Source organism: Schistocerca nitens, chromosome 3 (genome assembly GCF_023898315.1).
Source record: "Schistocerca nitens isolate TAMUIC-IGC-003100 chromosome 3, iqSchNite1.1, whole genome shotgun sequence".
In the NCBI taxonomy this organism is placed as follows: domain Eukaryota; kingdom Metazoa; phylum Arthropoda; class Insecta; order Orthoptera; family Acrididae; genus Schistocerca; species Schistocerca nitens.
The window spans coordinates 331987444-332131622 of NC_064616.1; the positions used below are offsets into that span (position 1 = coordinate 331987444).

At 44.8% G+C, this 144179-nt stretch overlaps 1 protein-coding gene and 1 pseudogene across 1 annotated transcript; both read left to right on the forward strand.

The window, feature by feature from the left end:
• The first annotated feature begins 7679 nt into the window (after positions 1-7679).
• On the forward strand, positions 7680-50801 carry LOC126249215 (uncharacterized). Its single transcript, XM_049950870.1, has 3 exons — positions 7680-8268; positions 8357-8568; positions 50223-50801. The coding sequence occupies exons 1-3, from the start codon at positions 7680-7682 to the stop codon at positions 50799-50801; spliced, it is 1380 nt and encodes a 459-aa protein (XP_049806827.1).
• Positions 50802-75768: 24967 nt separating this feature from the next.
• LOC126250183 (5S ribosomal RNA) lies at positions 75769-75886 on the forward strand (annotated as a pseudogene).
• The last annotated feature ends 68293 nt before the right edge of the window (positions 75887-144179 follow it).

Sequence of the window (144179 nt, forward strand, 5' to 3'; positions counted from 1 at the left end):
CCACACTCAGTTTTCTCTTCTCTGACTTGTAAAAACGTGAGAAAAAACGGACAGAGAAGGGACACTCTACCGAACTTGATAAAATCGCAGAATTATAAAACCACAAAATTATATGAAAGATGAATTGACTACCACATTTCAAGGACAACAAGATCAGAGCGTTATATGGAAATGTGCAGACACGCTATGAAATATAGCATCAAAAAGCAAATGAACATATGACACGAAATATAAAAAAACAAGCGTAAGCTATTTTTTCAAAAAAAAAAAATTGTAAAATTGAAATTGCGTAAAATAGGGGTGAGGGAACGTAATGATGAACTTCTTATTGGAATATATTGTAAGGACGTTACTTAAAATTACAGTGGAATGTTGGACAAGGGTATTGTCGTAATCTCGCGGCCGTTGTGTTTGCTTGGGGTGATGACACTGGGGTCGCCGCCAAATAAGCGACGGCTTCTGGGCAATGTGCACTAGCATCGATTGTAATACTAAAGTCATCACTGTGTTACATCATCCATATATTAGGCTAATTTAGCATTTACATATCAGTTTAAAAAATTTGCTTTTTTTATATTTGGTAATCATATTACGTTAAAAGGCTTCCACCGTCGCATTAGTCCAAAGTACATTTTATTACGCTTACAGAGGTTAATTATTTTGTACCAAATGACTACCAATAATACAAACACTTTTACGTGCTAGATTCGATAGCGTTTCTGCACTAACGCAATCCGATGATCATGGCTTGTTGTACTTAAGGCATCCTATGTTGCTAAACAGTAGTACTGGTTCTTGATAATATTGTACAATGGAATTTTTTAACGAGACACCGTGCTATATCTCGCTTTTACATATACGTAGGGGCTTCAACAGGTAAGTTATACATCTGGTCCCACGATAAGACTACTCTGCAACAATCGTTGCGCATTGTCAGAAGAGAGTACAAGATCCGGGATTTCTGCAGGCATAGTTCTGCTGCGGTAAGGACAGGTGCATCGCAGTGTGTGACTGCAACGAAGCGATAAACGAAAACGTACTCCAAATTTGAAATACGCGGACAGGACAATTCTTGTGAGGACAACGTCTAGATTGCACACAGATTCACCGTGAAATCCTGCCGATACGTGAACCAAAGGCAGTGAGCGTCTAGCTGTAGTGAAATGACGCCAGCAAATTGACCGAGGCGGCACAGACGTGGCCTATGATGGTTGGGATGGAAGGCCATCGACATCGTAACAAACGACAATGTTCAGGCAATCGAGGAACTGAATCGCAGCAATCGCAGAGTGACTATCAGTAGATACGAATCTCAACAGGAAGGGCGCATTCATTGGTTCGAGATCTTCCGCATTATCGGAAATTGTGCTCACGATGAGTTCCGCTAACACTTCCACGCAAACGCAAAGGCGCAAGGTCTGTGGCCATAAAGAACAAGAAGTGTGAAAAATTAAAGGTATTGTCCAGTTCAGTTCTCACAGTGCGTTGGCATATAGGACTAGCAACAAATTTCATTATTTATATAGTTTCCTGTCCCTGTTGCATACTTATTTCTTAGTGGTGACTAGTTTCGAACGATTTCTTTCAATTTCGAACCACTGCCTAAATTTTTACAATCACAAGATAAAGATGCAAGCTATGGTTCTAAGATGAACGGACTCGTTCGAAACTAGTCGCCATGCAACTCTGACAGAAACCTAAATAAATAAAGACATCGTGCACTGTTCTCCTGTACGACAATGCTACACCCAACACGGCGCTCACAACACGAGCTTTGCTTCAACGTTTTCGGCGGAAGGTTTGGAAGCATTCGCCAGACAGTACAGATTATGCCTCATACGATTTCTGTCTATTCGACAAACCGAAACAGCTTCTCGGGGGGAAAGATATTTTCCAACGACGAGGACGTTCCCACAGCGGTTCTCTTACGTCTCCGTAACCAAGGAGCGAATTTCTATCGCCGACAAATTAAACGATAGGCAGAACATTCCGGCTGTTATTTACAGAGACTTGGTGACTATGTTGAAAAATAGTGTCATGTACTTGTGTCACTTTGATGTGTAGTCCCAGTATCCAATAAAAGTTGCTCGGCCAGCCAGAACAACGTAGAACTTACTTTTTGAAGTCCATTCGAATGTATGTAACATGTTGTGCTTTGTGAGATAACCACTACTCACTGCTGTCTTTTTATATGACAGAGTCTGAAGATGGTTTCGAGCTGAAACGCGTCAAATTGTAAAGTTTATACAATAAAAACGATCAATACGAGGTATTACCTGATTTAGTGCAATTATTATCGTATCTACTTCTACATCATATTCCGTTAGCCACCTAATAGTGTGTGGCGGAGAGAACTTCTGGTACCACTAACTGATACACGCGCGGATGGCGGTAAGCCTCTGTATTAGCTCCAATTTCTAGAATTTTCTTGTCGTTGTCATTTCACGAGGTGTGTGTGGGAGGAAATAATATGTTGTCCGACTCTTCCTTGATAGTGCTCTCTCGTTATCTCAATAGTAAATCTTTCCGTGGTGCATTACGCCTCTGTTGTAGCGTCTGCCTCTGGAATTTGTTGAGGGTCTCTGTAACGCTCCTGCGCCGACTAAACGATCCCGTGACGAAACGTGCTTCTCTTCGTCGGATCTTCTCTATTTCTTCTATCAGTCCTAAATGGTAAGCATCCCATATTGATGAACAACACTCAAGAGTAGACCGAACAAACGGCTTGTCAGCTACTTACTTCGTGGATGAGTTACATTTCCTTAACATCCTTATTATGAATCTCAGTCTGATTTTCCTACTATTTGTTTTATGTGGTCATTCCACTTAAGGTATTTTACGGTTTTACAGTAGGTACTGTTTCCAGCAGTTTATCATCAACAATGTAGTTGTACAGTAGCTGATTTCTTTTCTTGTGTTTGGGCAATATATTACATTTATTTATGTTCAAAGTCAACCGCCAGTACTTGCGCCACTATCCAATCCTCTGCAGGTCATTCTGGAAATCGAGACTGTATTCTGGCGCTGCTACTTTCTTATAGACAGCCGCAGCATCTGCGCACAGTCTTGAAGGGCTTCGACGCTTTCTGCTATATCATATACACTGTGAACAGTAACGGTCCTATCACATTTCCTTGGGGTACTCCGGAAATTATCTTTACGTCTGTCGAATTTGTTCCATTAAGAATGACGTGTTGAGTTCTGTCTGCAAGGAAGTCCTGAAACAGTCGCAAATCTGGTCCTATACTTGATAAGCTCGTATTTCTTTTTACTAACCGGCAGAGCGGAACGGTGCCAAATGCCTTCCTGAAGTCAAGGACGACGGCATCAACCTGAGCGATGATGTCTACAGCTTTATGGACCTCATGGAGGAACGGAGCTAGCTGAGTTTCACAAGATCTCTGTCTGCGAAATCCATACCGATTGTTGTAGAGATTTTCGTTCTCCAAAAACATCATAACTCTTGACCATAAAACATGTTCCATAACTGTACAACAGACAGACGTCAATTATATAGGCCTATAATAATGTCCATGTGTCCTACGGCCCTTCTTTGCTCCAGCGATCTACGATAAACTGTTGTCAGAAGGGGTGCAAGTTCTTTCACATAATCTTTGTAGAAACTTACAGATATCTCATCTGGTCCTCATGCGTTTCCACGACTAAGCGATTGTAGCTGCTTTCCTGTTCTCCCACCAGTTATCAGTATCTGTTCGTAGGGTGATTGTAAGGAGATACATTGCTACGATCTTCCTCGATGCAGTCAATTCGGAAGACCGAATTCACTATCCTAAGGGCTGGGTCGGAGATTTTCTCCGCTCAGGGACTGGGTGTTGTGTTGTCCTAATCATCATCATTTCATCCCCATCGACGCGCAAGTCGCCGAAGTGGCGTCAAATCGAAAGATTTGCACCCGGTGAACGGTCTACCCGACGGGAGGCCCTACTCACACGACATTTTTTACATTTCGGTCCCAATGTGATCACTGAGTTAATGACTAGAGGATTTCGAACCGCTTACTCATTTTACGCAAGATCAAAACCTCTTAGGTTTTTTACTTACATCAGATGACAAAATTTTACTTTCGAAGTCATTGAACGCTTATCCCATTTATCACATTAAGCTCATTTACGCTTCTTTCAAGCTTTTGTTTGTCAGCTAGGTTTTGGTTTCTCTTGAATCTGTGATGAAGCTCTCTTTGTTTACGTAGCAGTTTTCCAACACGGCTATTAAACCACGGTAGATCTTTCCCATCCCTTAGAACCTTGCTCGGAATATGATTGTGTAAGTCATTTTTCAATTTGTCCTCCGCATCTTCATTCTCAAAATTGAATATTTGATGCTGACTACTCAGATACTCTGGAGTTTGCATCCTGTGTGTTGTTAAGCAAAAAAATCTTTCTTAACTATCCTTATAAAACCCGCAGTCATACTATCACAGCTTTATGATTACTGATACCTTCCTCTACTTTAAGTGATTCGGTAAGTTCAGATCTGTTCGTTGCTACGAGGTCTAAGACGTTACCTTCACGAGTTGATTCTTTAACTATCTGCAAGACATAATTTTCGGACAAGATATTCAGAATAATGTCACACAAAGCCCTGTTTACAACAGCTTGAGCAGGAAAATTATTAACGATATTTTGCAACTTCTCTCTGAACCAGGCCCTCTATAAGATCATCAGATTATCATTTATGACCGACCTTTGACTCTTAAATTTCCCCGAATAACTCACACTCCGAAACCGCGTAACGTCGGTAGATATACACTCCTGGAAATGGAAAAAAGAACACATTGACACCGGTGTGTCAGACCCACCATACTTGCTCCGGACACTGCGAGAGGGCTGTACAAGCAATGATCACACGCACGGCACAGCGGACACACCAGGAACCGCGGTGTTGGCCGTCGAATGGCGCTAGCTGCGCAGCATTTGTGCACCGCCGCCGTCAGTGTCAGCCAGTTTGCCGTGGCATACGGAGCTCCATCGCAGTCTTTAACACTGGTAGCATGCCGCGACAGCGTGGACGTGAACCGTATGTGCAGTTGACGGACTTTGAGCGAGGGCGTATAGTGGGCATGCGGGAGGCCGGGTGGACGTACCGCCGAATTGCTCAACACGTGGGGCGTGAGGTCTCCACAGTACATCGATGTTGTCGCCAGTGGTCGGCGGAAGGTGCACGTGCCCGTCGACCTGGGACCGGACCGCAGCGACGCACGGATGCACGCCAAGACCGTAGGATCCTACGCAGTGCCGTAGGGGACCGCACCGCCACTTCCCAGCAAATTAGGGACACTGTTGCTCCTGGGGTATCGGCGAGGACCATTCGCAACCGTCTCCATGAAGCTGGGCTACGGTCCCGCACACCGTTAGGCCGTCTTCCGCTCACGCCCCAACATCGTGCAGCCCGCCTCCAGTGGTGTCGCGACAGGCGTGAATGGAGGGACGAATGGAGACGTGTCGTCTTCAGCGATGAGAGTCGCTTCTGCCTTGGTGCCAATGATGGTCGTATGCGTGTTTGGCGCCGTGCAGGTGAGCGCCACAATCAGGACTGCATACGACCGAGGCACACAGGGCCAACACCCGGCATCATGGTGTGGGGAGCGATCTCCTACACTGGCCGTACACCACTGGTGATCGTCGAGGGGACACTGAATAGTGCACGGTACATCCAAACCGTCATCGAACCCATCGTTCTACCATTCCTAGACCGGCAAGGGAACTTGCTGTTCCAACAGGACAATGCACGTCCGCATGTATCCCGTGCCACCCAACGTGCTCTAGAAGGTGTAAGTCAACTACCCTGGCCAGCAAGATCTCCGGATCTGTCCCCCATTGAGCATGTTTGGGACTGGATGAAGCGTCGTCTCACGCGGTCTGCACGTCCAGCACGAACGCTGGTCCAACTGAGGCGCCAGGTGGAAATGGCATGGCAAGCCGTTCCACAGGACTACATCCAGCATCTCTACGATCGTCACCATGGGAGAATAGCAGCCTGCATTGCTGCGAAAGGTGGATATACACTGTACTAGTGCCGACATTGTGCTTGCTCTGTTGCCTGTGTCTATGTGCCTGTGGTTCTGTCAGTGTGATCATGTGATGTATCTGACCCCAGGGATGTGTCAATAAAGTTTCCCCTTCCTGGGACAATGAATTCACGGTGTTCTTATTTCAATTTCCAGGAGTGTATTTTGAGTTCTTTACTGCGGTAAATACGCCACCACCATTGGCGACTAACCTATCCTTACGATAAATACTCCAGCCTGGACTTAGGATATGTTTGATCTTCACTTGTGGATCAATCAAATTTCTGTTCCTAACATTATCTGGTCATTATAACGTACAATAAGCGATACTAAGCCTAGGAGGATTCCTCCGATGCTACTGTAGTTTACTAATACCCTATTAACCTTTTTTATGTCCGATCTGCGAGGACGAGTGTTCTCTGAGAACATCGTGACCGTTGTTGTAACTTCGAATTCGACAGGCAGTTCGTCTCCGATCCCAAGGGGGTTACTGTCACCTAAAAACCGTCATGTACACACCACACGTAGTCCACTATCTGGTAGCCACTTCCTGTGTGTAGAGCACGCCTGACCTCACCTGACCTGACCAATTTGTGGTAAGGTCTTACCGGACCAAACTGCTAAGGTCATCGGTTCCTAAGCGTACACACTACTTAATCTAACTTAAACTAGGACGACACACACATCCATACCCGAGAGAGGACTCGAACCTCCGACGGGGGTATCTTCGCGGACCGTGACAAGACGCCTGAGACCGTGCGGCTACCCCGCGCGGTGGACCTGACCAATTCCGCACCTGATAACATAGGTCGAGAAATTCTCATCAGATACCGTCGGGAGTCGTCTGAGCCTCTGGTGCTCACCCTTCCTTTCTGCACCACCAAGAGGACCGCGATCGACCTTGCGTAAGATGCTAGAAATAGTTTATCGTACACCCCGCATGCGATGGTAGTTGCCTTCTTCAGATCAGCCATCCGCCGAAAATAGCCAAGGATGGCCTCAGAACCCAAGCATCAGGCGTCATTCTTGCCGACATGTGCCACTATTTGCACAGCCGGTTGCACCCAATGCACTGGATAGCCACCGTACGAGAGCGCCCGGCAAAGATATCAAGTGCACACCGGCATTCTTTCCCGCCCAGCATGCTACTTCCGTCAGGGGCTCCGATACTCGCCTAACGTTGGAGCTCAAGATGACTAGCATACCCGCCCTCTGCACTTGTCCGGACTGGGCAGGAAAATCGGCCGGTAGTCCAACACGAGAGGCATCCCATGGTAGCTCAGAAGTATTATCAACACTTTTAATCAATTATTTTATTTCGTTCATGATTTATGGTAACATTAACTTCAATCAGTTTTATACAGTTATTAGCGCACTGCAATCAAATTGTCCACATTGTCTCTGTTCTTGAAAATAGGGGGGGGGGGGGGCACTCAGAAACACATGATCAGCAGAATCTCTTTTTGAGCATTCACGAATCTCTGTAATCCTACACCCAACTTGAACGAGAAGTTTTTGGTGTAACCTACAACATGTCAATATGTGCAAATATTTGTTTTCTTACTTTTAGGTTATGAATCTCTTGACTGGGCTGATGCGGTCCACCAGGAGTTCCTCTCCTATGTCCAACTCCACCAGAAGGTCCTCTCCTATGTCCAACTCCTCCTGGAGTTCCTCTCCTATATCCAACTCCACCAGGAGTTCCTCTCCTATGTCCAACTCCTCCAGGAGTTCCTCTCCTATGTCCAACACCTCCAGGAGTTCCTCTCCTATGTCCAACTCCTCCAGGAGTTCCTCTCCTATATCCAACTCCACCAGGAGTTCCTCTCCTATGCCCAACTCCACCAGCAGTTCCTCTCCTATATCCAACTCCACCAGGAGTTCCTCTCCTATATCCAACTCCACCAGGAGTTCCTCTCCTATCTCCAACTCCAACAGGAGTTCCTCTCCTATATCCAACTCCTCCAGGAGTTCCTCTCCTATATCCAACTCCACCAGGAGTTCCTCTCCTACATCCAACTCCACCAGGAGTTCCTCTCCTACGTCCAACTCCTTCAGTAGTTCCTCTACTATATCCAACTCCACCAGGAGTTCCTCTCCTATATCCAACTCCACCAGGAGTTCCTCTCCTATATCCAACTCCACCAGGAAATCCTCTCCTATATCCAAGTCCACCAGGAGTTCCTCTCCTATATCCAACTCCACCAGGAGTTCCTCTCCTATGTCCATCTCCAACAGGAGTTCCTCTCCTATATCCAACTCCTCCAGGAGTTCCTCTCCCATATCCAACTCCACCAGGAGTTCCTCTCCTATATCCAACTCTACCAGGAGTTTCTCTCCTACGTCCAACTCCTCCTGGAGTTCCTCTCCTATGTCCAACTCCTCCTGGAGTTCCTCTCCCATATCCAACTCCACCAGGAGTTCCTCTCCTATATCCAATTCCACCAGGAGTTCCTCTCCTATATCCAACTCCACCAGGAGTTCCTCTCCTACATCCAAATCCACCAGGAGTTCCTGTCCTGTTTCCATCTCCACCAGGAGTTTTTCTCCTATGTCCAACTCTTCTTCTCGGAGCAGCGCTTGCACTCATCGTTCTCAGTCAATCCAATCGCAGCCTTTCCCTACAGTTTTTACACTCTACTGATCCATCAAGAGCCATGGAAATTATTTCTTGACGCCTCAACACTTGTGCTATCATTCTGTCCCTTCTTCTTGCAAAGCTTCCCTCACGTTCCTCTCATTGCCGATTCTCTGGAGAACCTCCTCATTTCTGATTTTAACAGTTCACCCAATTTATAAAATCATTCTGTAGCATCACATCTCAAACGCTTAGATTCTCTCCTCATAGGGTTTTCCCGCAATCCATGATTCACCTCCATACAATGCTGTGGTCCAAATGTATCGTCTCAGAAATTTATTCCTCAAATTAAGGCCGATGTTTGTTACTAGAAGACATCTTTCGGTCAAGAATGCCCTATTTGCCTATCCTAGTCTTCTTTTTATGTCCTCCTTGTTCCGTCCGTCACGTGTTATTTTGTTTCCAAGGTAGCAGAATTTCTTCACTTCTTGGTCCCCAGTTTTGCTATTAACTTTATCACTGATTTCATTGCTGGCATTCTTCATTACATTCGTCTTTCTTCAGTTTTTCTCTCAGTCCATGATGTGTGCTAATTAGACTGTTCATTCCATTCCATAGTTCTTCAAATTCTTCCTCAGTTTCACTGAGGATAGAAATGTCATCCTCGATGTTTGTCTTTTATGTACTTATACTTTCATCTTCAATTTTAATTCTATTCTCAAGCCTTCCTTTCATCTTTGTCATCGTTTCTTCGATGAGCAACGTGTGAGAAAAGCAATGAGACTCATCCTTTATCTAACAAAGTTTTAATTTTTTTTCAGCAGCACTATTGTCTTTTGAAAACTAGTTCCCTTCGGCAGCTATACACCAGCGGTGTCGCTGGGATAGTCTTGGTAGCAGCGCTGAAAGACTTCAACTGGTAGGGTCTTTAAGATGTGGGTCACATTCATTTGAATGTTCTCCAGAGCCCAAAAATGACGTCCTTTTAAAACATTTTTGAATTTCGGGAAAAGAAAAAAGTCACGATCCAGCATCCACTGTCGACAATGTCCGGACTCACTCGATTTACCCAATTCCTGAGCCTTGCAAGGACATATTTGTGAAAGGCTATGTTGACAATTTGTCCTGGAGGGCACAAGAGAAAGCACACATTCGATGTTTTCGTCAGTTTTTGAAGTTGAAAGTCTCCCTGAGAAAGGCTCATCTTCAACGTATTCTCTCGGCCTTCCAAAATTGATTTGTGCCAGCGAAAAACTTGTTCTCTTTAGAAGGAATGTTCCCCATAGGTCTGATTAGCTTTTCAAAGGTCACTCGCGGTCTCCTCAAGTTTAACGTAAATCTTGATGGCCCAATGTTGCTCTAAATTTCGCTGTTACATTTTCGTAACACACAATAAAAACCCAACTTCTCTGACGTCGTTCTCAAAAATCATGTGAAGGCTGTACAGAGTAGAAACTCAGACATCCGCAGCTCGTGGTCGTGCGGTAGCGCTCTCGCTTCCCGCGCCCGGGTTCCCGGGTTCGATTCCCGGCGGGGTCAGGGATTTTCTCTGCCTCGTGATGAGTGGGTGTTGTGTGCTGTCCTTAGGTTAGTTAGGTTTAAGTAGTTCTAAGTTCTAGGGGACTGATGACCATAGATATTAAGTCCCATAGTGCTCAGAGCCATTTGAACAATTTTTTTCTTTAACTCAGACTGAGTATCTGGAGGGAATGTATATACCGGTCTACACAAGGAGCCCAACACAGGGTAACCAGATTGTCGCAGGGTCGTCAGTCTCATTACTTTCCTCAGACACCTTTTATACTGTGTGGTGAGAAACAGTCTGAAAAGCTTATAAGAATGTTGCTGTCTCTGATGAGAAATAAACGTTGAGAAAAAATTCGATTCGTTGCGCCGTTTCCGAGTTAATTAGCATTGAAGTTAGCCAATCAGGCCTTTGCGCGCGTGATTTCCCTAAATCGCTCCAGGCAAATGCCGGGATGGTTCCTTTGAAAGGGCACGGCCGATTTCCTTCCCTGATCCGATGAGACCGATGACCTCGCTGTTTGGTCTCCTCCCCTAAACAACCAACCCTTTGCGCGCGGAAATTCAAGCAGCCCGCCAGATACTATTAGTGACTGTTATTCTCACAGCGTAGATGACAGCGCACGAGGCTGCTCATCCTTTGGCTCAAATACAGAACGAGGTGGCGCAGTGGTTAGACACTGGACTCGCATTCGGGAGGACGACGGTTCAATCCCGCGTCCGGCCATCCTGATTTAGGTTTTCCGTGATTTCCCTAAATCACTCCAGGCAAATGCCGGGATGGTTCCTCTGAAAGGGCACGGCCGACTTCCTTCCCCATCCTTCCCTAATCCGATGAGACCGATGACCACGCTGTCTGGTCTCCTTCTCCTAACAACTAACCAACCTTTGGCTCAGATTCGATCGTTATTATCATCCCACGTCAAATTTTTGATCGCTCTCTCGTTTCGTTTTAAGAAACCAAAGGAAACACGTGTGGCAACACCATCTCTGGCGAGACACTTGAATTAGCGCGCGCAACGTCCTGATTAGCTAAATTCAATGCTAAGTAAGTCGGAAACGGCGCATATCGAATTTTTTTCTTAACAAATTTCTCAGCACAGCCTGCACTGGAACATCCTTACAAGCTTGTTAGGTTGTTCCTGACCATTCTGTATAATGAAGAGTATGGGCGAAAGACTGCATCCCAGTCCTACACCTTTTCTAGTCGGAGCACTTCGTTCTCGGTTTTTAGTTCGTATTTACCTAGAGTAAGACAGCAATGACAGGCACAAGTGCTCTTCGCAGTCGCGCAAACGATACAGTTTCACAGGAATCGCGTCATTCAGAAGACGGACACGTGAGCTGTTGAAGAGGCGTCAAGCAGAAAGGCTGTGATTAGGCTGCGAGCGCCTCGACACGTAATGCAATAACCGCTGCGAAAGTGTGCCGCCGTGGGCAGTAGGCGTGACTGTGAAGCCGATTTACGAGCGGGGGAAGCGGCGAGTGAAGCGTGCGAAAGCGCCAGTCACGCCGGACTGCGCTCCGGGCCGCTACTGCGCGTAATTGCAGCCAAGGCCGCGCTCTGCACGCCACTATCGCTCCATCTCCATCGCACTGCCGCGCCAACCGACAACCACCACCCAACAAAACTGCTAAATAACATAATACGTTGTCTGCCTGATTTTATAGAAGCCCGCACAAATCCTCGCCTGCTTCTTCTTCTGACTTCACTGCAACAGCCCGTAGCGATTTCATCATCTCTTATAGCTGCTTCGTACAACAGAGTTTGGCCTACAACGAGCCGTCGCCACTATCATACCCAGGGTCGGATAAAGCGTGTAAGCAGTTACTGTTTACAGGGTACCACAGTGATGTAGGGAAAGTCGAGACGAACAGCTTGAGATAGGTTTCTTGTTGTCCATGAAGCCGGGAAACAGCCTTAAATTGGCCTACAGAAGACACATTAGACACAGCCCATCCGTCCCGCGTGAGTTGTTCAATATCCTCTCGCCCTTTTATACCACCGGCTTTCGTTAAGAATCAGTAAGTTAGCCTTACCTATGAGGGCAATGAAAGGAAAAAAAAAACACTTTTGAAGATTTTACGCAAAAATCAGTTACCTTTCCAAATCCGTTAAAACTAAGAAGGTCTGAAAAACAAAACGATTTAATTGTTAATTTTACGCTGTTAAATTCACAAATATACAGTAAAATTGACACAAACGTCAATTTTACAATTTAAGAGAGCACGGGTACGCTGGTGGCGTAAGTGGGGGAGAAGATGCACCAAAATCTCGATCGACGCGCATGCGCTGTAGCTTAGATGGATGTCGCAGGCCAATATTAGATTGTTTCCCGGCTTGATAGACTGCAAATGTGCTATATCAAATTGTTCACATCCTGAATTCTCCCAGGCAATACAAGGTGCTTGCCAATTCCTATTGCAGGCTTTTGGGGGCTGTGGAGGGGATATGGTACATAAAGTTTTGCAACAAACATTGCAATAAATAGCAAATCGAGTGAAGTCTTAGAAAGGTCAGCTAATACAATATTTGTGGACATTAATCACTAGTTCCTAGCCAATTCTTCGTCACTAAACTTTGAAAAAACACACTGCACTCAGTTCAGAACTTGTAAGGGGTGTCCCACGAGTATATGCCTAACATACGATGTCAAGCAGATAGAAGAAGTGGACAGTGTTAAATTCTTGGGATTACAGCTTGATAATAAATTCAACTGGGAGGAGCACACCACAGAACTGCTGAAGTGTCTTAACAAATCTCTATTTGCAATGCGAATTGTGTCAGATATGGGGGATATAAAAATGAAAAAGCTGGCATACTATGTTTACTTTCATTCCATAATGTCATATGGGATTATTTTTTGGGGTAATTCATCATGCCAAGCTAAAGTTTTCCGGGCACAAAACCGTGCAGTAAGAGTTATATGTGGTGTGAACTCAAGAACATCCTGCAGAAGCCTGTTTAGGGAACTAGGGATACTAACTACTGCTTCCCAATATATTTATTCCTTAATGAAATTTGTCAATAAAATATATCACTTTTTCAAACCAACAGCCCAACTCATGGAATCAATACTAGAAATAAGAACAATCTTCACAAGGATTTAAAGTCACTTAGTCTTGTACAAAAAGGTGTGCATTATTCAGGAACACACATTTTCAATAACTTGCCAGCAGCCATAAAAAGCTTAACAACAAATGAAATTCAGTTTAAGAGAAGGCTAAAGGATTTATTGGTGGCCAACTCCTTCTACTCCATTGATGAATTTCTCAGTAGAACCAACTCATTTCTATACATATACAGGGTGAGTCACCTAACATTGCCGCTGGATATATTTCGTAAACCACATCAAACACTGACGAACCGATTCCACAGACCGAACGTGAGGAGAGGGGCTAGTGTAATTGTTTAATACAAACCATACAAAAATGCACGGAAGTATGTTTTTTAACACAAACCTAGGTTTTTTTAAATGGAACCCCGTTAGTTTTGTTAGCACATCTGAACATATAAACAAATACGTAATCAGTGCCGTTTGTTGCATTGTAAAATGTTAATTACATCCGGAGATATTGTAACCTAAAGTTGACGCTTGAGTACCACTCCTCCGCTGTTAGATCGTGTGTATGTATTTTACAGAATTACTCGAATTCCATACCATAGTTCTCAACATTACGTCAACATTGCATCGCGTTACGTTGCGTAACGATTTCACATTGCATCGATGTCATGACGCTCTCAGACAATCACACCGCAGCAAGTTCCTAAATTATTTATCATTGCTAAGCCATTAATAGTGTGTGTTAGTTCAAATGGCTCTGAGCATTATGGGACTTAACATCTGAGGTCATCAGCCCCCTAGAGCTTAGAACTACTTAAACCTAACTAACCTAAGGACACCACACACATCCACGCCCGAGGCAGGATTCGAACCTGCGACCGTAGCAGTCACGTGGTTTCGGACTGCAGCGCCTAGAACCGCCCGGCCACCGCGGCCGGCTGTGTGTTAGAAACGAAGACGTTGATAGAAATAGTGACGTCAAAGCGAATTCTCTGAGCACTGCAGTTTTACTGATTTTTAACCAAAGATAGAGTATATATAGGAAATAGTACAAGGTAATAGATAAAACCCAGATAAGTCAGCATTACATTACTAGATTTTGTGACACTGTACAAGAATTCTGATCCTTCGAAGCGAAAATAGTGCGTGTATAGGAATTAGCACAGCACTACAAAATAGGCATCTAGAGAGCATGACGTTGTTTCTAAATTTGATTCTTGGGAGTTATTAGAGGTTTTGCAAATCTTAATCAGTCCAAGCATGTAGGCGACCTGTGTGGGTCCATCACCTAGGTAAGGTTAGCCTGGTGGGATCGTTATCATATTGGTGGTAATAATGACATATTTCCGACCGAAGATACTGTGTGTATAAGATACAGACAGCGATACAAAATATATCCACCTAGATGGGAGAGCAGTATCTCAAATGACCCCACATCCACCAAATAGCCTGCGGGGTAGACCACCCTTCAGACACCGACGTGTGGAGTACAGTTGCAAACAATGCTCCAACGCAATAATGACGAAGAAAGTTGCATAATTACTGGTGTAATCATCTCCGGCTTCGTGGAAATCTGTGGTAAATTCCTATGGGATCAAATTGCTGAGGTCATCCGTCCCTAGGTTTACACACTGCTTACTCTGACTTAAACTAACTTACGCCAAGGACAACGCACACACCCATGCCCGAGGGAGGACTTGAACCTCCCACGGGGGGAATCGTGCGAACCGTGGCAAGGCGCCCAGACCACGCAGCCGGGATCATGGCTTGCAGAAGAGGCACTGCTATGAGATCAGTGTACATCCCAGGGGACTGTACATACCGCCACAGGAAACAAGCCCTAACTCGGAGACACCTGTGGACGACTTTGTAGAAAAATGCTGCTAACAGTTTAAGCTCCAAACAGTCACCGGCCCTCCGCCTTTCTCTCTGGACCACCATAACCCTGTTTTGCAAACTAGTTCTTATGCATGGGCGACTCCCTTGTCCACCAGACAGCACTACCAGGTCGAATAAAGACACTTAATTATAATTAAGAGCCGGCCGGGGTGGCCGTGCGGTTCTAGGCGCTACAGCCTGGAACCGCGCGACCGCTACGGTCGCAGATTCGAATCCTGCCTCGGGCACGGATATGTGTGATGTCCTTAGGTTAGTTAGGTTTAAGTAGTTCTAAGTTCTAGGGGACTGATGACCTCAGTGCTCAGAGCCATTTGAACCATATAATTACGATTTCAAACCACAATAAACCCTTCAATATTATTAGTATATGCGACGTTACTATAAGTTTTGTACATTAACTTCAGGAAAATCTGAATATAGACATACCTATTAACGTAATTTCGACTGATCCATATAATTCTAGACACACACTGGATTCAACTTGAGTAGTCACGATTTCTTCTTCTTTCTTCGTTCTCTCCAAATTCTCTTCATACGTTCACAGTGTTCTCTCTTGCGTTCTTCCTGTTCTGTTCTCCCTGTGTTCTTGTTTAAATGTATGTTTCTTTATGATGTTTCTAAAACGTTCTCTATTGTTTATGTTGTCTTGTGTGATCCCCAGTTCTTTAATGTCTTATTCTGTTTCAGTGATCCACTTTGTCTTGATTAGATTAGATTAGATTAGATTAATACTAGTTCCATGGATCATGAATACGATATTTCGTAATGATGTGGAACGAGTCGAATTTTCCAATACATGACATAATTAGGTTAATTTAACAACATACTTAAGTTAATATAACAACTTTATTTTTTTGTGTTTTTGTTTTTCTTTATTTTTTATTTTTATTTTTTTAATATTTTTTTTCTTTTTTTTCTTAATTTATATCTAAAAATTCCTCTATGGAGTAGAAGGAGTTGTCATTCAGAAATTCTTTTAATTTCTTCTTAAATACTTGTTGGTTATCTGTCAGACTTTTGATACTATTTGGTAAGTGACCAAAGACTTTAGTGCCAGTATAATTCACCCCTTTCTGTGCCAAAGTTAGATTTAATCTTGAATAGTGAAGATCATCCTTTCTCCTAGTATTGTAGTTATGCACACTGCTATTACTTTTGAATTGGGTTTGGTTGTTAATAACAAATTTCATAAGAGAGTATATATACTGAGAAGCTACTGTGAATATCCCTAGATCCTTAAATAAATGTCTGCAGGATGATCTTGGGTGGACTCCAGCTATTATTCTGATTACACGCTTTTGTGCAATAAATACTTTATTCCTCAGTGATGAATTACCCCAAAATATGATGCCATATGAAAGCAATGAGTGAAAATAGGCGTAGTAAGCTAATTTACTAAGATGTTTATCACCAAAATTTGCAATGACCCTTATTGCATAAGTAGCTGAACTCAAACGTTTCAGCAGATCATCAATGTGTTTCTTCCAATTTAATCTCTCATCAATGGACACACCTAAAAATTTGGAATATTCTACCTTAGCTATATGCTTCTGATTAAGGTCTATATTTATTAATGGCGTCATACCATTCACTGTACGGAACTGTATGTACTGTGTCTTATCAAAATTCAATGAGAGTCCGTTTACAAGGAACCACTTAGTAATTTTCTGAAAGACAGTATTGACAATTTCATCAGTTAATTCTTGTTTGTCAGGTGTGATTACTATACTTGTATCATCAGCAAAGAGAACTAACTTTGCCTCTTCATGAATATAGAATGGCAAGTCATTAATATATAATAAGAACAACAAAGGACCCAAGACTGACCCTTGTGGAACCCCATTCTTGATAGTTCCCCAGTTTGAGGAATGTGCTGATCTTTGCATGTTACGAGAACTACTTATTTCAACTTTCTGCACTCTTCCAGTTAGGTACGAATTAAACCATTTGTGCACTGTCCCACTCATGCCACAATACTTGAGCTTGTCTAGCAGAATTTTAGCTCTTGTTTACTATCTCAGAGATTTGCCTTGTGAGCCTGCTTTTATTCTTCCTGCTGATATGTCCATAAAATGTCGTCATTCTCTTTCTAATGGTGTCTGTTATTATTTCTATGTCTTTGTAAATCTCTCTAGTTGGCCTCTTCATCCAAATTCCTTCCCGAAACACTGGTCCATAGATAGATATTGCTACAAAAAACTATCTGTGCATTAATAATGAGTGACATCACATACGAGTACATTTGTCTTGTACTACTGGGTTTGTGAGTTACACATATATTAGCACCATGACAATATCACGATTACTAAATAAAATAATTTTTTCTCTTCATGCCAACTAATTCAGGATGTGAAAGTAAAGTGTCATTGCATTTTTATAACATATTCGGCCGATAAATGTAACTTCCGGTAACTTCCCTCAGATACCTAACCACACGATGAATTTCCAGAAATGGTACGTAATAGCTGTAAAACAACTACAATTTTACTGATACAGTGACAGCACGTCGATTTAAAGATGTAACTTTAAGAGAGAGAGAGAGAGAATTGGTGCAGGTTTTTAAAAACTTTTAGACATGAAATGTATTTTATATTGCTGTCCTACACTGCGCGGTGGCTTGTTAATTGTTAATTTTTGTCAACCTTCACTTGAAGCGAAATTGAACAGTAATGTTTTTCGGCAAATATCGACTACGTAGCTTTCTTCTAAAGGCAGTTCTATTATATGTGTTGTAGGATGTATTCTGTTAACACTCCATTTACTATTTTATATCATCGTTACTTAGAAAAGTGTTTTTTTTTTTAATTGGTTGGTTGGTTGGTTTTGGGGAAGGAGACCAGACAGCGTGGTCATCGGTCTCATCGGATTAGGGAAGGACGGGGAAGGAAGTCGGCCGTGCCCTTTCAGAGGAACTATCCCGGCATTTGCCTGGAGTGATTTAGGGAAATCACGGAAAACCTAAATCAGGATGGCCGGACGCGGGATTGAACCGTCGTCCTCCCGAATGCGAGTTTAATTAATTAATTATTCCTATGTTGAGGGCCGCCATCTATGACACTTCACAGTGCTCTGTCTCTCTTTAGGTATGCCGTGCGTGGTAGCCGCACGGTCTAGGTTATAGATTTAAAAACAGTTCCTTAACTTTTGTTATGAAATGGAAAGGTACTTACAGGTAACTTCTAATTCATTGCATCTAAGCAAACTGCTTTTTACGTCTGTCAACCAGGTGGACATCTTATAGTTCACTTTCAGTTCACTGTTTACGTTACACATCACTGTAATACAGTTTCATTTGTTTTTCTAAGTGTTACCAACATTCTCAGTTTTCTGCATTCAACTGTTTTGTGAATGTGTGTGTGTGTGTGTGAGTGTGTGTGTGTGTGTGTGTGTGTGTGTGTGTGTGTGCGTGCGTGCGTGCGTGCGTGCGTGCGTGTGTGTGTGTGTGTGTGTGTGTATTAGAGAGGATTTTTTTGATAAAATTATTTATTTTTATTACAACTTTTTATTCATTTATTTATTCTTAATGATGATAATAATAATTATTATTATTGTATTTTCCTTTTTTTGGGATTTCTGTCTATTATATGATCAATCAGTGTAAACAGTGAGTTGTTAGTCATATTTAGTTGTTCATTTAGTTGTTGTTTCCTTCCAGCCTTTGTTTTGTATATATGATAATTTTCCTGTAATGTTAGGCGATGTCTTTCATTATTTATTCTAATTATTTTCATATCATTTCCTCTTGTAGTAGGTTTGTGGTTATTTTCTCTCAAAGTTGAGTGGCTCATTCCATATTTCCATGCTCTGATATGTTTTTTGTACCGGGTGTCAGATGTTCTGCTGGTTTGTCCTATATACCTTCCATCGCATTGTAGTTGGTATATTCCTGCTTTTTAGTAGATATCTGTGTTTTTTGTTATTTTTTGAATGTGCCTTTGGATTTAATTATCTGTTTTGAATGCTATGTTTATTGCTTGTCTTTTAAAAATGTTTGTTATTTTATGTGTGAGTTTGTGCTTGTATGTCATTGTGTACCATCTTCAGTCTTCTTTCTTGTTTTCCTGTATTCTTTATGTCGTTATTGTTCTGTCACTGTTTATGCCTGTTTGTGTAGCGTTTTGTTGTACTGTTGTTTGTGGGTGTTTATGTATTGTGTTCACTGACTGTATTTGTTTTTTAATTTTTTTTTTTAATTTGGTGACTAGATCCCTATTGTACCCATTCTTTGTTGCTATTTGTGTGATGATGTCTAGTTCTTTCTAGTAATTTTCTGTGCTGAGGGGAACTGCTTTGAGTCTACGAATCATGTATCTGAGTGCTGATTATTTCTGTGAGTGTGGGTGATTAGAAGTCTGATGTAGGATTGTGTTAGTTGTTGTAGGTTTACGGTAGATTTCAAATTTATGCCAATTATTTTCTTTTTTAATGGTTATATCTAAAAAGTTTATTTGGATGTTCTGTTCTTTTTCCATTGAGAATCTTATCTTTCTATGTATTGTGTATATATCTGTATGCAACTGGTCAATTTTTGCCCGAGGTTCACTTGTTAAACAAGGGATGTCATCCATGTATCTGACCCAATAAAGTATGCTGTAATTCTTTTTTACAAAATTTTTGAAAATTAAGTTTTCTACATGGTTTATGAAAATGTTTGCTAGGGCACCTGATTCTGGGGATCCCACTGATAACCCATCTTCTTGTAAATAGTATTAATTATTAAAATGAAAGTAGTTCTGTTCAGTTATTAGTTCCAGCAACTTGTGTATTTCTTTGATGTGTTCATTTGGTATCTGGCTGTTGTCCTTCAGGTTTTGTTCTATGGTATTTGTTGTTTCTGCTATTGGAATGTCTGGGATTTTTATATCTTTTATAAGTTGTATTAACTGTGAGGTGTTCTTTATAGTTCTGTCATCTTCTATTTTATAAGTTTCTGTTAGTAATTTCATCATGTGTCCTGCAAGTTTGTAAGTGGGAGCTTTTTTGAAGTTTACAATGGATCTTACTGGGATATTTGGTGTATGGATTTTTGGCTGGCATCGGAGGGTGGATGCTGTAGGATTGTTCTGTATTAATTTACCCTTTTCTCTGTCATCCAGTGTGTAGTCTATATTTTTTAACATATTCTTTACCGTGGCCTGCAATTTGTTTGTTGGGTCTGATTTCAATTTTTTAATATGATTTTGTGAAATGAACTCTTGTGTTTTCTCAATGTATTGCTGTTTGGGCATGAGAACTACTGTATTTTCTTTGTCTGCTTCAGTAATAATGATGTTTTCATTTTGGAGTTTCCTTCTGAGTTTTCTGAGTGTTTCGGATTCTGTGTTTTTACTGTGTTTGTCAGTCTGTTTTTTTGTATCTCTAATAATTTCATGTCATTCTTTTTTTATCAATTTCCTTGTTAGCCCAGTGTTTACATTGCTGTTTTCACTTTTGTCCTCTCGCTTTAGAATGGCTTCTGATTGTATTATGAGGTGTTCTATGTATTCTTCATCTACTTTTGTATTCACGTTACATTTCAGTCCTTTTTCTAAGAGCTCTTTTTCTTCGTTGTGTAATTGTGTGTCTGTGAGATTCATGAAAGGTGGATAAAATTGGTGTGTGTGTTTTGGTTGTTTATTGTTTATGTTTCTTTGTTGTGTTTGTTGTCTCATGAGCTGTGTTTTCTTTTTCTTATGTTTTTCTTCCGTTTCTTTCAAGACAGTGTCTGTGTAACTTTCAACTAGTTTTTGAGATAAAGTTTGTTTTTTCGAGTGTAGAGCTTTGGTTTCGTATTTTAGCCAAACATCCTGAGCTGTTTCTTTCGCTTCTATAGCACTAGACGAACTGTTTATAATCTTTACATTGATGTAGTTAGGTACAAGATTATTGGATTGACAAGTACTGTTGTTCCATGGTTTTATGGGCACCCACTGAAAAAGCCTTGTAAAATAGGCGAAACGCGTCTGGGTGCATAAATAAAAATAAAAATTTCGATGTACAACATGCAAAAAAGGCATTTTCTTTGAAACAACTGCTATTTATATACAGCTGCCGCGAAAACAGCCACTACAAGAAACGTGTTATATAAGCCCTGTCAGGCATTTCCAGTTGGCCTATACCACAGATTCAGAAGACTACATCTCAACATCCATTCTGCAAGTTGCGTTACAGAAACGCGTCTCTTCTTCTTCCTGTGGTGAATTTAAACACCCGCTCTTCCTCGCTGTACTATGTCCGCCTCCGTTCCGGTTCGGTGGACAGCCCTCATCTCTCCATATGCTACTTTAAACAGTTCGCGATAGAAGTGTCAAGTATCTAACACTTTCGCAAAATCATTGTTATAATGCTTGTATGTGACTTGCGTATGAATAAAGCTCACGTCAGCGTACATGTTGATTGTATCCAGGATGCGTTGTAGCTCTCCAAATGTTTCCTCAGAGGTGTTAGCCTCTTAGACCGTTGCTTCCACCAAGGCCTCTTCTTTCGTCATCTCGTAAAGTGACGTACCAGGCACTCACACTCAGTGTCCCTTACTCTCACGCCTGACGGCTCTCCTCAGTTCTGTCGTCGATCTGGCCGCTATGATGCTGCATCTTGCCTGCTAACTTCATATCTAATACAATGCTTCTTTCCGACTACATTTTCTTACTTTCTTTACATCCGCACCTGTTCCCTTTTCCCTCTGATATCAGTATTTATTATATCATAACCCTTACTCCCTTAACTTAAGTTACAAACTTTACGAACATTAAATTTTTTTTATAACTTTACAGAAATTATCATTAATTCTACCCAAAAATTGTTTTTCTTATCACTATTTTTACTTATTTATCCTTTTTTTCTCCCAATTTTGTTTAATTCTTCCTTAAGATAAAGGTCATGGTTTCCTCATCTTCATCACGATGGATAGTGAGAGTGAAGTTGATGGTGATGACGGTCAGTGAGTTAGTGAATTTTTCCCGTTACCGCTTATTATTTTTATAACTACAAGTATATTACGTTATTTTGAAAACTTCGTTCCTTGGCTCCGACTCCAGCGTCTTTTTCTCAGCAATCTCTTCTTTTTGGCGTTAGCTGTAACAGAACTACAAAAACACAGTTTATCTTCTGTCTCTATTCTTTCCCCTTTCAAAAGTTTTTTCTATTGTTCTATGGCGTTTTTTTAAAGTTAAAAAATTTCTCTTCTCAGTTGTACTTATCCCTTTCTCCTTTTTCATGATAGTAAACTTTTATATTCCTCTCTTCCCTCATCATACTCTTCCTTATTGAAATCTTTTCTGGGTTAATCTTACTTCCTACTGTTTACCTCCTATCTTGCTTAGCTTAATACTTCAATTCTCTTTCCTAATTATTACATCCTAACAACTTCTAATATTTATTTCCCTCATATTTTTATTTCAATATCAGTTTGTGGTACCGTCCACACATCATCTATGCTTCACATATTCCCCCAAAATATCTTCTCAATTATTTGTTCACCGTCCTTGACGGAACAAATCAGAAATGTCTATCTCCTTACCTAATTGTCTATTCCCTTCCTAATTCTTCACTTCCTTTCGTCTACAAAAATCAGCTTCCTCCTCCTTCACACTACGTCGTTAAGAGAGAATCTACTACTATTTCGGCAAACTATCCACATGCTGATCTCTGTTTTTCTCCTTGTTTTCTACTCTTTCAAAAAAATGGTTCAAATGGTTCTGAGCACTATGCGACTTAACTTCTGAGGTCATCGGTCGCCTAGAACTTAGAACTAATTATACCTAACTAACCTAAGGACATCACACACATCCTTGCCCGAGGCAGGATTGGAACCTGCGACCGTAGCGGTCGCTCGGCTCCAGACTGTAGCGCCGAGAACCGCACGGCCAGTGAGGCCGGCTCTACTCTTTCCCCAGAACATATTTCGTTTGCAGAAGATTTAATTTAGTTGTTACTTTCCTGTCTTATCTTCATCATTCTCCTTTTACCTTCCTACCAAATTAATTTTTATTTAATTAACTGAGATAAGTACAAGTCAAAACTTTTATCTGTGTGCATTTTGTTATCTTTCTTTAATTTCTGGTCATATAATACAACTAAATTCTCGTTGGAGTTACCCTTTTTTTCTGTCTACCCGTTATATAATTTTAAATTACTCACATGGTGCAAACCTATGGTGCCTTATCCTCTTGGCATACTATTTCGCCCGCATCTCGTGGTCGTGCGGTAGCGTTCTCGCTTCCCACGCACGGGTTCCCGGGTTCGATTCCCGGCGGGGTCAGGGATTTTCTCTGCCTCGTGATGGCTGGGTGTTGTGTGATGTCCTTAGGTTAGTTAGGTTTAAGTAGTTCTAAGTTCTAGGGGACTGATGACCATAGCTGTTAAGTCCCATAGTGCTCAGAGCCATTTGAACCATACTATTTCTCTCTCCGTTTCTCGGAACTGAGCTACATCTTTTACAATTTGGTCCTCATCAGTTTTTGTGCTAGTGTCCATATAGACCGTTAATAACTCCTGTTCCTCATCATCGGTCGATTCCCAGTCAATTGAATCCCAGTATGTTGGTGTTTGTATCTGATCTCCCCCTAAACCTGCTGATTAAAACTACGCCTAGTTACATGTTTGATTATATAATTAATTTCATTATTCGATTGAATCACTTGTGACTGGTCTTCGTACGATTCATCTCGTCAATTCTGTCTTTTACCTGGGTTTGGTGGCCTCAACTCGATTTCCTGTACCGGTTCATTTCGCGTGTTTTGTCCTGCTGAATCTTGACTTTCCCAACCTCTCTGCGTCCTGGCCATTCCATTTCCACCTGAATAACTTGTATTTTGTTGTTGAAAACCTCTAAACCTTCCGGCTTCGTTTGCACGGGGATTATATCTCGGATCATAATTACTACCGTAGTTTCTAGGACCAAATCCACTATTATAGTTCCGCGGCCCACCAAAACCATAATTATTATCAGACCTCTGTGAGTTTCAAAACCATAGTTGTTACTGTTATCCCATGGGTGATTGCCACTCCTCCCAAAACGATTACCTTTTCCTACGTTATCGTTGCCATTGTAATTATTATTATTAAAGCCTGATCGGTTGCTGTTATTCCCCCTACCATTGTTTTCTCTGACTACACATTGTTTCTTCGCGTCATCTTCCCTGAAAATGAATTCAAGTTCTCTTAACATCCCTTTAAATGCTTGAATATTATCTCCTGCTCTACCAACCAATGACTGCTGATAACGTAACGGTAACTTCATTGTGCACATACGTATCAGTTCCCCATCACTGTATGGATTATCTAATTACTGATTCTTTTTTGTCATTTCTTCGAAAAATCTAACTGGTTTCTTTTCTCCTGAATTTTCGAGTAACTCTTTCTGTAACAATTCGTACTTTATTCTGTTTTGCGTTTCCGTGGACCAGCATCGCTCCATGAATGCGGATTTAAATTGCTCATATGATTGACAGTTTACAGCTACTCTTTGCAAGGTTTCCACTATTGCGCCATCCATATGCCCTCAAATGAAGTCAAGTTTATGGCTAAGTGGCCAATGCTCTGGTAAGCCGATCTGTAATTGGCTTATAAACGTACGTGGATGTAAGCCGTTCCTGCTTTCTTTGTAATGTTGGAATTTTGTAACTGTCAATAAGTGATCATTGTCAAATTTTTCTCTTCCACCATACGGCGTCTGTGTTTTCACAGCATTACCCGTTCCCTTCAAATGTGTCATGTTTTCTTGTACTCGTTCTACCACATCTGGGTCTTCAGATGACATATTTACGTCCCATCTAGCACCGTATCTACGCAGTGGTGTGCACTTATCTAAACCGTACCTTTCCTCGTGTCTCGGACTGAAAGCTTCGTTTACATTTCCCGTCACTGGTTCAGGGTTTTGCCTTTCTATTTGATTCATATTGACTTGCGGTCTGTAACTGTTGTACTGTAACTTCGAAACTGCGGAATTGGTACATGTGTCGCAGTAACTTGCTCTGTTCTCGCGTCACTCGCGCGCGTTCGGAGGGTCGGCTGCCGCTCTGTTGGAATGCGCATGTTTACAGTTTCTCGCTCCATTGTCAGGTGTGACCGCACATTACCTGCTTCGCTCACCTGTGTTAACTGTTCTGACACAGCCTCTTGTGGATATACGACTGGAATCTCATGACGTTTTTGTGTTTTCGCTGCTGCTACGGAAGACTACACAGCTGAATTGTTTACTTCTAGATTTATGTCCATCACTATGTCGGATGATACTACCGATTCCGTTGCCTCACTACTCCTTTCTATACGGTTCTCGATACACTGCTTCAGTTCTGTACGAAGCTGTTCATACTGTTTCTGATTTTTCGAGATTATGTTTTCAATGCGTGTATCGAATCCTTTTTAATGCGGCTCGCGTGACACGTTTTCTAACATTGAGCTCTTCCATGATTTGTTGCGCCTTACCAGACGTCTTTCGTGCTAAGTTGTTGACTCTTTGGTTAACATTAGACACTGCATCCTGCATCTGGTCAAGGTCAGAACGCATCTTTTTCTGGTCAGCCATTAACGATTGTATAAGCTCGCATGAGTCTCTCGCCTCCCTCCGGATTTCAGTAAAGTGTTCATTGACTTCGGTTCGTAGTTTTTGTTGATCTTCGCGGACTTTTTCGAAACCAGCATAAGTTTCAAATTGGAGACCCTTCAAGGCAGCATTTGTCTCTGCTTTAATTTCCCCGTTTCGGTTTTTAAATTCGCCGTTTCGGTTTTTAAATCTGTTAAACCTACATTTGTTTCTGTTTTCAAATCTCCCAACCCTGCATCTGTTGCAGTTTTTAAATTCGCTGTTTCTGTTTTCAAGTCTGCTAACCAAGCATTTGTCTGCTTCACGACCATAGTGAGTTGCTTCAATATTGCGAACTCACTATCTGACTCTTCGCCATCGTCACCTGTTACTATTTGATGTACATTTTGCCGTTCGTGTCTTTCACGTGGAGTCTCACCGACTTCCGTACATAGTGCGGACACAAAAATGGTTCAAATGGCTCTGAGCACTATGGGACTCAACTTCTGAGGTCATTAGTCCCCTAGAACTTAGAACTAGTTAAACCTAACTAACCTAAGGACAGCACAAACATCCATGCCCGAGGCAGGATTCAAACCTGCGACCGAAGCGGTCTTGCGGTTCCAGACTGCAGCGCCTTTAACCGCACGGCCACTTCGGCCGGCTTGTGCGGACGCACCTACACACATTATTTCTGTTGGAAACTGTCCCGCATGATATAGAATCACAATATTTGGTTCAGCGTACTGAAGTTGTTCTGACCCTCTTGCTCCATCATTTGTTAGTTTTTGTGAATTCTCAGACTGTGATGCCAATCGTTAAACTACCACCATTCCCTCTGCACTATCACCACTTTCCGTTCCGTGACTCGCACTTGGTACTTTTTGTTGTACATCAATCTCTGTCTTGTCAAGATCTTTAGTTTGCCCTATCTGCGATAATCTCCGTTCTTCCGCCATCTCCGATCGTCTAACTAACATCTGTCTTTCTCGAATTGCGCGTGCTTGCGCTCTCGCCAACATCAAATTACATGATCTTATACGTTTCCAAAATATCATAGAAAGGTTCCTAGATTATGTACACATCATTATCAACGCTGTTCACTGTTTGTAGAATTTCAACCCAACTCAACAACGCCATCAATAACTTCGCGCGCGCCAGCAAGGTCATGCACAAACTACTTTTACACAATCACAAACGTTATCCTACTTGTTAATACAACTTTTCTACACTTTGGATCACACATTTACTGTATTCTGACCTCTATACATTTACATACATTGTGTAACCTCGTCACAAAAACAAGAAAACAAAAAAAAATTCAATTCAAAAATTTTATTTTCTCATTCTACTTTGACTAATTGCTATCCAGGCAGACCAGCTGCCATCCTGGCAGGGTCGCCATTTGTAACACAACTGTGCAAGCTGTAATGACATTGTTTAATATGGCAATTTTGTCACGGCGATACACGCTTTTACACAGTTTACAATGTGTCAATGATAAGACAGTTGTCAAAATGATGCATCCTCGACCTCTGAAAGTGAACTAATCCTAAACACAACAGTATTAAATAGTAACTCTCAAAACGTTAAATAATCCCAAAAACAACAACATAAAATTTTAACTAGAAGGTTCTTTACAAAATTATTCTTCTTACGATTATGTTTTAATGTTGGCAGTACTAACAAATCATCCAATTCCTGTTCAAAGTTCGGTGCTATTTTTAGGATGGCAATGAAGTCAAGTTTTTTGTGACAAGTCGAGCCAAAGATTTCCCAAGGTGGCTCGAGTTTACAGTGGACGCAAGCTGATGAACCAACAAGTTTACACCTCTGCGCGTGGTATTTACCTTAGCTGCGATGAGTTGTCTTCTTCATGGCTGCTCTCGCCCACTGAAATTCCTATAAAATCTAATTAAACCTTTGCTGAATTTTCCAGCAGAAACTCTCCCTATGTTTCTCGATATGGGAAAAAACATGAACGCATCCCTAGTCTCATTCTATGGCGATATACATGGCGCATGGCTGGAGCAGCTTGCATATTATAATGCCCTCTCGGTTCTCACAAGAACAGTTAATTAATTGGCTGGTTCGTTTCTCCACAGTTGGAGCTCAACGATGCTACAGCAAATTTCTAGCTGGAGGTCAACCGCTGTGAACGCAGTGTTCACACAAATTTCTCCTCTGCATCGTACAGAGTGTTATGCTCTGCATTCTGCACTTGACGCCAGAGAAGTGTCCTGAAAATTTCGCACTCGTCTCTCTCGTAGCAGAACTCTCTCCGCACCTGAGTTCTTTCGTTCTCCATGTCAAGGCTTTTTTCGACCAATAGGAGTGTTCCTCTTATTTTGTAGAAACTCTCTCTACCAATTCCAAGGGTTCTACCATTAAACTGTGTCGAAATATCGGCACTTTACTCCTTCCCGGTGCGTTTCCGCCAATCGGACGTTTTGTTCCTGCTCCAGACGCCTAAAAAGTTACGTGTGTCTATGACGTGTGTACCATTTGCAGTTCACATACTCGAATGCGTCACTGGTTTTGTTCGTATCCCTTTGGCATTCCGACATGCAGTTTTCTAAAGCTTCTTTCTATCCTACTTCTGGTGGCCCGTTATTCGCCCTGCAGTATGCGTCACAGGTCCGGTCGCTGACCCGATGCGGGACGCCCCCCTTTAAGAGCTTTCTGTAAAGCCTCCTGGGGAGTGGTCTCTGCGTCTGCCGTGCTGGCTTCCACACAAAACGTTTCCTCTCGCTGCTTGTTTCACCTTCTGCTCATTGACATGCATTATACACTACTGGCCATTAAAATTGCTACACCAAGAAGATGACGTGCTAAAGACGCATAATTTAACCCACAAGATGAAGATGCTGTGACATGCAAATGATTAACTTTTTAGCGTATTCATCAAGGTTGGCGCCGGTGGCGACACCTACAACGTGCTGACACGAGGAAAGTTTCCATCCGATTTCTCATACACAAACAGCAGCTGACCGGCGTTGCCTGGTGAAACGTTGTTATGATGCCTCGTGTAAGGAGGAGAAATAAGTACCATCACGTTTCCGACTTTGTTAACGGTCGGATTGCAGCTTATCGCGATTGCGGTTTATCGTATCGTGACATTGCTGCTCGCGTTGTTCGAGATCCAATGACTGTTCGCCGGCCGTAGTGGCCGTGCGGTTCTAGGCGCTGCAGTCTGGAACCGCGAGACCGCTACGGTCGCAGGTTAGAATCCTGCCTCAGCCATGGATGTGCGTGATGTCCTTAGGTTAGTTAGGTTAAACTAGTTCTAAGTTCTAGGGGACTAATGACCTCAGAAGTTGGGTCCCATAGTGCTCAGAGCCATTTGAACCAACCAATGACTGTTAGCAGTATATTGAATCGGTGGGTTCAGGAGTGTAATATCGAACGCAGTGCTGGATCCCAACAGCCTTGTATCACTAGCAGTCGAGATGACAGGCATGGCTGTAACGGATCGTGCAGCCACGTCTCGATCCCTGACTCAACAGATGGGGACGTTTGCAAGACAACAACCATCTGCACGAACAGTTCGACGACGTTTGCAGCAGCATGGACTATCAGCTCGGAGACCGTGGCTGTAGTTACCCTTGACGCTGCATCACAGACAGAAGCGACTGCGATGGTGTACTCAACGACGAACCTGGGTGCACGAATGGCAAAACGTCATTTTTTTTTAATGAATCCAGGTTCTGTTTACAGCATCTTGATGGTCGCATCCATCTTTGGCGACATCCCTATGAACGCACATTGGAAGCATGTATTCGTCATCGCCATATTGGCGTATTACCCGGCGTGATGGTATGGAGTGCCATTGGTTAAACGTCTCGGTCACCTCTCGTTCGCATTGACGTCACTTTGAAGAGTGGACGTTACATTTCAGATGTGTTACGACCCGTGGCTCTACCCTTCATTCAATCCCTGCGAAACCCTACATTTCAGCAGTATAATGCACGACCGCATGTTGCAGGTCCTGTACGGGCCTTTCTGGATACAGAAAATGTTCGACTGCTGCCCTGGCCAGCACATTCTACAGATCTCTCACCAACTGAAAATGTCTGGTCAATGGTGGCCGAACAACTGGCTCATCACAATACGCCAGTCACTACTCTAGATGAACTGTGGTACTGTGTTTACGCTGCATGGGCAGCTGTACCTGTACACACCATCCAACCTCTGTTTACTCAATGCCCAGGCGTATCAAGGCCGTTATTACGGCCAGAGGTGGTTGTTCTGGGTACTGATTTCTCAGGATCTGTGCACCCAAATTGCGTGAAAATGCAATCACATGTCAGTTCTAGTATAATACAGGGTGATTCAAAAAGAATACCACAACTTTAGGAATTTAAAACTCTGCAACGACAAAAGGCAGAGCTAAGCACTATCTGTCGGCGAATTAAGGGAGCTATAAAGTTTCATTTAGTTGTACATTTGTTCGCTTGAGGCGCTGTTGACTAGGCGTCAGCGTCAGTTGATGCTAAGATGGCGACCGCTCAACAGAAAGCTTTTTGTGTTATTGAGTACGGCAGAAGTGACTCGACGACAGTTGTTCAGCGTGCATTTCGAACGAAGTATGGTGTTAAACCTCCTGATAGGTGGTGTATTAAACGTTGGTATAAACAGTTTACAGAGAATGGGTGTTTGTGCAAAGGGAAAAGTTCTGGACGGCCGAGAACGAGTGATGAAAATGTAGCACGCATCCAGCAAGCATTTGTTCGCAGCCCAGGAAAATCGACTGGCAGAGCTAGCAGAGAGCTGCAAATTCATATTTCAGCAGGATGGAGCGCCACCACATTGGCACTTATCTGTCCGTAACTACGTGAACGTCAACTACCCGAGGCGATGGATCGGCCGCCAGGCAGCCCGTGACAGAGCACTTCATCACTGGCCTCCAAGAAGCCCTGATCTTACCCCCTGCGATTTTTTCTTATGGGGGTATGTTAATGATATGGTGTTTCGGCCACCTCTCCCAGCCACCATTGATGATTTGAAACGAGAAATAACAGCAGCTATCTAAACTGTTACGCCTGATATGCTACAGAGAGTGTGGAACGAGTTGGAGTATCGGGTTGATATTGCTCGAGTGTCTGGAGGGGGCCATATTGAACATCTCTGAACTTGTTTTTGAGTGAAAAAAAAACTTTTTAAATACTCTTTGTAATGATGTATAACAGAAGGTTATATTATGTTTCTTTCATTAAATACACATTTTTAAAGTTGTGGTATTCTTTTTGAATCACCCTGTATATTTGTCCAATGAATACCCGTTTATCATCTGCATTCCTTTTTGGTGTAGCAGTTTTAATGGCCAGTAGTGTATATGAGTGGTGTGTTAATACCGTCGATTGAGCAATCCATAATTGTATGAAAATCTGGTCATTACTGCCGAAGTAAGGCAGGAGTCATATTCACCTTCCAGTTACCATGTATTAAACTCTTATGTAAGTTGCGAAATGGACCTTCATTTATTCTGGCAGCGTACAATGTTTTTGTAGTGCCATACAGGATCTTTATTTATCCATTCCGAGACGACTGGAAGTTGTTTTCAATGCCACAGGTGTTGCAACATCTTATTAGGCACGATTATGTGTTTAGTTTTTGTTTTTTCCATACTTTACCCTCTCCCCCCCCCCTCTCTTGTACATCCAAGAAACGACAACTTTTACGAAAACTACTCGTTCTAGCGTATTCACCTTTGGTAGTATTGTCGTCCTCAGTTGCATGTAGTATTACGGTTTGTTGATAATTTTTTACATTTGGCACTTCTAATTACACATCTGTGCTTCATTCAGTTGTAATTAGGCGATCAAAAGTAAAAATTGTCAAAATACGCTAATACTCGTTCTGGCCTCATGCCCTTTAGACACGAATCGCTAAGTGAACTGGGACTTGGTCTCAGATGCAGTATTCGAGTAGTCGATGACAGTTCTTGAGAACATGACGTATTTCTCCGTTTGTGGTCGGCCAGCACAAGTTGCCACAGATATATGAATACTGCGCCCACTGAAGTTTGTGCCCATACAAAAATTTGTGAAATTTGTGCCCAGTATTCCTGGAAAGTATCTGCTCATTAAGTCACGGTCTACATGCGCCTGGAAAGGAGTTGTACACCGGCAATGGTTGTGGCGACCTGTCGGAGTCGTGTCGACATACGCCATGCCAGCTGCCGTAAGAAGAGCAAGAGCGCCACTATATGAAGCGCTTATTTCAATAGAGGTATAAGTCCATTATCTCCACTTTTGTGTCTGTAATGCTCCTGAAATTAGTGGTCCAAGCAAACAGGAAGAAAGGTTCATCTCTAGCTAGAAGCCATACGCTTGAATATTTCTGCTATCTCAATTGCAGATTTTTCAGCGCTCATTAAACTTTAGGATTCTGTATCTCAGAATGAACAAAAATGTACCACTATTGAAATAAGCCCTTCGTATATACCTATCCCAAATTGTTACATTATGGCGGTTTAGTTTACCCGATAGAAGAAACGTCGATTCATCGGAGAAGATGAGACGTTCGGAAAAAGTGACCTCTGCCGTGTCCTGGAGAACAGAAATGCGGAATTCTTAGCTTCTGTTACGGTCGCCGGAACTTAATTGTTGCAGTAATTGAAATTTGTAATGCTTCATACGCCGGCATCGTTTCAGAACACGCCACACCGTTGTTTGAGAAAGCTGAAGTTCTTGGACTGCATGTCGTGTGGACTTCCGAGGGTTCCGTGGGAATGTTTCTCGAATACGCTCGACGTTTTCATCGGACATGCGTGACCGACCAGTGCTCTTCCTCTTGCGTATACAACCAGCTTTCAGAAATTTCGCACGACAGTCGTAAATCAGCTTTTGCAGAGGCCACTTCTTGTATAATCCTGGTCCTTTAGTTAGTATGACAACGCGTCCTATGTGCATTATGTGTACGATATTCTGAGCCACAGCTATGGACCATACTTTATTTTATATCTATGTTGAATTACGAGACGTACAATTTATTAATTCCATGTCTGTATTTCGGTTTTTATGATGTTAACTGAATCTTCCGTCGGTTCTTGTTAGAACTGTGGTGTCACCGCCAGACACCACACTTGCTAGGTGGTGACCTTTAAATCGGCCGCTGTCCGTTACTATACATCGGACCAGCGTGTCGCCACTATCAGTGATTGCAGACCGAACGCCGCCACACGGCAGGTCTAGTCTAGAGAGACTCCCTAGCACTCACCCCAGTTGTACAGTCGACTTTGCTAGCGATGGTTCACTGACTACATACGCTCTCATTTGCAGAGACGACAGTTTAGCATAGCCTTCAGCTACGTCATTTGCTACTACCTAGCAAGGCGCCATATTCAGTTTCTATGTCTTCTGAACAGATAATATTGTGACTCATGTACCGTCAAGAGCGACGTTCATAATTAATGGATTAAAGTTAAGTATCAAACTAATTACGTCCTCTTTCTGAATTCTAATTCCTTGTCATGTTCCAGACCTCACGTCAGTATAGTCCTTCCCTCCTCACGCCAGCCTGCGTGAGCTAAAACGCGTGCATTTCGGCCTCCAATAGTAACACGGTGTTGGCTCTTCTGCCAACACAACAACACTATAATAAATGAAAAGCGATGGTTTCCTTTTGTTCTACAGTATTCTGTAGAACAAAAGCAAACTAGCGCTTTTCGGTTTTTATGTTTGCCTTTATACACTCCTGGAAATTGAAATAAGAACACCGTGAATTCATTGTCCCAGGAAGGGGAAACTTTATTGACACATTCCTGGGGTCAGATACATCACATGATCACACTGACAGAACCACAGGCACATAGACACAGGCAACAGAGCATGCACAATGTCGGCACTAGTACAGTGTATATCCACCTTTCGCAGCAATGCAGGCTGCTATTCTCCCATGGAGACGATCGTAGAGATGCTGGATGTAGTCCTGTGGAACGGCTTGCCATGCCATTTCCACCTGGCGCCTCAGTTGGACCAGCGTTCGTGCTGGACGTGCAGACCGCGTGAGACGACGCTTCATCCAGTCCCAAACATGCTCAATGGGGGACAGATCCGGAGATCTTGCTGGCCAGGGTAGTTGACTTACACCTTCTAGAGCACGTTGGGTGGCACGGGATACATGCGGACGTGCATTGTCCTGTTGGAACAGCAAGTTCCCTTGCCGGTCTAGGAATGGTAGAACGATGGGTTCGATGACGGTTTGGATGTACCGTGCACTATTCAGTGTCCCCTCGACGATCACCAGTGGTGTACGGTCAGTGTAGGAGATCGCTCCCCACACCATGATGCCAGGTGTTGGCCCTGTGTGCCTCGGTCGTATGCAGTCCTGATTGTGGCGCTCACCTGCACGGCGCCAAACACGCATACGACCATCATTGGCACCAAGGCAGAAGCGACTCTCATCGCTGAAGACGACACGTCTCCATTCATCCCTCCATTCACGCCTGTCGCGACACCACTGGAGGCGGGCTGCACGATGTTGGGGCGTGAGCGGAAGACGGCCTAACGGTGTGCGGGACCGTAGCCCAGCTTCATGGAGACGGTTGCGAATGGTCCTCGCCGATACCCCAGGAGCAACAGTGTCCCTAATTTGCTGGGAAGTGGCGGTGCGGTCCCCTACGGCACTGCGTAGGATCCTACAGTCTTGGCGCGCATCCGTGCGTCGCTGCGGTCCGGTCCCAGGTCGACGGGCACGTGCACCTTCCGCCGACCACTGGCGACAACATCGATGTACTGTGGAGACCTCACGCCCCACGTGTTGAGCAATTCGGCGGTACGTCCACCCGGCCTCCCGCATGCCCACTATACGCCCTCGCTCAAAGTCCGTCAACTGCACATACGGTTCACGTCCACGCTGTCGCGGCATGCTACCAGTGTTAAAGACTGCGATGGAGCTCCGTATGCCACCTCAAACTGGCTGACACTGACGGCGGCGGTGCACAAATGCTGCGCAGCTAGCGCCATTCGACGGCCAACACCGCGGTTCCTGGTGTGTCCGCTGTGTCGTGCGTGTGATCATTGCTTGTACAGCCCTCTCGCAGTGTCCGGAGCAAGTATGGTGGGTCTGACACACCGGTGTCAATGTGTTCTTTTTTCCATTTCCAGGAGTGTAGTATACTGTAGAACAAAAGCAAACTAGCGCTTTTCGGTTTTTATGTTTGCCTTGATAGTTTCTCAAGATCCGGTCGTAAGTTAAAAATTTTTTTTTTTGAAATTTATGGAAAGGTCTTATGGGACCAAACTGCTGAGGTCATCGGTCCCTAAGCTTACGCACTACTTAATCTAACGTACACTAACTTACGCTAACACAACACACATTCCCATGCCCAAGGGAGGACTCGAACCTCCGACGGGGGAGCCGCGCGGACCGTGACAAGGCGCCCCAGACCGCTCGGTTACCCCGCGCGGCTCGTAAGTAACAAAAAAAAGTTGTGAATGCATCCGACAGAAAATAACGTAAATATGACCACTTCCGATTGTAAAAATTTGACATTATAGTTCTTGGTCGAGCACTTCAGTTATTATTAGTACACCAGGTGACAGTCCTCAGCTGTTCTACCTGCCTGACACGTTGTGGAGTTCGGACAGGGAGATTAGTGGACCTTCCTCGATCTTACCTAGACAAACATTTCACTGGGCGCAAATTTCAGCGGGTGCAGTTTGTAGGACATTCCTGACGCGCCTTTGTGGCTGACTGGAGTGCGCCGGGACAGGTGCAGCGGCGCCCTCCGCAGCCACTCCCTCCCCTTCCCCTCTCGCCCCTCCAGCCAGCGCGGCAGAAACGCGTTAGGCGGGTGATTATTGGCGTCCCAGCGGCGCTCTCTCGCTGCCTCCCGATTAAGCTGTAGCTCGCACTATCAGCGCGCCGCTCGCTCGTAACCACTTAAAACGCCAGATAAGGCTGCCACCCCGGGGACAAAGAGTCCATTAAGAGAACGCTGCCCATCCCAGGCTCCGTGGGTGGCCACTTCCGTGTCAATGACCCTTCTTTTCTCAAATAGTTCATTACCATTTATACATCTTTCATCTCTGGCGGCACGTTTTCTTCTACAAAATGTTGCGAAAAATATACTTCAGCCCGGCAGTAGTAAACAATGGGTAACTGAAGTAGTGTACGTAGAAGCTTGCGAGAAGTCACGCCATCAAGAGGCAGCCGAATGAAAACGAGACAGACGGGAAAAAAATAAGCAAACTGTTTAGTATTTCAAAAGGAATAGCCAATGCCGTTGAAAGATTTATCCCACTGTGACACAAAACGGTCAGTGCCTTCATGGAAAAACGTTCGTGGTTGCTTATAGAATCATGATTGTACACAATCGTGCACCTCTTAGTCCCACGTAAATCGACGGCCACGAATATCTTTCTTCAGTTCTCGAAAAATAAGTAAATCTCATAGGGACAGGTCGGGATTGTATAGAGGATTTGCGGGCAGGCCCACACGTCGGCAAGATTGTTACGAGTACGCTGCAAAAGTTTCGCTGGGAGACCGTTACACATCCTCCGTACAAAACCGATCTCTCCCGGTGCGGTTTCCATATTTTTGGAGCCCTGAAGAATGATATTCGTGGCCGTCGATTCACTTCGGACGAAAGCGTGCACGACTGGGTATAATCATGGTTCCGTAGGCAACCGCAAACGTTTTCCATTAAGGCACTGACCAATTTATCTTACAGTGGGCGAGTTGTGTTAACAGCTACGGCGACTACTTTTGAAATAATGAACAGTTTGCTTACTTTTTACCCATCTGTCTCGTTTTCATCGGACTACCCCTTACATGATCCATTTGGTTCATTACCCCACAGCTACTTTTGTTTCCGTGACATGAATGCACGCTGGTAGAACTTTTACAGCAGGCTCTTACGCCATTTTCACACACACGCAATGATCTCATTCTCATCCAGAAATATTTTCCCACGCAAATGAGCCTTCAGTAGGACACGAGGGCAGACATCCGATTGCGTTAAGTGGGTTCGGTATGTGGTGGTGCCACCTCTGCCCATCACAGCTGGCTGTTCTGAATCGTTTCGTTATCGTGTTATACACTGAAGAAATTGGAAATTTGTGGTAGGGTCTTATGGGACAAAACTACTTAGGTCATCTGTCCTTAAGCGTACACACTACTGAATCTAACTTAATCTAACTTACACTATGGACAACAAACACACACCCCTGGCCATGGGAGGACTCGAACCTCCGACGGGGGGAGCCGCATGGACCGTGACAAGGCATCTAAGACCGCGCGGATAGTCCGCGCGACATTATACACTGAAAAGCCAAAGAAACAGGTCACCTGCCTAATATCGTGTAGGGCTCCCGCGAGAACGCAGAAGTGTCGCAATAGTACGTGGCATGGATTCGACTAATGTCTGAAGTAGTGCTGGAGGGAACTGACACCGTGAATCCTACACGGCTGCTCATAAATCCGTAAGAGTACGAGGGAGTGGAGATCTCCTCTGAACAGCACGTCGCAAGGTATCCCAGATATGCTCAAAAATATTCTTGTCTGGGGAGTTTGGTGGCCAGCGGAAGTGTTTAAACTCAGAGGAGTGTTCCTGAAACCACTCTGTAGCAATTACGAACGTGTGGGGTGTCGCATTGTCCTGCTGGAGTTGCCCAAGTCCGTCAGAATGCACAATGGACAGAATGGATGCAGGTGATCGGACAGGATGCTTACGTACGTGTCACCTGTCAGAGTCGTATCTAGACGTATCAGGGGTCCCATATCACTCCAACTGCACACGCCCCACACCTCTGCAGAGCCTCAATCATCTTTAACAGTCCCCTGCTGACACGCAGGGTCCATGGATTCATGAGGTTGACTCCATACCCGTACTCGTCCATCAGCTCGATAAAATTTGAAACGAGACTCGTCCGACCAGGCAACATGTTTTCAGTCATCAACTGTCCAATGTTGGTTTTGACGGGCCCAGGAGAGGAGTAAAGCTTTGTGTCGCGCAGTCATCAAGGGTACAGGAAGCACATATAGATGATGTTTCGTTGAATGGTTCGCACTCTGACACTTGTTGATGACCCAGCATTGATATCTGCAGCAAGTTCCGGAAGGGTTGCACTTCTGTCACGTTGAACGATTGTCTTCAGTCGTCGTAGGTCCCGTTCTTGCAGGGTCTTTTTCCGTCCACAGCGATGTCGGAGATTTGATGTTTTACCGGATTCCTGGTATTCACGGTACACTCGTGAAATGGTCGTACGGGAAAATCCCCACTTCATCGCTACCTCGGAGGTGCTGTGTGCCGACTGTAACACCAGGTTCAAAATCACTTAAATCTCGATAACCTGCCGTTGTAACAGCAGTAACCGATCTATCAACTGCTCCAGACACTTGCTGTCTTATATAGGCGTTGCCGACTGCCGTGCCGTATTCGGCTTGTTTACATGTCTCCGTATTTGAATACGCATGCCTCTTCCAGTTTCTTTGTCGTTTCAGTGTAGTTTGATGGTTACTGCTTGCAACTGTGGCCGCGTTGTTCGTGGGATTGCCCAAGAACGAGCAGTACCATTCTTTGGTAATAGCCATCCCGCGTTGAGCAAAATCTAAGTAACTCGTGCACCTGTGATCTCAAAAAAATGCCGCTTTTGGAAGTGTACTGATAGGTTTTTTAGGTTTGGATTATCTGTGAAGTGAATCCACATATACCCTGATTTGATAAAATTGCCCTTTCACTTACAAAGTTTCGACCCATGAATCAAATTTAGTAACACACTCTTAATATAAAAAATATATGGAAATTTGCCTACTCAATGAACACTTATTTTATGAAAGCAACAGTTTGTAGCGTGCATAGCAAAAGAAAATGACCCCACCGAGCATAAAAGTGTTGCCCATCTTCATTATGCAGTGCAAATTGGGATGTGAGCCATAAACTCTTACAACAGCATTCAAATACCATACATCGAACATATACACCTGCTGTAGAAGAAGGCCCTGCGGCTCTGCCACCTAGGTCAACACTAAATTCTGTCTTTTTGGCTGAAAACGATGCAAAGAATGGGACGGATAATGTTCATAGCAACTGATGCTAGGTTAGATGTGAACAGCAGGAAGAAACTTGTAAAATGTTACCGACTGCTGAGAGCAAGTGGTATCTTTTGCATCTTGTGATCTTATACTAACTCCAGAGTACAAATCAATCCAATTCCTTTAAATTCAGAAGTTAGTGGCCATGGAGGTTGCATTGAGATAGCCTTTGAAAGTAAACTCATATAACTGACTCCAGGAAAGAAAGTAAATCGTGGTAGCTCATATACTGCTGGTGTACAAGTAGCACACAAAATTCCACTGCGTGAGAAAATCAGATAAACAAAATGGTTCAAATGGCTTTGAGCACTATGGGACTTAATATCTGAGGTCATCAGTCCCCTATAACTTAGAACTAGTTAAACCTAACTAACCTAAGGACTTCACACACATTCATGCCCGAGGCAGGATTCGAACCTGCGACCGCAGCAGTGGCGCGGTTCCGTACTGAAGCGCCTAGAACCGCTCGGCCACCGCAGCCGGCTATCAAAGAAACATTGTTCAATATAAGTCGTGAAGCATTTACAAAGATTCATTAATAGTGACTGTGGCTAAACTGACTGTACTACAGCAAAAATGGTTCAAATGGCTCTGAGCACTATGGGTCTTAACATCTGAGGTCATCAGTCCCCTAGAACTTAGAACTGCTTAAACCTAACTAACCCAAGGACATCACACACATCCATGCCCGAGGCAGGATTCGAAGCTGCGACCGTAGCAGTCGCGCGGTTCCGGACTAAGCGCCTAGAACCGCTAGACCACCGCGGCAGGCGTACTACAGCAAGCGGCTTTGCACCGAGCATCGAAATGAACTCTCATCACGAAGACAGAAACAGCTTAATCCACATTTGGGACGCGTATTCAGCCATGAAAATTACAACAACTTCTCAATGCCAATTAAGATCATAGTTAAGCATAAACCATACGTCCTTCGTTAAGGATTAACAAGATAATATTATACCAAATGTTCATTTCCTGGACGCAGCGTAGTTACATCTCACCACCTCGCCGACCAGCGTCCAGCAACACGCTGAATTCGACATCGAGCACGTCCTTTCTAAACACGGTAGAACACAAGAGTAGTTTATTCCAAAACATATGCACAGCATTCCTAGCGCGGCGGGTTGTGATGTGATTCATCCGTCTAAGCGGAACTCAAAGCACACATCGCATAAGCCTCATAGACTACCCCACAAATAACCAAGCTATTCGCCATCAGTACTAGGTACAGAATAGCACCTTCGTCCGCAGCTAGTGGTCGCGCGGTAGCGTTCTCGCTTCCCGCGCCCGGGTTCCCGGGTTCGATTCCCGGCGGGATCAGGGATTTTCTCTGCCTCGTGATGACTGGGTGTTGTGTGATGTCCTTAGGTTAGTTAGGATTAAGTAGTTCTAAGTTCTAGGGGACTGATGACCATAGATGTAGAAGTCCCATAGTGCTCAGAGCCATTTAGAATAGCACCTTCGCAACAAAGTTTCCAACTAATAGTACACGAAATAATTGAAATGTGAAAAATAGGAAACTGAAATTCGAAAGTTGCAATTTAACAGCCAAATATCACTTTTCAATTTAGGATCGAAATATAACAGTAAAGTGTAATGTGTTAATCACACGTGTCCATAACAGCATAGTTGTCCCTAATATTCTTCCAAATTACCGTCAGCAATGTAGCAATGTAACTCGATGCAAATGTATCTGAGCAGGCCGGTGTGGCCGAGCGGTTCTACGGGCATTAGTCTGGAACCGCGTGACCGCTACGGTCGCAGGTTCGAATCCTGCCTCGGGCATGGATGTGTGTGATGTCCTTATTTTAGTTAGGTTTAAGTAGTTCTATGTTCTAGGGGACTGATGACCTCAGATGTTAAGTCCCATAGTGCTCAGAGCCATTTGAACCATTTATCCCAAACGCAACGATTAATTTACATCCTTAAAAACTCGCCTTCGTACAATGTCGTGCGAAGCTTATCTAGTGCAAGCCGATCTCTGTCATCATAATAACTGTATAATTGAGACTGAACTGCGTCTTGTGCAGAAGGATCCATTAGTGTTTAGTTAGTGCTGTGAACCGTGTGTATTTCGGTAGCAGACCCAAGATTCGGGATCCAAACACTTCAAGAAAGAAAGCCGGACAAGGAATTTGAAGTCAACTACTGTCGTGGCAGTCTGGCAACGGCGAACGGTTCGGGCGTGATGTTGAGCGCTCTGATTGGGGGAAACCAGCTACAACGCATTAAGTGTCAACCACCAAGGAATTTTAATAGGACAATAGCGTATCATATCCTTGACACTCTCTTTCCGGTTTCGTGACAATACAAAGACAGCCGCCCTTCTTTGGGCTTCTTCTACATGGTGGTTAAAAAAGAGCGCGGGTTTCATATGTCATAGTAAGAAGTTTATTTTTACAAACAAAACCAAAATACATAAACATGTCCATCTAACCTTCCCATTTCATGTATGAAAATCTGAAGCATATGACCTTCTCTACTGCGCTGGGATCCAAGCACTTTGTCCGTGAACTTCACTATGATTGCACGACAAGTTCCCACATATATTTCCCTGACGACTCGTCGAATTTCCTCCTTCAAGTCATGGATGTTTCTGTGTTTATTGGCATACACCATTGACTTAAGATGACGCCAAAGAAAAAAGTCACAAGAAGTTAAGTCACATGACCTTAAATTGCTACAGTTGAGTTACAGTTAGGAATGTAAACACATAACGGATATTACATTCCTAACTGTAACTCAACTGTAACAATGTAATACTTGGTCTTTATTAATGCTTAATTTTTCTAATAACAAAGTGTAACTCCCAAAGAAAACAACAATTAGTGTCCAACTGTTCACAACAAATACCAAAAAATTGCAATTTTGTAATAATGTGCATTCTAAATAATTCCAAATGTTGGCATACATGGTACTGACAAACCATAAAATGTGATTTATTGTGTTAAAGAACAGTTTTACAGAACAAAAGTCAAAAGACCCGTTTGACAATTCCAAAGATAATACCACAACTAAAGACCGTATGTAAGTGCATCGTATCTTAGTCCAGAATGTTTGGTTCGTAAGAACACAAGCTCCTTGTAAACAATAGCCAGTAGTTATCTGAAGATGGCCTAATAAGCCGAAAACTAGTTTATACAAATAAAAATCAGTATAACAAAAACCGCCTAAGTGTTACTGATTTGATTGACTGATGGGGCTGCTAAGTAATATACCACCTACAGCACTCCCCTGACTTAAGCCCAAGTGAGCTCAACTCGATTTCTAAACTGGAGGAAACACTTCATAGCATTCGTTTCGGAACTGCTACAAATTCGTCGGGCAATAGACCGCGCCGCTCGAACTGTCAACACAACTGGCACTGTTAAGAGTATCCCACGACTTCCACATCGCTGGCAACGGGTTATACACAATGCTGGTGACTACTTTGAAGGTCAGTAGAACTTTGAAACACGTATCTATTTTGTACGAGGTGTAAACCAATAGTTGCCATTATTAAAGTTCTAACGCTCGTACTTAGAAATGTAAAGTGGAAGAAAATGTGACTTCTTATTGGAAAACGAGCGGGCTAAATTCTCCGACTTTTCAGAACATCGCCAGAAAAATGATTGGTTGGTTTGTGGGGGTTGAAGGGACCAGACTTCAAAGGCCATCGGTCCCTAAAAAAGCTTTGTATACAAGATCTAACTCTCTTTCTAAAAGAAATTTTTGTTCTGCCGGTTTTATTCTCCATGCAAGATGGACACTTTTTACCCAGACAATGTTGATTCTCTTTTGTAAAAATGTATGCTGAAACTCTTGTCAGATATTAAGTTTCGTTTTCCGTTGTTTACAGTGGCAGAAATGTTTTCGTTTATTGCACATTTTGTTGCGTACTTCTGATATTTTTCAAATTAGTTTGGAATTTTTGAAGTGAAATAAAACTCATTTTATTTTCAAATTCTTACTGAGCAGCAGGCCTAATATTCCAGCTTTATTTCAGCCACGACTTACCCGGTTTTAAATTTAGTATTTAGAAAAACATATAATTTTATTCACAAGTGTCTTGATTGCAACTGTTATAGAAAAAAGTATTCATACACCATTGGTCCTGTAGAATAACTTTATTTATTAGAACTAATGATTACAACCAGAGATGTTATTTGTTAAACTAACAGTGCGGGGTTCCCTTCCTAATCTTTACGTATAAAAGTATTAACTAAATTTTTACAGAAGGCTAATTCAGTTACGTCTTTTATATGGACAGATTATGAAGGAAACCTGGTATTAATTTACCAAGCGACATATTTGGTTGTGATCTACAGTTCTAATAAATAATGTTATTCTACATGAACAACGGTGTATGAATCTTTTTTCCGAGTGTTACCAAAGTAACACATAAAGTGATCATCAAACATTCACTGTGATCGTTTAAGATATAGCTAACAATTGCGATCAAGACATCTGCGAATAAAAATACTTTTTTTCTCTTAAATTAAATTTTCCCTGAGACATTTAAGTCTCTAATTTATTTACGATAACGTTGGAAGCTGAAGAAGCGAATTAAAATTGGTGCTGCGTCCGGGATCGAGTCCCGGCCGCAGCACAAATTTTAATTCACTTCTTCAGCTTCCAATGTTATCAAAAATATCTTTGAGTGGGGGCAGGTGACGGTGTAGTGGGAAGCGCATGCCGCATAGTATATGTCGCGCAGGATACGGTGGCCAACGCGCAGTGACCAGTTTCATTCGTTTGTTCAGAATGGGGGGCCGGATAGCGTTTGCCACCTTTCGGCCGGTCGGCGATGACAGAATCGAAGCACACGCCCTCCAATCTTTCTCGAACGATTTTAAAGAAACTATTCGGTAAAAAAAATCATTTTTGCTTTACTTGTTACTTGTAGCTTTATATGTCAGGTTCATTATGATGTGCCCATCATTTCGTTAATGGTCATAGTTATTGTGATATTTACGTGCAAGCAAGACACTGCGCGGAATTCGAGAAAGTTTGCAATGAAATATAGAGGTCGCTGTGATTTTGCGTCTGATGCATATTACATAATACGTTGCTGCGTATCAAATTTAACTAACATATTAAATTTTTCTTTAGACTTGGTTGGAGGTCTCTATCTGTCATCAACCTCGAGAAAACTGATCTGACGTAGCGCACTCTTTTGAGATCGCACCACGCCAGCGATAAAGCCTGAGTGAAATACCCACAACTTTGCTCAGATTTCATAAACGGTTTGAGATATCGAAATGAGATTTCGCTAAATGATAGCACACAAAGTGGAGAGTATTTTGCCAAAACTTCATTATCTACCGTGTTATTCGGATAGCTACAGACTTTTCCGATTAAAGAATTTAATTTTTAAGGGCCATCGATAGCTGGTGAAACTAGAACACATGTGGAACACATGTGAAGTCATTACACCTTTATTTTGTACCGACGATGTGCTTTTTCTTAAGATGCTGATCTTACTTTTCCTCAGTTCCTCACTTAATAAACTTAAGGGGGGTAGGAAGTCAAACGGGCCAACTTGGAGCAGGAGAGGCATCAGAGGACATTTTAATTTCCAGTGTCTATACTTTTATAAACAAATTCATAAAACTTTGTCAGCATCACCAGGAAGAATTCAGGATTCACACTCATTGCAGTGAAAGTTAACATAACAAACTAATTTTTTTTACCTGTGAAATTTCATCATTTTTTCACTTACTAATGGCTCCATTTGTTGCTATAGGTAAACTTTTCTTCATCAGTTAGAGAGACTCTTCGATGAATTTTGCACAGCATACATACCATACTTACAGATATATGAAACTCCACAATTTATTTAATTTATGAAAAAACGAATGATCTGTTGTATTTTAAACATCATGTTTAGAAAAAACACAAATATTGCAGTTACTTACCTCAATTCTTACCACAGTTTTTAATATATTTGGAAAATCCTAGAGTTTCATACACCTTTAAGTATGGTTTGTATGCTGTGCAAAATTCATCGAATCATCTCTCTTACTTATGAAGAAAAATGTACCTATAGCAACAAAGGCTGCCATTCGTAAGTGAAAAAAATGATGAAATTTCACATGTAAAAAAAAAATACTTCGTTATGTTTTCGAACTTCCACTGCTATGAGTGTGAATTCTGAATCCTTCCTGGTCACGCTGACAAAGTTTTATGAATTTATGTATAAAAGTATAGGCAGTGGAAATTAAAATGTCCGGTGGTGCCTCTCCTGCTCCAAGTTGGCCCGTTTGACGTCCTACCCCCCTTAATGAACCACTGTTTCAGATTTTATCTCGCAATTGTGTCTGCACAACATGTTAGTGAGGTGATACTGTGTAAACTCCGCTGAGTTTTGGCAAAATAAGGTAATTTTGACATAGCAACAAGAGAAATGCGTAGGTTTTACTCAAAATTCCCCACCCGTGTCTCTTCTCTGAAACGAAATTGTTGAGACTATCGTGGCCACTTGTTGAAAAATTGCCTATTTACTTCTGTCTCAAGTTCTTCGGCCGACGTTCATCTGATGATTTTATTGACGTTTCACCAGCAGGAGTGGCTGGCATTATCAAAGATTCGCCCTCCTTTGCCGGTGGTGAACTGGAGCCGAGCTCGCGGCCGCAGACTACATGTACCTGGCGCGCCAACGTCCGACGGCTTCTCCGGAACTTTTGGACATTTTCTATCAACTACATAGCAGAATGCATCGTGACGACTGGGACAAGATCGACAGCATCACTCACAGGAGCATGCAGAGCGAACTCGAGCGCTGCACTGAGCGAAGTTGATGCCGGAAGCAGACCGACAAGGCGATTCCCGACATGTCACGCATAGTGGCCAACCTCACTGAACGACAATTGACCGAAGAGGAAGTGTCTATTCTTCAAAAAGGAGGGAATTTCGCTATCATCCCGATAACTATTCCTATGGAGGACATCATTGCCAATACCGAAGCGGCCATTCGGACCCTTCCTTGTGAAAGAGCTGAGAAAATACGCACTGAAACAGCACTGAAACCGCGCCGATCAAAACCACCAGCTTGCAACCTGAAGAAAGACAGGGTACAAGAAATTAAGGCCAAAAAGAGTATATTGGTAGTGCCTGCCGGTAAGGGGAATGCGACCGTCGTAGTGAAGACCGAAGATTATGAGCAAAAGATCGGAGACCCATTAGATCCGACGACGTACCGAAAACTAAGCGCAGATCCGACGCAGCGTATCACACGGAATACGAATCGTTTAATCAAGGCCTCTTCTCTGCCGGCGGACATACAGAGAAACCTGCGCAACACAGAAGCCCTACCACCTCGGCTGTATGGATTACCTAAGATCCATAAGAACAACGTTCCACTAAGACCGATTGTTAGCGCTCCTTGCTCACCGACGTATAAACTGGCAAAACACTTGGCCTCTCTGCTCCAGCCGCACGTGGGGATGACCGTCACATACATAAATAACTGAGGACATTTCATTGAGAAGCTGAAGAAACTGTAACTTGCACCAAACGACATCCTGGTCAGCTTTGATTTTGTTTCTTTGTTTACGAAATTGCCACTCAGTGATGCTCTGGAGCACATCGGTTCCATTTTCCCGCAAGACATCAAGAAGCTCTTCCATGCATGTCTCACCACCAGCTATTTCACGTGGAATGGCGATTTCTACGAACAGCTGGAAGGCGTCACAATGGGTAGTCCTCTTAGTTCAGTGGTGGCCAACTTCTTCATGGCAGAATGCGAAGCACAGGCACTGGACTTGGCGACTTGCAAACATAAGGCGTGGTACAGGTGCGTCGATGACACTTTCGTGGTGTGGAGCCATGGTGAAGAACAGCTCGGTGACTTCCAAAGACACTTGAACAGCCTCCATGCCAGCATAAGATTTACCATGGGAGTAGAAAAGGACAAGAAACTGCCACTTCTAGATGTGCTGGTCACAATGGATAGCGAAAACGTGGGACACAGCGTGTATCGAAAACCGACACACACGGACCGATACCTGCACAAACTATCAAACCATCACCCGAGCCAGAAAAGAGGCATGATTAATACGCTCGTAACGCGAGCAGGGGGAATATGTGAGCCGCAGCACCTCAGACGCGAAATGCAACATCTGGAAAGTGTTCTGAGGAGCAATGGGTACTCCACAAATTATATTAGAAGTGTAACAGAGCCAAACGCTCGGCGAAGTAAGGAATCAGAGAAGGAAATGTCGGGTACGGCCTTTCTGCCATACATTCCCAGAGTGACGGACAGAATCGGCCACATATTGCGCAGACACGGCGTAAAGACGATTTTCGAACCGACAAGGAAGATCAAAGAGTGTCTTAGATCGGCAAAGGAGAGAAGGGACCCACTTGTAATGTCGAGAATATATCGTATACCATGCACATGCGGTAAAGGTTATGTCGGAATGACTGGACGATCAATCAACACCAGGATCAAAGAACATAGCCGACATTGCAGGTTGGGGCAGGTGGAGAAATCGGCCATGGCAGAGCACGCACTGAGTGAGACCGACCACGTAATAAAATTCGCCGACACGGAAGTTCTGGCTGTAGAGAAGCACTATCACACCCGCTTGTTCAGAGAAGCTGTAGAAATACAAACACACGAGAACAGCTTCAACAAGAAAGAGGAAAGCATTAAGGTAGACGGATTATGGCTTCTCGTACTGCAGCGAACGACGGTCGCTGGTAGCAAGAGGAGAACCGCACCGGTAATGACCGCGCAGAAGCCCTCGGACGTTGGCGCGCCACGTACATATAGTCTGCGGCCGCGGGCTCCGCTCCACCAGTTGTAGTTGCGGCTGAGCAGCGGAGGCGCGCGCGTCTCTGGTGAAGCCGACTGTGACGCGACGCTAGCGCAAATTGTCGTGCGTCGTTCTTACGACTCTGCAAAATTGCCGTGTTCTCTCACGTTACATTATGGGCAGAAACGGACAGAAGAAGAAGACAGTCGTTGAGAAGAAGACGCCGACGCCGCAACCCAGGAGGATTGCGGATCGGAAGCGTGAAGAGTATCATGTACCCGTCCCCCCTCTGTACATTCAGTGTAGTAGAGGGTTGTGTACAGAGATATACCGGGTGATCAAAAAGTCAGTATAAATTTGAAAACTTAATAAACCACGGAATAATGTAGATAGAGAGGTAAAAATTGACACACATTCTTGGAATGACATAGGGTTTTGTTAGAACCAAAAAACTCAAAGATCACAAAATGTCCAACAGATGGCGCTGGACAGCAAAACGTCAGTGACTGCCCATGACAATCCTGTATAAAGGAGCTGTAATGAGAGAGAGAACCAGATGCGCCAGCAGTCGCAGCATGTTGACGTTACCTGAAAGGGCGCTTTTAGTGAAGCTGTATTATCAGCGTTACGATCCTATCGCCATAGGAAGGGGATTCGAACGGGTAAAGGTCCGTTGACAAATGCAGCTGTGGCGAGAATGATTTCGAAGTTCGAAGCCACGGGTTGTTTAGACGATAGACCCCGTAGTGGCCGACCGAGCACAAGGCGTAATGCTGCTGAGACAGTTCACGAAGAAATGAAGACTGTAGCGGGTTTTTCTGAGCACGGGGAAGTCAGCGCTCGTGCAGCCGCAAGTCGCACCGGCATTCCATACACTACTGTTTGATTGGCACTGAGGCCTACCCTCCGATGCTATCCGTACAAAATCCGTCGGCATCATGGACTGTTACCTGGCGATTTAGTGAAGCGGAGGGCATTTGCGGTGTGGGCGTTTCAAAAGATGGCGGAAGATAACGATTGGTTGAGTAACGTGTTGTGGACTGACGAACCTCATTTCACGCTCCGAGGATCTGTCAACGCCCACAACTGCAGAATTTGGGCTACCGAAAATCCTAGAACTGTCGTGGAAACTCCATTGCACGACGAGAAAGTCACGGTGTGGGTTAGATTTACCACATCTACCGTTATCGGGCCTTTTTTCTTCGAGGAAATGCGTGATTCTGGTTTTGTAACTGCTACCGTGACGGGTGAGAAGCACGATGATATGTTACAGAATCGCATCATCCCCAGCCTGGCTGATAAACACCTGCTGAAACGTACGATGTTTATGCAGGATGGCGCTCCACCCCATATTGAAGGCGTGAAAGATCTCTTGCGCGCGTCGTTTGGTGACGATCGTGTGCTCAGCCGCCAGTTTCGTCATGCTTGGCCTCCCAGGTCCCCAGACCTCAGTCCGTGCGATTATTGACTTTGGGGTTACCTGAAGTCGCAAGTGTATCGTGATCGACCGACATCTCTAGGGATGCTGAGAGACAACATCCGACGCCAATTCCTCACCATAAGTCCGGACATGCTTTAGAGTGCTGTTCACAATATTATTCTTCGACTACAGCTGTTGTTGAAGAGTGATGGTGGACACATTGAGCATTTCCTGTAAAGAACATCATCTTTGCTTTGTCTTACTTTGTTATGCTAATTATTGCTATTCTGATCAGATGAAGCGCCATCTGTCGGATATTTTTTGACTTTTGTATTTTTTTTTTGTTCTAATAAATCCCCATGTCATTCCAAGCATGTGTGTCAATTTGTACCTCTCTATCTACATTATTCCGTGATTTATTCAGTTTTCAAAAAAAAAAAAAATGGTTCAAACGGCTCTGAGCACTATGGGACATAACTTCTAAGGTCATCAGTCCCCAAGAACTTAGAACTAATTAAACCTAACTAACCTAAGGACTTCACACACATCCATGCCCGAAGCAGGATTCGAACCTGCGACCGTAGCGGCAGCGCGGTTCCAGGCTGTAGCGCCTAGAACCGCTCGGCCACCCCGGCCGGCTATTCAGTTTTCAAATTTATACTGACTCTTTGATCACCCGGTATGATGTTATAGGCAGCTGCTGCAGCGAATAAGTGGGCGTTGAGTCACTTGACTCAGGCGCCATAGTCCAACTGCAAGCGGCGAGCGCGGCCGTCCACCGCGCACTGAAGAACGCCGTGGCCGCCCACATTGCGGATCCACCAAGCGTGGAGAAGACGACCGCGCACAAACATCGCGAGAAGCAATCCAAAGCGCTGATCAGAGGGCATCCTTGGATCTGCGACAAGGAGACAGTCCAGGAAAGGCTGACACGTGCCGGATTCCGGGGTGCAACTATCAAGCTGCACAACCGGACGAACAGGAAGAGGCCGCCGCTGTACATCGTCGTAGTGGGCACTGCGACGGATGGCGGCGACATCTTCGGGTTAAGGAAACTCCTAGACTTTCCTGTGACCGCCAAAAAATGGCTCTGAGCACTATGGGACTTAACTTCTAAGGTCATCAGTCCCCTAGAACTTAGAACTACTTAAACCTAACTGCCAAATACTGCCGCAACTCGCCGAGATGCATAAAGTGCGCCGGCGCGCACGACACCCGCGCATGTGAGAGAAGAAGAGAAGAGGCGCCGACTTGTGCTCGCTGCGGCGGGCCACATGTGGTGAACTGGCATGGCTGCCCAGCTTTCACCAGCGACGGCTGCGCTGGAGACAAGACGCACACCGAGAGGCAACGACGACGCCGCCGCAAGCGCCGCCGAACGAAGACGAAACCTGAAGGAGAGAAGACTGCTCCCACTGCCCACAGGCGGCCGGAATACCGACCAGTGGGAGTGGGGCGGGGGAGCGGCCGCCGACGGCAGCGAAGCAGGCGCCGCCAGTACAGGAGATGCGCGCCATGCTAGCGGCCGCGGCGGGGGAGGCGATTGCGGCCTTCCTGACCGCAGAGACGAAGGAGACATGCAACCAGATATGGCAGTTGCGCTCGCAGATAGCCCAAGACATCCGTGCAGACGCCGCTGGCGAAGAAAAGACGTCAGCCGCCGCTCCCTTGGCGGAGCAGCCGGCGGAAAGACACACAGCGGCGGACACACCGAGGAGGAAGAAGACGGAACGCGCCGTACCGACGCCAAAGCCCACCGGCTCTGAGCAGCTCTGTTCCGACGAGTGGGCGACCATTACGTTAAGGACGCTCAAGGGCGTGGGCTACGTCATCCACACCACGGGGAAGACTCAGCCACGGCCCTCATTGAGCCTGTCTGCGCAGCCAACAAGCGAGGAGCGGTGCCACTACGCGGTCACTCATCTCCGAGCGCTTGGCTTCGACGCACGCCCACCAGACACCGATGGACGATCTGGGCCCTCCCCCGCGCGAAGTCACCACTGACAGCGCGGCAGGGGCTCTCACAGCACGAACTGCAGCACACCGTGCTGCAGCACCGTCTAGGACTGATCTCTAATGACGAAACTTGGCATGACACGGTATCCGATTGCATGATACCCAACCACTAACATAACCTTACCTCGCACGATCTGTCGCAGATAGCAAGAAACCGCTACTGCCCTTACTGCCCAACCTGACACTGTCGCAGAGGTTTTTTTCCCTTGGCGCTTGCCTTGGCACTTTTTTCCCTCTGCCCTTAAAACCTCTCTTCTTTCAAGCTTGATTCTGTCAAGCTTTTTCGACCACTTCTATCACCCAGATGCGCCCGTATTAATGGGTAATCTTACCCAGACGTACGGATAACATCGCAGTTCCTCATTCCTGCGATCTCCACGATTGTAAATTCTAACCATGCAGAGGTGACAGTAGACCTTTTGAGTTGGTCACCATGCTTGTGCGAGCGTGGAGGGGCTCCCACTTTTTTTTTTTTTTTTTTTTTTAAACAAAGCTCGGCTCCAGTTCACCACCGGCAACGGAGAGTGAAGCTTTGACAATGCAAGCCACTCGTGCTGGCGCAACGTCAGTAAAATCATCAGATGAGCGTCGGCCGAAGAACCCGAGGCAGAAGCCAATAGGCAATTTGTCTTCTCTGAAAGTTACAAATGGTGAACAAACCAGACGAAAATAAATCGCCGCTTTCCGGCAGAATTTTTTTAGATACTAATCAAAAAAGAGGTGACAGATATTTTTGAATGGTCACCATGCAAGTGTGGGAGTAGAGGGGCCCCGTTAGTATTTGCCAAAAATGCGAGTGTAGGCTTCAGTTTATATAGAACGGCGCTTCCCCTTCGAGCGTTGGGCATTTCCCCTCTGAGAGATACCCCACCACTGCTGCTCTCCCCACGCTTGCCCAGCCGACCGTTTAGCGGCCACGGCATTCTGCGCGCACCTTAACGTCGGCGTGTCACGGGTCGCGTGCGCCGTTGCCTCGGGTAGTGCGGTATGTCCACCTAGCGTGGCACGCGTTGTGACGCAACACGCCCTGTGCGGGGAGCTGCTGCGGGCTGACGCAGCACAGAGCAGGCGGCGGCTACCCGGGCAGGAGAAGCCTGCCGGCTCTGAGCGCTGCGCGGCGGGCCACGCTGCTCTACCCTCACAGGAGCTACAATTGAGCCGTTATGCATTAAGGAGAGGTTCAGCATTGAAATTCCGAAAGAGCACATTCTGCGATCAGTCCGGCCACATGTTACACAACAGCACGGGAGTCCTAGAAGTTACAGCTTATACGGAGATTTTCCGGCAGTCGTTTTTCACATGCGCCGTTCGCAAAAGGAACAGGGGAGGAAGCAGAGAGAAGTGCCGTCCTCCTCATATCGTTAGGTAACTTGTGGAGTAGATGCGAATGTAGATATTGATAAATGAAGTGGTTCTTACCAAAAACAGTGCTTAGTATGTAATCTCAAAATCAAATCAATAGTTCTGTGTCACATAAAGTGATAATTAAGACTATGCCACCCTCAGTGAAAGCGTAACCAAAACGACGTTTAGTTGGCGCCATTCTGGCGGTTTCGTGGTACGTTTCTTCCTTATATACGAGGTGTGGCTAGAAAAAAACCGGACTAGTACTGCTGAAACAGTAAAACGAATGCAATAAGGCTGAAAGTCGCGTGGCCTGTCACGTGACTCTCGCTCCGCCTACTGCTCGAGTTTCATCTGCCTCCTGCACTCAGTCTGCCCGTGGCGTCCGTTTTAAGTAGTTGACGTTTTGTCTGTGCGTCGGAAAATGTTGAGTGTACAGAAAGAACAGCGTGTTAACGTCAAATTTTGTTTCAAACTAGGAAAATCTGCAAGTGAAACGTTTGTAATGTTACAACAAGTGTACGGCGATGATTGTTTATCGCGAACACAAGTGTTTGAGTGGTTTAAACGATTTAAAGATGGCCGCGAAGACACCAGTGATGACACTCGCACTGGCAGACCATTGTCAGCAAAAACTGATGCAAACATTGAAAAAATCGGTAAACTTGTTCGACAAGATCGCCGTTTAACAATCAGAGCAGACGCCACGGGCAGACTGAGTGCAGGAGGCAGATGAAACTCGAGCAGTAGGCGGAGCGAGAGTCACGTGACAGGCCACGCGACTTTCAGCCTTATTGCATTCGTTTTATTGTTTCACCAGTACTAGTCCGGTTTTTTTCTAGCCACACCTCGTATAGTAAAAATTGAGAATACCAAACCTGGAAAGCCACATTCTTTTGCCACACTGGTGTTCTCAATGATATGTCTCGTGGTAATACATCTTGTTACTTCGGATTAACTCAAAAATGATATGTTTACATCTGCTGTGACGGTTTACAGTTTATCTGAACATGGTGATTGTGGATGCTGCCATCACCAGGACGATACCACTATAGTCATCGAAGAAAGGAAAAAGATAAGAGATTAACATAACGTCCACATAGACATCATTAGAGGCCGATTGTAGAAGCTCGAATTGGGGACGAGTGGGGAAGGAAATCGGCTGTGTCTTATCAAAGGAATTATCCAGGCGTTTGCCTTAAGCGATGTAGGGAAACCACGGTAAAACTAAATTACGACGGTCCTCTCGAATCGAATCCACTGGGTTACCAGTGAGCCGTCTGTCTCAGCCGAAGTCATCGTAATAGGTGATTTTTAGGCTTATTGTGATGCACTGGTCGCTGCCTGCTGTGAACTGATGTTGCTGAACGGTCACAGTATTTCTTCGGGAGTCACTGCACGTCAACATAGCAGGATACTGAGCGACGTGCCGCAGTGGTCAGCGCACTGGACTCGCCTTCTGGAGGATGGCCGTTCAGATCCCCGTTCGACCATCCACATTTAGATTTTACGTGCTTTTCCTGAATCGCTTATGGTATATGTCTGGATAGTTCCTTTGAAAGGACACGGCCGATATCCTTTCTTTGCTCTGTTTCTAATGACCTTGTTATGGACAGGACATTAAACTCTAATTTTCTTTCTTTCCTTCCACAATAGAATGTCACGTTAATTACTAATAGTGGCTTACCTGAAACAGAAATAACGTGTAGGCTAGATGGTAAAGAACTAACTGTTCTTACATGCAAAAATTGATTATTAGTATTTACCGGAACTGAACTGCACGTTCCCTTTCTACTGCGCTATAAAAATTTTCTCGTTGAATAAGCCACGTCATATCCGAGTTAAAACTCGAGCTTTCGAAGACATTCACCACGTTCTTCGTCATGGGATGAGTGCCGGGACCTATGTGTATGAATCCAAACTTCATCAAACAAAATTTCCGATGCTGTTTAGAAATATTTTTTTAGTATTTTGTACAAGAAACACATGGTCTCCAATGACTCGTTACAGAGTTATTGCATTTCTTACCCCCCTCATCTTTGTATCTGTATTGCACTTAAAGTATCTGTACAACAACCCAAATGACGATGGTATGCGCCAAATACACTCCTGGAAATTGAAATAAGAACACCGTGAATTCATTGTCCCAGGAAGGGGAAACTTTATTGACACATTCCTGGGGTCAGATACATCACATGATCACACTGACAGAACCACAGGCACATAGACACAGGCAACAGAGCATGCACAATGTCGGCACTAGTACAGTGTATATCCACCATTCGCAGCAATGCAGGCTGCTGTTCTCCCATGGAGACGATCGTAGAGATGCTGGATGTAGTCCTGTGGAACGGCTTGCCATGCCATTTCCACCTGGCGCCTCAGTTGGACCAGCGTTCGTGCTGGACGTGCAGACCGCGTGAGACGACGCTTCATCCAGTCCCAAACATGCTCAATGGGGGACAGATCCGGAGATCTTGCTGGCCAGGGTAGTTGACTTACACCTTCTAGAGCACGTTGGGTGGCACGGGATACATGCGGACGTGCATTGTCCTGTTGGAACAGCAAGTTGGGTTCGATGACGGTTTGGATGTACCGTGCACTATTCAGTGTCCCCTCGACGATCACCAGTGGTGTACGGCCAGTGTAGGAGATCGCTCCCCACACCATGATGCCGGGTGTTGGCCCTGTGTGCCTCGGTCGTATGCAGTCCTGATTGTGGCGCTCACCTGCACGGCGCCAAACACGCATACGACCATCATTGGCACCAAGGCAGAAGCGACTCTCATCGCTGAAGACGACACGTCTCCATTCGTCCCTCCATTCACGCCTGTCGCGACACCACTGGAGGCGGGCTGCACGATGTTGGGGCGTGAGCGGAAGACGGCCTAACGGTGTGCGGGACCGTAGCCCAGCTTCATGGAGACGGTTGCGAATGGTCCTCGCCGATACCCCAGGAGCAACAGTGTCCCTAATTTGCTGGGAAGTGGCGGTGCGGTCCCCTACAGCACTGCGTAGGATCCTACGGTCTTGGCGTGCATCCGTGCGTCGCTGCGGTCCGGTCCCAGGTCGACGGGCACGTGCACCTTCCGCCGACCACTGGCGACAACATCGATGTACTGTGGAGACCTCACGCCCCACGTGTTGAGCAATTCGGCGGTACGTCCACCCGGCCTCCCGCATGCCCACTATACGCCCTCGCTCAAAGTCCGTCAACTGCACATACGGTTCACGTCCACGCTGTCGCGGCATGCTACCAGTGTCAAAGACTGCGATGGAGCTCCGTATGCCACGGCAAACTGGCTGACACTGACGGCGGCGGTGCACAAATGCTGCGCAGCTAGCGCCATTCGACGGCCAACACCGCGGTTCCTGGTGTGTCCGCTGTGCCGTGCGTGTGATCATTGCTTGTACAGCCCTCTCGCAGTGTCCGGAGCAAGTATGGTGGGCCTGACAGACCGGTGTCAATGTGTTCTTTTTTCCATTTCCAGGAGTGTATTTTGTCTGGGAACAAACTTGTTCTATTCACTCACTGAACTCGCTGTTAACAACACTAATGCCCACTTTATTCTTCTCCCTCAGGATTGCATTTAGTGCTGCTCTGTTCTGTGGCCTGTTTTCTGGCAGTTTTGGTGATTGGTCAGCGAGTCTGACTGCCATGGGAACGCCGGGACTCAAGCTACTGACGTCAGTTTTTTCTACGAGGGTTGGAACTTAAATAGTGGCAACTATTTATTCACAGCCGATACAGAAGTGTTAGATGTTTGCACCTGTTACTGTCTTTCAAAGTAGTCACCAGTGTTGTGTAGAACCCGTTGCCAGCCATGTGGAAGGCGTAGTATACCATTAACAGAGCCTGTTCTGTTGATGGTGCGAATCAAGCGGTCTACTGCCTGTCGAATCTCTGGAACAGTTCTGAAGAGAATGCCACGAAGTTATTTCTTCATCTTCGTAATCGATTCAAATCAAAGCCACAAGGACTTAAGTCCGGGGAGTATGGTGGATGGTACAGTCCCATCGACCGAACAGAGCAGCCGCAACATGTGCTGTATGGACCCACGCATTTTCGTGCAAATCGATTGGTGGGTTGCGCAGAAAGTGTCCCCGCTTCTTTCGCAAATCTGGTCCCAGGTGATGCTTCAAAAACGAACAGTAATACGACTTGAGTCCTTGTGACTTTGATTTGATTCCGAAGATGAAGGAACCACTTCCTGACATTCGCTTGAGAATTGTTCCAGAGATTCGACAGGCAGTAGACCGCTCGATTCGCACCATCAACAGAACAGGCTCTGCTAACGGTATACTACGCCTTCCACATCGCTGGCAATACAGCGTATTCGAGTAACGAAGATTTCTGTGAGGTAAGTGATTCATGAAAGGTATAGGTTATCGTTAGTCAGGGACATTCTTTTGTAGGGATTATTGAAAGTCGGATCAGTTTACTGATGATCAGAATAAGTAAAGAGAGAACTGTCTGAGTACGTTCAGATTTACTCAGCTGTCTTTGTATCAAATAACGGACCTTTCACTATGCATTGCCCCGAAAGCTGCGTTCCCCTGATACCCCTCTCCCTGGCAGTCAACGGCCACTCATCACTTCACTCTTCAATGCCTCTATCTTAATCAGTCGACATATTGCCTTTTACCTTTAACTTATGCAGCTGTCCATAAGTTTTTACATTTTGTGAAATATTCATTTGCCATTTCATTTGTGTCAATATTTTAAGTAAATAACACATCAACCTTTTATATTTTAATTTATACAGCTGTCTTTTTATTGTGTCATTCATTTTGTCAAGCACCATGTCCAATTTTATACTGTTTTAGAATTTTTACCCTCATATGGCTGAATAGCGAGGATTTCTATCCACTGATATCCCACCCCTAGCCCATATCAGATGAGGGGGATAAAATGAAATAAAGGAAAATAAATTGTAATATTGCGACGATTACAAGCAATTTAGACATGTCGGACATTTTGTTGTATTTCACCTGAGCACTTGATAATTGCTATAAAGCTGAAGCACGTTAGTGTGACAAAAATATTAAAACATTCCGTCAAATGGTGAAAATTTCATTCAAAATATTCACACTACTGGCCATTAAAATTGCTACACCGCGAAGATGACGTGCTACAGACGCGAAATTTAACCGACAGGAAGAAGATGCTGTGATATGCAAATGATTAGCTCTTCAGACCATTCACAGAAGGTTGGCGCCGGTGGTGACACCTACAACGTGCTGACATGAGGAAAGTTTCCAACCCATTTATCATACACAAACATCAGCTAACCGGCGTTGCCTGGTGAAACGTTGTTGTGATGCCTCGTGTAAGGAGGAGAAATATGTACCATCACGTTCCCGACTTTGATAAAGGTCGGATTGTAGCCTATCGCGATTGCGGTTTATCGTATGCTGCTCGCGTTGGTCGAGATCCAATAACTGTTAGCAGAACATGGAATCTGTGGTTTCAGGAGGGTAATACGGAACGCCGTGCTGGATCCCAAAGGCCTCGTATCAATAGCAGTCGGGATGACAGGCATCTTATCCGCATGGCTGTAACGGATCGTACAGCCACGTCTCGATCCCTGAGTCAACACATGGGGACGTTTGCAAGACAACAACCATCTGCACGAACAGTTCGACGGCGTTTGCAGCAGCATGGACTATCAGCTCGGAGACCATGGCTGCGATTACCCTTGACGCTGCATCACAGACAGGAGAGCCTGCAATGATGTACTCAATGACGGACCTGGGCGCACGAATGGCAAAACGTCATTTTTTTCGGATGAATCCAGGTTCTGTTTACAGCATCATTATGGTCGCATCCGTGTTTGGCGACATCGCGGTGAACGCACCTTGGAAGCGTGTATTCGTCATCGCCATAATGGCGTATCAGCTAGCGTGATGGTATGGGGTTACACGTCTTGGTCACCTCTTGTTCCCATTGACGGCACTTCGAACAGTGGACGTTACATTTCAGATGTGTTACGACCCGTGGCTCTACCCTTCATTCGATCCCTGCGAAACCCTACATTTCAACAGGATAATGCACGACCGCATGTTGCAGGTCCTGTGCGGGCCTTTCTGGATACAGAAAACGTTCGACTCCTGCCCTGGCCAGCACATTCTCCTGATCTCTCACCAACTGAAAGCGTCTGGTCAATGGTGCCCGAGCAACTGGCTCGTCACAATACGCCAGTCAAAAATGGTTCAAATGGCTCTGAGCACTATGGGACTTAACATCTATGGTCATCAGTCCCCTAGAACTTAGAACTACTTAAATCTAACTAACCTAAGGACAGCGCACAACATCCAGTCGTCACGAGGCAGAGAAAATCCCTGACCCCGCCGGGAATCGAACCCGGGAAACCGGGTGTGGGTAGCGAGAACGCTACCGCACGACCACGAACTGCGGACTAATACGCCAGTCACTACTCTTGATGAACCGTGGTATCGTGTTGAAGCTGCATGGGCAGCGGTACCTCTACATGCGATGCAAGCTCTGTTTGACTCAATGCCCAGACGTATCAAGGCCGTTATTACGGCCAGAGGTGGTTGTTCTGGGTCTGATTTTTCAGGATATATGCACGCAAATTGCGTGAAAATGTAATCACATGTCAGTTCTAGTATAATATATCTGTCCAATGAATACCCGTTTATCATCTGCATTTCTTCTTGGTGTAGCAATTTTAATGGCCAGTGTTCCTCAGCGAAGGAAAAAGCTCACAATTTTGTATCTTCTTTATTTCTTCAATTGATCACGAGTACAGAAGCATCTGTGGGACGACCGTCAGTGTATGTCAGGAGACTTTTGATGAAACAATTATTTCAGTAAGAGATCAGCGACTGTTTTAGAGTGTTATATGTGTCCGAAGAATTGGCAAATATTCCGCCGAATAGGGGGTGAGATTACTCGGAATTGAAACAGCAATAAGAAGGGGGAGAAGCCAAAAACGGAGTGCTGAGCAGATAAGGGGAGGGTGAGCGCAGCTGTGGCGGCGGGCGGCAGCTGCGGCCAGATCGATGGCTGAGGCGGGGCGGCGCTCCACGCAATTACAGCTGCAGCCACAAAGGCTCCCAGCTTACCTGTGTTATCCTCACCATTACACCGTACTCTGACCTTCTGGCACTAGCTTATCGTACGTCGCCGGGGCGATAAAGGGTACCTGGTGACAGAAAAAGGCGCAGGTGCTACGCGTTTACGAGAAGGGTCGCAGGACACGTGCGCCTAATTGTACGCGCATACCGCCGACGTCAATTTGTTGTAGAATTATGGAACATGTTTTATGCGCACATATTGCTAGATTTTGGAGAACGAAGACCTCTTCTATAAAATCAAACTAGATTCGGAAAACAGAGGTCTCAGTTGGTAGAGCACTTGCCCGCGAAAGGCAAAGGTCCCGAGTTCGAGTCTCGGTCCGGCGTACAGTTTTAATCTGTCAGGAAGTTTCATATCAGCGCACACTCCACTGCAGAGTGAAAATCTCATTCTGGAAACATCCCCAAGGCTGTGGCGAAGCCGTGTCTCCGCAATATCCTTTCTTTCCGGAGTGCTAGTTCTGCAAGGTTCGCAGGAGAGCTTCTGTTAAGTTTGGAAGGTAGGAGACGAGGTACTGGAAGAAGTAAAGCTGTTTTGACGGGCTGTGAGTCGTGCTTGGGTAGTTCAGTTGGTAGAGCACTTGCCCGCGAAAGGCAAATGTCCCGAGTTCGAGTCTCGGTCCGGCACACAGTTTTAACCTGTCAGGAAGTTTCATATCAGCGCACATTCCGCTGCAGAGTGAAAATCTCATTCTGGGAACAGCGTTCTTGTCAAATTAAGTACGCTTCCGTTCGTCCACGTGACGCAGAGTGCCGTAGACACACCAGGTGAATACCGTTTTCGTTGACTTCAGAAAGGCATTTGATACAGTTACTTACTGTCGTTTAGTGAACAAACTACGAGCTTACCGAATATCGGACCAGATATATGACTGCATTGAGAACTTCCTTCCAGACAGAACTCAGAGCATCATTTTTAATAGAACTCAATTAACAGATGTAAATGTAATTCCAGCAGTACCGGGAGGAAGTGTCAGACCACCATTACTGTTTACGCTGAAGCGCCAAAGAAACTGGTATTGGCATGCGTATTCGAATACATAGACATGTAAACAGACAGAATACGGCGCTGCGGTCGACAACGCCTGTGTAAGACGACAAGCTATGGGACACAGCATCTCCGAGGTAGCGATGGAGTGGGGGTCTTCCCGTACGACAATTTGACGAGTGTACCGTACGCCGATGACGTAATTCTGTCAGATACAGCGAAGGACCTGGAACAGCAGCTGAACGGAATGGACAGTGTCTTTAAAGGAGGACATAAGATGAACATCAACAAAAGCAAAACGAGGATAATGGAATGTAGTCGAATTAAATTGGGTGATGCTGCGGGAATTAGATTAGGAAATGAGACGCTTAAAGTAGTAAATGAGTTTTGAAATTTGGGGAGCAAAATAACTGATGATGGTCGAAGTAGGGAGGGTATAAAATGTAGACTGTCAATGGCAAGGAAAGCGTTTTTGAAGAAGAGAAATTTGTTAACATCGATTATAGGTTTAAGTGTCAGGAAGTCGTTTCTGAAAGTATTAGTATGGAGTGTAGCCAGGTATGGAAGTGAAACGTGGACGATAAATAGTTTACACAAGAAGAGAATAGAAGCTTTCGGAATGTGGTGCTACAGAAGAATGCTGAAGATGAGATGGGTAGATCACATAACTAATGAGGAGGTATTGAATAGAATTGGAGAGAAGAGAAATTTGTGGCACAAATTGAGTAGAAGAAGGGATCGGTTGGTGGGGCATATTCTGAGGCATCAAGGGATCACCAATTTAGTACTGGAGGGCAGCGCGGAGGGTAAAAATCGTAGAGGGAGACCAAGAGATGAATACACTAAACAGATTCAGAAGGAGGTAGGTTGCAGTAGCTACTGGGATATGAAGAAGCTTGCACAGGATAGAGTAGCACGGAGAGCTTCATCAAACCAGTCTCTGGACTGAAGACCACAACAACAACAACTGTGAATATCAGGAATCCGGTAAAACTCAACTCTCCGACATCGATGCGGACGGAATAACATCCTGCATGAACGAGACCAACGACGACTGAAGAGAACTGTTCGACGAGACAGAAGTGCAACCCTTCCGCAAACTGCTGCAGATTTCATTGCTGGGCCATCAACAATTGCCAGCAGGTGAAACATTCAAGGAAACATCGTCGATATGGACTTTCGGAGCCGAAGGTCCACTGATGTACTCTTGATGACTGCACAACATAAAGCTATCCGCCTCACCTGGGCGCGTCAACACCGACGTTGAACTGCTGATGACTGCAAATATGTTGCTTGGTCGGACAAGTCTGGTTTCAAATTGTATCGAGCGGATGGACGTATGCGGGTTTGCAGACAACTTCATGAATCCATGGACTCTGCCTGTCAGCCGGGAACTGTTCAAGCTGGTGGAGCTCTGTGATGGTGTGGGGTGCGTGCAGTTTGAGTGATATGGGAAACCTGATACGTCTAGATACGACTCTGACAGGTGACACGTACGTAAGCATCCGATCTGACCACCTACATCGAGCCGGCCGCTGCGGCCGAGCGGTTCTAGGCCCTTCAGTCCGGAACCGCGCTGTTGCTACGGTCGCATGTTCGAATCCTGACTCGGGCATGGATATGTGTAATGTCCTTAGGTTAGTTGGGTTTAAGTAGTTCTAAGTCTACGGGACTGATGACCTCAGATGCTAAGTCCCATAGTGCTTAGAGACATTTGAACCATTTTTTGAACCTACATCAATACATGTCCATCGTGCATTCTGACAGATTTGGGCAATTCCAGCAGGGCAATGCGACTCTCCACACGAGCAGAATTGCTACAGGGCGGCTCCAGGAAAACTCTTCTGAATTTAAACACTTACGTTATTGAGCATATATGGGATGCCTTGCAGCGTGCTGTTCATAAGAGATCTCTTCCCCCCTCGTACTCTTACTGATTTATGGACAGTCCTGCAGGATTCATGATGTACTTCCTTCCAGCACTACTTCAGACATCAGTCGAGTCCATGTCATGTCGTGTTGATCTACTTGTGCGTGCTCGCGGGGGCCCTACACGATATTAGGCAGGTGTACCAGTTTCTTTGATTCTTCAGTGTAGAATACTGTGTCGTCCAACACCATTGGACGCAGAAGAGGAGCAGCTGGACTAGAGAATTTCCGTCCCATATGTGAGATACCATCGCAACAGAAACGACGGTGTTTGGAGTGTTGCCGTGAGCGGGAAGCACGCACTGCTGATAAACGGCGTTGCATTGTGTTGTAAAATTTCTGGCCTTGCAACCATCATATTCATGTGCAAGAAGCTCTTCTTATAGCACTTGCGAAGGCGAAAGTGGCAAGATGACGTAATTTAGTGTGAGGTACCGACAACATATGGTTTGTTCGGTACGGGTATCGTGAGAAAGACACTCTAAATTGTGGTCCTTCTCCGCGATTGGCTGCTGTATTTGAAAGTTGTGCGGCGAAATGATAATTTTCTGTTATTAATATTAGACAAACTAAACAGCGTATTATTTCCCAAGTATTAATAACCAGCAGAATTTTAAACAACTGCTAAACAAAAATGCAGACGAAGCCCTTCGGTGATCATCGGATAGCGCCTATCTTGGATAGCGGGCAAAGTGGTTCGGCTGTACGATCAGACCTCGTTCGGCAGTGTCGGAGGACACAGATGTTTCCTGCTGCGGTCGGTGTTAGTTAAGACTTTATTAGCAATGTATACTTATTTGGACATATAATTGAGAACAGTGTGACAGTAATTACGGAAATAGACAGTTCATTATTTTGTTAAAGAATGGAAATTATTTGTGACTCTAAAGTGGATTGTAAATGTGCAGTTTCTCGTGTTCTTCTAATAAAAAGCGGGCGGCATTCTGTATAAACAAACTGACTGGAAATTTATTTATTTCTAAAATAACAGAGGAGGTATGAAGGAGAAAGATTTTCGAGGGAATGGGTTTATCATACGCCCGTATATATTACCCCCCCCCTCTCTCTCTCTTTCTCTTTCTTTCATCTTGCGAGTACATATCAGTAATTCGCATTATTTTAGTCTGTGAATAGGTAGCATAACAAAGTTTCGGCCAATTCGATTCCGTAGCAGTATTCTAATCACAAGCCGGTAAGCCATAAATACAACTTTCCTGTTTTCTGTGAAACCAACGACGAGGAAGTTTAAAGTACAGCACAATGTTGTGTATACAATTCTTTTTTGAAATTGTACACAAGGAATAACAATATACAGGGTGAGTAACTAACTATTGCCACCAAGAATAACTCCGAAAGTGTGATAGGAGTTGAAAAGTTTGTGGGACAGAAGTTGCATGTCACAACGGGGGCCATTATATGACTGGTTTTTTCTTGCTAGGTGCTGTAGCTTTAGAGATATGCAACTCAACTTGGTTTTTTTAAATGGGATGCTGTAGTTTGGTACTCATTTTCTGATAGCGTCTATCGAGACGAATCCAATGATGTGTAACAGTAATGTCTTTCAAGGTCAACGAAGGTCACAGATGTGGCATGAACGTCCATTTACAGAAGTGATGACCACTGGTATCAATGCAGTGCTGCAATCTTCTTATCATGGACTGTATGGTATTCCTTATCACATCTGCACTTATCGAAGCACATCCTCTGACAGTTCTCACTCGCATATTTTCATGTGTAGTTGGAACAACTTTATAAACCATGTCTCTTACGAATCCCCACAAGAAAGAGTCCAGAGGCGTAAAGTCTGGCGAACGAGCCTGCCACAGCACATCTCCTCCGCTTCCAGTCCAATGATTTGGGAATCGTCTCTGCAACTCATTTCTAGCCATCAGCGAAAAATGTGGCGGAAACTCATCCTGTTGATACCACATTCTGTTACTTGTTCCTAAAGGTATATCTTCCAACAACAGACCTAATGTTTCTTGCAGAAATATGGTGTACATCCTACCACTAAGATTTCCTTCGATGTGATAGGGGCCTATAATTCTGTCCTCCAGAATCCCACATCATACATTCACTGATCACGGATTTTGGTTTGCAACTTACCGCAGCCAACATGGATTTTCAGTTGCCCAATAATGCATGTTACGCCAGTTAACATTTCCAGGGTTCGTGAATGTAGCCTCGTCAGTAAATAAAATCAAATTAATAAATGTGTCATCCCTGTGAATCTGAAGTTGAGCCCATCGGCAGAATTCAATGCGACGCAATAAAATCCGTACCAGTTAATTCTTGGTGGACGCTGTTGCGATAAGAATGTTATTCATGGCGATGCAGAACACGAACAACACAATCCTGGCTCATGCCAGATACCCTTGCGGTTTGACACGAACTAACACAAGTATCTCGAACCACAATGCAAGAGTACCAGTTTTAGTTTCCTCGTTAGTAACTTTCCTTTGCCGGATATGTTTACGATGCGTTAAAGACCCAGTTGTTCTGAATTTATTATACACATATTTAAATGTACGACGCGTAGGGTGAGTACGTTGAGGATATCTTTCAGCGTATGTGTCTAGCTCTCACTGAATTTCGTTGGCATTCTCCGTAAATGAGAAGCATATCTTCTTGTTCTTCGAAGGAGTACATCATTAACATTCGCTTGATTCGATGATACTAGTCTTACCGTTCCTATTACTGTTGTATTGCGACACAGTCGAATGGTGTTTACATGTCAATGGTACGTTAGAAGGATACGCCGTATTCGGCGAATATTTACTATTTGCACGATATAAGAGAGAGAATTGTTAGAGCATGTGCTTCCACAAGTGCCGAAGTGATAAGGAATACCACTCAATCCATGATAAGACGATTGCAGCATTGCATTGATACCAATGGTCATCACATCGAACACCCTCTGTAAATGGACGTTCATGCCACCTTTTTGCCCTTCGTTGACCTTCAAATACCTTACTGTTACAAATGGTTCAAAATGGTTCAAATGGCTCTGAGCACTATGCGACCTAACTTCTGAGGTCATCAGTCGCCTGGAACTTAGAACTAATTAAACCTAACTAACCTAAGGACGCCACACACATCCATGCCCGAGGCAGGATTCGAACCTGCGACCGTAGCGGTCGCTCGGTTCCAGACTGTAGCTCCTAGAACCGCACGGCCATTCCGGCCGGCTACTGTTACACATCATTGGATTCATCTCGATAGCCGCTATCAGAAAATTAGTACCAAACTATAGCATCCCATTTAAAAAGCAAAGTTGACCTTTGTATCTCTGACGCGACACCACCTAGCAACAAAAAACCAGCGTCATATGCCCCGTTATGCCATGCAACATTTGTCCCACAAACGTTTAAGCTACGATCATACTTTCGGAGTTATTCTAGGTGGCAATAGTTAATGACTCACCCTGTATATGGGAGAAACAATTTGTTTAATGATTTCCAAGTCCCGCTATCATAGTTAAAACCGAGTGCAATAAAAAGAATAAAACCTCAGATTTTTGCAGCACAACGCAGTAGTCAGTTTTAACAGAAAACATGTACATTTTGTTTTTAAAAAAAATATGTATCTGTTGCCCATCTGAGTGTTTGTTGGTGTATCGTGTACAAATCTGAAGTAAAGTCAACAACTTATCGAGATATTTGCTAACAACGTTTCTTATTACAAAAATAATGTAATCCTATGTACGTCTGTCGAATGTTTATTAGAGCATCGTGTAAAAATTCGAAGTAAATCAGTGAATATCCTTTGGAGATATGTAGTGACAACATTAAACAACGAATTATCTTTATATACACTCCTGGAAATGGAAAAAAGAACACATTGACACCGGTGTGTCAGACCCACCATACTTGCTCCGGACACTGCGAGAGGGCTGTACAAGCAATGATCACACGCACGGCACAGCGGACACACCAGGAACCGCGGTGTTGGCCGTCGAATGGCGCTAGCTGCGCAGCATTTGTGCACCGCCGCCGTCAGTGTGAGCCAGTTTGCCGTGGCATACGGAGCTCCATCGCAGTCTTTAACACTGGTAGCATGCCGCGACAGCGTGGACGTGAACCGTATGTGCAGTTGACGGACTTTGAGCGAGGGCGTATAGTGGGCATGCGGGAGGCCGGGTGGACGTACCGCCGAATTGCTCAACACGTGGGGCGTGAGGTCTCCACAGTACATCGATGTTGTCGGCAGTGGTCGGCGGAAGGTGCACGTGCCCGTCGACCTGGGACCGGACCGCAGCGACGCACGGATGCACGCCAAGACCGTAGGATCCTACGCAGTGCCGTAGGGGACCGCACCGCCACTTCCCAGCAAATTAGGGACACTGTTGCTCCTGGGGTATCGGCGAGGACCATTCGCAACCGTCTCCATGAAGCTGGGCTACGGTCCCGCACACCGTTAGGCCGTCTTCCGCTCACGCCCCAACATCGTGCAGCCCGCCTCCAGTGGTGTCGCGACAGGCGTGAATGGAGGGACGAATGGAGACGTGTCGTCTTCAGCGATGAGAGTCGCTTCTGCCTTGGTGCCAATGATGGTCGTATGCGTGTTTGGCGCCGTGCAGGTGAGCGCCACAATCAGGACTGCATACGACCGAGGCACACAGGGCCAACACCCGGCATCGTGGTGTGGGGAGCGATCTCCTACACTGGCCGTACACCACTGGTGATCGTCGAGGGGACACTGAATAGTGCACGGTACATCCAAACCGTCATCGAACCCATCGTTCTACCATTCCTAGACCGGCAAGGGAACTTGCTGTTCCAACAGGACAATGCACGTCCGCATGTATCCCGTGCCACCCAACGTGCTCTAGAAGGTGTAAGTCAACTACCCTGGCCAGCAAGATCTCCGGATCCGTCCCCCATTGAGCATGTTTGGGACTGGATGAAGCGTCGTCTCACGCGGTCTGCACGTCCAGCACGAACGCTGGTCCAACTGAGGCGCCAGGTGGAAATGGCATGGCAAGCCGTTCGACAGGACTACATCCAGCATCTCTACGATCGTCTCCATGGGAGAATAGCAGCCTGCATTGCTGCGAAAGGTGGATATACACTGTACTAGTGCCGACATTGTGCATGCTCTGTTGCCTGTGTCTATGTGTCTGTGGTTCTGTCAGTGTGATCATGTGATGTATCTGACCCCAGGAATGTGTCAATAAAGTTTCCCCTTCCTGGGACAATGAATTCACGGTGTTCTTATTTCAATTTCCAGGAGTGTATTTATTACATCTAGAACTATAAGCTCACCAAACAAAACATTAGCTGCCCTTATAAAAGAGCACACTTACAGATTTGGAGAGCTGTAAATAGTGTAGGGATGCCATGTAATCCTATACCATTAACGTAAGTCACGTTAGTGGAATGGTGTGAATGTGTCAGTTGGTTGTGTGGAACCAGCGTACAAGGATGGCCCGACTTGCTGATGTAACAGACTGGCATAAAGGTATAGTGTCTCGACGTGTTCGTTGGTGTATCAATGCTAACTGTCCAATGTGCCTATGAGGAATACTCTACCACTCTCTGCCTTGTAACACAGCTTTATACACTCAAACGCCAAAGAAACTGGTATAGGTATGTGTATTCAAATACAGAGATATGTAAACAGGCAGAATACTGCACTGCGGTCGTTAACGCCTATATATGACAACATGTGTCTGACGCAGTTGTTAGATCGGTTACCAAGATTTAAGTGAGCTTGAACGTGGTGTTATAGTCGGTGCACGAGCGGTGGGACACAGCATCTCCGAGGTAGCGATGAAGTGGGGATTTTCCCGTACGACCATTTCACGTATGTACCGTGAACATCGGGAATCCGGTAAAACACCAAATCTCCGACATCGCTGCGGCCGGGAAAAGATCCTGCAATAACGAGACCAATGGCGACTGAAGAGAATCGTTCAACTTGACAGGAGTGGACTCTTCCGCAAATTGCCGCAGATTTCAGTGCTGGGCCACCAACAGGCGTCAGCGTGCGAACCATTCAACGAAACACCATCAATATGGACTTTCACAGCCGAAGGTCCACTCATGTAGCTTTGATGACCGCACGACACAAAGCATTACGCATCGCCTGCGCCCGTCAACACTGACATTGGACTGCTGATGTTGCCTGGTCAGACGAGTCTCGTTTCAAATTGTTTCGAGCAGATGGACGTGTACGGGTATCGAGACACCCTCATGAATTCATGGATCCTGCATGTCAGCAGGGGACTGTCCAAGCCGGTGGAGGCTCTGTAATGGTGCGTGATATGTATAGTTGGAGTGATATGGGACCCCTTATACGTCTATATACGACTCTGACCGGTGATGCGTACGTAAGCATCCTGTCTGATCACCTGCATTCATTCATGTCCATTGTGTATTCCGACAGGCTTGGGAAATTCCAGCAGGACAATGCGACACCCCATACGTCTACAATTGCTACAGAGTGGCTCCAGGACCACTCTTCTGAGTTTAAAAACTTCCGCTGGCCACCAAACTCCCAAGACATGAAAATTATTGAGCATATCTGGGATGATTTCCAACGTTCTGTTCAGAAGAGTACTCCGCCCCCTCGTACTCTTACGGATTTATGGAGGGCCCTGAAGGATTCGTGGTGTCAGTTCCCTCCAACACTACTTCAGACATTAATCGAGTCCATGCCACGTCATGTTCCTGCTCTTCTGTGTCCTGCGGAGGGCCTACACGATATTATTCAGGTGTACCAGTTTCTTTGGCTCCTGAGTGTAACTGTGCTTGCTAAAAGTTCCTTAACGACAAGGACAGGAGAGGAGTGGCACAACTTGTCAGTAATAACAGACTTCAAACCCAACAGGAAATGCTGCTGTCAGTGGATGTAAATCTATCTCCACCAGGTTCCGAACAAAGACTTCGAAGGGAGCTGCATACAATGGGCGTTCGAAGTTGGGTATTTCGCAAGAGGCTATTACATCCTGTCGCACATCGACCGGTCCGCTAAATCACCTGATCTTAATCCCAAAGAAAATGTCTGGGGCTGTTTGGAACAGCGAGTGAAACGTAGTAATCAACGTCCCCACAATTCGGTATCTATACGGTATCAATCATCTACGAGTGGTGTCAGGTGGATACAGCACAGCTGAAGAAACTTGTGGACACTCTACCTCGTCAATCTGAGGCCATTATCAATGGTAGAGGCGGTATTGGGGTAATGTCTCCAGGAAGTGACTGATTTTGTGTCCGGTTGCTTACATCCAAAGAACCCATCACCCAGCCACTAAAAACCAAATATCAGATTCAGATAACGTAACTGTACATGGATGTGCCATTTTATACGCATTATAGGAATTATGACCTCAAACTATTATTACTCGGGCATTGAGTGCCTATAATTAACTACATCTACATCCACATGATTACTCTGCAATTCAAAATTAAGTGCCTGGCAGAGTATTCATGGAACCACATTCAAGCTACTTCTCTACCGTTCCACTTTCGAACAGCGCACCGGAAAAACGAACACTTAAATGTTTCCGTGCGATCTCTGATTTCTCTTACTTTATTACGATGAACATTTCTCCCTTTTTAGGTTGGTGTCAATAAGATATTTTCCTACATTCAGAGGAAAAAGTTGGTGATAAAAATTTCATTATAACATACTGCCACAACGGAAAACGTCCTTGTTTTGATAATTGCAACCCCAATTCTCGTATCATATCCATGGCACTCTCTCCCCTTTTTCGCGGTAGTACGTAATGACCTACCCTACTTCGGACTTTTTCGGTGTCCTCCGTCAATCCTATTTGATGTCGATCCCACAACGCACAACAGTACTCCAGGAAGGAGCGGACAAGCTAGTGTAAGCAGTCTCTTTAGTAGACCCGTTAGATTTTCTAAGTGTTCTGCCAATAAATCGTAGTTTTTGGGCTGATTTCCCCACAACATTATCTATGAGATCGTTCCAGTTTAAGTTATTCTTTTCAGCACGCAAGTGTATGACTTCACACTTTTCATGATTTAGAGTGGAAGATGGCGAAGTATGACAACTCGTTATAAGTAGGCAACACAGTGGCTACTACTGCTGAATTATTTTGAATTACGTTACATTATAAAGTCACTGGAAGTCTTTCATATACAACGTCGTTACCTTTCTGTTAGTCTGAGTTGATCACCGTGGCACATCTACCTCATCGATGCCCTCACCCCACAGAGTGGCAGTATGCCAGCATCCAACGCGGAGTCCTCACCGGTTTCTTCAGGAACCATTTCTCCTGGAGTATCCCGGGAGAACGAGACACCTGGTCATCTGACTGTGACTCATAAATATCCTCTTACAGACGGTCCAGTCATCCTGATGTCGGTACCTGCCAAAAGCCTGAATATCCCCATTTTCCAGCGCGTTCTGGAAGTATCGAAAAACGTTGTGGAGCTATGCCGACTCCAGTGCTGTGGCCAGCTGCGCTAGGCTTCTCGGTTGAGGGTCCCTGGAGCGAACAGCCCGAGATTTACAGATTCTCGATTGGGTTTAAAAAATGGTTCAAATGGCTCTAAGCACTGTGGGACTTAACATCTGAGGTCTTCAGTCCCCTAGAATTAGAACTACTTAAACCTAACTAACCTAAGGACATTACACACATCCATGCCCGAGGCAGGATTCGAACCTGCGACCGTAGCAGCAGCGCGGTCCCGGAATGAAGCGCCTAGAACCGCTGGGCCACAACGGCCGGCGATTGGTTTTAAATCTGGGGAGTTTGGTGGCAGGGAGTACGGGTAAACTCGTCCTGGTGCTCTTCAAAACACGCACGTACACTGCGAGCTGTGTGACACGTTGCACTGTCATGCCACCGAGCCGAGGAAAAGCAAATAGCATGTATGGCTCAAAAATGGCTCTGAGCACTATGAGACTCAACATCTTAGGTCATAAGTTCCCTAGAACTTAGAACTACTTAAACCTAACTAACCTAAGGACATCACACACACCCATGTCCGAGGCAGTATTCGAACCTGCGACCGTAGCAGTCCCGCGGTTCCGGACTGCAGCGCCAGACCCGCACGGCCACCGCGGCCGGCAAATAGCATGTATGTGTGGGCATAGTTCCCAAGGGTGGAAGCATACTTGTCGCGATCCATTGGGGCTTCCAAAATGACGAGATCACCCAGGAAATGTCGCGAATACATCTCCCACATCTTAACGCTCCGACGATTGTTGCAGGGTGTTTCTTTTGAGTTGTTTCACACCGTACACGCCAAAGGCTGTCTGTCTGATGGAGCATAAAGCGTGACTCATCTGCAAAGGCCGCCTGCTGTCAATCAGAGGACGTCCAGGTGCAAATTCTAACCTTCGTCACCGATGAACAGAACTCGGCAGTGGTGCGTGAACCAGGCGCCAGCTGCTGAGGCCCAGAGGCAGCCACGTTCGCTGAAAAGTCGTTGAGGAGATGCTTTTGATGACCCCTTGCTTCATCTGGGAGGTCAGTTGCTCAACAGTTGCACGTCTATTCGCCCGTACACATCTCCGCAGCCGTCGATCATCTACGGCCCGTGGTGCACCATAGCTGGCGCCGGTTTTGGATAGCGCTATTTTACCATGCGCGGTATACTCTAACCATGGCTTCACGCGCACAGTTTACAAACTTAGCAATTTAGGAAATGCTTCCACACTTGGCCCGAAACCCATTAACGACGCCCTTCTGGACGTCACACAAGGTGCTCCCTTACCGCATTAAGACAACGTTTGCTCTATTTTCCACATCCCCAGGACTCGCTTTGAATACCCTCCACTGCTAGTGCCACCAGCCGCAGTCTGCGAGTGTTTATTAGACGTTGATATCGAACAAGGGTGGTTGTAAAATTAATGTAATTGAATTGTGTAGTTGGACCGGCGAGTTTGTTTTGAATCTTATCTTATTCAGTTTTTGGACATATTGTCTGCTACAGCATCGAGCGGATGCCAAGTCACCAAATTACGAAGGGAATCTGAAATCTTTTCTTGTCCAATACTGTTCCAGTATCTTAACAAGAGGGCTACCTTGCTCGATGAGAGAGTCCAGTAGTTTCTGTTAGCTGGGACGGCGTTGTGTGTGGGTACGGTATGATGGCGTGGCTGTCCGGGAATGTGACAGTGCGAAATGACGAGATAACTGCAGGCGCATGACAAGCGTGTCTGCGCCGGCGCAAATAATGGTCGCGTGCTAAGCAGTTACGCAACGGCGCGGCCTTGGCGTCTGCAAGAATGCTGCAGCCTCGCCAGACGTGCACCGCCTGGCTCGCTATATCCAAAAATGACGCGGCCACTCTGATGGCCTCATGTCACGAAACATCGCCGTCTCCCGCTCTGCCTGCAACCAGATTCTTATCTCGTAAACCAGACCAGCGTTGTAGAATCCATACAGAACTGTGTTTCTCACAAGGGAATGGGCTGACCTGGTTTGTCTAAATCTGCCGCAATTGTTTTGTGTGTTAACGGTGTGGTTATCATCGCCGAGATCGTTTTTTTGACACGTAGTAAATAAATCTCACTTGTAAGGTGCCTATAATTTCACACGTTACAAGCACTCATCCACATACTTTGCCGTGATCTACAACCACATTTGGTATTATTTGATAGGTAGTACATCGTATATATGAATATATAGAGGAGACTGACATTGTCACGTACTTCTTGTAAATAATTGTTAACGCTTATTGCATGAATGGTGACGGACTGTCTTTATTATAAAAACGGCGTAATGAATGATTGCCTATACTAGTAGGGGCTCGAACGCCAGTGGAGATGAAACGGCAGGCAGAACTCAAGCTATGGGTGGAAGGCCCACACAGGTGTTGGTCCTGCTTAAACACAGAAAGCAGCTAGACAGACGTCGTGGCACCTGAGCTCTGGAGCACAATAGGGTGACGGCCGGCCGCTATTGTAGTAGGGTCCGGAAGGATAACCGAATAATACTTCCGAACGCTGAAAATCTTGGCTCCAGGTGACAGGAACGAAGAAGCGGCACCTCGGAAACCACGCAGGCTGGGTTATTTACAAGGATTTTTACTCAGAAGCGTACCATTGTACGAGTAAAGGTTTTTCCTCGCAAACTTTCCGCGCTGGACGACGAAAGAATAACATATGGTTGGTCGGCGTTCGGAAGAATCTGTAGAGAGGGAGAATATTCCGTGGTTTAGGGAATATGATTCGTTTTCGGAATTACGATGGTGGGGAGCCAAGCCTTGCTGGGAAGCCAGTGGTGGAGAGACGAAGTCTTGCGTTGTGGCCGCCCGTGTGTGACGGTCGCTCGATACCAACTTTTGTTGGTACAGACGGACTTGCTGTCTTTGCTCTCAGTAGAGTTTATAGTTAGAACAGTTAGGAACTGTACTGTTGCGAAGCTATACGATTCTGGACTTCACCTCTGGGTTGGAAGTCGTCATTGAGTACGCAGCGTTCAGTAATTGAGAGCACTTCCTGTGCCTATACTTACGTTGAGACGTTATCTGAACTCCGTCCTTGTGGCTGGGAGTTCGCGTTTCTCGTCTGTAGAACACAGAGAGGAGAAGACAGTATCAGAGAATATTAGTCAGAGGACCGCCTTGTGCCGTCCTAGTGTTTGAAAGAGTTTATTTGTGGCTGGAGTTCTTCCATCGTCGCAGACGAGTACGAGAACCATCACTTCGACGCACCGGACGCAGTACATACTGTGATATCGCAAACTGCTTCGGCTTATTAGGGCTATAAAAGCTAAACAGGTGTGATCACGTTAGTTTATTTCCACTGAGGTTCCACACCACCGTAGATCATCTTTGAAAGTAGTATTTTCTAGTGTTTGGTATGTAGATGGTCAGTCATTTCGCGTTATTGGAATGAGACCGCGCAGTCATAATAAGGGGCAGAGTTGGGCCATTGATTAGTAATTTTACTTAGGAAATGTAAACTTTGTAATATAAATGTTTGTTTTTCTAATCTACAATAAATTTATAAGCAGGAACAACGTTTATCATTTAGTAGGATTAGTTGCAATTATTATTCATTTGTGTTTAGATTGTAATTTATAGAATTAAGAGATCCTTAGATCTGCTTCAGGGGGTAGTCAGACAGGGCCAAATCTTCATTTTAGCGTTTATTATTTTATGTTGCGCGCATTCATTTTACACCCGCCTGGAGTAGCATCTTGGACACTTACGAAGTTGTTTTTGTTGTTGTTCTTGTGATCTTCAGTCCAGTGAACAGTTTGATGCAGTTCTCCACACTAATCTATCCCGCTCAAGCCTGTTCATCTCTGCATAGCTACCGCACCCAACAGACATTTGAACTTTCTTGCTGTATTAATGTTTGTTTTCCCTCTACAATTTTTATCCTCCACGCTAGCTTTCATTACCAAACTGACAATTTCTTCGTTCTCCAGGATGTGTCCTATCAGCCAGACATGATAGTCTCGGTAGTCAAGGTGTTATGGTGTGGGAAGGCATAATGTTGCAGAGGCTTATTGACCTCCAAATCTTTGGACACGATACACACACTGGTCAACGACATTATTACACTACACTCCTTCCCCATGTGGGTATTTTGAGGCGTGCGTGCGTTTTTATTGATGATAGTGCGTGACCGCAGCGAACACCGCATATGGAGAAGCTCTTGTAACGAGACGATATTCGATTTTTAAATTCCATCGAGGATGTGTGAGGTGCGTTGGAGAGACATATGACTCCTTACCAATCTTGTGGCCAGCATGAGAGCACGTTGTAAAACATGCGTTACCGTCCGTGGTGATTACACTCCTATTAAGAACCGTATCCCACATTTTGTAATGACCAGGTACATCAAAAATTGCGGTGGTTTCGGTGTAACTATTTTTGAATAAAAGTTGAAAATGGGTTCAAATGGCTCTGAGCACTATGGGACCCAACATCTGAGGTCATCAGTCCCCTAGAGCTTAGAACTACTTAAACCTAACTAACCTAAGGACATCACACACATCCAAGCCCGAGGCAAGATTCGAACCTGCGACCGTAGCGGTCGCGCGGTTCCAGACTGAAGCGCCTAGAACCGCTCGGCCACACCGGCCGACTTGAATAAATGTATCCCTTCTGTCCGTTTCATTGCGTATTTCTTTCAGTTGGCTTCTTTACCATACTGTGGCTGTTCTTCATGTGTATGGTTGAAGTTTTATTGAGTAATGTTACTTGGTAGTTACACGTAATGCGAAACTGTGGCTGTTCTTCATGTGTATGGTTGAAGTTTTATTGAGTAATGTTACTTGGTAGTTACACATAATGCGAAACTTACTTCCGTCCATAAGTTTTACAAACCATTGTACTTCCCTTTGTAACATTCCAGGCTTATGGTTACCACCCCTGCATTATGCATTACTAGATCAATGCTCTTATATCTCCAGCTATAATTAAATTCAATTACTTTTCGATAATAGGAAAAAGCAATACCAAACAATAGTAGTTACAATACCCTTTGTACTGTAAACAATCAAAATCAGATTCAGGAAATAATTACTATACGGAAAATGTTTCGATAAAAGAATAATATATTTCGTTCTATCATCTGTAAATGGTAGGAATTAAATCTAGAGCATATATATATATATATATATATATATATATATATATATATATATATATATATAATGCCAACGGCCTTGCCGCAGTGGTAACACCTGTTCCCGTCAGATCACGGAAGTTAAGCGCTGTCGGGCTGGGCCAGCACTTGCATGGGTGACCATCCGGTCTGCCGAGCGCTGTTGGCAAGCGGGGTGCACTCAGCCCTTGTGAGGCAAACTGAGGAGCTACTTGCTTGAGAAGTAGCGGATCCGGTCTCGTAAACTGACATACGGCCGGGAGAGCGGTGTGCTGACCACATGCCCCTCCATATCCGCATCCAGTGACGCCTGTAGGCTGAGGATGACACGGCGGCCGGTCGGTACCGTTGGGCCTTCATGGCCTGTCCGAGAGGAGTTTAGTTTTTATATATAGTTAAGGCTCACCGGCCATTTGACCATCTCCTTCTGTGCGGATGCACAAACTATGCCCGAACTCTTAGGGGAATCGGCAAAAAGCCGCGAGTATAATGGGCAGGGTCACTATGAATAGTGTGCGGGACAATTAAGTTGAGAATGTGGGTCTCACGGGAGGGGGGCCAGAGATAAATCCCTGCAGTTGCACTATCCTCTGTGTCCTCGGTGGCTCAGATGGACAGCCGGCACGGTAGCTCAGCGTGTTCTGTAAGAGGGTTGCGTGCTTTCTGCAATAAAAAAGAAAAACTGAGTCAAGGAATCAATGATTACCTTGAACGAATGTCTTGTGATGTCCGCCCAGACCAAACGCAACGAACTATATCGAACAAAATAATAAAAAAAAGAGGGTTAGTTGCCCTCTGTAATAAAAAAACTGAGTTAATCGATCAACAACGAACTTAAACGGGTGTCTTACGACGTCCGCCCCGAGCAGATGCAACGAACCAAAGCGACCAAAATAAGATTTTTTTTTTAGAAAAAAGGTGGACAGAGATTCTGCCATGTAAGCAGGAGATCCCGGGTTCGAGTCCAAGTCGGGACACACATTTTCAACTGTCCCCGTTCACTTATATCAACGCCTGTATGCAGTTAGGGGTATTCATGTCATTGTAATTTCAAAATATAGATGATCGGTCGTTTAGCATTGTTAGAATGCTTATTTCTGCAATTTCAGTATTAATGTGATTTTTATGTGTTTAGAAAATATCTTAAACTTGTTATAGCAAAGTAGGGAATATTATAGAGTGTTTGATAATGCTGTTAAACTATCTCATATTATAAATTATGTTTTGCATTATTATAACCAGTAGTACATTGTAGGAAGAGTATAAATACTCGGCCTCGAGTATTGTTAGGGCAGATGAGTGTTGGACGCACTAGAGGACAGATCTGCGCGTACAGTTGAGATAAGTTCTCGGTGCATGGTTCAGGTTTGGGTTTACAATAGAGCAACTCGTGTGTTGGACATTCTCTAAAACAGCATATTAGAACTGTCCAGTGACGGATTATTTCGGAGTGTTAAACAGTTTGATTTAATATCGCAAAAGCAGAATGATATGTGACTTTATATTCGTGCTTTGTTGAGTATTAGTGTTGGACAGTGCAATGGACCTCACACACGCACTTCTGTGAAACTACTGCATCTGGACTATTTAATATTGCCAGTGTAGTACATGCTACCATCGGTTAACTGTAACAAAGAGGTTTATTACACCGAAGACTGATCATGAGCTCATAAGATACAGGTTTTGAAGTGAATAAATCTACGTACTTACTTTACTTCAGTTGTGGCCCACATCACTGTAGTGAAATCCATTATGGTATCCTGTATTTACTGAACAATCATATTTTAGCTCACGTATGCAGTCGTCGAGGGACACCGAAGGCAAGATATTCACAGGTATTTAAACCATTTAAAACTACTCACTAACCCTTGGGACGTCACACCTTACCTCAGCAAGTGCCCGCATCACCGCCAGGCGGCATTGAATCTCGCGATAGACAGAAGTCATAATATTTTGTCTCTTCATTCTATGTGCCCTATGACTTTCGGCGAGTAGGGTTACAAGTGTGGGGCTCTGGATAATGCGTGTGGTCACTGTTTGCAGTTTTTCAGCAGTAAACGGGCGACTGCTTTGCTACACTGTGGCCAGTCTCTCCAATGTTCCCATCTGTGATAGTAAACAGCGACACCTGTCACTATTAATTTGTTCACCACGTCCGTCTACCGCCGCGGAAGCCCCGAACTGAAGTACTCACGGTACATTCTCTACACCTTCTCGGATGCTGTTTAATCCCCAGCATCAAATGCAAATTCGATCCATTCTTCATTGAACTCTCCTGCTGGCGACTGGTACTAGGTCTGACAATATCACGTTTATGTGATACGCCGAACTACACCACTTTTTGTGGTTGTAGAAGCACACAGTTCCCAAGACTGCAACTATACTTGCAATTGCTTGTGATTGACATGCACCTATAGAAAAGGATGCATAGTTTACAACCTCTAGCATTGATGGGGAAAGCTCTAGAAAGATTTTTCTACAGCCCCTTCCACGTAGCTCCTTATTTTGCTGTGTTCTTTACAGAGATTCGGTGGTATACCCTTGCGCTTCACCTGGAAACGCCCAGAAGACGTTCTCACATATCTGAATCGTACATACATACTGCAAAAGCCACTATACGGTGCATTTCGGAGGGTACCTTGAACCTCTACCGGTCATTCCACTTGCTGTTCCACTCGTAGAAGCAACGAGAGAAAAACCATTGTCAATGTGCCTTCGCACGAGACCTAATCTCTCATATCTTGTCTTCAAAGTCATTACGCGAAATGTACGTTAGCGGCAATAGAATCGCAGAACAGTGAGCCACAAACGTCGGTCCTCTGAATTTCCTCAATAATCTTTCGCGAAAAGAACATTGTATTCTCTACAGGGATTCCGATTTGAGTTGCCGAGGCATCTCCGTAACACTCATGTGTTGATCGAACCTACCGGGCCGGCCGCGGTGGCCGAGAGGTTCTAGGCGCTTCAGTCCGGAACCGCGCGACTGCTACTGTCGCAGGTTCGAATCCTGCCTCGGGCATGGATGTGTGTGATATCCTTAGGTTAGTTAGGTTTAGGTAGTTCTAAGTTCTAGGGGACTGATGACCTCAGATGTTAAGTCCTATAGTGCTCAGAGCCATTTGAACCATTTGAACCTACCATAACAACACGCCTATGAATTTCTTCGATATCTTCTTCTTTGAAGCAGACCTGTGCTGGGGAGAGAAAGAGAGAGAGAGAGAGAGAGAGAGAGAGAGAGAGAGAGAGAGAGATACCAACCACTCGAGCAGTATTCAAGAATGGATCGCACTAGTGTTCCACAGGCGATTTTCTTTATAGATAAGCTTCACTTTCCTACAATTCTCCCAATAAACCGAAGTCGGCCATTCTCTTTCCCTACCACCGACCTCATGTGCACATTCCATTTCATATCCCTTTGCAGCATTACGCACTGATATTTAATCGACGTATCTGTGTCAAGAAGCACACAACTAATACAGTATTGGAACAGTACAGAATTGTTTTTGCTACTCATCTGGATTACTTACATTTTTCTACATTTAGAGGAAGCTACCATTCATCACACCAATCAGAAATATCAGGAGCTAACAAGAGAATTTTATGAATTCGATAGACTCGCTGAACAACGAGAAAAATGTTTCAGTGCTGAATGCGCCCAAATAGAACATCTGTTTTGAGCGGTTTCCTTTGGACACAGCTAAAAGAAGATTGCGTTTTTCCTATAAAATGCCAGGTGGGCTCATATTCGTTTCATTTAACATTATAAATTAATTCTAAATTTATTTAGAAAGTTGCTTACTCCAGACTGGAAAATTTACCCGCATTGCGCTACAGTGTATCTAGTAGAGCGTGTAGAAACTAGAGATAACTAAGACAAGGGCAGGTCTGGGCTAAAATAAAAGAAAGGGTTATGTAAGTCACTGAGTATCATGAGCACTCCATCTTAATTTGTTGTTTTGCCTGGAGGTTAAACTTCTACAAATGCCTGGAAAGAGGCAAATTTGAAACGTGTGGACGACGGTTGATGTATAAATTGCAATCGGAAGTAGCGCTGTAGATTACTAATGTACCTGTTGCATAGCAGTAGTAAATATTTTACTGTTCATATTTATCTGGTTATGTAGCGTCTCCTTCTTTTCCCTAGCATAGAACTCATCTAGTACGGGGTAAGATTTTTCAGGATTTGGCAAATTTTATTTTATTTAACATTGTGGCCGGATGCCCTTCCTGACGCTACCTAATGGCGGAAGTCGTGTATGTCATCTCTCTGTGAATCGTGTAAACTTTGTTCTGTGTGTTATCGTATTTTAACTATTTATGTATCGTATTTTTTGAGGCGGAATTTGAGGATCAGCACGGTGCCTAAACGATCATGAGGAACCACCTACTCTCAGGTTTAAGATGACGAGTAGGAAACTCCTCGAAACGTTTCGACAAGACAGCGCCACGATTCGGCTGATTACGTGAGAAGAGTTCATCAGTGACACTGGCCGAGAAAGCCTGCATTCCCATATTAAACGCTCAGACTGACTGGGATACCACCCCAAGCTCGTTAATCCGGCGCGCGAATTCGATCCGTGTCTGTCTCACCTCCTTGTCTCGCTAGCTATCGCACCGTGCTTTAAGATGTATGAGTCTATCACTGGTCACACAACGTATTCGGAAAAAAATCCCGATCGTAGGTTAGCTTGGCACGTAGCATCCACTTTCTCTGAAATGTTGTTATGTTCGAATTGCAATGAATGCTATATTGCCTTACGTTTATATTAAGTACAGTAAATGTCCACAGCATATTACTATGATACTACAACCACTACTCTGACATCAACATGTCCGCAGCTCGTGGTCGTGCGGTAGCGTTCTCGCTTCCCGCGCCCGGATTCCCGGGTTCAATTCCCGGCGGGGTCAGGGATTTTCTCTGCCTCGTGATGGCTGGGTGTTGTGTGCTGTCCTTAGGTTAGTAAGGTTTAAGTAGTTCTAAGTTCTAGGGGACTGATTACCATAGATGTTAAGTCCCATAGTGCTCAGAGCCACATCAACAGAAGTTAGGTAAGAAGAATAAAACAAATGACACTGGTGTATTATTCTATTGTCTGTGTGTTTCAGAGTGTTGCATATTATAAGACTAGATTCATTTTTAGATAGGCAACACAAATCGGCGTAGCTTTTCCTCCAACCGTAACTGCCTCCTTTTTACTTCCACAATAGAACTGATGGATATGCTAGAAATGAAATGAAATGAAATGATAGTATGGCATTGTTGTCCGGGAGGCCCCAACCGGGGAAGTTCGGCCGCCGAGTGCAAGTCATATTTCAGTCGATGCCACATAGGGCGACTTGGTGCCGGTGATGAGGATGAAATGATGATGAGGGCAACACAACACCCAGTCCACGAGCGGCGAAAATCTACAAGTCCGGGAATCGAACCTGGGCCCGCTGCATGAGAGGCAAGCATGTTACCTTTTTTTGCCTCATTTTTCTATATTGTTCGTTGAATCTGTTTGCGGCGGACTTCCGATGTTACGTGGTCAGGTTCTTCGTTGATCTGTTCACTCAGTTTTTATATTACAGAGGGCAGCTAAACCCTCTGACCGAACACGCTGAGCTACCGTGTCAGAAAACTCAGCTAAGCAGGCGGACGAATATGCTAGAATTTCGAAGTGTAACTATAAGTGTGTATCTACGTTCTGAGTTAGATTTCTCCACATGTACCGTTTTGCAACAAATATATTGGCACAAGTACAATACCTGGCTAATTATCCATTGTGACCACGTGTAACTAATATGAAAGAGCGGCTACTGATCGTACACGAGCTTTAATTGGGAAAGCCGTTTTCACGATGCTGTCCTCGTAGTCTCAATCAGTTAAAGTCATTAATTATTCTTTCGAGAGTGCAGTGTAGCTGACTTCCCTCACACTTACATGTTTGCAATTCTCAGACTGTACTAAAGGCTATTATTATGTACAAATGGTTCAAATGGCTCTGAGCACTATGGGACTCAACTGCTGAGGTCATTAGTCCCCTAGAACTTAGAACTAGTTAAACCTAACTAACCTAAGGACATCACAAACACCCATGCCCTAGGCAGGATTCGAACCTGCGACCGTAGCGGTCTTGCGGTTCCAGACTGCAGCGCCTTTAACCGCACGGCCACTTCGGCCGGCTATTATGTACATGAAGTCATGAAGTTTACATGACTTCCACCAACATGCAGGACTTTTTTTCTGAATTACTGCTCCAATATTAGACTGCATTATTAAACAATTCTGTAATTCGGTAGCAAGCGGTTTTGTCTGAAAGATTTGCTTGTTGTCATAATGACAAATCCACATCTGCATCCATATTCAGCAAACCACAGTGAAGTGCATGGCAGATAGTTTGTCCCTCTGTACTGGTTATTACAGCTTTTTCCCCTTCCATTGACGTATGGAGCGTGGGAAGATGACTGTTCTGTGCCTCTCTGCGTGCTGTGATTAATCTGACCTTGTCCTCACGTTCCCTGTGGGAGCGGTATGTAGGAGGTTGTAGTATATTTTTAGAAGCAACATTCTAACATCACGCACACAACAAGTGATGCGTAAGTGTACTTATTTGTTTTGAGTCGGGCGTCTAAACATTTGACATATTCTGCCACGCATAGTCGTGGCCCGGAGTCGAATTGGTTTGGCAGACCAACAAACGGGTCCATCTGCACCCTGGAATCCACCGAGGTTTCACAGGCTCATAGGGAAGTACCCGCGTTCCGAATTAGCCGAACGCGAGACCGCGTACTTGCATTTTTTTGGCGCGCGCCTTTAATAACAGTGCTGACGTCCATGATTCCAGCCGCCAGAGCGCATCGTGGTGTGCAGCCCTGACCTGCAGGACGGTAAAGTATTCGCTGCTACGGCGTAGGGCTCCAATATATGCTTCTAAGCACCCTGTTCTTTGGAACCACATTTTTTCTTTATGGTATAGTAGAGTATAGAGGCTTGATAGTAGCGTAGTTTTTGGACAATACCACGGATTCACATGTATGAAATCAGGTAAAGCGAATAGTTTTGGTTAGTGTCGTGCGATGATCCCCAGCTGATCACTTCGTGAACTATAGACCGCATATTAGTGAAAGCGTTTGTCAAATAAAAATGTCTGCGTGACGTTTCTTTAGGCATTTTTTGTCTTCTGATGTTAAGAATGAATAAATCTATTGTTATTTAGATCACAGCTCCTCCCAGTGTTCTGATTAACATTACCCATCCCATTTTGTAATTAAAGTCGTGATTAGAGCCGGCCGGAGTGGCCGAGCGATTCTAGGCGCTACAGTCTGGAACTGCGCGACCGCTACTGTCGCAGGTTCGAATCCTGCCTCGGGCATGGATGTGTGTGATGTCCTTAGTTTAGTTAGGTAAGTAGTTCTATGTTCTAGGGGACTAATGACCTCAGAAGTTAAGTCCCATAGTGCTCAGAGCCATTTGAACCATTTTTTTTCTTGATTAGAATTGAAAGTTGGAAGCTTGCAGGCTATCTTCAAGAGTCTGTCAGTTCAGCTCTTTCAAAACATCTGTGACGCCCTTCCGCAGATCGTACAAACCTCTGATCATCTGTGCTACTCTTCTCGGTACACGTTCAATATCCCCCGTCAGTCCCATCTAGTACATGCCCCAAATACTCGAGCATTATTCTAGGATGTCTCGCACGAGTGATTTGTAAGCAATCTCATTTGTAGAATGATTTCATTTCCCTGTTGTACCAACAACCCGAAGTCTGCTACCTGCTTTACCCACAACTGGGCCTATGTGATCGTTCCTTTACATGTCCCTACGAAATGTTACACTCAGGTATTTTCCTGAAATTACAAATTCCAGTTTTGACTCCTTGGTTTTATAGTCATAGGACAATACTTCTTTTCATTTTGTGAAGTGCACTATTTTGCATTTCTGAACATTTAAAGCAAGTTGCAAGTCTTTGCACCACTTCAAAATTTTATCAAGAGCTGACTAAATATTTGTGCAGCTTCTCTCTGACTATACTTCATTATACAGGGTGTTCGGAAATTCCCATTACAATATCTATGACTTGTAGAAAGGAGAGGGTACATAATATTTTGAATAGGAACCCAAGTCCGGAAACGTACCATTTCCGTTCTACGAAGGTTTCGATTCAGATGTTTAACTCATCCACTTCCGCTTGAGGAATTGAATTAGCAAGATCCAGTACAATTAGCAGATACCATTTCGAAAGGGTTGGGTTGGGTTGTTTGGGGGAAGAGACGAAACTGCGAGGTCATCGGTCTCATCGGATTAGGGTAGGAAGCCGGCCGTGCCCTTTTAAAGGAACCATCCCGGCATTTGCCTGGAGCAATTTAGGGAAATCACGGAAAACCTAAAGCAGGATGGCCGGACGCGGGATTGAACCGTCGTCCTCCTGAATGTGACTTCAGGGTGCTAACCACTGCGCCACCTCGCTCGGTCATTTCGAAAGGAAACATAACGAAACATCCATTTATCATTTAAGCATATTTGTTTGTATTAACAGTAATACATTACCTCGTGTACCTATAGTAAGCTGGGTTCTTTTTTGTTACGGAATAATGTAAACACGTAATGTTTACATGTTAATACAGACACTTGTGCTTAAGTGACAAATATTTCCATTCGAATTGTTACCTAGTAACTGTAATGTGTTACGCCTAACTCAGTTTCTCAAGTGGGTGAGTTAAACATCTGAATTGAAACCATGCCGGCCGGGGTGGCCGAGCGGTTCTAGGCGCTACAGTCTGGAACCGCGAGACCGGAATGGTCGCAGGTTCGAATCCTGCCTCGGGCATGGATGTGTGTGATGTCCTTAGGCTAGTTAGGTTTAAGTAGTTCTAAGTTCTAGGGGACTGATGACCTTAGACGTTAAGTCCCATAGTGCTCAAAGCCATTTGAACCATTTGAATTGTAACCATCGTAGAACGGTAAGTTTCCGGACATGGGTTCCTCTTCAGAATTTTACTCATCCTCCTCTAGAAGTCCTAGAAGTTTGTAATGGGTATTTCTAAACACCCTGAGGATAACCGCTTGTACACATGTGGCTAGCATAGTGTTTATGTCAAGACATATATTTTGTTTGAAACTGGAATACCTTTCCTTTGCTCATTATTACGTTTTTATTTGGTTTTATATGCTTGTTAGTTTGTGAAAATAATTTACATATACATCTATACTCCGCAAACCACTTTACGATGTGTAGCGAATGGCACTACACATTATTAAAATTCATGTTTTCGACTTCTCCATTCCTGTAGACACGAAACAACCTTTGCGTACGCGCGACAATTTTCGAACTGAAGCGCAATACTATTGCTTCATCTCTCAGATTACGTGACTTGGCACTGCAGCGCTGTCCGGGAGAGAAAGACGAAACAAGGGTGAAAGTGAGAGGGAAACATTTATAGATAAGCACGAAGGTGGATATGGCCTGGCCATACAAAACATTCTTGACTCCGCATGAGAACACCGGGAACACGTCAGCCACCCTTGGTAACTACCTGCAACAGCCAACTCCATCAGCAGTATTGCTGGGCCATATGAAAACACAGTCATATACAGTACTGGCCATTAAAATTGCTGTACCAAGAATAAATGCAGATGATAAACGGGTATTCATTCGACAAATATATTATACTAGAACTGACATTTGATTACATTTTCACGCAGTTTGGGTGCATAGATCCCGAGAAATCAGTACCCAGAACAACCACCTCTGGCCGTAATAACGGCCTTGATACGCCTGGGCATTGAGTCAAACAGAGCTTGGATGGTGTGTACAGGTACAGCTGCCCATGCAGCTTCAACACGATACCACAGTTCATCAAGAGTAGTGACTGGCGTATTGTGACGAGCCAGTTGCTCGTCCACCATTGACCAGACGTTTTCAATTGCTGAGATATCTGGAGAATGTGCTGGCCGGGGCAGCAGTCGAACATTTACTGTATCCAGAAAGGCCCGTACAGGACCTACAACATGCTGACGTGCATTATCCTGCTGAAATGTAGGGTTTCGCAGGGATCGAATGAATGGTGGAGCCATGGGTCGTAACACATATGAAATGTAACGTCCACTGTTCAAAGTGCCGTCAATGCGAAAAGATGGGTGATACGCCAATATGGCGATGACGAATACACGCTTCCAATGTGCGTTCACCGCGATGTCACCAAACACGGATGCGACCATCATGATGCTGTAAACAGAACCTGGATTCATCCGAAAAAATGACGTTTTGCCAGGTTCGTCGTTGAGTACACCATCGCAGGCGCTCCTGTCTGTGATGCAGCGTCAAGGGTAACCGCAGCCATGGTCTCCGAGCTGACAGTCCATGCTGCTGCAAACGTCGTCGAACTGTTCGTGCAGATGGTTGTTGTCTTGCAAACGTCCCCATCTGTTGACACAGGCGTGCGGTTAAAGGCGCTGCAGCCTGGAACCGCAAGACCGCTACGGTCGCAGGTTCGAATCCTGCCTCGGGCATGGATGTTTGTGATGTCCTTAGGTTAGTTAGGTTTAACTAGTTCTAAGTTCTAGGGGACTAATGACCTCAGCGGTTGAGTCCCATAGTGCTCAGAGCCATTTTGTTGACTCAGGGATCGAGACGTGGCTGCACGATCCGTTACAGCCATGCCTGTCATCTCGACTGCTAGTGATACAAGGCTGTTGGGATCCAGCACTGCGATCGATATTACACTCCTGAACCCACCGATTCCATATTCTGCTAACAGTCATTGGATCTCGACCAACGCGAGCAGCAATGTCGCGATACGATAAACCGCAATCGCGATAGGCTACAATCCGACCTTTATCAAAGTCGGAAACGTGATGGTACGCATTTCTCCTCCTTAAACGAGGCATCACAACAACGTTTCACCAGGCAACGCCGGTCAATTGTTGCTTGTGTATGAGAAATCGGTTGGAAACTTCCCTCATGTTAGCACATTGTAGGTGTCGCCACCGGCGCCAATTTTGGGTGAATGCTCTGAAAAGCTAATTATTTGCATATCACAGTATCTTCTTCCTGTCAGTTAAATTTCGCGTCTGTAGCACGCCATTTTCGTGGTGTAGCAATTTTAATGGCCAGTAGTGTATATCAGCCACAATGCAGCAATATTGACGGCAATACTATTGGGTCTACACACTCCCGCAAAATGTGGCATGTGTAAACGAACCGTGACAATGGGACGGTTTGTGGTTCAGATGGTACAAATGGCTCTGAGCACTATGGGACTCAACTTCTGAGGTCATCAGTTCCCGAGAACTGAGAACTACTTAAACCTAACTAACCTAAGGACATCACACACATCCATGCCCGAGGTAGGATTCGAACCGTCGACCGTAGAGGTCGCGTGGTTCCAGACTGTAGCGCCTAGAACCGCTCGGCCACTCCGGCCGGCGGACGGTTCGTGCCTGCAGCCAAAACTTCGCTCTTCGCACTGAGTAAGAGTCCGGCTTTTTTCGGCCCTGTCCGGCCAAAAATATACAAGTCTGACCTGTCCGGCTTTTTTAGGCTTTTTAACGATGACCTAGAAAGCTCACAGTTAAGGCACCTTCCAACTTAATGACGTAAGCGCGAGAAATAAGTATAATGTGGCAGAAGGAGATATATTATAATATCAGAAGGATATACGGGTACACCATTCGACGTTTTTCTACGTAGACCGAACGCACCTAACACACTATGTCATAACCACGCTACGAGCAGAGCGAACGAGACAAAGTATGTGTCCATCAGCCGCTGCAAACACACCCCCTGCCGCCGTGGTTGCGCATCGCTCTTACCCATTTTGAGTTACCAAGACCGAATGAGAGTTATTCTCTTTCATCAACGGCCAATGGACAAAGCTACGATATAAACTGCAAACCAGCACAACCACAAATATGATATTATTGTTGCGAAATTTTAAATTATCCTTTCAAGAATCCCACGATATTTCCAAGGAGGATAAATTTCTTGATGAAGTGGGTTAAAATAAGAAATATTAATACTTAACTATATAAGGTGGTCGGAAATTCCCGTTACAGACTTCTAGGACTTGTAGAGGGGACTGAGTACATCGTATTTTGAATAGGAACCCATGTCCGGAAACGTCACTCAAGGAGACTACAGAGCGTCAAAGATATAGGCGCGGGCGTCTGTAAATGTACGTATACACGGGGTGATTCCGTGATGATGTTACAGGCTTTCTAGGATGCTGGAGAACGATAAATGTGTTAATTTGAAGTAAGGATCCCTGTACCTGAAACGAACGAGTCAAAAGTTATAAACGAAAACCGTTCTGATACCTCTGACAGCTGAATACATCTACCGGTTCTTGTGTTGCGAACAGTGTAGGGTTGGTAACTTTCAGTGGTGGTAGTGTGGACAGAAACGAGAAAAAATGTCCGGTAAACGTGGGCTCTAAATTGCATACCTGAGGAACTATGACCATTCGTTCATCTTCGCTAATGCAAGTGTTCATAGCTGTTAAGGTACGCACTTTAGAGCCCACGTTTATTGGACATTTTCTCTCGTACAGGGATCCTTACTTCAAATTAATACATTTATCGTTCTCCATCATCCTAGAAAGTCTGTAACATCATCACGGTATCACCCCATGTAAAAGTACATTTACAAACGCCTGCGCCTATATCTTTGTCGCTCTGTAGTCTCGTTGGATGACGTTTCCGGACATGGGTTCCTATTCAAAATACGATGTACTCACTCCCCTCTACAAGTCCTAGAAGTCTGTAACGGGAATTTCCGACCACCCTGTGTACATCATATTATTTCCTTGTAATGTTTACCGAGCGAGGTGGCGCAGTGGTTAGACACTGGACTGGCATTCGGGAGGACGACGGTTCAATCCCGCGTCCGGCCATCCTGATTAGGTTTTCCGTGATTTCCCTAAATCGTTCCAGGCAAATGCCGGGATGGTTCCTTTGAAAGGGCACGGCCGACTTCCTTCCCCATCCTTCCCTAATCCGATGAGACCGATGACCTCGCTGTCTGGTCTCCTTTCCCAAACAACCCAACCCCTTGGAATGTTAATTGAAATGACTAATGCCGGCCGCGGTGGCCGTGCGGTTCTGGCGCTGCAGTCCGGAACCGCGGGACTGCTACGGTCGCAGGTTCGAATCCTGCCTCGGGCATGGGTGTGTGTGATGTCCTTAGGTTAGTTATGTTTAAGTAGTTCTAAGTTCTAGGGGACTTATGACCTAAGATGTTGAGTCCCATAGTGCTCAGAGCCAATTGAACCAATTTTTGAAATGAATAATGTTGGTGAATGTACACTCCTGGAAATTGAAATAAGAACACCGTGAATTCATTGTCCCAGGAAGGGGAAACTTTATTGACACATTCCTGGGGTCAGATACATCACATGATCACACTGACAGAACCACAGGCACATAGACACAGGCAACAGAGCATGCACAATGTCGGGACTAGTACAGTGTATATCCACCTTTCGCAGCAATGCAGACTGCTATTCTCCCATGGAGACGATCGTAGAGATGCTGGATGTAGTCCTGTGGAACGGCTTGCCATGCCATTTCCACCTGGCGCCTCAGTTGGACCAGCGTTCGTGCTGGACGTGCAGACCGCGTGAGACGACACTTCATCCAGTCCCAAACATGCTCAATGGGGGACAGATCCGGAGACCTTGCTGGCCAGGGTAGTTGACTTACACCTTCTAGAGCACGTTGGGTGGCACGGGATACATGCGGACGTGCATTGTCCTGTTGGAACAGCAAGTTCCCTTGCCGGTCTAGGAATGGTAGAACGATGGGTTCGATGACGGTTTGGATGTACCGTGCACTATTCAGTGCCCCCTCGACGATCACCAGTGGTGTACGGCCAGTGTAGGAGATCGCTCCCTACACCATGATGCCGGGTGTTGGCCCTGTGTGCCTCGGTCGTATGCAGTCCTGATTGTGGCGCTCACCTGCACGGCGCCAAACACGCATACGACCATCATTGGCACCAAGGCAGAAGCAACTCTCATCGCTGAAGACGACACGTCTCCATTCGTCCCTCCATTCACGCCTGTCGCGACACCACTGGAGGCGGGCTGCACGATGTTGGGGCGTGAGCGGAAGACGGCCTAACGGTGTGCGGGACCGTAGCCCAGCTTCATGGAGACGGTTGCGAATGGTCCTCGCCGATACCCCAGGAGCAACAGTGTCCCTAATTTGCTGGGAAGTGGCGGTGCGGTCCCCTACGGCACTGCGTAGGATCCTACGGTCTTGGCGTGCATCCGTGCGTCGCTGCGGTCCGGTCCCAGGTCGACGGGCACGTGCACCTTCCGCCGACCACTGGCGACAACATCGATGTACTGTGGAGACCTCACGCCCCACGTGTTGAGCAATTCGGCGGTACGTCCACCCGGCCTCCCGCATGCCCACTATACGCCCTCGCTCAAAGTCCGTCAACTGCACATACGGTTCACGTCCACGCTGTCGCGGCATGCTGCCAGTGTTAAAGACTGCGATGGAGGTCCGTATGCCACGGCAAACTGGCTCACACTGACGGCGGCGGTGCACAAATGCTGCGCAGCTAGCGCCATTCGACGGCCAACACCGCGGTTCCTGGTGTGTCCGCTGTGCCGTGCGTGTGATCATTGCTTGTACAGCCCTCTCGCCGTGTCCGGAGCAAGTATGGTGGGTCTGACACACCGGTGTCAATGTGTTCTTTTTTCCATTTCCAGGAGTGTATTTTCTTTTTCCGTCCCAGAGGAATAGATACTGGTAACTGTTTATTTTGTTTAACGGAAATGTATTAGTTAATTTTGACATACGATTTTCTTAGGAAGAAGACTAAGCAATTAAGAAAACTGAGCACTTCATTGCTGTCATAACTGCCAAATTATATGGTTGTTTACTGATTTTTTGTTTTGTTTTTTAGTTTAAGCACGTTTAAGGTTGACCTTACAAAAAACTGCAACTGGGTGTTAGTAAACGAATGAAAATACGCAGCTGACAATTTCTATTTAAAACTGGTAGTCCGCAGTTATGGCAAAACGTCAGGCTAAATATAACGTCGAGTTCGGTTGTTCTATTTATGCCCTGGTAACCTTCACGCAAGGGCACTACGATCGTCCCGTACCCCTCGCCCTTCTGGCAATAGATTATTCGTCGAGAGCAGTAGCTGATGTAACCGCAAAAAGAAGAGGAGCTATCATTGGGTTGGGACGGAAACCTGCATTTCACTCATCTGTTTCAGTGAGGTGACAAAAAGAGGAGCGTGGAGGGTTTCAGTTACGAGGTGGAGCGGCGGGCGCCGCGCTGGGGCTGCGCATTAAAGAGGATGTGGCGCGGGATGAATGGCCCCGTTGAGAGCGCAGCCGGCTATCAGATGCGGCTTTTTGCCGCCCCTCTTTACCAGCGCCCACATGCTCGCGTCAAAACAGCCGCCGCCATTTTCTCCACAGCGCCTCATACACGTACGCTGCGAGCCCAACACTCGCCGCTCGTCCCACTGTACTGGGGCTATAAAAATAACGACTACATTTTGTGCCGTACGTACACAATATCGAGACACATACCTTTAGAAAGTACTTTTACTCGCTACTTTCGTTACTGAATGTCATTACTTATACACACCAGAGAGCCAAGGACATGGCATAGGCATGCGTATTCAAACACAGGTAAACAGGCAGAAGAAGGCGCCGCGGTCGGCAAAACGTATATAAGACAAGAAGTGTCTGGAACAGTTGTTAGATCGGTTACTGCTGCTACAATGGCTGGTTATGAAGATTTAAGTGAGTTTGAACGTAGCGTTATAGTCGCCGTACAAGCGATGGGTCACAGCATCTCCGAGGTAGCGATGAAGCGGGGATTTCCCGTATGAATATTACACGAGTGTGCCTTGAATATCAGGAATCCGGTAAAACATCAAATCTCCGACATCGCTGCGGCCGGAAAAAGATCCTGCCATTACGGGACCAACGACGACTGAAGAGAATCGTTCAACGTGACAGAAGTGCAACCCATCCGCAAATTGCTGCAGATTTCAATGCTGGGCTATCAACAAGTGCCAGCGTGCGAACCATTCAACGAAATATCATCGATATGGACTTTCGGAGCTGGAGACCCACTCGAGTACCCCTCATGACGGCACGACACAAAGCCTTACCCCTCGCCTGGGCCCGTCAACACCGACATTGAACTGTTGACGACTGGAAACATGTTGCCTGGTCGGACGAATCTCGTTTCAGATTGTATTGAGCGGAAGGATGTGTACGGCTATGGAGACAACCTCATGACTCCATGGACCCTGCATGTCAGGAGGGGACTGCTCAAGATGGTGGAGGTTCTGTTATGGTGTGATGCGTGTGCAGTTGGAGTGATATGGGACCCCTGATATGTCTAGATGCGACTCTGAAAGGTGACTCGTACGTAAGCATCCTGTCTGGGTCACCTGCATCCATTCCATATCGAACAAAAAAAAATAATTAAAAAAAATGCACAGGGCGTCTGCCATGTAAGCAGGAGATCCCGGGTTCGAGTCCACATTTTCTACTGTCCTCGTTGATATATATCAACGCCTGTCGACAGCTTAGGGTCTTGATTTAATTATCATTTCATTCTAAGAGAGCTGCATGGTCACCAATGGTATCTGCTCTTTCGCACATGTTCGAAAGAACAGACACCATCTTCATACAGTTCCTGTACAGCTCGTAGGTAAACATTCGGTTCCTGCATTTTATTCGTGCTACCATCAGAATTTTAAAGAGTGTAGTGCAGTTAACCTCGTCAAAGATTTTCTGTAAAACTACAAATGCTATAAACATAGATTTACCGTTCTTCAACGTATCTTTTAGGATAAATGGTAGGATCGTATTGCCTCGTGTGTTCCTACATTTCTCCGGAACCCAAACTGATTTTCCCCGAGATCAGCTTCTACCAATTTTTCCATTCTTCTGTAAACAGTTCGTGTCAATATTTTGCAACCATGACTTATGAAACTGATAGTTCATAAATATACGTACCAGTCTTTGCGACTGGAATTATTATATTCTTTTTTAATTCTGAGGGTATTTCGCCTGTCTCATGTATCTTCCACACCAGACGGAATAATTTTGTCATAGCTGCCTCTCCAAAAAATCTCAATAATTCTCAGGAAATGTTTTGTACTTCAGAGACCTTGTTTCCACTTAGGCCTTTCAGCGCTCTGTCAAATTCTTCTCGCAGTATGAAAATTCCCACCAGATTTTCATCTACATTACTGGCCATTAAAATTGCTACACCAAGAAGAAATGCAGATGATAAAAGGATATCCATTGGACAAATATATTATTCTAGAACTGACATGTGATTACATTTTCACGCAATTTGTGTGCATAGATCCTGAGAAATCAGTACCCAGAACAACCACCTCTGGCCGTAATAACGGCCTTGATGCGCCTGGGCATTGAGTCAAACAGAGCGTGGATGGCGTGTGCAGGTACAGCTGCCCATGCAGCTTCAACACGATACTACAGTTCATCAAGATTAGTGACTGGCGTATTGTGGCGAGCGAGTTGCTCGGCCACCATTGACCAGACGTTTTCAGGGTGAGAGATCTGGAGAATGTGCTGGCCAGGGCAGCAGTCGAGCACTTTCTGTATCCAGAAAGGCCCGTACAGGACCTGCAACATGCAGTCGTGCATTATCCTGCTGCAATGTAGGGTTTCGCAGGGATCGAATGAAGGGTAGAGCCACGGGTCGTAACATATCTGAAATGTAACGTCCACTGTACAAAGTGCCGTCAATGCGAACAAGAGGTGACCGAGACGTGTAACCAATGGCACCCCATACCATCACGCCGGGTGATACGCCAGTATGGCGATGACGAATACACGCTTCTAATGTGCATTCACCGCGATGTCACCAAACACGGATGCGACCATTGTGATGTTGTAAACAGATACTGGATTCATCCGAAAAAATGACGTTTTGCCATTCGTGCATCCAGGTTCGTCGTTGAGTACACTATCGCAGGCGTTCCTGTCTGTGATTCAGCGTCAAGGGTAATCGCAGCAATGCTCTCCGAGCTGATAATCCAAGCTGCTGCAAACGCCGTCGAACTGTCGTGCAGATGGTTGTTGTCTTGTAAACGTCCCCATCTGTTGACTCAGGGATCGAGACGTGGCTGCACGAACCGTTACAGCCATGCGGATAAGATGCCTGTCATCTCGACTGCTAGTGATACGAGGCCGTTGGGATGCAGCACGGCGTTCCGTATTACTCTCCTGAATCCACCGATTCCATATTCTGCTAACAGTCATTGGATCTCGAGCAACGGGAGCACCAATGTGGCGATACGATAAACCGCAATCGCGATAGGCTACAATCCGACCTTTATCAAAGTCGGAAACGTGATGCTACGCATTTCTCCTCCTTACAAGTTTAATGGCTAGGAGTGTACTTCATTTTCTCTTTCTGTAATGTTGCCCTTATGTTTGTTTTCTTTATACAGACGCTGCATAGATTCCTTCCACCTTTCAGCTTTCCATTCTTTGCTTACTACTGATTTACCATCTGAGCTCTTTAGCGCAATCGGAAGGACGACGATTCAAACCCTGATATAGGTTTTACGTGTCCTAAATCGCTTCAGGCAAATGCCGGGATGGTTCCTTTGAAAGGGCACGGCCGAGTTCCTTCACCATCCTTCCTTAATCCGATGGGACCGATGACCTCGCTGTTTGGTCCCCTCCCCCAAATCAACCAACCAATCAAATGGCTCAAATGGCTCTGATCACTATGAGACTTAACTTCTGAGGTCATCAGTCCCCTAGAACTTAGAACTACTTAAACCTAACTAATCAAAGAACATCACATACATCCATGCCCGAGGCAGGATTCGAACCTGCGACCGTAGCGGTCGGGCGGTTCCAGACTGTAGGGCCTATAACCGCACGGCCACCCCGGTCGGCAACCAACCAATCTGAGCTCTTGATATTCATGTAGTTGCTTCTCTTTTCTCCAAATGTCTCTCTAATTTCCCTGTAGGTGACATATATCTTTGTGCCGCGCTCGATTAGCCGAGAGGTCTCAGGCGCTGCAGTCATGGACTGTGCGGCTGGTCCCGGCGGAGGTTCGAGTCCTCCCTCGGGCATGGGTGTGTGTGTTTGTCCTTAGGGTAATTTAGGTTAAGTAGTGTGTAAGCTTAGGGACTGGTGACTTAGCAGTTAAGTCCCATAAGGTTTCACACACATTTGAACATTTTTGAACATATATCTTTCGCAAGTTACGCATGGTTAAACTGGCACTAGCCATTCCTGCTTAGTTATTGTGCGCTTTCTGTCAATCTCCTGTTTTGACATCTGTATTTCCTTTGGCCTGCTGCATTGGCTGCATTTTGTTTTCTTTTTTCGTCGACTAAATTCACTAGCTCCTGAGTTATCTAAGTATTCCTACGATGCCTTAGTGGAAAAATGTACTAAATTATCGTTAATGCCAATTCATATGAATAGTGTAACGAGTCATTGGAAAACAGAGCTAATCTCTGCACCTAGCTAAAATCATAATAATAATGGCTGAAACGGACCGTTTGTACACGTAAGAAACGTAGGCAGGTCGAACTAATTGTTGTCGGGACATTCAGTTCCCTCGCAAGTCACTCACACCATACAGCTCGAACAGAGCATTAGAATACACAAGACTCACGAAAACGGAAGCGATTGGGGATATAGGAATACAGCCTACTGGGCCAGAGTCGGTCACGAGCTGGATGCAAGGAAGAAAACAAGGCGAGTGGCAAAATGTCTTCGGGTCTGCATGTCCCTAACGCCTTGCTCCGCTGAGAATAAGGAAATGGAGGTCTACGAAAACTTCATAGTAGCTACGAAATGCTTTACCCGAAGAAGACGCGGGGGTAAGGAAACACTTCCGCCATTCCGAGTCTGCTGAGAGTAACGAATTGGAGAAACACGAAAACTACCGACTGCATCCGAGACAGGCCGAACTGTTTCCAAGGAAGAAAACATGCGAGTAACGAAACGTTTCAGGCAGTCAGTTTTTTATTATCTACTTCGTTTGTTAAGAATGCACTTCTCGAGCAATTTTCTACCTTGTTTCATCTGAATGTTACCATCTTGTTTTTAAGCTGATTAAAAGCCGATAACTTTTTATTCGTTGGTTTAAAATGTGAAAAGAGTTCGAAAAGCGCATTTGCAATCCACTTGGTAAATCATTACGGCTTCTGATAACCAAATTTATTCTAGATTCAGACTCAAGCAATATTCTTTGAAGGACAAAATTTTTGCCTTCGATGACTGTTAGCTTGGCTAAACAAATCGCCATAAATGTTTATAAATCCACATACAGGCCTGTTGTATGAGCACGCTTATTGCAAATGTGTCCAAACACAATTGGAGTTTGTTCGGTGGGAGGATTTCATGCTATTTGCTTCAGCGTTTCTCGGAATTGCCAAATTTTAAGCAGGGCTGTAGTTTGTTGCTGCGCGGAGTGGCCGCGTGGTTTGTGGCGCCGTTTCACGAATTGTGCGGCTGGGCCCGCCGGAGGTTCGAGCCCTCCCCCGGGCATGGGCGTGTGTGTTGTTCTTAGCATACGTTAGTTTTAGTAGTGTGTAAGTCTAGGGACCGATGATGTAAGCAGTTTGGTTCCTTAGGAATTCACACACATTTGAACATTTTTGTAGTTTGTTCTTGTGCATAGTCCTTAGCTCTTTGAGTATTGCTTGCACTCGCGCCGCGCGAGTCAAATGGCACGTCATTGTTCGAGTAGGCTCCATACTGTATCGACCGCTGCAGCGTATCGTAAATTCTTGACCCGGTTTGAACACGTGTATCGTTTGCCTGGCCATAGTGAAAAATAATGTGTGTAACACCAAGTGGGCTTTCAGTTAGAAGGAGTCAACGAAGGGATCTGAGGCAGTTCGGATGGTCGTAATCGAAGGGCCATCGAGTTATGACAATCGCCATAAACATAACTAGTGGTGCGCCTCGAGGTGTCCATTGTTAGATGATCGGAACGTTTGAGAAAAGTGACTCGTACGTATTCGATACTGGGTAGCGAAGAGCTAGTGGCAAACATCAGCCCTTTCGTTGTTAGTGTGCCAAGTGGTTGAATGCTGGTAGTTCAGGCTGTAGCGTTGGCACCACCTGACATTGCTGTAAGCTGTTGCCACTTCTCGTGGCGTAAGTATACTGCACAGTGCGTTTGGCAGGTACTATGTATCTTTGCTGGGTGTTTGCTTTTCGGTTTATTTAGGCTTGGGTCACTCCTGGTCCCCTCCGTGCCTTGTCTTTTCTTACTTTTTCCTTCCCTTGCTGGTTTCACGCCCCCCGTTACGACGCCTGCCACTCACACCCACGCAGCGTCGCGCGCGACTCACCTGGTGTCGCCAACGTCGGACATGGAGCCATGCAGACTGGCAGTGGCCGTAATGACGATTCCCGCTCCTGCCTTGGAGGCGTATCTGGAGGCGCAGTGGAGAGCGCCGCGAGGGGCGATTTGTCATCTCCCATCACACGTCTCGCCAGCCCGCTGTGATGGTGTGGGGAGCGATATCCTATGGCGCCCGTTCACTTTTATTGTTCATAACGAGTTCCGTGATAGGAGCTCCTGCAACCGGTGGCTCTGCCGTTCACGAACGTCCGCGCGCGTGCCCTATTTCAACATGACAACACTAATCCTCGCACATCTGCCACCTCCCCAGTGTGCCTCGCAGCGGCGAATACTCTGCCGCGGCCAGCCGCAGCGCCCAATCTTTTCCCGATCGAGAACGTGTGGGCTGCCATGGAGGGTGAGAACAAGACTCCAATTCCACCCGCCGGCCGCTGTGGACGAGCGATTCTAGGCGCTTCAGTCTGGAACCGCGCGACCGCTACGGTCGCATGTTCCAATCCTGCCTCGGGCATGGATGTGTGTGATGTCCTCAGATTAGTTAGGTTTAAGTAGTTCTCAATTCTAGAGGACTGATGACCTCAGATGTTAAGTCCCATAGTGCTCAGAGCCATTCGAACCGTTCCAACTCCACCCACCAATACGCGGACATTTCGAGCTCAGATGCCAGCTGCATGGGATAGAGTATTACAGGACTACATCCGAGACGTTTTCAGCTCCAGACCGAGACGTCTGGACGCCTGTATTCACAACCGTGAGTCCCGACGCCATACATGTACATTTTGTGGCCGTGTAGCCCAATCAATGTAGGCCCATCAGAGCTGAAAGAGTAATCATTTCGTATGTGTGGTACCATCTATGTGTCTACCAACAACGATCGTAATCCGCCATGTACTTCTGGGTGCACCTCTTTTCCTGACCATCAGTGTATATGCTGTACAGGGCGATTTTGCTAAACGGAGAGAAACTGCAGGAAACTGTGCCTGACAGGATAGGAAGTAAAAATGGTCATTTGGACATATGGCCGCAAATATCATCCAAGGGAGGTTACACCCAACTGAGGGTGGAGATAAGAGATCTTCGACAGTGATACCGACATCAGGACCCTGCAGGTGGCCCACCAGCATGGGGTAAGCCAGACGACCGTGTGGAACATTCTCCATGACAGCAGCCGCTACCTGTATCACTTATAATGCCTGCAGGCCTATTATCTAAGGAATTCCATCCGCGCAGACAGTTTTGTCACTGGTTCTTCATGTAGATCAAAACGTTGCTGGATTTCTGTCACCAATACTGCTCACAGATGAGGCTACATTTACGAGGAGCGCTATCGTTAACCTTCCCAACACTCACTTGTGGGCTAAGGAGAATCCCCATGGTATGGTGGCAGCGATCCACCAATGTGTGGGCGGGGATTACAGATAACTGGCCCATGGAACAAATCAACCTCCCCAATTCCCTCACAGACGAGGTATATCTGTACTTCCTGTCTGTGACCCTGCGAGTCCTGCTGGAAAATCTGTCTTTGGTGGTACTAAGGGTAACGTGGCTACCGCCTGATGGTGCTCCAGTTCATTGCCCTCTTGACTGTGGAGGTAAAACACAAGTACAGACACAACATTCCCACTTCCCTGGCGTTCTCATGTACGCTCTGAATCATTAAAGCCCACAATGTTGAAGACCTTTTATCTCCTCGTTCGAGTAGAAACTACGGAAATCTTGGACGCATACGATCTGTTTTGTTCCTCATCCTCTCGGGAATAGTTTCCTGCAGTTTGTCCCCATTTAGCAAAATCACCCTGCGTACCCTACCACCCTTCATCTTCATTTCCACTACATGATAGAAACTGTTGAAATTTCTTTGCACCGTATGCGTATCTGCAAACGAGTGTGATCTTAGATTCAATCGGACAAGGAATGGAAGAATAAACCGTAAGATTGTAATTCGTTTTATTGTATAAGGTGGCTATAATTCCGCACCTTACAAGAACTCATCCACATACTTTGCCGTGATCTACAAACAATTAGGTATCATGTGATACGTCGTACATCGTATATATAAATATATAAAGGAGACTGACATTGTCACGTGTCTTGTAAATAACTGTTAACGCTTATTGCATGAAAGGTGACACAGTGCCTTTATTATAAAAACGGCGTAATGAATGATTACCTATACTAGTAGAGGTTGGAACGCCAGTGGAGATGAAACGGCAGGCAGAACTCAATCTCTGGGTGGAAGGCCCGCACAGGCGTTGGTCCTGCTTAAACACAGGAAGTAGGAAGACGAACGTCGTAGCACCTAAGCGCTGGAGCACAATAGAGTCGCGACCGGCCGATTTTGTAGCCGAACCAGAAGGATTATACTTCGGAAACTACGGAAATCTTGGACGCAGGTGAGAGGAACTAAGAAGCGGCACCTCGGAAACCAAGCAGGCGGGGTTATTTCCAAGGATTTTTACTCAGAAACGTACCATTGTACGAGTATAGGATTTTCCTCGCAAACTTTCCGCGCTGGACGACAAAAGACTAAAATATGGTTGGTCGGCGTTCAGAAGAATCTGTAGAGAGGGAGAATATTCCGTGGTTTCGGGAATATGATTCGTTTTCGGAATTACGATGGTGGGGAGGCAAGCCTTGCTGGGAAGCCAGCAGTGGAGAGACAAGGTCTTCCGTTGTGGGCGCCCGTGTGTGACTGTCGCTCGAGATCGGCTTTGTTGGTACAGACGGACTTGCTGTCTTTGATCTCAGTAGAGTTTATAGTCACAACAGTTAGGCACTGTACTGTTGCGAAGCTATACGATTCTGGACTTCACCTCCGGGTTGGAAGTCGTCGTTGAGTACGCAGCGTTCAGTAATTGAGAGCATTTCCTCTGCCTATACTTACGTTGAGACGTTATCTGAACTCCGTCCTTGTGGTTGGGAGTTCGCGTTTCTAGTCTGTTGAACACAGAGAGGAGAAGACAGTAGTAGAGTATATTAGTCAGAGGACCGCCTTCTGCCGTCCTAGTGTCTGAAAGAGTTTTATTTTGTGGCTGGCGTTCTTCCATCGACGCAGACGTGTACGAGAACGCCGGCCGCGGTGGTCTCGCGGTTCTAGGCGCTCAGTCCGGAACCGCGCGACCGCTACGGTCGCAGGTTCGAATGCTGCCTCGGGCATGGATGTGTGTGATGTCCTTAGGTTAGTTAGGTTTAAGTAGTTCTAAGTTCTAGCGGACTGATGACCACAGATGTTAAGTCCCATAGTGCTCAGAGCCATTTGAACCATTTTTTTGTACGAGAACCAGCACGCCGATGCACTAGACGCAGCACATACGATGATATCGCAAACTGCTTCGGCTTATTAGGGCTATAAAGCTAAACAGCCGTGATCACGTTAGTGTATTTCCACTGAGGTTAGAGCCCACCGTAGATCATCTTTAAAAGTAGTGTCTTCTAGTGTTTGGTACGTAGATGATGTCAGTGATTTCACGTTATTGATATTAGATCGTGCAGTCATAATACGGGGCAGGGTTGGGCAACTGATTAATAATTTTACTTAGGAATGTAAACTTTCTAATATAAACGGTTTTTTTAATCTACAATAAAAATATAAGCAGGAACAACGTTTATCGTTTAGTAGGATTAGTTGCCTTCATCATTCATTTACGTTCGGATTGTAATTTATAGAATTGAGAGATCCTAAGATCTGCTTCAGGGCGTAGTCAGGCAGGGCCAAATGTTCATTTTTGTGTTTATTATTTTCCGTTGTGTACATTCATTTTACACCCGCGTGGGGTAGCATTTCGGAATTGTTTCACAGTAAAGGCAGTTTGTGCGAAAGTACACATCTTTGCATATGAGTACCGGGTAACATTCAATGCCGTGTTGTTCCACCCTGCACATTGTAACATACGTGCTTGAACATAAATGCAGATTCCAGCCAAATCTGCAGTTTTTACTGTTGTATTTGGCCACAAACGGCTGCTGTGCAATGTCATCAGTAAGTTGCAAATGTCAGTCGTGGTCAGGACAGTGTTCTGTGGGGGTTGTGAGTGCGTTATGTCGGCGCTAAATGCGTTCGAACGTTGGATAGTCATTGGTGGTCGTTTGCTCAGTGCAGGGAGCACTGAAAAATATCATGCACTATGTCGCAATGCGGACGGAAATGTGTGTTGAGTGATAGTGACAGACAATCATCGAAAACGATTGTGATGAAAATAAGAGGACGACAGCTGCAAAAAGTCACTGCGGAACTGGGTGTCGCACTCGCGAACTCTGTCAGCACCAAAACAACACGAATGGAGCTCCATAAGCTGGAAATTGCAGGGAAAGCTGGAATTCCAAAACCACTCATCAGTGATTCAAATGCCGGTAACAGAATAACGTGATGCCGAAGCCACAAAACCTGGACTGTCGAGCAACGGAAGTAAGTCTTGTGATCGCATGAGTCTCGTTCAACACTGTTTCCAGCTTATGGCCGAGTTTACGTGCCAAGAGTAAAACATGGCGGGGTTGTCTGATGATTTTGGCAGCCATATCGTGATATTCCATGGGTCCCATTGGTAGTCTGCGAGGTGGTATTAATGCCAGGGATTATGTGACCATTTTCGAATCCATCCCAACTGTTTCGCAATGGTGATGCTGTCTTCCAATCCGATAGGTCCCCTGTTCACACAGCTCCCACCTTCCAGGACTGGTTTTGGTCTACTTTGGAGAGAATGGTGCGTGATCGCTGTCCACCTCCATCATCGGCACCTGAACTTGCCACTATTTTGCAAGAAGTATAGTGTGAAGAATAGTATAAGATTCCCTTGAAAACCATACAGGACCTGTATTTACCCATTCCAAGACGACTGGTAGCTGTTCTGAATTCCAACGGTTTTCGTACATTGTGTTAGGCATGGTAATGTGTTGTGCTTCTATTTTCCATTTGTTTGTCCACCCATGTACTTGGATCTTCTTTGCCATGGTGCCCGCGATGTGGTGACATTGCTACTGAAGCCTACAACATTCTTCGAAGGCAGTCCTGCTGAGCTCATCCATGGAGTCGGGAGGCTTCCTGTCACGACACAGTATAAGCTCTTCAGTCCCTATGTAGCATATATGCTACATCGTAACTTTATTTTTTTCTAGTTAAGGGAATAAACCAAATTTGCTGTGCCTAATTGTAATATATACTTTAAACCATATGCTTTAACTGCATCACTTGTTTTCCGTCTCTGCTTGTTCCCAGTAGGTTGCAGCATATGCTTACTTACAGTGTTTATTGCAATGTCAGCATGTCTTCGAAAAATAAAGGTAATTTCTCTTTGTTTTAGTAATTTTGGACTAGCATTCGTTTAGACCGTGCTGTAATATGCTAATAGGACCTCCACTGTTGGATAAGTGCTTCTTTATTTCATCACAACAATACTGCGATGTATTAAAGCTGTGGGGATGGGGCGTGAGTCGTGCTTGGGTAGCTCAGTAGCCGGCACGGTAGCTCAGCGTGTTAGGTCAGAGAGCCGGTTGGCCTCTGCAATAAAAAACTGAGTGGAAGGATCAACCACTGAACTTGAACAGGATGTCTTGCGACGTCCGCAACGACCAAACAGAATGATAAAAAAAAAAAAGTTCGTAGAGCACTTGCCCGCGAAAGGCAAACGTCCCGAGTTCGAGTCTCGGTCCGGCACAAAGTTTTAATGTGCCAGGAAGTTTCACATCAGCGCACACTCCGCTGCAGAGTGAAAATCTCATTCCAGCGATGTATTAGCGATGTATTGTTTTCGACACCACATTTGGCAACTATTTATACATTTTCACGTTTCAGTGACGTTGCTTTCGTAACTTTTAGGTGTTTAATACTGAATTTTCCTTATACTGCACGTATTTTAACTATTTTCTAATATAAATAGTATTCTCTTTGAACACGATCTAAATTTTTTACAAATTACACCAGTTTTTAATTTCAGTATTTCAATCGTATTTTTCCCGAGAACAATGCATTGAGCAACAATATAAACTTTTCGTTCATAAAATCTGAGCTCAGGACTGAGGAGGATAAAATTTCAACTGGTTCAAATCTTGCTCAACCGTGTCTGTGTCAGCATGCACAACAGGCCATTCCATTCATTTGATACTATACCCATGAACAAGGCGTACATTACAGAGGACGCCTTGTTTTTGTATTATCGCTTTGAAAGAGGAACCCGTCTCCGAAATGTTGACATTAGGGCTGCACAATACGATGGAGGACCATGTCCCGATACTAAACTGTCGTCTAACTCGCCTGTTGGGACTCTGTACTTCTCTCCGTTTCATCGCGTCTCTTCCTACAATTGACATTCATATTGTGCGGAGGTTGATGGCGACAATATATTTAAATGACATGCAAATGAGACGAAAATGATAGTTCTGTTTGGAATGTCGGAAATAAAAGATTTTTGCTGCCTGCGTTTTTCTCTAAATGAATGCTTTCCCCTAATTCTTTTGTATTCTGGTCCATAATTCTCGATACTTTCACTCTTAAATAAGCCATATGCAGTATCTACGTTAATTCATTTCATAAATATTAGTTTAACTTACGTGGATGCTTCGTTATTGTACCTATTCTTAGCGTATATTTTGCCTTTGTTTATGATTGTAGTAGTCTACATGTGTAATGTCAAATCTATCTTGACCATGTTGTGACTTCACAGCTCATTCATTAAAATTTTAAGAAAACCGTCAGCATTGTTGTTTTATGTGCATTTGTTAAGCCACGACCGGTCTCATTCTATACGAAAATCCTCAGGTAACAAAGGATGCATGTTATTCTTCTATACCCAATACGTCCTTCTGGCTCTGCACTTTCACCAAGCCCTGTCAACCAAGTGAAACATTGTACATGTCATATTCCCAGATGTGCCTTCATCGTTTTGTTGGGTGATAAGCATTGTAAGTTTCGACATCGGCACATTTTTGACACTTTGTCACGTGAAGATGTTCGTGTAGAATGCAAGTCGTCCTTACTTGAAAATAACAGTTTTGTTGGTTTTCTTAGCATTCATATAATGAAACTGCTCTTTGAAATTTTGTTTTTCGAAAAGGTCGGCTCGTTCTCCCTTGTCAACACTGCAGAGGAAAGACAACGAGAGTCGTACGGTTCTTCCGGGGCGCCACAGCCTACACGATCCTCCAACAACGTCAACATTTTCCAGCTGTGATAATTTTAATAAGAGCTCACTCTAGATCACTTATTAACGAATCACACTTTTGATAACATGACAGCTTGAAGTGTTAGTTGGATCAGGGCCCGCGGATTAGAAGTTATTGCGCAGCAAATTAGTAGAAACTGGCTGATGCAAACAGGTGTGGAAGGACAATACGAGACGGCGTACTGGACAGGTAGGGAGGCTGACCTTGGGCCCGGCTGTGCGCCATCTGTCGGCGCGCTGCCTAACTAGACATCCGGCGGCTGCGACGGCGGCGGGCGTTGACAGCAGCCGTAAGTAGTGCTGACAGTCCGTGTCACGCGGCAACAGCAAATTGGGCTCAGGCAGTGGCGCGGCCTTTGACCGCTGTATCTACCTCAGAACCTATACAGTCACTTCGGTGCTGAAAAGTCTCCACGGGAATGGACTGCTCCATCCAGGTGAACTGCAGGACTGGGCAGTCATTGATGAGACTCTGCGTTGTTTGAATTTCAGAACAGGCCTGTAGAATCTGCATCGGTTATTACTGACTAGAGTGTTAGCGTTTACACTGTTAGGATAATAATACTGCGAAAGGATGCAAAGTGGACATAATAAAATAGCATCTTCAGAATGAGGCATAATCACTACACGAGTGCCAGAGGGATTGGAATTGAGTCCACTCTCGTTCTTATCATGTACAAATGATCTCCCATCACACAGCCAAAGTCAGAAATATTTCTCTCTGCTGATGATGCAAGTATTACAATCAAGACTGATGGAGTAACTGAAGCACCTGAAAATGTAAATAGCATGAAAATTGGTTACTGGTTTTCTGTCACTGAATTTGTATAAAACACAAGGCGTGCAGTTTCATACTGCACAGAGCCTGACCACACCACTACACACATTGTATGAGGATAAATCAAAAAAATGAAACACAATGGTCTAAATTCTTAGTTGTCCATATCTACAAGAAGTGGAAGTTATATCATACATATCTTCTTAAATGTCTTAGCTCTGAAAAATGTCAGAATTTGGAGATGAAAGTGTAAAAATGTTGACTTACACTTTCTGTTTTCGTTCACTATTTACTTGTGGCATCGTATTCTGGAATGGCACGTCAATGTGGAAAAAAGGATTTGTTGCACAGAATCATATTGTGGTAGAAGAAGGCGAGTAGCGCAATTGCCGTAGTGTAGTGGTTATGATACTAGATTGTTGCATGGGGGGAGAGGGGGGGGCTGTTAGTTCAACACTCACCTCAACTGAAACATTTTAATCTCTGATCTTCGGTTCGAGTACATTCTACAAGTATCCACAAATGGCAAGAATCATTGTACTGGAATGTTCTGTAGCTGTACACAGGGTGGTCCATTGATCGTGACCGGACCAAATATCTCACGAAATAAGCGTCAGACGAAAAAACTACAACGAACGAAACTCGTCTAGCTTGAAGGGGGAAACCAGATGGCGGTATCGTTGGCCCGCTAGATGGCGCTGCCATAGGTCAAACGGATATCAACTGCGTTTTTTTAAAACACAAACCCCCATTTTTTATTACATATTTGTGTAGTACGTAAAGAAATATGAATGTTTTAGTTGGACCACTTTTTTCGCTTTGTGATAGATGGCACTGTAATAGTCAGAAACGTGTAAGTACGTGGTATCACGTAACATTCCGCCAGTGCGGACGGTATTTGCTTCGTGATACATTACACGTGTTAAAATAGACCGTTTACCAGTTGTGGAAAAGGTAGATATCGTGTTGATGTATGGCTATTGTGATCAAAATGTGTGTTATGTTTGCTGCTCGGTATCCTGGACGACATCATCCAAGTGTCCGGACCGTTCGCCAGGTAGTTACATTATTTAAGGAAACAGGAAGTGTTCAGCTAGATCTGAAACATCAGCCACGACCTGCAACAAATGATGATGCCCAAGTAGGTGTTTTAGCTGCTGTCGCGGCTAATCCGCACATCAATAGCAGACAAATTGCGCGAGAATCGGAATCTCAAAAACGTCGGTGTTGAGAATGCTACATCAACATCGACTGCACCCGTACCATATTTCTATGCACCAGGAATTGCATGGCGACGACTATGAACGTCGTGTACAGTTCTGCCACTGGGCGCAAGATAAATTACAGGACAATGACAAATTTTTTGCACGCGTTCTATTTAGCGACGAAGCGTCATTCACCAACAGCGGTAACGTAAACCGGCATAATATGCACTACTGGGCAACGGAAAATCCACGATGGCTGCGACAAGTGGACCATCGGCGACCTTGGCAGGTTAATGTATGGTGCGGCGTTATTGGAGGAAGGATAATTCGCCCCCATTTTATCGATGGCAATCTAAATGGTGCAATGCATGCTGCTTTCCTGTGTAATGTTCTACCGATGTTACTACAAGATGTTTCACTGCATGGCAGAATAGCGATGTACTTCCAACTTGATGGATGTCCGGCAGATAGCTCGCGTGCGGTTGAAGCGGTATTGAATAGCATATTTCATGACAGGTGGATTGGTCGTCGAAGAACCATACCATGGCCCGCACGTTCACCGTATCTGACGTCCACGGATTTCTTTCTGTGGGGAAAGTTGAAGGGTATTTGCTATCGTGATCCAACGACAACGCCTGACAACATGCGTCAGCGCATTGTCAATGCATGTGTGAACATTACGGAAGCCGAACTACTCGCTGTTGAGAGGAATGTCGTTACACGTATTGCCAAATGCACTGAGGTTGACGGACATCATTTTGAGCATTTATTGCATTAATGTGGTATTTACAGGTAATCACACTGTAACAGCATGCGTTCTCAGAAATGATAAGTTCACAAAGGTACATGTATCACATTGGAACAACCCAAATAAAATGTTCAAACGTACCTACGTTCTGTATTTTAATTTAAAAAACGTACCTGTTACCAACTGTTCGTCTAAAATTGTGAGCCATAAGTTTGTGACTATTACAGCGCCATCTATTACAAAGCGAAAAAAGTGGTCCAACTAAAACATTCATATTTCTTTACGTACTACACGAATATGTAATAAAAAATGGGGGTTCCTATTTAAAAAACGCAGTTGATATCCGTTTGACCTATGGCAGCGCCGTCTATCGGGCCGACCATAGCGCCATCAGGTTTCCCCCTTCAAGCTAGACAAGTTTAGTTCTTTGTAGTTTTTTCGTTTGACGCTTATTTTGTGAGATATTTGGCCCCGTCACGATCAATGGACCACCCTGTATATACCGTATGTGTTCTGGACGGAGGCAGTTCGCTCCGCGCTCTTGTATGTGCAAGTGCTGAATAAACCTTCGTTAAGTGAAGTTAGTGTTCGTCATTCATCTGCTTACACCTTCCTCTACGTGGCAATATTATTAAGGTAATATGTGGTGTCCACACCAGAACCTCTTGTAAACAATTTTTTAAACAATTGGGCAGGCTGACAACAGCCTTGCCGTACATTTACTCCTTGTAAAATTTGATGTCAACAATCAATCACACTTTGAAAACAACCATAACATTTATAAATAAAATGCTAGAACGGAAACGATTTTCAATATCAATTACTTAGCCTCAATATGGCACAGAAAGGAATGAGGCATTCTGCCATTAGAATCTTTGACACCCCACCGAGTGATATAACTACTTTAATGCATAAAGAAGTGAGGTATTCTGCCATAAGAATGTTTGACACCATACCCAGTGACATAAGAAATTTAATGCATAAGAAACTAACTTCAAAAGCAAACTAAAATCATATCTGTTTGACAACACCTTCTACTCCATAGGAGAATTTCTCAGTGTGTAGTAGTACTGTTTTACGTGTGTGGTGTGTGTATGTGTGTGGGAGGAGGTGGTGTTGGGGTGTTAAACAAATAATTCATTAAGAATTAATGTAAATGGTCAGCACGTTGCCATTTTTTCTGCTGAGAAGATGTACTGTAATTCCAAAAGCGGCTCTTTCGTTATCATGGCCCACAGAACATGCAAATAAGTAACTATACGAGGCGTGTGATGTTCCTCTTATTTTTGACAACATTTTATTTGCTAATTTCATCGATATATTGGGACACTGCAGTTAAGAGGAACAGGTCGCGGAAGCACCAGTGTAGAGTACTATAGCGACGAGTAATAAGCGGTCCCAAAGTACGGAACACAGCGAGACTGTATGGGCTATGTGGCACTAAAGTACGTTAGTGGTGTGAGGATATATGATTAAGCCGTGAGAGTGAATCCTACTTGGCAGTTCTAAATGACGGGGAGTCACCAATAATTAGGAGTGAAACTAAGACATTTTATCAAATATTTAATTCTGAAAAGCCACCGTGAGCGTATGAAATGCTTGGGGGAGTGTAAATATCAGTAAAGTTTTGCTACTACTGTCCCAAAACGTCGTAAATTATTTATGTCAGGAAACAAATGATAGTTATATTAGCAGAATCTTCCGTTGGTTCTTGGTAGAACAATATTATAATAATAAATGAAAAGCGCCAGTTTGCTTTTGTTCTACAATATTATTTTTATTGCTAACCGGTTTTCGGCTTACAAGGCCATCTTCAGACACTTACTGAGTATTATCACCAAAGAAGTTAAATGTTAGCAGACAACATTGGAAGAGAAGTAACACATCTAGAGTGAAGTAGAAACATACAGTGAGTAACATCTTTGCAATGAAATAGTAAAAACTGAACAGTACATAAATAACAATGGAGTTAACAGGAAAACCTTTAGCACAAAATAGGAATAGCATGCCTACATAACAGATTCTATTAATAAACAAAACTAATGAAATAAGATAAAATTAGTACTAGATAAGGCTGCATCAAGAGGTATGAAACATGGAGAGTGATACACAACCAATTAAAAAAAAGAGACAGTTGTCAATGTAAATACAGAATACACGAGGAACTTAAACAATATCAATAAGATAAACATAAATTAGTAAATGCAGGAAAATTGAGGTGTTTGAGGGAACCTATAGTTTGAGAGTGTTGTGGTACTGCATTTTAACATTAACATTATAATCAAAGCAGTGGCTATATACCAGTTTACATTAAATAAATGAGCAAAGTAAAATATGAACAGTATTTGATGAGACAACTACAAGGGGAGTTAAACATGGACAGTAATACAAGTACAAGTTAAAAGCAAACCCTTAACTATTGAAACTACAGCATATGTGGAATACAAAGACAACTGCAACAAATAAAACAACTTAATGACTACAGGAAAATGGGAATATGTAGGAAGAGAGAGTGTGGGAAGTAATGAACAACAAAGATGGTTATATGAAGTTTAGGAGAGAGGAAGTGTTGAGTTGTGTCTGGTCATTTAGGATGAAATCTGGACTGTGAGCAAGATGTTTGTTAATTTCCAGGGCTTCCAGCAGGTTGAGTTTATGGCCTTTGTTTGCTAAGTGAAGTACATGGGACACTGGCTGGTAGTTGTGACCCTCACTCAGTACATGCTCAGCAAATGCAGAGTCTGAATTCTGCAACCTCCAGCTGCGTTCATGTTCAGCCAGCCTAGTTGATATGTCTCTGCCTGACTGACCAATGTAAAATTTGTCACAATCAGAACAGGTGATTTTGTATACCCCACTGTTGGCTAATAACTGGATCTTGTCTTTGCTATTAAAAACACACTGGGCTGTAGTGTTCCTGACATAATAGGAAACCCTATACTTGCAGGATTTCAGTGCTTTGGCTACATTCTGTGATACCTGACCTAGAAATGGTAGAGTACACCATTTCTTGCAGACAGTGGATGGGGAAGCAGGTGGGGCATAGAGGAGGGGTATAATTTTCCGTTTTTGTTTCCTGTGCAAGATGTGGTCAATAACAACTGGATTGTAGCCATTGGGTGAGGCAATAAATTTTATTGTATCTAACTCTGCTTTAAAATCATCTCTGGACATGGGGATAGATATGAGACGGTGTACCATTGAGTGGAAAGCTGCATGTTTGTGAGCTATGGGGTGTTGTGAGCAAGAAGGTATTACTGTGTCTGTAGTTGTTGTTTTTCTGTAAATTTTGAAACAATGTGTGTGTGTACTGATGTCAATGGTGACATCTAAGAAGTTTATGGATTTGTTGCCAATTTCCATAGTGAACTGGATATTTTTATGTTGACTGTTTAGGTTTTTCAAGAATGTGTTGAGTTGTCTTGTAGTACCAGTCCACATACACAGGACATCATCTACATATCTAAACCAGTATTTGATGTTTGCACTCAAAGGTTCTGTTTTTAGAAAATTTTGTTCAAAATGGTCCATAAATATTTCAGCCAACAGTGGACTAAGAGGGGAACCCATAGCTAAGCCATCTAATTGTTTATAAAGAGTGCCTTGGAACTGGAAATAGTTCTGTGCAAGGCAGGTCTGTGTGACCAGTCTCAAGTCATTCAATTCCACAGGTTTGACATTAGACTTGTGCATCAGCTCTGTCAGAATGTCAATACATTCTACTACTGGTATGTTAGAAAACAAACTGCTGACATCAAAGGATACTAATTTATCACTGTGTGAGACAGATATACCTTTTAACTTGTTTACTAGGTCCACAGAGTTTGAAATACCATGCTTTGGTTTGAATTTAGTCTTGCTCTTAATTAGGACATCAAGTTTACTGGCTATGTATGTATGTTTGTATGTATGTATGTATGTTTCTACTTCACTCTAGATGTGTTACTTCTCTTCCAATGTTGTCTGCTAACATTTAACTTCTTTGGTGATAATACTCAGTAAATGTCTGAAGATGGCCTTGTAAGCCGAAAACCGGTTAGCAATAAAAATAATATTGTAGAACAAAAGCAAACTGGTGCTTTTCATTTATTATTAAAATGATAGTTACTTATCTCTCGAAAACGTGCGAATAGTTCCGAAGTTATACGGGGTATACTAACGATTTCTGCTGCGTGTCGGTCTCTCAGTCGGCGTTGGGATTCGTTCCAGACGTGATCTGTGTGCAAGCCTTACTCTTAGTTTTACCTAATTTTGAAGTTAATTGTGTCTAAGTTGTGATTAATTCTTTTATGATGCTTGTCAATAAATGCACCGTAATGCCATCCCGGATTTATTTAAAGTAGATTAGCTACTTTCGGTCGGCCACGGTGGCCGAGCCGCTGTAGGCGCTTCAGTCCGGAACCACGCAGCTGCTACGGTCGCAGGTTCGAATCCTGCCTCGGGCATGGATGTGTGTGACGTCCTTAGGCTACTTAGGTTTTCTTAGTTCTAAGTGTAGGGGACTGATGACCTCAGATGTTAAGTCCCATAGTGCTCAGAGCCGTTTGAGCCATTAGCTACTTTCACTGCCAATTATAACCACACAGGTAGACTGTTTACATCTTCAAACGAATCCAATAAAGCTAAAGGAAATGCTTCAAGGTACTACATTAGCGACAGAATGGCACATAACATGTAGGGAGGAGTTCTAGGCGTTGATGCAGGAAAGAGTAAAATTTTTAAGTCTAGAGTGGGAAGGAACGACAAGTTGTATCGTACTTCGCCTGCACCATATTCTACGGACTTGTGGCGTAATTCCGAGAAGTAAAGATTCAAATTGTAGGTTGACCAGGTTCCTTGATTGTTGTCGGGTTCGTGCTGTTACACGGTCATACAACATTTCCGGTCATTAAAAGAAAAAAAAACTACGTTTTGAAAATAATCGTTGTTGATTTCGTAGCCCATATGGGTAGAATGTGCTGCGTCGGTCTCTCTAGAAACATTAATTCCCTCGACCTTTGAAACATACTTTTGAATTATGACACAAAGATTTTGTTTTGTCTCCTGGTGCACTTAACATACGTCGAAGGAAGGAAGGAACCACAGGCGGAGTGATGGCGGTTGTTGCAGCGACCATATGGGAATGGTAGATCGTGTAGAAAGGAGTCGTCCTGAAAGGAAATCATCACAATGACCAGAATTAAGCCTTGGACAGGGACTCTCCGTCACATGTGCAGCGAACATAATGCCCTGACAACGTCTACAGCACAGTCCTCGAACTCCGTCAGACGAGACTTAAACCAAATCGTCTTTTTTGACAACCAATGTCCAGCAAACCTCTCCCTACTTTCATCTCGTATTCATTCTGATTGGCCAACTAGTACTTTACACCAGACTAAATTTTTTGAACTACTAAAAAGTATTTTTTTGCTTTTCTTCAATGTTCCGTTCAGTACTATTGCGTAAGTTAACCCTCTTTCCATTTAGAGTCGAGCTCATTCTCCTATTTGGGATGCGAGACATAAACTTTCCAATCAGCACTGTGCAAAAAACGTCCATTTTTACCTACACATCTTGCCTGCCCCCTATTCGCCACGAATGTTAATAAGTATCTCCTACGTGTCCGCCCCTGGTAGCTGAGTGGTCAGCGTGACGGAATGTCATACCTAACGGCTCGGGTTAGATTCCCAGCTGGGTCGGAGAGTTTCTCCGCTCAGGGACTGGGTGTTGTGTTGTCCGTGTCATCATCATTTCATCCCCATCGACACGCAAGTCGCCGAAGTGGCGTCCACTCGAAAGACTTGCACCAGGCGAACGGTCTACCCGACGGGAGGCCCTAGCCACACGGCATTTCCATTTCCATCTCCTACGTATCTCCGCAGCAGACAATAGCACCCTCCTATCTTAGAACTATTATAAACAACTCCCACTTTAAATGTCTAGTTCTCTCCCTCATTCCACAGTCATTAAACGTACGCGTACTCCACTCCCACTGTGACTGAAAAATCTGTCGTACAATTTGAAATTGCTTTATGAGGTTTCATTATGGGCTTCTTGCAACGCAAGGAAGATCTCTGTAATGATCTTACTGAGTTCACAAATTCTCCCAGGTGAAGTCGAGCATGTGACCCATCGTCATCGGTTTGTATTACGCTTCGTGATTTGAACTATCAGGACCTCTCTAACCAGGCGCACTATACAGGATGAGGCATCTAAGATTGGCTACCTGAAATATACTCAAAATGAGTCAATATATCGAGATGCGGTTTTCGCTAAGTTATAGCGAACAATATGGAGAATTTCCTCGCGTTCGCAAGTTATAGTCGCCGATTTATGAAACCGACCTTTTTTCTACTGGAACTATATAGATACTTATTCTGTGGAATTTGAAAGACGTTTGTAAAAGAACTTCAGCGACATAACATTTGTGGGACTTGATGTAACAGATCAAGATGACAACACAGAAAATCACTGGCTCGCCGGAAGAAGAGGTTCCACAAACATCTGCCCTGTTACACCAAATGTAAGCAAACACGAAACGCAGGTACGGTTCATGTGTTTATTAGCACGGCTGTTATACCAGGTGCTCAAAATGTTGACCTTGAGCATTGCTAGCCGCTGTAAAATGATTCTGGAAAAGCAATGCTAGACGTTGGATTTCATCTGGAGTTAACGGCAGCACCGGCCCGTGTTATAAGGCATTTAATGCCTTTACGAGTCGTCGGTGTTTCCTAATAGACCTCTTGTTTTAATTTTAGTTGCAGATAAAAGTACAGCAATGGTAAATTTGTAGAATGTGCAGACCATTTTGCGTTTCCTGAACTACCATTCCAGTGCACTCCAAATGTCTTCTTAAGAGGTTCTGTCATTCCATGAGCGGAATGGGAGTGGCATCCGTCGGCCGGAGTGGCCGTACGGTTCTAGGCGCTACAGTCTGGAACCGAGCGACCGCTACGGTCGCAGGTTCGAATCCTGCGTCGGGCAAGGATGTGTGTGATGTCCTTAGGTTAGCTAGGTTTAATTAGTTCTAAGTACTAGGCGACTGATGACCTCAGAAGTTAAGTCGCATAGTGCTCAGAACCATTTGATCCATTTTTTAGTGGCATCCGTCATGTTTGTACCTCAATAATTGCCTTATGTCCAGTGGGGTGTCTTCCTGTAACTGCGGCAGCAGCATATTTTAAGAACTCGAGACACTTGAGTGTATTTAGGTTCCCGTCAATGAAACAAGGACCAATAACGCAGGTCTTGAAAAACACGCACCAGACGTTAATGGACCAAGATCGTTGTTTTATCAACTTCTTTGACTCAGCGTGGATTTTCAATTGACGATTAATTCATATTGCGAAGATTGACTTGCACATGGTTTGTAAATGATGCTTCTCCCATAAACAAAATTTTTCGTTGATATGCCGTATTACTTTACACATTTGGTAGATAACGTTCGAGAACCGTACCCATTTTGGACGTCATTGCCATTGAGTTGTAGATGTAGCGAAATGTGAACAGGATGAAGTGCGATGGAAAATAGTGTTCGCCGCAGAACTTTCGTTTGGTTGATCCTCTCATACATCCGATATGCCTCTTACAGACCTCTGCATTATGTGTTACTGCTGCCAAAATATTAGCTTCATTTCTTTTACCAGCTACTCTTCTTCTTCTGTGGCGTATTTTATTCTCCGTACTCCCACTCTCTAGAACTTCTTTTATAATGTTTGCAAAGACAGATTGTGAGTGCTTGACACGATCTGGATATTCTCCGGCATATAACACCACCACTGCTCTAATGGTTTGCCGAAATTCGCTGTAAACTATATTTCTTTTTCGACTGTTGTGCACAGTGTGAATGTCTCAACAGCTTTACGAGAAAGTTATGAGTGCTACAACAGCAGAACACAGACTGATATTGGTCTTCAAGCGCAAAGGTAAACACAAAAACTATACCTGACTTACGTGTTCGCCTACATTTGGTACAATAAGGTAGATGTTTGTGGAATCGTTTCTCCTGACAGTAGGACAGTGGTTCGCAGCGCTGTTATCTTGATACTATTTGATTAAGTCCCATATATGTTATGTCGTTAAAGTACTTCTAGAACCTTCTTTCAAATGCCACAGAAGAAAGTGTGTAGTTCCATTGGAAAAAAAGTCAGCGTCGTAATTCAGCGACTATAAACGATAAAAATGACTTGCGAACATGAGGAAATTCACCATATTGTCCACTACAGCTTGGTGGAAACTACACCTCAGTATGTTTAGTCATTTTGGAAATATTTTGGTTGTCCTTTCTTAGGTGCCACACTGTATATTTCACATTACACTGATTATGATACTTAATTTACATCTAATATACAACATTTAGGAATAGAAAAACACAGTTACCATGTGTCTATGATAATCTATCATACATATAAAACAGAGTGTACGTGTTTATGTGTGGATGTCAGTGATCTCCTCGCAAGCCCCCAGATCGAGTTCAATCAAATTTGGCACCGAAACAGCAGGTCTCACATGTGAACACTGTGCGGTTTACAACTTCCTAGCTCCTATGTGAGCAGAGATATGGGCAAATATGTGTTTTTCCATCCCCTGTTGTACAGGCTGCCCTCCATGACAGTCATGTTGTGTGGGAACAGTATCGGTCAGCCAAAGCAACCTGTTTTGCACAGCAGCCTAAATGTAAGGGGCAAGAAATGATTTTTCTGGACCCAACATGTAGGCTGCCTTACATGACAGGCTTGTTGTAGAAGTAGTATAAGTCTGCTCTACTGAACAATATTGGAGGGCTACATGTGCTGAGTAACATGGCTGGGGGCATGTTGAAATGGGTAGAGGAGGGGAAGGACAGAGCAAGGGTGGGGGGGGGGGGAATGGTAAGAGAGGGTGGGGAAGGGGAGATAAATGAGGCAGATGGAAGGTATAGAAGTGTGGTGTGCAGGTAGAAAAGGAAGAGGGGAGACAGAGATGGAAAGAGAGAGGAGGAGGAGGAGGATTTAAACAAAGGGAGGGGGGAGGAAGATATGGTCAGAGAGAACAGGTGGAGAAAATGGACAAAGAGAGGGAGAGGAGGAGATGAAGAGACCGAGAGTGTAGGGAAGAAGATTGGTTGGTTGGTTGTTTCGGGGAAGGAGACCAGACAGCGTGGTCATCGGTCTCATCGGATTAGGGAAGGATGGGGAAGGAAGTCGGCCGTGCCCTTTCAGAGGAACCATCCCGGCATTTGCCTGGAGTGGTTTAGGGAAATCACGGAAAACCTAAATCAGGATGGCCGGACGCGGGATTGAACCGTCGTCCTCCCGAATGCGAGTCCAGTGTCTAACCACTGCGCCACCTCGCTCGGTAGGGAAGAAGAGATAGACAGAAGTGGGAGGCTGAAGCGGACAGAGTGAGGGAGGAAGAGGTGAACACGTTGAGGAGTAGGACGAGGAGGAGGTACATTCAGTATGTTTCAAATGCACATCTGGATGAAACCGTGGCGGGGGGCGGGGGGGGGGGGGGGAGAGAGAAGGCTCGTTAGAACAATAAAACAAATTGCAGGGAAGTGTATCCAATGCTAGCAGCAATGGACATGAGAGTACGGCTGGAGGAGCGAGACAGAAAGAAACGAGATAAAGCACAGTAAATGAAGATAGTGGACAAGAAAAAGACGTGACTGACTGAGAAACGAGAAGGAAGCGTAATCGTAAAACATGGGAGTAGTTGCTTTACTGTTTGACTGGAGGAAAACTGGTCATATTTGTTCATTTCTTTTTGAAGCGTTATGAGCATAGGAGAGTGGTTCCAGAGGCGGACTGCAATAACAGAGAAGGAGTTGGTTATAAACGAGACGTTGTGTTTCGATTATAATGAGATGACAGGTATTTAGTCTCTGACGCAACGAACTAGGGTGCACGTGCACTGAGGAGCCGATAAGCAGATGCAGCGTGTGGTAGTCACGTTACTTGTCTGGCCATAGCCAACCTAAATGGGCGTATCAAAATGTGAAGTAGCCAAATAGACGGATGTTGCAAATGGATTGCACACAAGTATTCATGGTTGGTTCCAACCTGCTAGTGTTCTCACTACTCGTGCCGTGTTGGACTACATCGCAATAGAGGAGTTTTGGCAGAACAAATGACTGCAAAATTTACGTTTCGCGTCCTTTGGACAGATTTTCCGAAACGGAGGCGAATAGCGCAATGGTTAAGACCGTGGACTCATATTGAAGGCAACTGAGTTCACATCACGGTGTAACAATCCCGATATTGGTTTTCCGTGGTTTCCAGAAATCAACTGATAGAGTGCAGAGGTGGGTTCTTAAGGAAGGCTTTGCCCATTCTTCTCGATCTGAGCTTGTCTTTCTCCTATAGTGACGCCGAGGTCGACGTAGTATTACGTACTCATCATCCGGTTTTTGATCTCTCGTTTAAAGTTAACTGCCTTTGGGTACAGGAGAAGGGGTCTGGTCTTCTTGTCGAACCACTGTTTCGATTTTAAGTACTCGTTTATGTACATTAGCAAAAAAGTGACATGAATTTTCTATAGACGAGTGAAACGACTAGTAGCAGCCGGCCTAAGAGAAGATCAGTTTTATTTCGGACGAAACGTACGGAAACATGGAGCAGTACAGGCCCAACGACTTAGAAAACATATAGAAGAAAAGCAAACCCACATTTGAAGATTTAGAAAATTTTTTTGACATTGTTGACTTGAACTGACTCTGTGGAACTCTAAAGATATCAGCGATAAAAATACAGGGAACGAAATGTTATCTACAACTTGTACACAAACTAGACTGTATTTATAAGGGTCGAAGCATATACAGTGTCCAAATACATTGTGACCGTCTGACAAAAGCCTGAATAACCACCTTCCGTACAACGGACAGATGGGAGACCTGCAGGAAGAGAGTCAGTGAGGTTCTGGAAGGTACCGACAGTGATGTGGAGCCATGCCGACTCCAGTGCTGTTGCACGCTGCGTTTCGTGTATCGGTCGAGGGTTGCGGGCTTTCAAATATAAAATGAAATGGTGTGGTGGCCCTCAACTATGTACCCTCCGACTCAACGTTGCTATACTAAAAGTTTTGGTTGGTTTTGTTGTCTAGGGGCTGGGATACATAGTTGCCGCATTACAGGCCAAAAACTACTTACTCTACAGTATACGATAAGAATACACACTTGAATCGAATGCTCGAAACTTTCTATCACTCGGCAATTGCGAATTATGAATGTAACATTAAATTTATAAATGAAAGATTGCAATTAAATAAAATTTGCAGGTACTATCTCAATGACTTTAATTGATGAGTACAATATTGTACTTTTGAGAATGCGGTATATTTCTGCAAAACACTTATTGGTGTCGATGGTCCAGCAATTAAATAAAATCTAAATTGAATAACAGGGAAATAACAGATTCCTACTTCACGTAATTAGTTACGGATAACAACATAGCTCGCGAGATATTCACTTCTGAACGCATACTACGACTTCACTGCAGAAGCCACGGAAATCACACAAGAACACAGGTCGGAACTCCGAAATATTTCTATCGTACGCAACCACGAGCAAACCGCCGAACTGTCCAAGTCTTTCCGTTGACTCCGCGTCCGTTGCGCCGTCCAGCACTTCCCGTGTCCTGTGCCGTACCGTCCAGCACTGCCGAACTGCTCAGCACTACCTCCTGTCCTCTCCAGAAACGATGCTCCTCCCCAACCTCCATACGTCTCTCTTACAAGGGAACCTCCCCTTCGCACCCCCCTCAGATTTAGTTATAAGTTGGCACAGTGGATAGGCCTTGAAAAACTGAACACAGATCAATCGAGAGAACAGGAAGAAGTTGTGTCTAACTATGAAAAAAATAAGCAAAATATAGAAACTGAGGAGTCCATGCGCAAGATATGCAACATCAAGGATGGTGTAAACTTCTGAGTGCCGTGGCCCCGTGGTTAGCGTGAGCAGCTACGGAACAAGAAATCCTTGGTTCGAGTCCTCCCTCGAGTGAAGATTTTACTTTTTTTATTTTCGCCAAGTTATGATCTGTCCGTTCGTTCATTGACGTCTCTGTTCACTGTAATAAGTTTAGTGTCTGTGTTTTGCGACCGCACCGCAAAACCGTGCGATTAGTAGACGAAAGGACGTGCCTCTCCAATGGGAACCGAAAACATTTGATCGCAAGGTCATAGGTCAACCGATACCTCCACATGATAACACGGGTGATATATTCTATACGACACTGGTGACGGCATGTGCGTCACATGACAGGAATATGTTGTCGACCCACCTAACTTGTACTCTTGGCGAATGGGTAAAAAGATTCTTCTACCTTGCCCGATTTAGGTTTTCTTGTGGATGTGATAATCACTCCCAAAAAAGTGATGAAAACATAAGAGTTTGTCACATAAACTGCAACAAATGAATGCAACAGTTTCACAGTCACAAGGTTTTCCCTGTGCTCTGTCAAAACATATGTTTTTAATGTTTTCAAATTTTTCCGGGTGTAGACCGTCAAATCCTGCATATGTCCAAGCAAATCTGAACATGTCCTGGAATTTTGGAGAGCGAAGTTGATTATGTGTGATGCCTGAAATTGGAAACTGTCTGAAAATAAAAAATTAAATTTTTTACTCGAGGGGAGACTTGATCCAAGGACCTCTCATTCCGCAGCAGCTCACGCTAACCACGGGACCACGACGCTCCTTAGTTCACGCTATCCTTGATGTTGCATATCTTGCACATGGACTCCTCAGTTTGTATATTTTGCTTATTTTTTTTTTCATAGTTCCACACAACTTCTTCCTGTTTTCTCGATTGATCTGTGTTCAGTTTTTCAAGGCCTATCCACTGTGCCAACTTATAACTAAATCTGAGGGGGGTGCGATGGGGAGGTTCCCTTGTTAGTAACGAGCGCTGTGATTGGCTAGAGCACTCCCTCTATGTCTCCAAGCCAATGTGCCCTCACAAACATATTGAAACACATACGAAATACTGGATATACATTTCAATAACTTTAAATTAAATAAATTTTCCTACGGCTGGACCATAAACACGATCTAACACACATTATTAAATACGTAAATAAATTAAATAAACATATATCAAAGGAATAGCAACAAAACGTAGGCCAGTAGCCTAATGTCTCTGTGCTTTCAAAAACACAGTAAATATTTAACCAATTTCTTCATGAATAGTATATATCGGATATAAACAAAGATGTAGATGAATAAATATATTTATAAGCATGTTGCTATCGTTTTTTCGTGTAACTGTGGAGTACTTATGGCCTGACTGGATCGATAGTAATCGGCCACTTTGACCTCCAATAACTCATGTACTATTTAAGTTACATGCCTGTCATTCATACCAATTTAGGTTTACACTAATAGCTTTTTAAAGACATGTAGATCGACGAAATCGGATGATTTTGGAAATTCGTTGCTGGGTGTTACTTGTATAATTTATCGTCAGATACTAAACTTTAATAAAGATATTGAAAAATGACTACACCATCAGAATCGTCTTGCAAATAATGGTAATGTACATGTTTCTTTTTGAGGTATTATGATTCACCTGGCTACTATTAATTTCTATGCGAACTGTGAAATGTCTGCCATTGAGGTTTCACAAAGTCCACCATCTTTGGCACTCCCAGCATGTCCCCTTCATCGACACAGCGTCATAATGCAATTCCCGGCCACGTGGTTGGACCATGCGCTGGGGCTACCCCTCTCGTCCGGCTAACGTTCGGCACCACGTGTGCCGTGCGGGATTAGCCGAGCGGTCAGGGGCGCAACAGTCATGGACTGTGCGGCTGATCCCGGCGGAGGTTCGAGTCCTCCCTCGGGCATGGGTGTGTGTGTTTGTCCTTAGGATAATTTATGTTAAGTAGTGTGTAAGCTTAGGGACTGATGACCTTAGCAGTTAAGTCCCATAAGATTTCACAGACATTTGAACATTTTTGGCACCACGTGTTTGCTGCCGGGCTCCGGCTGGTCGAGCCTCCCGTGCTGCCACGCCAACTGCGAACTTAGAATATTTTCAGGGCGCCACAATACGCCCGTTACGTCACAGGGTCTATGGTGCGAACATCCCGATCGAGGTGGTCCTACAGATTGATGACTGCGTATAAATCCGGGGAGTTTAATGCCCTCAGGAGCACGGTAGACTCATCCTGGTACTCTTCGAAAAACGCACGTACTCTGTGAGCTGTGTGACACCTTGCATTGGTCTGCTGGTAGATGCAGTCCTGCCGAGGAAACACAAACTGTATAGAGGAGCGGACAAGGCCCGCAAGGATAGATATTTTTTTGTTGATACATTGTGCTTTCCAAAATGACAATATCACCCACTGAATGCCACGAAAACGTTCCCCAGACCGTACGCTCCATTCTACGGCCTCGACAGTTCTTAGGATTGTCGCAGGGTGTTTTCTTTCAGAGCCACTCAGTGGACATCCAGTTACGGTACTGGCGTGCCAAGTCCGGCCTTTGTCGCCACCGAGAACTGCAGTCAGCATGGGTGCCGCAAAGCCCATAAGCGGCAACGCTCGCTGAAAGGTCGTTGTAGAGACACTAATGGAAGCCCCTTGGTTCATCTGGGCGTACAGCTGATCAGCAGTTGCACGTCTATTCGCCCGTACACATCTCCGTAGCCGTCGTTCACCCATGTCATCTATGTCCCCTGGTGCACCACAGTTGCCTCAGCGCCGGTTTTGGATAGTGCCATTTTTCCATGCACGGTATACCGTAACCTCAACGACACGCGAAAATTTTAGCAACTTAGCCGTTTCGGAAATGCTTCCACCCTTGGCCCGAAACCCCTCAATGATGCCCTTCTGGATGATTACCGCATTACGACAACGACTGCAGTATTTTCTATGTCCCCAGCTTCAAATGGCTCTGAGCACTATGGGACGTAACTTCTAAGGTCATCAGTCCCCTAGAACTTGGAAATACTTAACTCTAACTAACCTAAGGACATCACACACATCCATGCCCGAGGCAGGATTCGAACCTGTGACCGTAGCGGTCGTACGGTTCCAGACTGTAGCGCCTAGAACCGCTCGGCCACCCAGGCCGGCTATGTCCCCAGAACACGCTTTGTATACCCTCCGGGGTTAGTGCTGCCAACTGCCGTCTGTGAGTAGTTATTGCACGTCGACGTCGAATGAAGGCGGTGATCTCCTTAATGCGCCTGGAACGTGTAAAAGAAAAGCTGTAACTCAGAAGAGAGTGAGAAAGTGATATAGCATATCCCGTCCCCATCCTCTCTGTCTGTCTTTCTCTCTCTCTCTCTCTCTCTCTCTCTGTGTGTGTGTGTGTGTGTGTGTGTGTGTGTGTGTGTGTGTCTGTCTCCTACGGATACATTTATAAAAATGAGTTACAGTTCACGGAACAGAAGTAAAAACATTTTGTGTTTGTGATGACACTGTAAGTCAATGAGAGACAGCAAAGGACGTGGGAGATTAGTTCAAAGGAATGGATAGATTATAGATTATAACATGAACATCTCAAGTAGGAAAACAAAGAAAACTGAGTGTTGGAGGGAGTGCTGAAAAGTAGCGCCTCCGAATTTTTTGTGTGAGAACCGTTAAATCTTTTTAAATAAGGCAAGAGTTATTAGTATTCTACATTTTTATTCTTCATTTGTATATATTTTTCTCAACATCGTCACCCTGCCGGCGAACACATGAGAGACTAGACTGTTGGTGCCATCAACGTAGAATGTTTGACATTGTTAACTGAGCTACAGTCTCACCACTGCTTGCATCGTTCCATCAGTATCAAAGTGAAGTCCTCGAAGGTGTTCTTTAAGTTTTGGAAACAGTTGGAAATCGAATGGTGTCAAGTCGGGACTGTATAAAGAATAATCGATGAAAGTAAACCCAAAGCATCGGATTGTTGGTGATGTCGCAGCGCTCATGTGTGCTCTGTCTTTATCCCGCTGAAGGAGAGGGTGCTCCAAGTGTGGAAGAATTCTTCGAATTCTAAACTCGATTACAGCACGCTGTTTCTGACATGGATATATACACTCATAAATGAAGGATAATGCTGATACATGGTGAAACAACGCTCTGGTGGGCGGTTTGCGGGTTTAAATCACCTCGGGGTATGATCATGCGGTGCATCTGACCTGCGATCGTCGCACGGTGGCGCTGGCAGCAGTCCACATACACAGAGGTATGTTGGTGCATATCAGAGTACGGTGCAGCGAGTAAGTGTGCAGACGTTTTGAGACGTGCTAATGGTGACTGTGAATTGAAAATGGCTCGAAGAACACACTATTGATGACTTTATGAGGGGTAGATTTCTAGGGCGACTGGAGGCTGGTCAAACACAGCAGGTCGTAGCACGGGCCTTCCGTGTGCCACAAAGTGTGAGCCCAAGATTATGGCAACGATTCCAGCAGACAGGAAACGTGTCCAGGCGCTACAGTACGGGACGTCTACAGTGTACAACACCACAAGAAGACCGATATCTCACCATCAGTTCCCGCAGACGGCCACAGAGTACTGTAGGTAGCCTTGCTCGGGACCCTACTGCAGCCACTGGAACAGTTGTCTCCAGACACACACTCTACAGACGACTGAACAGGCATGGTTTATTCACCCGGAGACCTGCAAGGTGCATTCCACTGACCCCTGGTCACAGGAGAGCCCGTAAAGCCTGGTGTCAAGAACACAGTACATGGTCATTGGAACACTGGTCCCAGGTTATGTTCACGTACGAGTCCAGGTATAATCTGAACAGTGATTCTCGCCTGTTTTTTATCTGGCGTGAACCAGGAACCAGATAGCAACCTCTTAATGTCCTTGAAAGGAACCTGTATGGAAGTCGTGGTTTGATGGTATGGGGTGGGATTATGATTGGTGCACGTACACCCCTGCATGTCTTTGACAGAGGAAGTGTAACGGGTCAGGTGTATCGGGACGTCATTTTGCACCAGTATGTCCGCCTTTTCAAGGGTGCAGTGGGTCCCACCTTCCTCCTAACGGATGATAACTCACGGCCTTACCGAGCTGCCATTGTGGAGGAGTACCATGAAACAGAAGATATCACGAATGGAGTGGCCTACCTGTTCTTTAGACCTAAACCCCATCGAGCACGTCTGGGATGCTCTCGGTCGACGTATCGCTGCACGTCTTCAAACCACTACGCCACTTCAGGAGCTCCGACAGGCACTGGTGCAAAAATGGGAGGCTGTACCCCAGCAGCTGCTCGACCACCTGATCCAGAGTATGCCAACCCTTGTGCGGCCTGTGTACGTGTGAATGGTGATGGTTCAAATGGTTCTGAGCACTATGGGACTTAACATCTGTGGTCATCAGTCCCCTAGAACTTAGAACTACTTAAACCTAACTAACCTAAGGACATCACGCATATCCATGCCCGAGGCAGGATTCGAACCTGCGACCGTAGCAGTCGCGCGGTTCCGGACTGAGCGCCTAGAACCGCTAGACCACCGCGGCCGGCCGTGCATGGTGATGTCGGGGTACATGCGCAAGAAACAGTGGCGTGTTGTAACACATGTGTTTCGGGACGGTTTTCTCAACTTATCACCAATACTGTGGACTTACAGATCTCTGTCGTGTGTGTTCCCTATGTGCCTATGCTATTAGCGCCAGTTTTGTGTAGTGTCACGTTGTGTGGCACCACATTCTGCAATTATCCTTAATTTATGAGTATGAGTGTAGTTACGTTACACACCGCCATGTTACACGCAAAAATTCGGGGCTCTCTAGCGGCAAAGGGTTGCAAGTATGCAGACATGAAGAATAGGGATGTAGAATGTCAGTAACGTTTGTTTTATTTGCACAGCTTTAAGAGTTATCCCATAAAAAATTCGGAGGCATTACTTTTCAGCACGCCTTCGTGGTCGAGTTAAAATCAGATGATGGTAAGGGAATTAGATTAAGAAATAATATACGAAAAGTGGTTGACGAGTTTTAATGTTTTGGCAGTGAAATAACTGACGACAGTAGACGCAAACAGGATATAAAGTGCAAATTAGAAATAGCGAGAACAACTTTCCAGAAATGAAACGAAATTATCGCGGGGCATTGTTGGCCGGGAGGCCCTGTCCGGGGAAGTTCGGCCGCCTGGTGCAAGTCTTATTTCAGGTGATGCCATATATTTCGACTTGCGCGTCGCCAATGATGAGGACAACACAAGAACCAGCGCACGGACGGAGAAAATCTCCAACCGGGGTGAGAATCGAACCCGATCCCCCTGTACAGTAAGCAAGGACGTTACCACTCAGCTAAGCAGGCGCATGACTTTCCAGAAAAAGTTGAATACGGTAACAATCAATATAAACCAAAACACTATGACCACTGCCCTCCGCGACGTTGGATGACACCACGTGGCGCTGCAGACACGTGACGTGGTAAAAAAAGTATGTAAGGGGAGCAGAGATGGACAGGGGATATTGGCTGAAAATGAGGAAATCCATTGAGATAAGCGACTTTGACAAAGGACAGATTACTTTTAAGCAGAGCCTGTGAACGAGTATCTCGAAAACGGCGAAGCTGGTCGAATGTTCATGTTGTACTCTCGTGATCATCTCTGGAAAGAGGTAGAAGGACAGTGAAACTACCACTGGGCGGTAAATGGTTGGACGTTGTAACCTTCCCCTTCCTAATCGGTCTACTGGAGTGCGATATAACTGACCGTGATCGCATATGCCTAATGAAATTTTAGCCACAAGGCTGGTAATCTGGTTGACCAGGCCAAAAGGCTGACACCCTACGACACCAAGAAGACGCGCGTTCGTGCAGATCATGTGGTCGTGCATTGTCTTGCTGAAAAATGGCATCTGGGATTTTGTGCAGTGAGGATATGGCTAAGGTTTAAATGGCTCTGAGCACTATGGGACTTAACTCCTGAGGTCATCAGTCCCCTAGAACTTAGAACTACTTAAACCTAACTAACCTAAGGACATCACACACATCCATGCCCGAGGCAGGATTCGAACCTGCGACCGTAGCGGTCGCGCGGTTCCAGACTGTAGCACCTAGAACCGCTCTGCCACCACGGCCGGCTTATGGCTAAGGGCCGCAGGATGTCATTCACGTAGGTCGCACTGGTCACAGTGCCCTGGACACACACCATCTGTGATTTTTGGCTGTACCCAATAGCACCCCACATTGTAAGGCCTTGAGTTGGCGCAATACGCCTCGTGCGAATGCAATCACTGTGGTGCCACTCCCCCAGTTTGCGGCGAACCAAAATGTGGCCATCACTTTCAAACAAACAGAACCTGAATTCGTCTGAAAACACTATCTGATGTCATTCCTGTCTCCAGTGACGTCGTTTATTTATTTACACATCATGTTCCGTAGGGTCAAATCGAAGAGCAAGTCTCCAAGGTCATGGAACGTGTCAGTACATGAAATTACAACATAAAAGTAAGAACAGATAAAATTAAATGTTTATGAGCCCGAAAAAAATCAGTCCATCATTTTAAGTAAAGGCAATCAACAACACAACAAGAATAGGCTTAATTTTTCAAGAAACTCCTCGACAGAATAGAAGGAGTGACCAATGAAGAAAGTCTTGAAAACGGATACAGCACTATAGTGCACACCTTTCGCCACAAGAGTTAAGGAAGTCCGATCCAAATGCAGGTTTGATTTCAGCCGAGTATTAACTGAGTGAAAGCTGCTAATTCTTGGAAATAAGCTGATATTGTTAACAAGAAACGGCAGTACAGAATATATATAATGAGAGGGAAATGCCAAAATACGCTCACTAGTGAACAGGGGTCGACAACAGGTTCGCGAACTTACACCACTTATTGCCCAAACTCCCAGTTTCTGAGCCAACAATATCCTTTTAGAATGGGAAGAGCTACCCCAGAATATAATACCATACGACATAAGCAAATGAAAATAAGCAAAGCAGACTAAGTTTCGTATCGAATGATCACTTACTTCCGATACCGTTCGAATAGTAAAAATGGCTGCATTAAGTCTCTGAACAAGACCCTGAACATCTGCTTTCTGCTACATTATGTGGGAGCGCCCAGAAGAAGCATTTTTTGATGGACCGACTGCGTAGTTACGGAGTTCTCAAAGGGGACAGTATACGCCTAACGGAGATGCTACAGATTTCCGCATTGGTCGACTTAAACGAAACGTCATTCTCCCGTTTAAAAAGAGCAACGCAGATTGGCGGAATATTTCTATCGCAAAGAGTCAGAGGAGTGAACGAAGGCAGCGAATGATATACCCTTGCAATTTTTCCAGAAAAAGGGGCCGTTCAGTTGTCGCTCTTGGAGCGGGAACACGTGACGAGAGCGAGTGCGCTCATACGTGTACGCAAAGAGCGAGGAACAAAGACTCTCCTCACAAGGAAACCTCCCCATCGCACCCCCCTCAGATGTAGTTATAAGTTGGCACAGTGGATAGGCCTCGAAAAACTGAACACAGATCAATCGAGAAAACAGGAAGAAGTTGTGTGGAACTATGAAAAAAATAAGCAAAATATACAAACTGAGTAGACCATGTAGAAGATATGCAACATAAATGACAGTGGGAAATCAGGAGTGCCGTGGTCCCGTGGTTAGCGTGAGCAGCTGTAGAGCCAGAGGTCCTTGGTTCAAGTCTTCCTTTGAGCGAAAATTTTATTTTCGCTAACTGATCTGTCCGTTCGTTCATTCATTGACGTCTCTGTTCACTGTAGTAAGTTTAGTGTCTGTGTTTTGCGACCGCACCGCAAAACTGTGCGATTAGTAGACGAAACGACGTGCTTCTCCAATGGGAACCGAAAACATTTGATCGCAAGGTCAAAGGTCAAGTGGTTCCTCCACAAGAAAACACGTCTGATATATTCTATACGACTCTGGTGACGGCATGTGCGTCACATGACAGGAATATGTTGTCGACCCACCTAACTTGTACACTTGGCGAATGGGTAAAAAGATTCTTCTACCTTGCCCGATTTAGGTTTCCTTGTGGATGTGATAATCCCATTGGAGATGTGCGTCCTTTCGTCTACTAATCGCACGGTTTTACGGTGCGGTCGCAATACATATACACTAATCTTATTACAGTGAACAGAGACGTCAATGAACGAACGGACAGATCATAACTTTGCGAAAATAAAATTTTCACTTAAGGGAAGACGAACCAAGAACCGCTCATTCCGCAGCTGCTCACGCTAACCACGGGACCACGGCGCTGCTGACGACATGTTATCCATGATATTGCCTATCTTGCGCATGGACTACTCAGTTTGTATATTTTGGTTATTTTTTTCATGGTTCTCCAACTTCTTCCTGTTTTCTCGATTGATCTGTGTTCAGTTTTTCAAGGCCTATCCACTGTGCCAACTTACAACTAAATCTGAGGGGGGTGCGATGGGGAGGTTCCCTTGTCAGAACTTCACTGGGAGAGCACCTCTGTCGTTAGCGAATCGGAGTGACACTTCATATTCAGTCGCTCGCGATTAAGCGTTGTTCACTGTGTCGGCCGCCACACTTATTGTGCGGTGTGATCACGGACAGAACTAGTTAAACGCCTGCGAGCGAGTATTGAGTAGCATCGCGGTGGACTGGTTATCTGACCTGTGTACCACGCCAATAGTTAGACTAGGGGCGAATAGGAGTCCTTGACCTCATCAAGGCGTAGGGAGAGTTTGATTGGCGAAGGTCAATCCAGATAGAAAGTGATAGTTGTGTTATTTGTCAGCAGCGAGCGACGCAGGCAGCAGTTGTCGCAGCTCACGGTATTTTGCGCTACAGCGTATGCGAGCCCCATCTGTCCTCCCTAACAGTAGACTCTACTACATTTCTCACGCGACAGCCTTGACCGTACCTAGAAAAGTTATTCAAGTTGTGTAGGCGCGGCTCTCAGCCAATCTGGCGAGTAAATAACATTCTTAAAGAAAAGGGAGAAAAGAACCTTTCCACACTTTGTAAAATAATAGCATTCCTATCCATAAGAGGCAATCTACTGTTCCGAAAAGAACCCGGAAATTTATTAATTTGTTTATATAAGAAAAAGTTTAATTTGATTTCTCAGAATTTTTTTTGCAATAAATAATATTTGTCGTTCGTTTAATGTTTTTCTTACAGTAACTAGCAATACTCCCATAACCAAGTATTCCACTAGTTATGTAAGAATATAGAATATTTTTGTGTCTTTTCCCTACAGCGGACGACTACAGAAGATATTTGTTGCTGAATGTTTTTCGAGCAGTTCTTGTTGGTGGAAATTGTTTCTTACAGGAGCCAAAGGGTACTTATTGGATCGTCGTGCGGTAGCGTTCTCGCTTCCCACGCCCGGGTTCCCGGGTTCGATTCCCGGCGGGGTCAGCGATTTTCTCTGCCTCGTGATGACTGGGTGTTGTGTGATGTCCTTAGGTTAGTTAGGTTTAAGTAGTTCTAAGTTCTAGGGGACTGATGACCATAGATGTTAAGTCCCATAGTGCTGAGAGCCATTTGAACCATTTTTGAACTTATTGGATCAATCCATTGCGCAACTTGACAAAATAAAACCCACACACTCACAGACTACTATTGGAATGTTTCCATGAATGATCCCACCACCACCACCACTCACTACACTGTCACCTGTAAGCTTTTCCAGCCTCCCCTTCCCTTACCTATTGAGGAGCAGGCCACGCCTAGTGAATCCCGATCTATTGATAGACCCAACTGGCACCACTGGGATGTGACCCATGCCCTCTGCCATCAGCGCCCTCCCCAGCCACATGTTAACGCGCCTAACAGCTGCATTAAGAAGAGGTCGATCATGACGCTGAAACAGTTGCACGACATGTACATTAGTGCCAACAGTCTGAGAAGCTATCTTTACCAGGTCACCACCTACATCATATTCCCCGTCCCTATCAAGACTGTTCCCTGCTCCACCAACTATCACTACCTGATCCTCCTCCGTAAAATTCCTACCTAACTCCACTATGATGTCAGTCATTTGTGCCAACCCTGCACTAGGCTTCACAATGCTGGTGACCTGGTACTCACTCCCCAACACTTCCTGCAACTGCTGGCCCACACCTCTACTGTGCGAACCACCTAGCATCAGAACCTTCTTCTTTCTGTTAGACTTTGAAAGTTACCTAGACCTTCTAACTGCTGAGGACTGCTGCATATTCCCTACATCTACAGCTACACGAGGCACCTCTCCGCTCAACTCCGACAGTTGGTCAAATCTATCGCATATGCGAAAAGTATAACTGTTTGAATACCTCCTCTTCCTAGCTGCCCTCTTGTCACCTGCCGGTTCCCATTCCCCACCACCCTTCACGCCCCTCAACCTATCTAGTTCGTCCTTTGCGCGTTGTAACTGCACCTGAAGGGCGCAGATCTTACGCACCTGCTCCTCTGTCAACCTATTTCTACTACAGATTCTGCATTCCCAGGAGAGGATCTTGCTAGAATGCCCACTGGCTTCCCTGCTGCATTCCCCCCCTACCCCCCCCCCCCCCAATGAAAATACTTTGAACAAATCCCACACCGTAACCCACTACTCACAAACCTACGACAGAGCCCACACTTCTCACTCATGGTAAAATTTTACAATTACTGAAAAAACTATACGTCTACGTTACCAAAGTTCAGTTACACCAGTAGAACTATTTATAGAACTAACAGTAGCGGTCTAGAAATTATCTGCCTACTAGGAAAGCAACTACATGTGTTAATACTACAACACCACAGCTAACACCAATACCAACAAAACTTCACAAAATTATTAGCTAAAACCAGAAATTCAAACGGCCACTGAAACACTCAACGAAGTTAAAACACCGAAGGAAAATATTTCGCTAGAAACAATGAGAAACGTCAGCTGAAAACTAAAGCACGAAATTTACTAAACGATTTCAACGCACAGAAAACTCTAAAAAACATAGCGAGCAAACGTTTCCAAAAGTTTATTAAATCGTTATTTCGCTACAAACAGCACGAAACACCGCTGAAAACTATTAAATTTAATAACTGTATCATAGTGCACAAATAAGTTTGTCGGTACGTAGCTTTATAACCGCTACAGCTGCACTGCACGCCGCAAAATGTAAACACACTACCGTTCCATACACCACTACTGTCTAGCGTGTTGCTGCACATCCGTCAAAGATAGGTGGAGAAGTGGACGACGCGCACGTAACCCATGCCGTAATAAACAGCGACGGACTATCACCCATGAGAGTGTACGGTGTGTTACACTGTTCCACTAGAGCCAAGGAGGACGCAGATCCGTCCTGCAATGCCATTCGGATAAGGTGTCGATCTTTTCGGGGGTGGTCTGTGTAGTGCGTTCTGACCCATGTACTCGTGTTCTGCACACACACGTCGCGCTGCCGGAACACTTCATCGCACTGGATCAGCATTTTTCCGGGTTGATGTATCACATTCTATCATGCCAAAAATGTGCCCTCTTTCAGACTCATCTTTGTCGTTCAAGGCGTTTTGCTTTATCTGAACATAAGTGTACCTCTGTTATCAAATAGTTCAAATGGCTCTGAGCACTATGGGACTCAACATCTGAGGTCATCAGTCCCCTAGAACTTAGAACTACTTAAACCTAACTAACCTAAGTTCATCACATACATCCATGCCCGAGACAGGATTCGAACCTGCGACCGTAGCGGTCACGCGGTTCCAGACTGAAGCGCCTAGAACTGCACGGCCACAAAGCCGGCCCTCTGCTATCGCGTCGCTTTCCCGCAACGCCTGCAGACGGCATCCAACGTAGCGGTGGGCAGTGGTCATAATGTTTTGGCTTATCAGTGTAGCTTACATAACCGAAAATAAATTTTTGGTTTACAATCTGCAAACAAAAAAAGTGCTCATTGAGGGTTATACTCACACTAGAAGACTCATTTTTCATTTACACTTAACGTTTATCAGCTGTTTAATCAACTGCACTAAGTTTGCAACTGAAAGTCAGTTCGTCAAGAGGATATGAATTTTACATTTTCTATCCTTTTCCGCGTTTTCCACTTTAGAAGGTGTTATTTGTCTTAACGAGAGAGAAAAACAATTTAATTATTTTAATTTTTTGGCTATGCAGGACAAAATTGTAAGTCTAACAATAGGAACGATTATAATTTTTACTGAACTGCAGTGCCCGTATTGTTCTAATGTACTTTTACATGTCCTTCAGACATGTATGTGTTTCTGAAGGAACAGGCACTGCAGTGATTTCCGATCTCTCAGATTATAATTTTATCAGAATACGTTACATTTAATTTAATTAACGCAATACCACTTTTTTATGATTCGCGTTGCTAAAGAAGCACGCACAATTCAAAATAAAAGTACTAATAGCACACCGCAAAATATTTTTTAGAAAAATATAGCGGAGAAGCTAGCCGCTGAAGACATAACTGAAGAGCGGAAGAAACACTAGCTCGGCGTGTTGGGTCAATGGACAGACCAACCTCTGTAATAAATATATAAAAATAATCTGAGTGAAGTTTTCGTCGATGGAATTTGAGAGTTATCATGCGACATACCCACAGGACCGTTGAAGATAAATGACGACGAAGCAGATATTAAAAAAATAAATAAATAAATTAAAGCAAGTGCCTGGAAACCGAGAGGTCGGGGGTCCGAATCCCGGCCGGCCCACGTAGATTTCCGGTTTCGTTTTAACCTAGCCCTCACCTCTCAACAGTGTGGGAAGTCGCCAACAACGGCACGTGGTTCGATTTCCCCGTTTAACTGTAGGTCCCCTTTGTCCGTTTGGATAACTGGCGGACAGGGACACGCAAGTCGCCGCAGTGGCGTCCAAATGAAAGACCTGCACCCGGCCATTAAGCCACAGGAAATTATTATCAGAGCCCCGTTAGTTACAAAACGCAGTTTTCAACTATTCATATACAGGGCGTTCGGAAATTCCCGTTACGAACTTCTAAGACTTCTAGAGGGGAGCGAGTACGTAATATTTTGAGTGAGAACCCGTGTCCGGACGTGTACCGTTTCTGCTCTACCACGGTTTCAATTCAGATGTTTAACTCATTCACTTCTGCTTGAGTAACTGAATTAGGGCTGTCGCTGTACAGTTACTAGGCAACAATTCCAAAGGAAACATAAACAAACAGGCATATATCAATAAAGCACATTTGTTTGTATTAACACTTAAACATTACGTGTTTGCATGATTCTAAAACATAAAAGAGCCCAGTACACTGTACGTACGGAACAGTACTGATGCATTACAACAGCGGCTCGATGTGGCGACCACCAACGTTGTTACATACGTTGTGCCTACAAAGCCTGTTCTGGTACACGCTCTCCATCCCACCTGGTGTCTCTTCAGTTCCTAGTGCAAAGACCAGAACTCGTGCCAGCAGATCTTCCTCTGTCTCTACAGGAGTCGTAAATTAAACTTCGCATACTACCCCACAAGAAGTAGTCTACAGGAGTTAAATGTGTGATCGTGGCTGTCATACGGTTGGACCACCTCACCATATCGTCTCTTGAGATGTCTCCGAACGGCCGGCCGGTGTGGCTGAGCCGTTCTAGGCGCTTCAGTCTGGAACCGCGTGATCGCTACGATCGCAGGTTCGAATCCTGCCTCGGGCATGGATGTGTGTGATGTCCTTAGGTTAGTTAGGTTTAAGTAGATCTAAGTTCTAGGGGAGTGATGACCTCAGATGTTAAGTCCCATAGCGCTCAGAGCCATTTGAACCATTTTTGTCTCCGAACCGCACGTAGAAGTGAGATGGTGCACCATCATGCTGAAACCATATTTCCTGACGGACATTCAGCGTCGCAGCTGACAAGAACGGGTACAGTGTGTTTTTTTTAGGAAGACCTAATATGCAGGACCAGTTAGCTTTATTGGAAGGAGGTATGTCCCAATCACATGACCGTCCAGAATACCTGCCCGCAAGTCTCGCAAAAAGTCAGACGTTAAGTGACTCAGGTTACCGTCTAACGTACTGCACGTCATTCTGTCTACCCTATTGCATACCTGGAGAAGCAGCTCTTGAGACTTTTCTCTTCCCTCAGCAGACGTTGACGCGTTACACATCTGAACTAAAACCGTCGTTTCCGGGAATGGGTTCCTGATCAAAATATTACGTACTAACTTCCCTCTTCAAATACTAGAAGTTTTTAAAGAGAATTTCCGAAAAACCTGTATAGGCCCAATTGAAGTCACCAAGTAATTCACGCCACCAAAAGTATAATGTCCCGACGGGGTGCTGCATGGGTTCTGAGGTAGAAATCAAAAGAATGAGAAAACAAAATCACTTAGAGAACTATTGAATTATACTCAGCTTTAGTACAGAGAGTCCCTGTCGAAATCTACATACATATCCTTGACAAAGTCGAGATCAGTTGAACACTTTAACAGTTCACTGTACAGAAATAAACTTAAGTCATGAGGACAGTTCTGATGTACTATTTTTACAGAGAAATTTGCCACTGCAATATGACGATTCTCGACTGCTGCTAACTGTAGTTATCCGGCAACTGCGCATCAGCTCACAAGGGGAACTCCCCACTGCACCCCCCCTCTGATTCAGTGGTGAGATGGCACAGTGGATAGCCCGACAAAAACTGAACACAGATCAAACATGAAAACACGAAGAAGGTGTACTGAACTATGAAAAGAAAGCAACATAGAAACAGTGAACGGACCAAGCTTAAGAAGTGCAATATCGAGAAGTTTTGAACAACGGCGGCGTAGCTATTAAAGGGTCACAACATTGTGAACGGTCCGTCTGGTCATTGAAATATTTGTTCTCTTTCTGTAGTCTTTGCAGTTGTCCTACTATACATTGGTTATAGAATATGAGTCTTGTGGTAAGAATACGTTACCGTCGCAAGTAAATATGATGAATGGTGAGAGTAGGCGAGACACGACATAGACATCTCACAGAAATGGCACTGAACACTATGGGACTTAACATCTGAGGTCATCAGTCCCCCAGAACTTAGAACTACTTAAACCTAACTAACCTAAGGACATCAGACACATCCATGCCCGAGGCAGGATTCGAACCTGCAACCGTAGCGGTCGGGCGGTTCCAGACTGAAGCGCCTAGAACCGCTCGGCCACTCTGGCCGGCTCACAGAAATGAAAACAACAAATAAACGGGTGTGACCTACGTTACAACAAAGGAATTCAAGAGTCAAAACTCCCAAAATGGAACGCAACTTCCAAAAGGTTAAAAACATATGTTTTGACAGAGAACAAAGATATTGTGTGATTGTGAAACTGTTGCGTTCATTTGTTGCAGCTTATGTGACAAACTATTATGTTTTCATCATTTCCTTGAGACTGATCACATTCACGTTCATACGAATACGTAAATCGGGCGAGGAGGCATATCTCACCCACTTATCATGAGTACAAATTGGGCGCGTCGATAAGAGATTCGTATCATATGAGACACGTACTGTCACTAATGCAGTATATGACAGACCAGACGTGTTTTCCGGTGGAGGATTCGGTTGACTTGTCGCCTTGTCATCAAACATTTCCGGTTCCCATTAGAAAGCTACTTTCTTTCGGCTGCTAATAGAGGCCGCGCGGAATTAGCCAAGCGTTCGCCGGCACGGTAACGCAGCGTGTTCGGTCAGAGGGTTAGCTGTCCTCTGTAATAAAAAATCTGAGATAATGGATCAACGACGAACTGAAACGGCTGTCTTGCGACGTCCGCCCCGAGCAGATACAACGAACGAAAAAAAAAATAAATAAATAAAAAAGCGGTCTAAGGCGCTGCAGTCATGGGCTGTGCGGCTGGTCCCGGCGGAGGTTCGAGACCTCCCTCGGGCATGGGTGTGTGTGTTTGTCCTTAGAATAATTTAGGTTAAGTAGTGTGTAAGCTTAGGGACTGATGACCTTAGCAGTTAAGTCCCATAAGATTTCACACACATTTTCGCTAATAGAGTAGATGTGCAGGCTCAACTGTCATTATAGGTCCCTACCTTACACCTCGCTGTTGCAAGCGGACGCTACACCACGACAAAGACACAAATTAGAATACACCGAACAACGAAAAAAAAAAGTACGAAGGAGGTTTTGTGAAGCCTCGTCGCCAGTTTTGTAAAGGCCTCGTCGCTACGGCTGTGGATGCCGAGTTGCCACTGTTACGGTAGGCCGAGCTTGTGGGTTCGTGAAACAGTTTTTGGTGCAGTACACCGCTAAGACATTTTCTCCCTGCCACTTTTACACAGCTATGCCCCAGGGTCAGGTAACAGTATAGCAGACCGAAGGTTCCACAACACTCCAACAAATTAGTAATAAATTCACACAAATTAGTTAAAACGTTTACTTATCTTTGTGAGTAGTTGGATAATGAAGTCTGCAACACTGCTTGTAATGTAACACAAAAAAGGTCCTCAGTGTCTACATGCAAATAATCGTAGGTAAACTTCACAGTACATGGCAAATGCAATTTACAACAACTGTCGATTCACTGTTAAGAGTTCTCTAAACGACGTTCCCTGTCTAAGTCAGCAGTGGACGATGATCTATAACCTAGTAGGCGAGCGCTGCTCTTCTATCTTCCGAATAGGCTTCTGTCCGTTGTCGTCCGGTCATTGGTGGATTGTATTCGATCGGCAATTGGCCGAGGCGGAGTCGATATCTTGATCCTCAGCGCCGCCAGTGGCGTTAGTAGAACTCGCGCAAGTGGCGAATCTCTATGGCACTGGCACCAGCTCGCATCTTTGCGAGTGTGGTCTTTTGCCTTGACGACGCATCAGGAGGTTTGAATACAGCTGTGGCCTCTTAGCAGCCCAACACTGTGGCCACTTACTCACGACGCAATCGCTCTCGAGTCTGCTCTATATTGCACTTGTTGTCCTTGGACCGTTCGCTGTTTCTATTTTATTTATTTTTTTTTCCACACAGTTCAGTATACCTTCTCCCAAGTTTCATGCTTGATCTGTATTCAGTTTTTGACGGGCTGTCCACTGGCCCTCTTACAGAGGGGGGTGCGATGCGGAGTCCCGCTTGTCAGCAAGAACTGGGCTACAGCCGGCTAGAGCTGCAGTCGGCCGGTCTGTTAGCCACGTGATCCTTGGCGCATCAGCTCAGGGGGCGTGGCACTTGTGCGTCCAGCGGTGAACGGCGCCGGTCGCTCTCGCTGCCGCTGTCAGACAACAGCAGAACCTCTGGTGCCAACCCCTGTACGCGGAAGGATTTCCCCCTGTGTGATATCGACCGGCTACGATACTACACCACTTAATTGAGTTACAGTTACTGCAGCTGGCAAAAATGAATTGAAAAGTACGGAAAATTGTCAATTTAGAGTGTATAACGCGTTTTTACGTGACATGTAATGGAAAAAATAAATGAGAAGGGAGCTGTAGCCTAATCCCCGCATTATTCACCATGTACACTGAGCAATGAGGCAAGGAAAATAATGAGAAATTCGGGAAGGAAATGTAAGTCCAGGAAGAAGTAATAAAAAATTAAAAGCTAGGTCTGTAGGGGAATAGTTAATTTGGTACAAGAGGCACGTGTGGTGGCGAAGGGGGAAGGGAAGGAGGGGTTAAGTGGGAGGGGACGAAACATAGAGGTGGGGACCAAAGGCGTGAATGCAGTAAGCCATTTCACACGGATGTACGGTGTGATAGTTATTCAGCGATGAAAAATGGTTCAAATGGCTCTGAGCACCATGGAACTTAACTTCTGAGGTCATCAGTCCCCTAGAACTTAGAACTACTTAAACCTAACTAACCTAAGGACATCACACACATCCATGCCCGAGGCAGGATTCGAACCTGCGACCGTAGCGGTCGCGCAGTTCCAAGCTGTAACGCCTAGAACCGCTCGGCCACTCTGGCCGGCAGCGATGAAAAGATTTTTACAGTGTAGACTCACGTGGGGAGCAGCATGAAGCCGGTATTCAGTCTGATGATTACAACAATAACAACCAAAACATGATTCTGTCATCTTTTTGGAGTTTTCGTCGTTTTCGCCAAATTATTCCATGCGAACACGAAGGTGATTCCTGCTGATAGCTTAGTTCTCTCCAGGCTTATTATTGAGTACATTCTTATGCTGTATGTTCATCACTATTGATATTTCCATCTTGAAACAGCTCAAGGTTTTACTAGTCTGATTTTTTCCTTACAATATGCTTTAGACAGCTAATGACTCGTTCTATAGTTCGGTGCCAATGCCTCAGAGTTTCAACGTGATTAAAATTCACTGAATATAAAAAGTAAGACAAATGAACACAAAGAAGGCATGTAGCAGCAAAGTTAAAACAACTGATTATCGGAAATTACCAGATTCAGCCGTTATGTTGACCAGTTTGACTTTTGGATACGGTTCACTAGTGTGCTCTCTCGAAAAAAATTACGTCAGTGGGTAGATGGAAGAGTTTTAGAAGAAGCCACAAAACAGAGGCATATCATGTCATTTGAAGGGAAGCTACTAGAACAGGTGTGAAAATTTAAGCACTTAGACGCTGTCATCAGTAACGATATTAAGATTGAAGAAGAAATCAAATAGAGAGTCAGGGCACCAAGCCATTTGCATAATATAGCTAGACGGAACTTCCTTGGACGGATCTTCCTCAACAGCTTTTGAAATCGAGAAGGAAAAAGTTACCGCAACTTTCGTCTCGTCAGTGTATATCTGTATAAGGGATATACACTGACGAGACATAAGTTGTGGCATACCACCTATTATCGTGTTGGGCGTACTCTTGCCCGCCATGGTGCAGCAGCTCGACATGGCATGGACCCAACAAGTCGCTGGAAATCCCTGCAGAAATACATCTGTGGCCGAGCGGTTCTAGGTGCTTCAGTCCGGAACTACGCGGCTGCTACGGTCGCAGGTTCGAATCCTGCCTCGGGCATGGATTGGATGTGTGTGATGTCCTTAGGTTAGTTAGGTTTAAGTGGTTATAAGTCTAGGGGACTGATGACCTCAGATGTTAAGTCCCATAGTGCTCAGAGCCATTTGAACCATTTTTGACCTGCCCACGGCTTCTAGTCATATAGGGTACGACTGGTATGGTCACGAGAAGAGGCGCTGAAGGCGATGTGCTGTTAGCAAAGGCGCTCGAGTCTGCTGCCATAACTCATTAACGCCAAATTTCGGCACACCGTCCTTACAGATACGTTCGTCGTACGTCCCACGTTGATTTCTGCAGTTATTTCACGTAATGTTGCTTGTCTATTATCACTGCCGACTCTACGCAAACGCCGCTGCTCTCGGCCGTTAAGTGAAGGTCAGCAGTCTCTGCGTTGTCCGTGGTGAGAGGTAATTTGGTATTCTCGGCATACTCTTGACGCTGTAGATGTTGGAATATTGAATTCCCTAACGCTTTCCGAAATGAAATGTCCCACGCATCTAGCTCCACTTACCATTCCGCGTTCAAATTCTGTTAATAATCACGTCGGCAACCTTTTCACTTGAATCACCTGAGTACAAATGACAGCTCCGACAGTCCACCGCCCTTTTATACGTTGTGTACCCGATATTATCGCCATCTGTGTACGTGCATATCGCTATCCCATGCCTTTTGTCACATCAGTGTATACTGTTCCGCAAAACTTACGGATGAGATGGATAAAGCAGTGCACAGAAAGCTGGAGATCCCATGTCGTGAGGTCAGCGTGACTATAGTGCCAAATGGCCCGGGCCAACAGCAGTTGAACGGACTGGCAAAGACAGTGTATGTCAATCAAAGAGCAGTTACGGCGCACCCTGGTGGTGTTCTTGATTGCAACATGGCCCGTGAGGCGTAGCGCCGTATACCGATCCTGCCTTGGAGGCGGTTAAGTGGGAGATGTGTCTCAGAGCTGGATAGTGACAGATGATGACGCGAGACTGGATGCGCACGTAGTTTATGTATCAGCCGATAGAGGACAATATTGGATAGGGGGACTGTGATTTTAGTTTCGATTGTGCCCACTAGAGTGCACTAAAGTATTAGAATGTTTTTCCTAAACTGTTCTAGTGTTTTCATAAAGTGTTATTATGTCTTTTTGGGTATGTAAAATGTTATAAATGTGTTTTAGAAGTATGAATGTTGCGTGAGTGTGCTTTAAGGTTAATATGAAGATAATTGTTTAACTATTATGTAGTAGGATTTAGTGTGAGGACATTTCGATGAAGTATAGATATGGACAAAGGGGATTTTTGTAGAATAGATTTGTAAAGTAAGTTTATGGTAAAGGGAAAGTTAATTCAGGTATAAATAACAATAGTAAATAACTTTATGCATAAGCAAAACTTCAGCATATTAGATAATTACGTCGGAAAAAAGTGCAGTCGTTAGGTTTACTATTATGCGATTGGTTATTGATGAAAAGCGCGGATTGACGCGGGAGAATGTTGTTTTGCTATTGGCTGTTGAGTAAACTGACCAATGGTAAATCAGTATTCTTCGTGCGCCCTTCTCTGCTGGTAGAGAAGACTTAGAATATTCTAGGGAGGAGTGGGAGCCTAGCCATGAAACAGTTCGGACGTGTGTAGTAGCAGTTCCGATGGAAACGATAAGTTGCCCGATCTAGCAGTGTTTCATACATCAAAAGTGTGGTAAAGTGACGGCATAATTATTCCGATGGGCGTGTAGAAATTTCGGAATTTTTAAGTGAATTTTGTGACGAGAAAAGACATATATTCCGCGTGGCGTATTGAGCAGGTCGGTGGCAAAACAACTGTGACTGCATTAGATACCGACAGACTTAATAATTGGCGAGCATTCTCAATAAAAAAAACAATCAGTATTTTTGTAGCTATTACGTTTTCGGGAAATGCAACACCATAAACTGTGTTAAGACTAACACGGACTTGGCAGTGATATTTGTTCACCTAAGTTTCAGAATATATTGAGGACAAAATTTCCAACCTTTCATTTCGTGTGAAAACTTTCTCCCGAAACGTAGATTAGTGACTTAAATTGTAGCCTGGTTCACGTCGAAGTACAGTAGGTTTCGCTCGGCTTACCTGCTGATGATATGCTGAGACAATGTTCACAGGTAGATGCAGGTTAGTCGAAAAGGGACAGAAAAGGAATCGCGCTGCCGCACCCGGAGGCAACATATGGATGGCATCGCATGGGAAAAATTTATTGGGAAACTAGCAGAAGGACGATGTGTGACGAATATAGCCCATTAATTTGGTATTGCTCACACCACAGGCACTGCTGTCCGAAGGACAGTTCGTGGTCGATCATGGTCAACTACAGCAGTAGATGAGTATTGCATGTGTGACAGGCAAGAAGGACCCCAAACAACAGATGCAATTGCAACCGCATTAAACAGGACTGCAGGGGCACGCAATTTCACAATTGTAACCACATTAAACAGGACTTCAAGGTAGGAAATTTCAAGTTACACTATGGTACGACGACCACATGAGGGTGGTCTCTTTGCCCGACGACCAGTACGTTGTGTTCCGTTGACACTGGCACACTGGTGGCACCAAATGCGGTTGTGCCACGAGCATAATGACTGAACAGTGAGGAGTGGGGCCGTGTGCTCTTCTCGGATAAGAGCAGATTCAATGTGAGTAGTGATTCTGGACGTAGCCTAATATGACGAGAGATGGGAACAAGTTAAGCATGTAGGAATATTATCGAACACGATCGGTTTGGTGGACCAGTGTTATGATGTGGAAGGCATAACGTTACATGGGCGTACTGACCTTCAAATGTTATTGTAACACTATACTTCTTCTTGGCATGCGTCTTTTTAGGGTTGTATTCTTCCCTGATTTTATTGTTGTTGAAGACAATGCGCGATCGCATCGACCAGCGCAGGTGGAGGTGCTCTTGGAAAGACAGGATATTCTGCGAATAGACTGGACTGCCTGTTCCCCCGACTTAAATCCCATACCGCACGAGAGGGATGCATTGGGGGGGACGTAATGCGGCACGTTCACATGCACTAACGACCATCCAGCACTTTGTTCAAATGGCTCTGAGCACTATGGGACTCAACATCTTAGGTCATAAGTCCCCTAGAACTTAGAACTACTTCAACCTAACTAACCTAAGGACATCACACACACCCATGCCCGAGGCAGGATTCGAACCTGCGACCGTAGCAGTCCCGCGGTTCCGGACTGCAGCGCCAGAACCGCACGGTCACCGCGGCCGGCTCCAGCACTTGTCAACCGCTTTAGTGTTTCTAAAGACTGGAAAGCAGCACAGATCACTCCAACATTCAAGAAAAGGAATAGGAGTAACCGATTGAATTACAGAACCATATCATTGACCTCAATTTGTAGTAGGATTTAGGAGCATATACTGTACTCGAACATTTTGAATCACCTTGAAGAAAATGACGTATTGATACATAACCAACACGGATTCAGAAAATATCGTTCTTGTGCAACACAGCTAGCTCTTTATTCCCATGAAGTAATGAGTGCGGTCGACAAGGGATCTCAGATCGATATCATATTCCTAGATTTCCGGAAGACTTTTGATACCGTTCCTCACAAGCGACTATTAATCAAATTGAGTGCATAGGGACTATCGTCTTAGTTGTGTGACTGGATTCGTGATTTCCTCTCAGAGAGGTCACAGTTCGTAGTGATAGACGGTAAATCATCGAGTAGAACAGAAGTGACATCTGGCGTTACGCAAGGTAGTGCCATAGGCCCTCTGCTGTTCCTGGTTTACATAAATGATCTAGGTGACAATCTGATCAGATTGTCTGCAGATGACGCTGCAATTTACCGTCTAGTAAAATCATCAGACGATCAATTCCAATTACAAAATGATCTGGAGAGAATTTCTGTACAGTGCGAAAAGTGGCAATTGGTACTAGACGAAGAAAAGTGCGAGGTCATCCACATGGATACTAAAAGAAATCAGATAAATTTTGGGTATACGATAAATCGCACAAATCTAAGCGCTGTCAATTCGACTAAATACCTAGGAATTACAATTATGAGCAACTTAAATTGGAAAGACCCACACAGATAATATTGTGGGGAAGGCGAAACAAAGACTGCGCTTTGCTGGCAGAACACTTAGAAGATGCAACAAACCCACTAAAGAGACAGCCTACATTATACTTGTCCGTCCTCTGCTGGAATATTGCTGTGCGGTATGGGATCCTTACCAGGTGGGATTGACGGAGGAATTCGAAAAGGAGCAAAGAAGGGCAGCTCGTTTCGTGTTATCGCGCAATAGGGGCGAGAGTGTCACTGATATGATAGGAGAGTTGGGGTGGCAGTCACTGAAACAAAGGCGGTTTTCTTTGCGGCGAGATCTATTTACGAAATTTCAATCACCAACTTTCTCTTGTGAATGAAAAAAATATTTTGACATCCACCTACGTAGGGAGAAACGATCATCATAATATAATAAGAGAAATCAGAGCTCGAACGGAAGTATTTAGGTGTTCCTTTTTCCCAAGCGCCATTAGAGAGTGGAATGGTAGAGAAGTAGTATGAAAATGTTTCGATTAAGTGTGAATTACAGAGTAACCATGTAGATGTAGACGTAGATGAAGTGGAGAGGAATGGAACCCCCCACCCACAAGAACTCCTTACCAACACTGTGGCCAGCATGGGAACACGTAGCAAAGCATGCACTGCTGTCCGTGGAGGTCAAATACCTCATTGAGAACCATGGCTCGCCCTGTATAATGTCCAGGGGACCATCATGAATCGCGGTGACTTCAGTGTAATCATTTTCTTTGTACAATGCTGTAATACTTCTTCCTGTATATCCGAACATAAACAATGTTTTTTTTTAAAAAAAAAAAAAAGATTTGTGCAACAGGGGTAAATAACTGCGAGTAATGCAGTCAAGTCGACCTTGTGATTTTGTGATGTAAATAACGCCAGATATTACGCCATATTCGGTGCTTAATTGTTTGGAAGTCTGTGTTTCAACACCTACACAACGAGCCCCATAGTGCTATGAACTACTGCTGAGACCTGACCCATCCGATAATAAGTGTCTGGTGGCTTGAAACGGGTATTGAGAAATTAAGCATTCTACTTTCACAAAAGGCAACTGATTGCAGTAAATCCTGAAAAGCACTTTATTTCTATTGGAATGAGAAAGACAAAACAACTGAAAAAATTGTTAAAATTACTTGAAGAAATACTACAATCAGCCAGCCGCCTTTATAAAGCTTAATTTATTCCAAGGCGTGTCTCGGGCTTTCATCCACCTTCAATTGGCATAAAACATTTGTTTCTTCGTCAGTACACCGTTTTTGCTGTCTGCGTTTTGAACTTTGGAGCCCTCTTTTGTTCTGTAAGTTGCAGCTCCATTTATCACTTTATAGGCGTAGCACAAACACTTCGCCATGGCAAATTCTATGCTGCATCAATGCATCACCTAAACTAAAAGTGTTGCTGCTATG

What these genes read in the sequence shown, in the direction of transcription:
- LOC126249215 (XM_049950870.1), top strand. Translation starts at nt 7,680, where the DNA reads ATGTCCAACTCCTCCTGGAGTTCCTCTCCTATATCCAACTCCACCAGG. An exon ending in TATGTCCATCTCCAACAGGA is followed by an intron (nt 8,269 to 8,356) that starts GTTCCTCTCCTA and finishes CAACTCTACCAG; the next exon opens with GAGTTTCTCTCCTACGTCCA. An exon ending in TGTTTCCATCTCCACCAGGA is followed by an intron (nt 8,569 to 50,222) that starts GTTTTTCTCCTA and finishes CACTGCCCACAG; the next exon opens with GCGGCCGGAATACCGACCAG.